At 28.2% G+C, this 127,666-nt stretch overlaps 4 protein-coding genes across 8 annotated transcripts; 3 read left to right on the top strand and 1 right to left on the bottom strand.

The window, feature by feature from the left end:
* Positions 1-24,245: 24,245 nt before the first annotated feature.
* Positions 24,246-40,891, top strand: CycE (cyclin E). 4 transcript variants are annotated; one of them, XM_087161830.1, is made up of 10 exons: positions 24,246-24,382; positions 24,771-24,843; positions 24,939-25,011; positions 32,103-32,456; positions 33,087-33,233; positions 33,312-33,407; positions 34,425-34,562; positions 36,404-36,515; positions 37,759-37,916; positions 40,556-40,891. In XM_087161830.1, the coding sequence occupies exons 2-10, from the start codon at positions 24,830-24,832 to the stop codon at positions 40,673-40,675; spliced, it is 1,212 nt and encodes a 403-aa protein (XP_087017956.1). In that variant the 5' UTR covers positions 24,246-24,382; positions 24,771-24,829; the 3' UTR covers positions 40,676-40,891. The 4 variants fall into 4 exon arrangements, with proteins under 4 accessions (XP_087017956.1, XP_087017959.1, XP_087017957.1 ...); XM_087161831.1 differs by having other exon boundaries at positions 24,316-24,432; XM_087161832.1 differs by having other exon boundaries at positions 24,360-24,678.
* Positions 40,892-45,624: 4,733 nt separating this feature from the next.
* LOC122270416 (cytochrome b-245 light chain) lies at positions 45,625-60,503 on the top strand. 2 transcript variants are annotated; one of them, XM_087161835.1, is made up of 6 exons: positions 45,625-45,685; positions 47,783-47,855; positions 48,793-48,867; positions 53,767-53,850; positions 56,504-56,585; positions 58,490-59,537. In XM_087161835.1, exons 2-6 carry the CDS (start codon positions 47,809-47,811, stop codon positions 58,607-58,609), a joined length of 408 nt encoding a protein of 135 aa, XP_087017961.1. In that variant the 5' UTR covers positions 45,625-45,685; positions 47,783-47,808; the 3' UTR covers positions 58,610-59,537. The 2 variants fall into 2 exon arrangements, with proteins under 2 accessions (XP_087017961.1, XP_087017960.1); XM_087161834.1 differs by having other exon boundaries at positions 45,639-45,914; positions 58,490-60,503.
* A 16,188-nt stretch (positions 60,504-76,691) lies between these two features.
* Hibch (3-hydroxyisobutyryl-CoA hydrolase) lies at positions 76,692-97,985 on the bottom strand. The gene is made up of 12 exons (XM_087161829.1): positions 97,811-97,985; positions 97,640-97,679; positions 94,800-94,931; positions 90,328-90,412; positions 89,429-89,512; positions 89,237-89,289; positions 86,342-86,420; positions 83,215-83,360; positions 81,417-81,503; positions 80,951-81,106; positions 80,065-80,203; positions 76,692-79,193 (listed from the first exon to the last, which is right to left on the bottom strand). Exons 1-12 carry the CDS (start codon positions 97,837-97,839, stop codon positions 79,075-79,077), a joined length of 1,149 nt encoding a protein of 382 aa, XP_087017955.1. The 5' UTR covers positions 97,840-97,985; the 3' UTR covers positions 76,692-79,074.
* A 95-nt stretch (positions 97,986-98,080) lies between these two features.
* Positions 98,081-125,324, top strand: ALiX (programmed cell death 6-interacting protein-like protein AliX). Its single transcript, XM_016072998.5, has 17 exons — positions 98,081-98,457; positions 98,584-98,638; positions 102,253-102,316; positions 103,971-104,104; positions 104,409-104,562; positions 105,583-105,692; positions 106,266-106,382; positions 107,367-107,589; positions 108,042-108,165; positions 108,998-109,175; positions 112,771-112,992; positions 114,583-114,733; positions 115,676-115,821; positions 118,958-119,092; positions 120,596-120,758; positions 121,968-122,189; positions 124,735-125,324. The coding sequence occupies exons 1-17, from the start codon at positions 98,252-98,254 to the stop codon at positions 124,842-124,844; spliced, it is 2,514 nt and encodes an 837-aa protein (XP_015928484.2). The 5' UTR covers positions 98,081-98,251; the 3' UTR covers positions 124,845-125,324.
* Positions 125,325-127,666: the final 2,342 nt, after the last annotated feature.

Below are 127,666 nucleotides of genomic sequence, written 5' to 3'. Positions count from 1 at the left end.
ACGAGAGATTTGTCAACAGTTCTATAAAAATATACAGTAACAGCGTAACTGTTAATATTTTCTAAAATCGATTTCACAGCTTTAAAGAGGGATAAATAGCGATTCCGAAACACCTATTAAAAGCCTTTTTTCTTTAATATTTACAAAAGTTTGACCACTTGAAAGTTGACAAACTGAAAAAAATGGGTAGACTCGCCCCGGTTTACGGTACGTTACATTTTAAATCAGAAATACGTTTTTCAAAGACTTGAATTCGATTAGTATAAGATTCGTTATTATGAAACATTTTGTGCATTATAATGGTTGAAAACAAAAATTAAAAACTGGCTTAATAGTGAGATTTCTTTTACAAGAAGAAATCGAGATCAAAATCATAGGAAAATGGAAGATTTTATATACACTATAAGTTCCCAAGTACAGTGCCCAATCCAAAAAGCTACCAATTCTACACTCATATACTAAACCTCTCTATTTTCTAATTTTCGTATATAAATTAACACTTGTTACTTGGTATATCTCAAATGTGTCACTAAAACAATGAAGATTTCAAACTAAAATATTTTTAAAAAATCTGATCATTAGATTAAAAGTTATTCTGACTCTTTCTATCTTTACAGGTTTTTGTGGCGTAGTTTTAAAATGTTATTTAACTATTAGTTTACATTAATAGATGTTTAGTATTCGTTTGAAACTCGTATCTACCGGAGCTGATAGCCGGGAAACAAATAGTCGGGAAGCAATCTATTCAAATTCCCACGAATATAAAGCAAGTGCAGTTTTTGAAATTTGCATAATGCATAAAAAGTATAGTAATTATATGGAAATAATAAATGTCTATTCTAGATAAATACAATAATAAATAATTATAACATATAAATGCAGTTAATATAACGACATAATAAATATCTATAACATGTAAATACATTTAATATTGTAAAATAATGAGTATCTCTTAGCACATCGATACAATCAATATCGCGTACGAAATATATATATATATATATATATATATATATATATATATATATATATATATATATATATATATATATATATATATATATATATATATATATGTATAATTGTATCAAAACTATAAATTAATAAATATCTGTTTGTGCATAAAAATAATTAATGTTGTGAAATGATGAATATTTACAGTATATAAATACAATTATTATTAAGAAATAATAAATATCTATAATGTATAAATACATTTAATATTGATAAGTAATAAATACCTATAATGTATATAAGGAAGAAAAATTATTGTAAATTATCATGAAGCCCAATCAATGAATAAAGTCTACTCACGTGACCCTGAGAAGTCACAAGCTTCGATCAATCCGATAGGCGGAATAAAAATGGCGCGCGACTATGAACGAGGCTGCTTTTGCGATTCTGTAAAAGTGTTTCTCCGCCTGAAGAGTTTCATTGCAGAAAAACTAACTTTCGCCTTCGGCGATGATGGCTTGTCGGTTATACGATTAAGTTTCATCTTAATAATTTTTAAATTCTGAATTTTTTTAGGAACTCTCTATCAAAGCAAGATTTTTTTTTCTCGATTTTCATTGTTCCTATTTTTTTGCCCTCGGACATTTTTACTAATCTGAAAATACAAATTAACTGAAATGTTGTTTAATATTCCCCCCATTATATATTTAATGAAAAAAACATTTTAATTCAAAAATGCTTCATGAATAGCAATTTTTAACTAATTCTAATCTTAATAAAATTTTTTCAATATAGAACAACATGAGTATAATTTTTGACTGATTCTAGTGTCAACAGAAGCGTAATTTTTAATTGAATCTAGTTTTAATAAACATTACTTAACATGGAGAAATAAGAACTTAATATTTTTAACTTATTCTAGTGGTAAAAAACGTTATTCAGCGTTAAACAATAGGAGCGTAATTTTTAGCTGAGCCTAGTGTTAATAAACATCATTCAACATGCAACAATAGGAGCGTAATAATTTTAATTGATTCTAGAGATTATGAACTTTATTCAATGTAGAACAACAGGAGCACGGTTTTAATTGATTCCACTGTTAGTAAACATTATAGTAAACTAAAGTAATAAGCATCATAGTAAACATAGTAGTAGTTAGTAGATCAATTTTTTAAAAAAAATTAAGTAAAAGCAAAATCGTTGTCAAAATCTAACTAATTTTTATGGAAGGTGAAAGTAGAAGTATCAAAACCTGTTTGGTTGTCAGAGGAAACAGAGTGTGATTGAAAAGTGATTATTTTAAACATTTCCATAATTCCTCCAGCAGACAAACAGTTTTTGATATTTTTGATCCAGCGGTGTAGTTTGTCAGTGGCTTGTCAGATTTCAATAGTGTTTCCCTTCTTTTCCTTAAATATTAGTTTCGACTCATAATATATATACTTTTTCTTTTTCTTCATTTCTAAAAAGAATTCTAAAATTACCTTTACAATGAGTTCAGTAGAATACATCAGATTACAATAATACGTTATTAAAATTTCCGTTAATAAATTTGCTTAAATTAAAGTAAACTTCGGTGAGCGCAAAAACTGAAACGTGTTATTTTTTTTCTCCAAGTTAAATTTTATTCCTAATATCGTAGAAAAAGTTAAATGGACAAAAAAAATAAAAATGTGACTTAGTTATAACTTTTTTTAATATTTTTATTGGCAATTTTAATGAACAAAATATTTGATGACAAAATTACTATTGAGCAAGAAAAAAACTGAAGTTGTTTGACTGAAATCATGAATTTAAGAATACCATCTTAAAACTCTTAATAACTCAAAATAAACTTATTTAACATTTTGGAATAAACAAAATTTGTTTTAAAAGCATGCATTTGACTTAAAAGTAAAAAAATTAAAACTGTAGTGAAAATTGGTTGAATACGACTTGTTATGTATTGAAATATAATTGTTTTAATTAGTACATGTTAGTACTCGACCACAATTACCATGAAGTTTCTCTTTTTGTACTTTTAATGTACCTTTTAATTCTCAATACAACAAAAAGTCATAGCAATTGTGCCCAAAATATTAGTTGTTTAATTTGAAATACTTTAAGAGTGATTAATTGACATATAAAGATGCGATTCTTTCTTTTCTTTTCTTTTTAAAAAAATATTAATAATAATTTTTAGATGTCTTTGGTTTAACATAAAAATTATATAATTCGTAACTGAATTGTGGCATGATTAGGAAAAGCATACAGATAAAGAATCAATTGTACATTTTTATTTAAATTTTATTAAAAATTTTAAACTTAAACATAAAGAAATTATACTTCTTGAAAAGAATTAATTAAGATTTGATGACTTAAAAGCATTTAATACTTAAAACCAAATAAAAAAATCCTCTTGGAATAAAAACATTTATTAAAAATTAAAAATATGTTATTTTTAAAAAATCTAGATTTTAAAATATCAATCTAAACCTTAAATTTCAAGTGTTATAAATGGCAAAATCGATGTCTCTTTCGATTCAGCCTTGAGTATTCATCAATTAAAAATACTTGCTGTCCATCTACTTTTTGATTGAATATAAAAGAAATTCTATGATCCATTTGACTAGTTGATTAGTAACTTCTGTAATAGTTTGTGTCGAAATTACATAACGCAGAAAATTATGGCGTTAAGTATTAGTATTCTCATTGATAGAGATTGATGGTTTTCTTTCTCTCATCATATTCATAGTTTTCATAGATTAAAGAAGGGCAACTACAACAATATCATTAATATTATCAATATACTATCAATATCATATCCGATTATCAATTTCTTTTTTAGAAAATATGTTAGGAGAAATAGTCATAATTATGAACCAAAAATTATTTATTTAAAAGTCAGTTATTGATTATTATTATTATTATTATTTTCCTTTCCCAAATGGCTTGGAATCTATAGTTTCTTACTTTAATCACTCACGCCCCCACAAAGTTGCTGCAATCGATAAGTACCTATTTGGACATAAATTTAAGGGAAAAAATCTGCTACGCTACTTTCATCTTTCAAAAAAAAGAAAAATCTACATTCCATACCATAATATCTTGGCTCATATAATTGCTCCCGGCCTCTGGAAACTTTTTGGACTTCTGTAACTAAGAATGTAATTATTTTATTTTATAACGTTCCAAGTTCTTAACGATTTATTTTCTTGTTTTTAAACGTCCAAACTCTGAGCGGTGCTGCACCATTTTTTATAAATTTATATGTATTTAAGTAAGTTTGTTGTGAATCGTTAATAAATTATTCCTTAAATTTAATTCTGTTTCACTTTTTCCCCATTTTCCTCAATTTTAATTAGTGCTGCCATCTAGGTAATTTCAAAATCAGTAAATCTGTTATATTTTTAAAAATAAATTCATCCTTTAACATGGAAAATCCATATATTTCTCCTCTAAACATTGATTTAAGCAGCGTTATTCACATTAAAAATAGTCATAAATGTATGAAAAGTTAATAATAGTACGATTTCAGTGATTGTAATATTAATAGAGAGTTTAAAAAACAATTGCTTAAAAAATAATAGTGCTGCCATCTGTAGGCTGATATCTAAGCTTTGCTAATCATTGATTTATTTTAATTTTCTCATATTTTTTTTTAAATTAATAATAATAATTTCAAATAATTCGTATTTAACTTATTAAAAATTATTAATATCAAACAATGCAAATAATTTAAACTTAATAATATTAAATAAATTAAATAATAATTGAATAAATCTTTAAAAAAAAAAATTTAAAAATTTATTTATCCATTCCTAAAACTCAAGGTATCTCCTACTAACTTAAAATGACAACAGTAGAAAACTTAATTCTTGTTGTTATCTGTGGATTCTTATAGACCAAGAAAATTATAACGTGAATTCATCAATTAATAGAGAAAGTACGTTGTCATCAGTATGAAATTAACTAAAGTTATAAAGGTATTGTTTCCCCTTAAAACATTTCTTCACCCCATAAATAAAAATGTGGATAAATTCCGTTATATATAATGGAATTTATCTACATTTATTTCTCACACCTTTTTAGTTTTTTTCTTCTTTAATATTATTACGCTTATGACTTTAATTATTATTCCAAAGTAAAATCTTAAAACTAAAAATGGAATTCTCTTAGGTAAAGTATTAAGCTTATTAAGAGTTTTAAAAATATTAAGAGAATAAAAAATATATACTGCCCGCTGAAATGCATCTATGGCGATGAAATTTTAACAGCTATTTTTATTTATGCAAGTTTGTTCCAACATTCCAATTTGTTTAGATAATAAGTGCAATTTTCTTTTCACTTTGAATAATGATTATTTATCCATTTTTGTCGAAAAATTTATTTATTTCAATATCATCAATTTATTAACTCTCCCTTGATTTGATCTCAAGGGTCGTAAAAAAATTGATAAATAAAGAATAAAAATAAGAAATGGAGATAAGTTGTTGTCAGATGTAAAACTTAACATCGAAATTTTTGAAAATATAAAAGACTTGAAAGTGATGAAAACCGTTTCCATTTTGAACTGTTATACTATGTACGGTTATCATTATATATTGGTAATTAGTAAAAATATTTGCCCTTTATTACTTCTTCTGTGTCACACAATTCAAATTCCAAAGTGAAATTAGATTTTTTTTCCAAGCCTAGTTATTTTCAAAATCGTTCATTTTGTTACGATAACTTTAACGTTTTTTGACACGTTAGAAAACGTAAAGGCGTACTACTGTTCTGTTACAATGCTTACTGTTTGATACTTCTGTTCTAGAGCTTATGCTACCAGATACTTCAACTTAAATATTAATTAATATTTTAATATTCTTCATAAAAGCGTCGAAAATATTTACAATTAGTACAGAACTTCAGAATTTCATTTTAAGTCTATAGTGCTGCCATCTATACTATTAGAACTAAATGTTAGCAAAATCAAAATCCAAATCTCAGAACTATTTTTTCATTAATTTAAATAAATTATATCATGTCTAACTTATGGATCAACAATTAAACCAAAAGAAATAAATCAAGTATATCAAAAATTAAGTGGTTTAAAAAGCAAATTTAAAAATATTGACTTACATAATCCTATCAATATTCAAAATTACAGAAATACAATCTTAGCGACGATTATATCATTTTATCTAGCATAAAAACATTTTCAAAGAAATAACTTGAAATTGAAATTGTATTTTAATAATTTTAATAGTAAAAAAAATTTTAAAAATTATTACATGCTAAAATTCCCTATCTAGACTTTAAAAAAAATATGTGTGCATAAATTTTAATGCTTGATTTGATTGAAAAATTGACTTTGTACTTGACTAATTAGTGTAATTTAGGGGCCGTTCAAAAAGTACGTACACAAAAATGGATAAATTTTAACCCCCTTCCCCCCCCCCTTTTGTACATTACCGTACATAAGGTCTTACTCCTCCTCCCCCTTACAGTACGTACATTTTTTTAGTCTACCCCCTTTTTTATAAAAATTAAAATAATTATGTTTTAAATGAAATTAAATATGCTTATAATGTACGTACTTTGTATAATACCTCCCCCCCTCCCCATCGTACAAAACCGTACAAAATAGCAGATCCCCTCCCCCCCTTCGGGATGTACGTACTTTTTGAACGGCCCCTTAAACACATTTTGCACATTATAAAACGTAAAAGCGGGTTGCTATTATGTTGTACTGCTTCAAATTTTATGACCTACTAGTCAACTAAGTTTCCAACACAATTAACACTACATGAGTCCTATTATTACTTCTGATCCAAACTGCTTATAGATTATTCGTAAAGATGCCTGCAATTTTATAGAGTGTAGATTATTTTAATGTCTATACCTATTAAATTTTTAACCGCATATTTTAACATATTTTAATATAAGCATAACGTTTTTCTTTTCATGACTGATATAAAAATATAGATTTCTTCAAAGTATATGGTGCTGCCATCTATAATATTTAATTATTAACTGAAGTCTGGAATACACTAAGAACCTTAAATATAGCAAAATACTTTTTTCTTTTTTTTTTTAATTAAAAAAAAATAATAATAGTAATAATAATAATAACAAGTAAAAATTGGCTAACAGCATATTTTTAATATAATCTTGAACTGGATGATAAGCTATTTCATTTTATAATTAAGAATATGACTTTCGGTCCATAAATATAAACTGTAGTGCTGCCATCTTTCGTCATTAAACTTTACTACATTAAAAACTCTTAATTTAATAAATTTCTGTAAATATAATTTTATTATACAACAAATTAAGCTTTTGCGTGCTATTTTAATCAATATATTTATATCTCCTACGCGTACCAAAAAAGCGGGTATTTCCTTATCTAAACTAGCAGCACTATAGTCATCTATTAAGCTGTCTTATGTAATTATTTAAGAGGTATTAAATAATTAGTTATTCGTTAAGTATTTGTTTAGACTAATTTTTCTAGATTGCCTTAAGTAATAACTTAAGTCGTGTTAAATAATTAAATACGTTAAGTAATTTTTAGATTCATATTGTTAAGTTGTCTTAGTGTCAAATAATTAGTTATATATTAAGTATTTATTCAGACTCATTTTGTTAGGCTGTCTTAATTGATAGTTTAAGAACTGCTGAGTAATTAGTTATACGTTAATTACTTATTTAGAATAATTTTCTATTCTTATAAAAATAAAAACTTTGTTACGAAGTAATTATTTAGATTTATTTTTGATCATTTCTAAATGACTGAGAAAATTTTAAGCGTAAACGGTGTTATGGGACCGCATACTGTTATATCAATTATTGATAACAGTGATCACTTTTTTGAGCAACAACATTGCCATAACTTGAGCATTATACAATACTCAAGTTATGGCTCGAGAAGTGCGTAAGGAAGTAGTACAGCACATAATAGAGCATTGGGAAGAGTTTTCTATCTTATCTCATAGACAGAAATGGAAATAGTTTTAACATTTTGTTGTCAATTATGCTGAGATGTCCAGAACTTGTGGTGGTTACATGCATGAAACTTAAATTTAATTATTCAGTTTTAGTGAGAAAAATGTAACTAATTAATAAAATGAATTAACCTTTCGCTTATTTATTTAGGTTTTTAATTTCAGTTTATTAAAATCACATTCATTTTTCCAATGAATTGAATATCTTCTTCTAAATTATTTTTTAAAACTATACGAAAATATAATAAATAAATAAATACGTGAGTTGCTAAATTAATTAAAACAATTTGGTGTGTAAATTTTTTATCGATTTAGATTTTTATTTTATATAATTTCAACGAATCTATTAAGCAGACTAAATTAGATTTCATTGTTTTTAATCAATCTAAAACAGAATTCTTGATTTTAAAGATTTCTAAGCAATATTGTTGTTAGTATACAATATCCAATGAGTACTTATTTCTCACCTAACTAAGAATTGATTAAAATGAGATACAATAAATATCAAATTCTTTTCTAAAGAAAATGTATTACTTTGTTTTGTTGTAAAAATCTAAAAACATCACACAGTTCCATTTTTCTTCTTTTTTTTTTTTGAAAAAAAGAAAATTTGTACTATATCTTACTTTCCAATGACATTTAAAACCTTCTACTTAACCCAATATGCATATTGATAAGGAAAATAATGTTTTAAAGGCATAGTTTTCAATTTTTGAACTTATCTCCTCCTAATTGAACTTTTATTTAAATTTAGAAAATTTTTAAACGCTATTTTTTCAAAAAATTTTATTACATTTTTATCTGCTTTTTTTTAAAAAAAATTGAGTGTATTTTAATGTTTTACGTAAAAATTGCTCATAGCTCTCTGTCCGCAAAATAACAAATCCCCTCCTACCCCGGTATATCCGTAATTTTTTAATGGCTCCTATATTTTAATAAGAACGTTTCCGAAAAAAGCTGCTTAATCAAACATTTAACTAAATTCCTTTTTCACTATGTTCTGCAAATACTTTTTCTTTCATAAATTCTAACAAAAATTGTGTTTTTGAACTTAGTAAAACTGAACGATAAGCAAATAGTTAATTTGAGCATCTATTAAAAAAAAAAAAGAAGAAGAGGAAAAAAAAGAAAACTTCGTGAAGAGATTATAATAACCAAAGTCATTATACTACTATTGATAAGCAAAATCTGCAATTCCCTGTTTTATTACGGGTTTAAAACAAAAATGTTCAATTCTTAAAAGCATTATTTTATACGTAATTTCTGAAAGCTTTGGAGTTCAAGAACAAGATTAACTTGTGTTGCCATGAATATTATACTATTTGCAAAAATGTACCAAAACAGAGTGTTTTACCCTATTTTTAGATAAAAGTCAATTTCGGAAGTTTATTCAGTGATTCAATTCAAAGGAAGGGGTTCTTTTTGAAGGGGTATTTTATTTTTACACACACAGTTTTTCTTCCTAATCATCCTTTAGAAATATTCTAGAGGTATCTCCCGGGATTAGAAAGATAAATAATAGATAACTGATGCCCCATCCTGCAGATACCGATATTTTAAAGCAGGGTGAAGCACTATGGATGAAGGAATATATGCATGTTAGACTTGGGACTTTATCTGAAATATCTTTTGCGATTAGACAAATTATGTCATGCTATTGTTAGCTAGAATTTCCTATTTTCTCATCCTATGAGATGTGAAAATTGTCTCAGTTACTTTTTAAAAATGTTTGAGGGTTATACCTACTACTAACAGAGTGTTCATAAGCATGTTTTTAAAACGATGTTAGCTTTTAATTTACCGACAATTTGCTCATATGTAAGACACTTTTGGATTCACGCAAAATAAAATGTTTGTACTTCGATTACAAACAATGGAATTCCTTTCCAAAAAGAAAATTAACCTTATGTTAAATAAATCAGCATAAGTAAATGTGCAGAAATGCACGTATTATAGTTTCAACTACCTTCCTCAATGTCTAAACTAGCACCAAGAGAAAAATTGGACTTTTAAACACTGCAAAAGGTTTTTGTTTTTAAACAGAAACTATAGTATGCCCTTTTTTTTACTGTTATTTCTGCTTTATTTACGTTTTTATTTTATTTTATTTCTTTAGTTATTTTTATTTTTTAATTTTTGGTTCATTCTACGTCGTGCTAAGTACACCCTACCCTCTTTTGGATAATTTTATGTTGTTTTAAATACAGCACAAATTATAGATTTTGTATTTCATTTGCGATTTTATTTTTTACGTATAAGCTTATCAGTGTCTTAGAAGAACTAAGAGTTATACAGTAAATTTCCTTAAAAGATTATGAAAATTTATCACTTAATTTTTCTTACTTAAGAAAAAAGAAAGAAAAAGAGAAAAAAAAAGTGCTAACACTCTGCTAACAGAATTAGCAGAGTGTTAGCACTTTTTTTTTTCTCTTTTTCCTTGAATAAAAAATTTAAACAGGAAAGTATACAGTTCTTAACAATAGTAAATAGTAGTCTAGATTTTTTTTCTTTTCAGGACACTAGTAAGCCTATTTATACAAATCCGATAAAAAAAATTATTAAAAAAAAAGTAGAATGCGAGTACTGAGAAATATTATTTCAGATCTCAGTTCAATTCAATTGATTTGAGAATTATCACTAAGCTTCAAATCGGCAAATTACTAAACTCGGAAAAATCGGAAATTTTTTTTCACCTGTGAACTAGAGCTTTAACGCATAAATTTAACTTACAAACATCGCAACATGTTTACATGCTTTCAAATATTGTAATCGTTTATCAAAACTTACATTAGGTGTAAAACTGTACAAAACGGAGAGCTGTTTGAATCACAAATAAAAAAAAAATTATAAAACAGAAGCATGAAAAAATTTCAAAATATTTCGCTAAGAAATTAAACATGCGTCTAAAATCTTCTGAAATACAGTTTCAAAAATACAAAACTATAGTTACTCGCATATCTTTCCTATCTTTTCTTTTCTCTCACTTTGTATACAAGATACAGTTACAGTTTAAATTACTCAAACGTTCATCGTCAGTGCATTTTGAACATCACTTTAAATATGCTAATTTGATTCAAGTAATCATTATTCTTCATCTAATCATTGCATTGATCGTCTTTCCTGATATCATTAATAACTAAAAAAATCATTTTCGATCATTTTAACAGGAAATTTAAGACTGTTTTTATTTACGATTTCGTACGATTTTATGAAATACGAAAATGTCCCTGGCCTTGAATTTAAGATTCCCTCTTTAAAAAGAACAGAAAACGCTGTAAGAAATGTGACGATCAATTAAACAGATAAAAACTTATAAGAGAAGTATGCGTCACGTGATTCCGCGGAATAACTCGTATCTTATGACCTTGACTTATAGGGCCTGTCCCAAATATAACTTGCCGAAGTAACTTTTTTTTTCTTCCTTTGTTATGTTTCTCTGTTTTCTATAGCCAAATGCAAGCTCTATATACACAAAAATTACATTGTAATCACAATCGATTTATGTAATAACTTGTGCTGGCCAATGTATCGATATATAGTGTAGGATCTATATTTTATAACAATCACGATATCATATTCATGATAAATCGTGAATAAAATTTTTTTAATAAATAAAGAGAGAGATGATTACGTACAAAGATAATATTATGATGATTATCGACAACGATGATTATTGAGTACAGTACAGTAATTTCGTGATTACTATTTTCAATAGTATATGTTGAGCATTATTATTTATTGAGCATTTATGCCTCGATATTTATGACAAAGATAATTGTCAAACAAAACAATATCACAATATTGATAGAATTATGTTTTGTTCCAATTTTATTTTCACTATCACGATAATTATCGACAAATTATTACAAGGTATTGATTCCAACTCACTCAACAAATCTCTTATTATATTTTACTCGTTAATTTTTTAAAAAAATTATGATTAAGAAAAAAAATGTAAAGAAATTTTTCAAAAAAAAAATTTTTTTTTTCTATAAGGAAGCAAAAATAATGTCTAATGTAAATATATTATTTAAAGTCCAGGTTATTTTAATTGAAATCATATTGCGATATATTGAACAATGTCGATATTTTCTAATAAATAGTGCTACATTAAAATTCGAATACCGTCCATCAATAATTATTAATGATAAAGGGTGAAGCGAAAATAGAAGCAGTCAAATACCTTGAGAAATATATTTGTTGTCAAAATCCTGAAATATACTGTTAAATACTTCTCCTAAAACTGTTAATTAATAAAAAAAATCAAATCTTGGCACTAAAAAGATATTCAGCTTTTGAGACTTAAACACGTTAACAGTTTTAAAATAGAATTAATTATTGTGTCCCTAATTCAAAATGTATGCATTCAAATCAAAATTTTGATTTACGGTGATTTGCTTAGTTCGATTTAGAAGATTCTAATTACAAGAAGAATATAAGTAACAGGACACTCACCGGTAATTCTCAAACCTGAACACAGTTCATGACACAACTAATTTACATTATTTCACAAAATGTACGCCATTAAATTAAAATTTTGAATTATTTCTGTACAATTATAATACATTAGAGTTAACAAATACAAAATTTATACGAGTACACCACATACAATAAATATTTTAATTAAAAAGCTTACTTAATAACAAAGTCTTTAATCGTTTTTTGTTTAGCATTACTTTGGCCCACTGCTTTTTGCCATTGGCAACTTTTCGCCATTTTTAGGAATAACAGGAAGGCTGGTGTCGCCTCTTCTTGTTGTTCTATATATTCAAAAGCAATTTCAATATCTTTTAGTCCATCTGTATAAGAGATTTTTATATGTTGATTTTCATCATCACTGTCTCCGTCATCTTCGCTAGATTCGTTTTCATTATTGAAGATATTAACGATCATTTTATCGGATCAAGTTGTTGAATTTCATTTTCCTGAGTGTTTGGAAGATAAATTCAGAATTTTTTTTTCGGCTGCAGTTTTAAAAATAAAAAAATATCTAGAACCAAAAAAAAAATACTTCGAATATTTGATAGCTCGGTTAAAGCCGAAACTCGGTGGGCCGGGTTAGCCTGGTTGGTAGGACACTGGGCCCATGTCCACGAGGTCATGGGTTCGATCGTGTAGTAAATGGTGACTGAAGCACGTTAAATGTGTTGAGTCTCAAAGTCCTCCATGTTCCCATAACAAATCATACCTCTGGGGGTACTGATCCAGGAGTTTCCTTGTCTTCTGGATTGTTTCAAAATTACGAGTTGAACATTAGTAGTCGTAAACCCGAAAAATTGGGTCGGCTGTTCAACGATGGTTTATAAAATAAAATAAAATCGGGACTCTACTGTATTACGAAGACAAGTCAAGAGAAAAAGCACCAAAAGAAAAGGCCACCGGGAATATAAAGCACCGGAAAAAAGCTTTTTATAATCTAAATTTATCACGCGATTCTATTCGGCCTGTTGAACCCGAATTTCATGCGATTTAATAACTACGCAACTAGATATTTTTTTAATCGAAACTAGTCATTTAATAACTATGTACTAGGCAACCTATAGATAGTTCAAAATTAAATAGCATTTAAAAATCATACAAATATCAACAGCAATTCAAAACTTAACAGAAATTAAATTGAACTAAAAAGTGAATTCCGAAAGTATTTTTTAAACGTTGCTCTCGCATTTAAATATATCAGTAATAGAATAAATTCGAATGTTATCAACATGAAGACACGTAATGTTAGAAAAACGCAATGGTTGTAATAAAAGTAATATGAATTGAAAATAATTAATAAAGAATAACGAAAGGGTGAGATGACACAAAAACATTAATAAAAAAAAACAAAGTTAGTGGAACAAGTTTAACACTAGAATGAAACCAGTTCTAAACACTTTATCATAAGCGCGGGAGCGGGAAGTGATAAGAGCGGGAGATGTTATAATCACGCTCTATAGATTTCCATCACAATTTGATATTACTACAATGATAGAATTTATTGGTTACACGCCAATGATAATATGCTAACTTGCGTGGGAAAATATCTGCAGACAATTTTTAAATTGCAGGTGTTAATAATTCTACCCTAAAATTACATTTAATACGTTTTAATTTTATTTCGAACATTGCTAAAAGCTGTATATCTCTTTTTACTCGCCCATCTTACATTATAAGGCTATTATATGTGCTAAGTTAATTTGTCATCATATCCTTTGTTATTTGTTACGCGATTAATAAGGTTACGCATAAATAATACATTTTGCAATGCATATATTTCCATGATTATTTGTTATCTATAAGCATTACCAGGATTGTGTTATGTTATATTTACATAAAAACACTTTTCCATATGATTCCTTGGAAATAATGTTCAAATTTTAAACATTTTGCAAACTACACATTCAAAATAATTTATGATGCCAAGTAATATTATTGATATATTTTATTTTATTTAAAACAAAAAATATGTAATTAATTATGAATAAAGGAGTTTATAAGTAAAACATTTTTTAAAATCATTTTAAACTTTAAAATTTGTATTTCTGAGTAAATTATGTGATGTATTTATAAAGCATATAAATAAGGTATAATGTATTTTTTTACAATTGCGTGATATTTGAACAATAATTTTAATACATTTCTCATAGAAAATGAAAATAAAGATATTATATTTGTACTTTCATAGCAAATAACAATAATCGAGATTCAATAATTTTGAATTATAAGTAATTCTCGTCAGAAAATTGTAATAAAACAGTAGTTTGAGAGAAATGCAATTGCTTTCAAACAATTTAACAGCTTTAGCTCTCAAACATACTATTCCAAAAAGTTTCTTACAAAGTCTTATTTTGTTAAAAAATAAATAAGTAAATAAGTAAATAAATACATTTTCAAATGAAAAAAAAAAGTTTTTTTGAGCAAACGATTTTACACAGAAATAGAAAATTTTCGAAACCCTTTTTCTTGTTTCAAATTTCAGTTACCAATTTTGAATGAAACATTGCATACAAAATGCTTAGCTTCAAATTTAAAAAAGTTCTTTAAGACTCTGTATCCTAAATAAAGATAAATCAACCAATTTAGTTAAAATGTAAACGTAATATAATATCGATTTATTTTTTATTCGACACATTATTTTTTATTTCAAATTATTTCTTTATTATCTTAAGAGTCTTGGTCTATGTTCATTAATTATTTGATGAAAACGTTAAACAATATTCGAAAATTATAAATGCTAAGCATATATCCCGAAATGCTTTGGTGATGTATAAATATTAAATATTTAATCAAGGCATTGAGAAATAGTAGAAGTAGTATTAAAAACTTTACTAGCTATACTTTTTTTCCAACTTTATTTGCATAATTTTCAGATTTAATATTATATTAGATACTCGAGAACATTTTTAACAAAATTTTCTCGAATATCTAATATCATATTAATGGAGCAACAAAAAAAAAGTCGATATTTTGGATATTTAATGCTCTTTATTCATTTACAATTTTAATTTTTTTAATGATCATTTTTAGCAAAATATTCTCGAATGTCTAATATCAAATTAATGGAGCAAATAAAATCATTGATATTTTGGATATTTTACAGTAATGCTTTTTATTAATTTAAATGTTTAATTTTTTTAATGATATAAATACAAGTTTTTTCCATGACTATAAAAGTTTGAACTTTTTCTTAAATATAACTTTTATGAATTAAACATCTGTCCACATGAAACTTAAAGCTAAACAAACATTTTATGAAGCCTTTTTTCAAGATGACGTCACTCAACATGTGTGCGATGGAGCTTTTGGGGAAGTTATAGAGGTGCAGGACACGCGCCGCAATGATTTAAGAGAGCACACCTTTATATTAAAAAGCGCAGCTGAAGATTTCCTTTTCAAGAAGTCCGACCCCCTTATAAAGTTCTCCCCTTAACGCATCTACCTCATATGCAAAAAGTTGGTAGCATATCCTTTGCATAAGAGTCACCCTGCCAGAGGAACCTTCTATTCGAAAGACACGTGGCGAGCAGGATGCCTCTACCTTTTATTTTTCTTATTTAATTTTTTTTTTTATGTTCAAGTTTTAAAGTGATTTTAAAAAAAATCTAAAGACATTTCCTCCAGAAAGGCGGAAGAGAACTTTAGGTGAAGGTGATTCACTCAAACTACCATTTCTAGCTACTGCAACTACTACTGAAAGATAAAATTAAATTTTTAAATTATACCTTAATTTCGCAAAATATCGTCTGATTCCTAACTAAAAATAATGTTAGATTAAATTTAGTTTTTAAATTGTGTTTTAGTTTTGTCCAGTATCGTCTGATTTAAAATTTCAATGATTTTATTAATTATTTTTGTATAAAAACTTTACTCTAGGCAAAAATTAAACCTATATAGAACTTACCTTTTATTTTCTTCATTTAATTTTTAATGTTAAAATTTTAAAGTGATAAAAAAAGAAAGTCTGAAAGCAATACCTCCACAAAGGTAGATTAACTTTAGAGGAAGTAATTTCACGTGTTCTTTATTTTCAAGTCACTGCAATTACTACTGATAAAAAGATAAAATTGAATTTCTGAATGATATTTTAATTTCATCCAATATCGTCTGTTTAAAAAGAAAAATTATTTTTAAACTATCGTCAAGAATTGTTCCTATTCTAAACTTTTAGATTTAACAAGAAGCATTCTTATTTACTCTTTACGATTTATTTCCTTCATATATTTTTTTCTTACTTAGGTCTTAAAATGATTTAAAAAGAATTCTGAAGATAGAATATAGATAGTTACCAGGAAGATAAGGAGCTTTAGTGGCCACCAAAAGTGTTCTTACACTTATGATTTTCAATGAAACAGGACTTTACCCATTGGTTGAAATATTCAGAATGGTATTTAATAGTACGATCTATAACCTATTTTTAACATAACTGTATGAAATATTTTAAAAACATAGTAAGACTTTATTTTTAGAAAGCAGTAATCAAAAAATAACAAAAACATTAACTCACAAAAGATCGTACACTTTTAAAAAATCCCTACATATTAATAAATATTTTAATTTTGCGTTTAATTAGAAGGACATCCTTGATCATTTACAATTACCTTTAAATGGTTCGAAATCGATTTTACTAACTTCTTTGTAATTTCTTCAATATGTTCCTCCATTCCTCTATCGTTTTTGTTTTTAGTTCTTTTTTTATAAATCGTGTTTTTGAACTCTAACTTCCAATTCACTCCAAAAATTTTCCATTGGTTTGAATATAGTCTATGTTCCACCATTCTTCCACCGTTTTTGTTTTTAGTTCTTTTTTTACATATCATGCTTTTGTACTCTAACTTCCAATTCACTCCAAAAAAATTCATTGGGTTTAAATCTGGTATTTGAGGTTGTGTTTTTAGAACTTTTGGGCAGTAGTAGAGATAGTAGAGACGAACTTTGAGAACCGTATGTATACCGATTGTTATATTCGTATAAAACAAATCCATATCCAATATCTGAATTTGGGGTGGATAAATTTAAATGGCCTCGTAAAATATTTATATAAACGGCATAATTTTTATTATACCATGAATAAATACTAACTTATCTAATCTTGATGTTGACATGCACCCCCACGCAAGAACACCTCCACCACCATGCTTAATTGTTCCAATTAAGTTTCTAGGGTTCAATTCGTCGTTTTCTTCTTCTACCTATAATTATACGACCATCGGAATCAAAAATGTTAAATTTGCTGTCATCAGTAAATACAACATTATTCCTAGTAGCTTGGAGTTTATTTAACATTGATTTTACGAAGGAAAGCCTAAGCTTTCCGTTTTTCACACTCAAAAAAAATTTTTTACTGGTAGAGCGTCCATTTTATGGGATGCCTGCAAGTGACGTAGTGGTATCTCGAACCTGATTGATTGTTCAGACATGGAATTTTTTTACGTTAGCAACTGTTCTTTCCATTCTATGTCGAGCAAGCCAAAACCGTCAAGTATCAGTTCTCTCAAGTGACGCATTCTAAATTCTTTCACGAAGAATCTTTCTCAAAGATTTCAATTCTTTCACTTTATATTTACACAAAGACAAGCACGAAGTCATGTGGAACATAAACAAACTAATTATGCATCGAAGTTGCCAGGCACACAAAACAAATATATATATCACAGTTACAATAAAATACATAAACAAATAAATCTAAGTTAAGTAAAAGTAGTAGACAGGAAAGAATTATATTTCACCTAATTCGATGTGCGATACGGCTCTGTATTTCATCAACTTATAGGTATTTCATTAACATATAGTTAGGTCACATGTGTCGGTATGGGAGGTCTTCTTCTTGAAGTGCAAGTTCCCGCTTTATCTACTGTGAGAACTCGACGAGCAGTTTTATGTGAAATTGCTGAGGAAGAATATCATTAAATTCTGCGAAAAGTTTTAACAGCACTCAAACGTGGATTTTTCTCAACTTTTCGAACTGTAACAGTCTGATCACGTTTTGTTTACAATCTTGCCTTCAATTTGATTTTCTGTAAAGCGTTCAAACGCCTGGTGCGCTGTAGAATAGGATAGAATCATAAACTTTGCGATATTCCGAACTGATTTATCAAAAGTATGATGAAAAATAACCAACTTTCGAATGATGTTTATTGTTTCTTTACGACAACCAGCTATTTTATAAATAATAAATATTATATCGCGAAGTAAGAAAAAGTTAAAACCAAACGATTTTTTAATTGCCACATCAATGCAGAAAAAACTAGTAAATTAAAAGCAAAAATAAATAATTATAACTAATAATAAATAAATAAAGAATAAAAGAAAAAATAATAAATGAAGAAATAAAAAGTCAGACGATAAATTTTAATTACAGGGCCAAACGATAAATTTAGTTTTGAATTTATATGGAAAGATTTTAATTTATGATTACATTTTGTGGCAAGTTCTCTGTTAGACATTTGTTTTTAATCAGTGAATATTAAAATGAAAGATGGAGTTTCATACTGAATAACACAGAGATAATACGAAACTATATGAGACTTCATGTTCGAATCAATTTCCAAAGTATTTAATCTTTTTTTATTGTGCAATTTGTCTACATTAAAAAATTATTTAGATTCCGCTTCCACACTTTACACTTGTATGAAATTGTTTGAATAATTGATTTAAAAAAAAGAAAATTATACCTTTTATCTTCGATCTTTAGATAATTCAAAAGTAAATGACATTTTTGTTTGTTTCTTAATCCAATCATGAAAAATGTTGATATTCCCCCAGCTGGTAATTTCCTTTATATACATCGTTAAGTTTAGAAAGTAAGAACAACTGAAAACATCATAAAACATTTTTTAAAAAAATACAATTTCCAATTCAACTTTCATATTGAATTTTGAAAATATCACTTATTGTGTTATTCTAAAAATTTTACAACCTCTAACAGTAATTATGCCTTGGTTTACTTTATTTTTTGATTGCTAAGTGCGAAATATAATACAACTCTTTTGAGCAACAAAAATTCAATATTTATAAATCATACATTTTTAAAAATTTCCCCTACATTCATTGCTTACGATGCTAATTCATTAAAGCATTAAAATAAGTAAAAGCAAGTTCAAAAATTTCTGCAACTGTTTCAAAAATGAATAACCAATATTGTATTTAGGTTATTGTAAAAACTATTTTAAATAATTCTTTCAACATTGGTTGTTTTATAAATGTTGTAACTAAAATAGAACTATTTTATTTCGTCAAGTAGTTGTTGCATGGATTGAATGGGAATCCCACAAATTAAGTAAACTTACTTAGAGCACTGATAAGAACAAGACAAGATTGATAAAAAATGAATGTAATAATTCGATTAATTGATAAAAGCACAATAGGCTTTTGAAAACTCAAGTGGAGGTTAGATTGCTATAGAAAGGATTGAAACCAATGAAAAATTAATTTTTTGAAACAAATTTATGATATACTCGAGTTACTTTATTTAAAATGAGCTAAAGAAGCATGCAAACTACTCGTAATTTACATGCACAAAAGAATGTAAATTGAGTTAAATGAAAAAACCTAATTTCTAATCTTAAACTATATGGGAAAACTATCTCTATTGTAAAATGATTAAATTACACAACTGCATTTTCTTTGAATAAATTAATGGTATAACGAAAACAATGATTTTAAATTATGTTTATGGATTAAAAAGATTTATTTAACTTGTATTGAAAACAAAAAGGATATGAAATATTTTTTCTTACTTATAATGAATTTTTTCAAATAAATAATTTTTGCTGAAAATTAATTATATTTTGAACTTATTTAGGCTAGGTCTGTGAAGTTTAAAAAGTTCTCTTCGAACTCGATATTGATCTACAGTAGTGATTGAGGATTATTTTTAACGTAACATATTTATGCTTGTTAGAAAAGCATGTAGGGTTTCTTTTGAATTGTTCTGTTTACGTTTATTCTGAGAATAAGAAAATATAAATTCTTGACAAAAATATTGCTAACACAATCAAAAGAGGTTTTTATAATACTACGGACACATATTCAAATGAGATTTTTATAATACTACTGACACATATTCGAAGGAGGCTTTTATAATAATATTGAAACATATTCAAATGAGGTTTTTCTGTTAAGAAGAAAAATAAACGTAATATTACATTATCAGGTCAGACGGTTTCGATTTTCTAACAAGGTGAGTATAAACAGCGTCTATAAAAACACTAAAACTCCTTTAACAAAGAAAAAAATCCCTTGGCAACTGCAATTAGGAAAATGAAAGTTGATATTAAAATTCTCACAGTAATATTTAATGTTCCTTCAAACATAAAAGAGTCCTACATAAAATTTTGATAAAGTTGCGGCCCGCCATTTGACTGGTGTTTTTAATTGCTGCCCGCGGCCTCATGTAAGTTGGAAACCCCTGTTTTTGAACAATTAGCAATCTCGAATTAGCATTCTTTTTATTCAAGTTCTTTAAATAATTGTTTTAAGACAAAATTCTTGGTTAATTCCATTCGAATTTTAGGTTAATAAAAAGTTAGCAAACTAATTTTTATTTATTACTTCCTGTCACTGTTAAAATTTAAAAAGTTAAATTGATTTGACAGTTATTTCCGTTTGCTTTACTATATATTGATCTGTACACAATACTTATGAATTCGTTGCTGTCATTTTTAAAAACCTCTTCTCTACCACACACGTCTTTCCAGATTCCCCAAAGCAATTACTTTTACGAACCACTGCCTTATCATCAGCAAAAGAACGTTATTTGTCAATATCACCACAATGACAATTAGAATGCAAGGCGATAAGAATATGGTACCTTCCTAACAAAAATCAGCTTCTGAGGATGTTCTTTTCATTAGAAACTAGAAAAGAAGACCACTCTGTTGTCTGATAACAATTGCAAATTGCAAAGCATCAATCATGTAAAAAGGATTTACAGCAAGTACTGAAACTGTGGGCAATATGCTTTGTATATGAAGAGTAATAAGATGTTATATTCTATCAGGAAAATTTGAGTACCATAGTAGAAGAGAAATGTTCTATTTAGAACTAACGAAACATTTATACCCTTAATTGTGGGTGGTATTTCCGGAAAAGCGAAATATTGGATAAAGTTTTTTAAAAAATGATAATAACATATGTTTCTACTTAAAAATACTAAATATAATTAGTTATTTCTCGTACCTAACTAATATTTCACTTTCGTCCGGGAAAAAAATACAAATAGAGAGATGTGTTGAAGTTATAGACACTAGCAAAAAACAATGCGTAACTTATAATATCGATTGTTATAAAATGCCTAAATGTTTTATTTTGTGACAAGAAATAAGTAAAAGTAATAATAGCGAAGCATAATTCGCGTTGTTAATTAATTGCGTTCATACTTCATTATGTTTGTTACAAAATACATCAAAACTATGTTGTGAGACAATTAAAGAGATGAGTAAAAGTTCTATTATTGTTATTATTACTTTTTATTTTTTTAATCTTAAGCTAGGACTGAGGCCATATCGGCCACGAGTCCTTTGGTAGTAAAATAAAACTCTGTTTTTTTATAAGAGATGTCGAGAAAACAGTTCAAAAAAGAAAGAGCAGGGCAGCTTTTGTCAAATGAATTAAATCTATAAAAGATCGTAAAGGATGCAAGGTGAAGATGGAAAAATATTAAAAAGCAATAGCACCAAATAATTCGAGACTTATAGTTTTGTGCTATATTTGATTTTTATAAACTGCATCAAAATTCGATTTTGTGATGATTGAAGAAAAAAGTAACATTAATAAGCAGTAGTAACATCAATAAAACAAATGCAACAAGAAAAGATATTTTATTCTTCTATTTTTTATTGTTCTTTATCTCTATCTCATTAACTTAAAGCAGTGGTGTTAAATGTTAGGGTCAAGTTTTCATGAAAAAGAATAATAAACTATCATTAATAATAATTCAAACACAAAATCTACAATACTACAGCAGCCATACTTTTAATGGCTTTCTGAAATACTAGTTGGTTTCTAATAGTATTATTATAGTATTATTGCAAAAACATTATTATCAGCAATATAAATGTTTGAATCGACTGTGATTTTTGTTATGTTGATGTTTTATTTATTCATGTTGCAAACGAAAATTGAAAAAAAATTTTTTTTATCAATTTTAAAGTATTAATAGAAAAGAACTTGCGAAATTTTTAGCTATCATTAGCTTTTTTCTTTGTTGAAAATTTTTTGATAATTTGTATTTAAAAATACGCTGAAAACTCATTAGAATGCATTAATTTTTTATTCATACTAATTGAAAAAACTAGTTTATTAATGCACATAGAAATTACTAAACATTCATTTTTTTTAATTTCCAGACTCTGAAAACAAATAAGTGTATATTATTTCTGTCCGACCTGATGCTTCCAAGTATTCTCTCATATAAAAAATTTCTCTTCAATAACAATACTAATAAGATGGATTTTTTTTTTTTTTTTAATAAAGGGAATAAGTTTTATCTTTTCTAATTTTAAAGAAATGCGTTGAAAATTTATGTAAATTTATTATTTTTATTTACTTAAAAAATTATCGGCTACTTTTATTCCTGAGTTATATACTTTGAATTCGATTAATAATAATGAGGTCAAACTTAGTTAAAAGTTTTATCTTTGTCTTATTTTAAGTAAATGATTAAAGAAATAAAAGTTTTTTGTCTGTTCAAGATTTAACTCTAGTAGTAAAAATATAATTTTGACAGGCTTTGGCTTATCTGCCAATTTTAAAAAAATAATAATAACTTTTGTTTCTTTTTATTAATATCATTTAGCGTTGCACAAAGGTTTAGATCAATTTTAATGAAGCTTATCACTTTTCCTTATCATAAATTTCATTTGAAAAATGAAATAATAATTTTTTTTGCTCTTTTTTTTTTTTAAATTTTCTTACAATTTTTTAAACTTAACTACTTTTATTCCTGAGTTATATAATTTGAATTCGATTAATAATAATGAGGTCAAACTTAGTTAAAAGTTTCATCTTTGTCTTACTTTAAGTAAATGATTAAAGAAATAAAAGTTTTTTGTCTGTTCAAAATTTAACTCTAGTAGTAAAAATATAATTTTGACAGGCTTTGGCTTATCTGCCAATTTTAAAAAAATAATAATAACTTTTGTTTCTTTTTATTAATATCATTTAATGTTGCACAAAGGTTTAGATCAATTTTAATGAAACTTATCACTTTGCTTTATCATAAATTTCATTTAAAAAATGAAATAATAATTTTTTTGCTCTTTTTTTTTAAAATTTTCTTTCAATTTTTTAAGCTTAAATATTAATTTTTAAAAAGTAAAGATATCATGAAAAGTACAGCTAATGTTTAAAGATAAATAAATAAGCCTGCATTATACGGGAAAAAAATTACGTTTTCAAAATTTCTTAAGATAACAATTATAGTTTTTCAAATTTATGGCATATTAAAAATTTCTGATTCAATTACTCCTCAAAATGCATAATTAATTGTATTTAAAACCTAAAGAATAAGATTAATATGTAATAATTTATCACAACCATTAAAGCTCACAGTAAGTAGGGGAAAAAAATTCTTATCATTTAAAAGGCGCGTTTAAAAATTGCGCGAAAGGAGTAGGTCTAACTTTTTATTTTCATTATTAGTACTTATTATCTTTGGTGTTGTTTTCCCTCCTGTTTCATTTCATTTCACATCATTAGACAGGCGAACGAGGATCTCCGCCTCAAAACTTTACAAAAGTTTACCATTTGTCATATTTATCATTAGTTTCTTGCGCCAAATTTTCCTCTTTTTACAAAAGAGAACTTGCAGCTTGGCGTGATTCAAAACTTTTGGCGTGAAATCAATCGACTAACAACCTAGCAACCCTCTCCGAAAGTTTGTGCGCCTAAAAACTTATTTTGGCGCGGTTGTTCTCTCCTCAGCTGGAAAGTTCTCAATAGATTTGACGCTGGTTCGAATATCGTCCGCGATAATTTTGGTATGTGCATAACAGTTTCTTCGGCTTACTCAGAAATTATTTAAAAATAGGTATATTCTTGTGACTGAATTAATTTTTCAACAGTCAACTCCAAAGGAATAATATTTCTATTAAATGAAAACCGATGTTTTTTTTACCCTATGAATAATTATTTTTTCAGCCCCAAATTGATGTTAGGCATAATACCCTAATACAACTAAAAAATATTTTTTATAAATATATATTTACTATATTTTTCTTTAATTCTTTGTTATTCTAAAGGCTAAAATACTTGTACTTCTTCTAAAAATATAAAAGTATGCATAAGATATATTTATTATTTTTTAATATTTATTTGTTTATACGATCACATACTAACGCGTATCTGATATTTTTATTTTTTCTTTAGTTATATATTTGATCCTTACCTCAACAACAGCTTGTACATTCTCTACATTGACTTCAAATATGTCAATGAAGAGGTAAATATGTAAAAAAAATTCTTTAATTATGTTTTAAATAATTTTTTTCCTTAACCCTTGTTGCTGATCGTTCTTTGGTTTGTTATATTTATTAGCCATTCAAGAGATCGTTCTAAAATCCAGCCTGCAATTTTATCTCGCAAAAGAAAAGCAGAAAAAGAAATAATGGTGAGTTATTAGCATTATTTATCAATTTATAATTTGTTAAATAATAGAATTCCACCACATCCTGTGGGATCGAATTTTCAATGCAACTCGCTATATGCCTTACTATTTCTGTATGAAATTTCCTTTAGAACTTTTAAGTTAAATGAAATATGTAATATATATTTAGTTCTGCATTATTTCTAATAATAATATTAGCTAAACATGTACATACAGTACGTTTTTTATCTTAGTGCTATATCTGTTTGCGCGGCAAGTATTCCCGCCATATTAGATACAACACCGGTATACCTCCCTAGACCGGGCTACGTGTGAAATTTTTGCGCGCTCTAAATTCCTTGGAATTTTTTGCCGGTATATATTTTTCTTCCAATGTAATTTTAATTCATTTAAATTTTATTAATTTTTGTAAATTGTGATTATCAATGCAAATTCAATTTTTATTTAGTTGATGTGATTTTATTTACATCGATTTATTTGGTATATTAAACTCTCATTAATGAAAATTTGCATAAATATAACAATATTATTTTTGAGTGTTTGGCATAAATTTAATAAATTCAACTTAATTTCATGTTTTTATTTATTATTTTTTTTAAATTATTTTTTACATATGTTTTTTTGCTTGCTTGTTTTTTTTTTTTTTTTTTTTTAAGCTGTAATATGTAACGCTTAAATGAGTTGTAAATCCGACGTTTATATCATTTCAAAATAATTTATTTAATTTTCAATTCAAACTTTACTTTGTTTTGAAATTGAATCATATTTTTTTATTGCATTAAATATTTGTGTTAGGTTTTTTTTATCCTTTTTGTATAATTTTTATTGCTGCTCTCTTAAAATTTTTTAACATTTATAATTATGTAACATTTCACTTCAGAATACGTTTATAATCGTGTTAATAAAAAATTGAACTTGTAAGAAATTTTAATGCATCCAAAAATTAATCTAGGCTACACTAAAGAACAAAATTATTGGAAAACATAAATCCCAATAACTACTTTAAAAAAGGTGTTTTAAAGGAATTCTTTTAGCTATATCTTAAAATTTATGTTTAAGTAGTGTATTTATTCACATTTTAATAGTATATTTGCAATTTAAATATGTATCCTAATTGAATGGTATTTTTTTTACCCTTTATTAAATTAAATATTTATTTTTAGAAATATTCTATTTATTTCAATTTTAAACTTATGATATGATTTTTTAGTATTTATTGGTAATACTAAAAAATCATAAGGTTTTTAGTTGGTTTTTAAAAAATATTAATGTATTCAAAATTAAAATATACTTTGTTATAATGTGAGAAATTTGTCCAGATAAATGAGATTAGAATAAAAAGCTGATCATCAAACTATCCTTTATTAGATGTTTAAAGATTGAACAGCTGAGCAACTATTTTGAAACTGTACTGTTTTGCATGCGTACTGAGAAATAATATTAAAAAAAAATTTCAGTACATTTATTTGTATCATATTATGCTACTGAAAAACTTTGTCTATTACATCTTGTATTTGACTTAGCTTGTTTAAAAGATTCGAACTATGATTTAAAAAATAGACTGGTAAAATAGAATTCTTAAATACATTTTACAATGCATCAAAAAGGTATAAACAATTAAAGAATTCAATTTAATTGAAAACTAAGACATGTGAGTGGTAAGTGAATAAGACATATTTTGAGACTTAATGGGTAAAGTTTCTTTAAAAATGTGTGAAAGTATTTTGCTTGCATCAACAAAAAATAAAGCATTAATTTTTGCAACCTATGTATGTTAAATAAAGAGATCTTATGATTTACTAGCGATGAGAGATGTTTTCTTTATTAATGAAACCGGTCTTAAATTAAGCACAATAATTTTTAAAGAAAAGTTACTGGCTTTTCCTGTCTTTTTTTTTTTTTTTTAATTTTAAAAGCATTACAGCTTTTGAGAAAAGGAAAACTGTACTCTGGTACAATTAAGAAGGGGGGGGGGAAATGTGAATCCTTTTAAAGCAGTCCCCTGTGTGCTTTATGGGAATTCATTGTGTTACCCTTTCTTTTCAGGTGTTAATAATTCTGCTTTTTGATACTTTTTGGTTAACCACAAAGTATCAAAGCTGAAAGTTGCCAAAAAAATGTAGACCTCCGTCAATTTATTATTCTATTTTTTTTTATTAATTTATTTATTTGAATATGCAAATTTTTAAATTGAGAAAATATATTTGAATTTCTTTGTGTTCGGCTAACTGAAAGTATCTGGCTTTAAAAAAAAATTTCAAAAATTCTCAATAACTGATTGATCTTTCAAAAATGACTTACGTTGCAAATTCTGGATAAGAAAGTAATAAATATATAGTTAATAAATTAAAGGTTTTAGTTCTATTTCTAAATAGTATAGATTAAGAGTGTACAACCTTTTTGATAGAAATATTTGGACAGTTGTGGGCAATTATGGTAATTTTTCTATCAACATCAGTGTTCTAAGCACTAAATCCTATTTATCATCAGTCAACTTAGTTATGTATTTACATGCAATTAAAGGCTTTTAGTTATTGAAATTCATTCGAAACTAAAAAATGCCAAACTGATGTTTAAATATATATTCTTTATCAGACAAATAGATTTGTCGAAAATATATAAACAGATGAAAAATAATTTTTATCATGTAACATTATTCAAAAATTAATTTTAAAATAAATTAACTGTAATGGTCATAGAATAAAAGTAAAAATTAAATGTTTTATTCAGCAATATAAATTCAAATTAAATATTTTAATTAAAATTTTATATGCCCTGAAATGATTCAACATAAAACAAACGTATTTTAACTTAAAATAAGATTTTTAATATAGTTGGGAATGGGTTTTCAAATTTAGAACATTTTACTTAGTTAATTATAAAAGGTTTAGTGAATGTTACATCTTAGAACAGTAAATTATCACATTTTCAAATTATTTTAAACTGTAGGCATCTAAGAACTGAAGTATTGCTCCACTTTTTTTTATTATAATTTTAAATATTATAATTCTGTATTGAAATATTTGTTCTTTAATACATGAAAACAAGTTGCAGCAACTGTCCGAAGAACGGATCGCAAAAGAGATTGGATTGACAATAAAATCAGCACCAACGAAGCATGTCAAAAGTGATTATTAAAATGCACATTTTGTATCAGATTAAAAATATTGGGATTATTAAAACCACTGAATAATAGCTGCAGAAAATATAATAAAAATGTACTTCAGATTTGTGATAAATTTAGAGTTGTGATAATATGTATAAAAAATATTAGTATTTTCAAGAGCATAGCAATAACTATCAAAAAAGAACACCTAGATTTGCAATGAAATCAGTGAAAATAAAGTGTGTATTTATTTGAGTCATTATGATATGTATTAAAAATATCCAGATTTTTAAAACCACTTGAAAATGTAGCAGTTGCTACTGAATTAAAAGTAACTAAACAAGTAACTTGAAATGACAATAAAATTGTCATAAATAAAAGTCATCATTAAAATACATGATTTGAAACTTAAGAGCTGTATTAATATCGTATTTTAAATACCAAGATCGTGTTTGAAAAAAAAAAAAACAGGGGAATCCAACAATAACTGATGAAGATACACGATAAAGAGTCACTTAGATTAACGATTAAATGATCACAAAGTACGTCAAAAGTTTTTTTCTTCCAAGTTTTTTTTTTTCCAAAAGTTTTTTTAAATTTTTCCCTATTTTATTTAGGTATAGCCAAGTTTGACAGGTTGTGCACCCCTAGCTAGATGTAGTTATACTTAAATTTATTAAATTCATTTATGAATTCACTATTAGTTATTGTCAGCAATTTTAAAACTTAATGAAGTTTTGAAACCTACTAAATTGAAGTTCTAAATAAAATTAAGTCTATAAAAATATTTCATGCTTCTGATTTGGTAATCACAGAACTAAAAATTAATATCAGAATGTGAAAAATATATGTTTTCTTAAAATAGCTTAATTATCTTTTTACAAATTTCTTATATCTTTATATCTACTTAACCCATTGGCAAATATAAAGTTTCTCTTTTCACTGCTTCAAAATGTTCGCAATTTTCATTACAACTTAATTTAGGCTGATTCTCTTTTATCAATTAGAAAATCTTGGTGTGAAAAATCATTTTCCTATCTAATTTTAGATAGGTTGATGTTTAGGCACAAAAAAGTCAAACTTTATTTTTGGACAGGACTGTTTGTAGCGGTAGAATAAAATGATTTTTTTTTTGTGCTCAACCATTTGGTATGATAAAAAAAAATTTATACATGCAGACACACTGGTGGGTTAATCTTATATTTATGAAAATTTAATTTAAAGGCATAGAAATAAAGCTGTTAATCAAAACAGGTCCTAATCTTAGAATTGTTGAAAATTCCTTGTAGATTACTGCTTCCCAAGTTATGTCACTGAAGAAATCATATTAAGAGTAATATATAAATTTTCCCTTATAAAATAATTTTTTCTAAACCATACTCGGATATATACACTAATGCTGTGCGGGGAAATGTTTTTAGCATCATTTACAGATTTCTCTGTAGGAATAAATAAAGAGCAGGGTGTTTCCTCACAGAAAAGGGCACTCACTTACCACTGTTAAAGTTTATCAAACTGTAATATTGTGTAATAACGGATTTGAACCTCACTTTTTCAATTCTCCTCTTATACTATTTTAAGTGTATGTTACACCAAGTAGTTCTCACTCATTATCAAAATAACAGAAAAAGCATAGTCTCAAGCTGTACGACAGTCTCTGTGTATAAGTTTTTAAATAAAAGGTATTTAAAAAGAAAATATTGTAATAATTAAAATCATTAACACTCATTTGTATATCCCCCCCCCCTCTCCATCCAATTAAAAGATGTGAATATCTCTGGGTCTGAATATCATGCGATTTTTAAATCTATAACTAGACGAGATTAAAAAAATTTTACAAAAATGAAGGAATGAAACTAAATTTGAATAATTATCAGTAACTAAATAAATCAGAAGTGAACTTTTTATTAAAGCAAGTGGTTAAGGAAACCTTTTCCTGAAAAAATAAAAAAGGAGTGTTTTTAAGGGATGTCTTATTTTTACATAAAGGACAAGGAGGGTGCAGTGATAGGGATCAAAGGGCAGAGGGCCCTTCTAAAAACACTTGAAGAGAACGCTGATCATTTATTAGAAAAAAAATATTAAAGTTCCCCTATTTTTCCTCTTGGTCATTATTTTTACGCATCGCTGAAAATTTTTAGTATTATTCCTTACAGAGAAAAAAAAAAGGAAAAGTCAGTGCAACAATCCTGACCCACAGGACAATTTCGCAGATTGATATGAAAATGTCTTTCACTGTTTCATGCAGTCCCACTATTACGGCATTGCATTTGATTTTCAGGCATGCTGATACGTATAACATAGAATTTTATAAAATTGAAACATTTTTAAAAAATTCACGATTTTTTGATTTTTTCATAGGTTGTAAAAAAAAACTTTTTTTTTTAAATTTTTTTTATAAATTATTTATTTTGGCATTCTTGAAGTTTTTCGTGACTAATTTTCAAGAAATATGCGTGTTTTAGAGTGTTGCCTTCGTGCATCATTAATAACTTAGCTACACATGTTATCAATGATAGCTGCACATGTTATCACCTATCAATTGGCTCATCCATTTATCTTCTAGAGGGATATTTGAACAAAATTTCGGTCCTTTCTTGACTAGCTTTTCCTTTATCAACTTTTAATTGTTAAAATGAAATGGTATTAAAAGTGTATTCTAAAATATGTAATCAAATTTTTGTCTCTAAATCGTAGCCAGTTCTTAAAAAGTTAATAACCTAAAAAGTTTAAAATGCAAAAAAAAAAAATACTGAAATCAATCAAAAAATTGAAATCAAAAATGTCTGAAATCAAAAACATCTTGAAAAATTTTCAGAATCATATTTAGATTAGTTTTTTATTTTTGAAAATAGTTATAAATTATAACTTGTTTTTATAAATTTTGTAAAAAATTGGAAGATAATTTAAAAGTATCTGTAATTTATGGAATGCTAATGAATACCTGAAAAAGATTGCATTTTCAAAAATCAAATTTTTTGTAACTTGAAAAACTTTTCAACATCAGCTATTGTTATTAGAGAGATATATAGAATAACAAGATTCACTGTAAAAGTAATTTATAAAGGAAAGAAATTGATTGACAAATAAGTGTACCTAAAAAAGAGATGTTTTTCAAAATTCATTAAAAAATGTTTGAAAGAAAGGTGAAAAGGAACTAAAAAGGGAAAAAAATAGCCTAAAAGACAAAAAAGATGAGTAATGCCTTATAACGGAAAACATCAAATATGCCAAAAATACATTTATCATTCAAATCTTGGTGATAATCATATTTTTAATTTTTCATTAAAAAATACTTTTAAAAGAATTAATAGTATAGTATAAAGAAATGTAATAGTACAGTACAGAACCCGTTATCCGGAAATCAGAAAACCGGAAAACCAAAAAACCGGAACGAAATTCGGTAAATTTTCCCGCCATTTTTAAATTTTTTTTTCTTCCTCATAAGATATTAGGATTTTTCTTTCTTTTTTGAAAGATGTTTACCATACCATCATTTTAGAAATAATCATTACTGTATTAATTCATCGTTTTTTCTTCTTTTTAAGATTATTTCCTAATATTTATTTTTTTAGTTGGGTTTAACAATAAAAAAAACGGCTTTTTGTAGCGATTCAGAAAACCGGAAAAATCAGTTATCCGGAATAGCGATGGTCCCGATCGTTCCGGATAATGGGTTCCCTACTGTAGTATGTTTTAGATTTCCTAAATCCTTTGTAAACCATCGAGACAATAATCCTTTGTCAAAGTTACTTTAAATAAATTCAAAAGTTCAACACATTATGATTTGTTAAATTAATGATGTTTATGAACTACAAGTTTAATTATCAGTAAATTATTCTCTAAGAGAATAACATATAGTAAATTTAAAAACAATACTATGCAATATTTTAAGTTTCAAAAGAATGTTTATATTGTTGTAGATTATATTTTAGCAATGTTTTTTTTTCTTCTGAAACAATCAGTACTTATTATTAATTTATTTTAGATCACATCTCCTTCATCTGAATTCTCATCACCTTCCTCCAGCATTGCGACTAGTAGTTGCGAAAACACACCCACAACTGACACAGAAGCTTCTGCAGATGAAACTGCATGCAGCAGAAGATTGTCTCCCTCTGCTCTGAAGGAATTCAGGGGCTTAGCTAAACTAATGCATCCTTTCTCAAATGCATGCAAGCGATCTTCACCTTTGCCAGAACTTGACTGGGCTGAACAGAAAGAAATGTGGCATTCTATGGTTTTGAAAGATTCTATTTATACAAGAAATAGCAAAGTCCTAAAAAGGCATCCAGATTTAGAACCTCGCATGCGGTCGATTTTAATTGACTGGTTGTCTGAGGTAATTATTTCTACCAATAAATGTCTTTCTTTTTTATTCTCTGATCAGGGTCTGTTAAGGATAATCGCAACCACATATTGTTTTACATAGAAGTTGGATACTTCACAAATTAATTATTCATAAATACTTTATCCTTTACAAAATACTTTATCTTGAAAAAAGATCCCTTACAAAATTTTTTGGTTCGAAACTGGATTCTCTCCAAAAAGACATTAAAGACTTGTTTTTTCAGAAAAGCAAGATTTTTTTTCTCCAAATACTCTGACAAAAAGAACTTGATTATAAACTAATTTTAGATTTTAAAGATTTTTAACAAAATAAAATCTTACACAAAAAATCAAATAATCATTCTAATTTTGGCCAATAGTATCAATTAGTAATTAAAAATTTAATTAGGAACATATTTTAATTTTTACTAAACAAAATTTCTGTTATAGTTAAAAGTATATATTAAGTAAAGGTTTGAAAATTTTTTTAAAATATTAAATCAGAGCTGGATCAAGATAAGAAGTTTGTCTAGAAATTTGTCATCATGTTAGAGTTGTTATTTTAGTATCATTGTTTATAATAGCTGTTAAATCTAAAAATATAACTTTTTTATTAAAGCACGATTTAATTGTTTCCTTTTAGGTTTGTGAAGTTTTCAGAATTCACAGAGAGACATTTCACCTGGCTATTGATTATGTTGATAGGTTTTTAATGGCTAAATCAAATTTACCAAGAAATTATCTTCAGTTGCTGGGCGCAACGGCATTATTTGTAGCATCTAAAATGGAGGTTAGTAATTTTTCATGCCCGTTGAATTTTTTTCACTAACCGTTTGTTTTTTATTCAAAATTTATTATTTAATTGTAGGAGATTTATCCAGCTAAACTAGAGCAGTTTGCTTATGTTACCGATGGCGCATGTGCAGATACTGATATTCTAAATCAAGAGCTCATCTTGATTATGGTAAGTCCGACTTTTTTTCTTTTTCAGATGAAAATGTGTAACTTATTATCGGCTGGCGTTCAAAATACTATAATTATTGGTGACTCAGGGGATAGAGCGTTCGCCTTCCAATTAGGTGAACCTGGTTCGGATACCTGCGGTTTCTGGTGTATATGAATTCCGCACCCTGCTTGCACCGACAAAAGAGCTAAAGTGAAATATCCTCAGTGATGGACGGATCATGGGTAAGAGTCCCCTTGCCGTCAGGCTAACCGTGGGAGGTTCTTGTGGTCTTCCTCTCCATATAATGCAGATGCGGGTTAGTTCTATTAAAAAGTCCTCCCAAATTTCACCCAATACTTGATCCAAGAGTTCCTTTGTTTTCTGGATTGGATTCAAAATTACAAGGCTAGATAGTTGAACATCAGTAGTCACTATTATAAAATAAAATTATTCATGATCTAATATTCATAATTTTTTTCTGTCTTATGTTGTGTCAACAATTAAATGCCAATTTAAGTTTGTTTTTTTTTTAGTTGAATGGTGTTGTCAGTGTAAAATCTGTGACCAAAAGCAAATAGCCTTATAGCCTTTATTTACAATCGAAGTGACATCGGTTAATTAGATTTCCCTTAAATTGTAGATAAAACTGCTGAAACGAGTATCAAATTTGATTTTGAGTTAGATTGAGGTACAAATGTCTGTTAATGAGTGCAGCGCAGATCAGGCCTTCTACCATGGCTGTTATTTTTTAAATGTTGTTGTGTTTTATACTGTAAAAATCAATGAAAAATATAAATAGTATTGTAGTTCAGTGACGATGGCTGTCTGGCTGGATTAGGATATCAAATTTTGTTTTGTGAAGATGGTACTACAATTAACTTAAAACTACAAGGTTTATCAAATTCATACAACAAAATTTTCCTTAATTTAGTAACCTTATCATTGTGAAAAAAGTACAATCTGTACAATGTTTGAGATGAGAATTCATCTTATATTTTCAAAGTATGTATTAAAAAAAAAAATTTTTTTTTGCAGACACTTAACTGGAATTTGTCACCTGTCACCATGAATTGCTGGTTGAATATATTTATGCAATTGGCATTTTTAGAAAATGGAGAAAACTTAATAGGTCCTGAAAGATATCCTCGAAAATTGTTCTTACAAATCAGTCAAGTAAGTCTTTACTGTTAAAACCCTTTTTAATGTTTTTACTTACATAGTTTTTCAGAGGTATGGTTATTTTTGGAACACATTTGATGTGCTTTTGCACCCTGTGTTCAGCAATATTTTTTCTCTTCAATCACTTTTGGCATATTTTTATTAGTGATGCTTTCATCACATGATGATAAAAGAATAAAATACTCAAATAAGTTTCGAGATTCATTTGTTTTGTGACCTTTTTTTTTCACGCAAAGCATGCATTTCATAAATAACTGCAGATCTATAACAAATGTTAGCTTCCAGGCAACTTTTTCTTCATGTGCCTATCTCTTCGATTCTGAAAACAGAATCAAATATTGTAAACCTAGGGAATTCAAAGTTCACTTGAATTACGATTAATTTTTAACCCGGCATAGTCACTTAACCCTAAAAAAAACATTGGCGTAGGATTATACTGTTTAAATGTATAACAAGCAATGGCATCATTTGTAACTATTAACTATTTTACAGACATTTTTTTGCACAAAATTGCAGTTCTCCAAAGAAAGATAACGCATATCTATATAGAGTACAGTTTTGGATAATATATGGAATTGTAGGCACCAGTTTTTTTACTACTCTGCGTAAAATAGACAAAAATAAGAAAATCCCCATAAAATAAATTTATAAAAACTCACCTGAACATTAAAGTATTCCACTTTCACAAATTTTTAAAAATCTTATTGATGACACATCATTGATAAAACAGTCCAATAATTTTCAATGGTGCGAAATAGACATAAATTCCTGTTCAATTTCCTACTGTTTAAAAATCACTCCCTCCCTGTCTCCACAGCAGCCTAAGTACGCTAAAAAAAATTTATACATATTTTCCTAATAAAACTTCTCACTCTTAATTCTACTTCTAATCATTGCTTGGATTGACAATAAATTGCTTCAAAAAATAACCGACATGCAGACTCCAATTAAACTTTGCTTCCATATCACTTTACAAAACTTAATTATGCCCTCTAAAACATTTATTCTGCAGAAAAAGTCACAAAATTCAACCCTAAAATCAAAATTTAATAATTAAATTTCTGAAGAAAAAAATAATTGCTTAGAAAAACGAAGCACCAATAAATCATTTAATATCTCATTACTTTTCTCCCATCTGCACAAATAGAAAACAGTTATAATCATCATCACAACGTCAAATATTCAAATCCAATACTACCTCTACTCCCCCCCCCCCCAAAGATTATCCCATTTTTAACATATGTCCCATTATTCTATCAAAATCTCTGTGATAACTAAGTTATAAATCAAGCCAGATCATTATCAGCTATTGGGAAACTTGGCAGATAAATTGAGTATTATTTGCAGATGCACAACAAATTTTTGCCTTATTCTTTAATCGGTACCAATTTTAATATGTTCAAATATTTTCATCTGTACTATGGATAGTTCTCAAAAAGTGCCAGTATAACACTTCTTAACTTTTAGCTCAAGAAACAAGTCAATTTAAAATTAATTTCCTGTAAAAATTTTAAAGAAAATTTATAATTTTGTCTAGTAACTTACTATTATTTTGTTTGACAGGAAGTGGAATAAGTACTTTAAATTTATTTATCCATTCATAAATCCTTTTTTTATCAAGTGTTCATACTTTTTCATATGTTTTTATGAAATATTTTGATACAAAATGCGATTTTTCTTATATGTGAGATTTTTCTCATAGAACTGTCCAAATAATTATGTATATGTAACACGATGCATTCATTAAGATAATCTTGTGTCCTGAAATTCAATAAAAAAGTTATTATACTATTAATGTTATTGTTCCCACTATATGTGACTTATTTTTTTAATAGGTCTTAGATTTATGTGTGTTGGATATTGAGAGTTTAAGGTTTCCCTACAGTGTTTTATGTGCATCTGCCATTGCTCATTTCATATCAAAAGAAACGGCCATGCACGTCTCTGGTAATTTACATTTATTTTTAAAATTTTGTTTTGTATTTATCATCTCTATAATTGTAAAAATTAAACTTGTGATTGGTGCTAAGATTTTATTTTGAATCTAAGTTTCTGTTTTTTCTGCCAACTCTACTGGATTTTGCCAGTTTCTCATGGTCTACTGGTTTGATAAAAATTCTCCTGGTTTTTGCACATTTTAGAGATCCCAAATTGAAAAAGTTTCCTTAAAAAATCTTCATTGAATAGAATTTATTGCTTGCTTAAATATTTAAAAAAAGTATTGCTAATACATAATGAAAGTGAACCTCATTTTTAGTTATCAGTTTAAAGCTGTTTTTTTATTTAAAACTTTTTTTAATTAATTAAAGAAGTTTAAACTATCAATAGTAGATCACCTGTCTATTACTATTAAAAATTATGAGTTCTAATTTCAAATTCTAGTTCATTTGATATTGATCATGAACGAAAAATATTGCAGACCATTGATAAAGCTTTCATATTTTGATGACAGTAAAAATTCACAATATGTAAAATATTTGTATTTTATGCAACAGTCAACTATCATGAAATTTATATTATTTCGTTAAATCTACTGAATCTTTTTCTTCCATTTAATAAAAACTCAACAAATTATGTTAATGACATTTCTTAATTTCGGTGTTGTCTTTTATCCTTATTAAAATAGTCTAGAATATTGTTCTGAAAAATGTCCTGATTTTTTTTTTAATCCAATTTTCCCACTACTAACTCTGTTGGTGCATGATTTGTTATTACATTCAGCTTTACTGAAGACACTTTGCTGAAAGAAAAAATGCACTTTAGGAACTACATACAATGTTTAATAAATTTGTAACTTATAAGTATAAAAAATGGAATTATTTTATAAATTTTCAACATGTCAACAGGTTTACTAACGACATTGACAATAACAAAAGTTGGTAGTTATTGTATGCTTTAATTCATTTCTCTCTATGGTTGCCATTCTTCATGCTAAAGTATCATGAAGATCACGTCTAATTTTTTAATGATACAGGCATTTGAATTTTTTAAAACCAGTAACCAGAGTAACCATATAAGTTGGTTTCTCACAGCATTATTCTTAAGCATCCTCCTTTTATGCTTTATTGCCTAATTCTTTTCTCTTGAACCGTACGCTTGCTATAATATTTCATATTGTTTAAGTTAGTTTATCGGTACTCATTAAATGTTTGGAACAATCAATTTTAAATACAAATGCCTGTCGTCATAGGTCTTTGTTGGAGTGAGCTTTTGCCATGTGTTGCATGGATGAAACCCTATGTTGAAGTAGCTGTTGAAAATCAAGTTCCTGATGTTAAACTTTTCCATGATATTCCTGCTGATGATGCTCACAATATACAGACGCACACTGCTGGGCTTAAGCTTTTAGTAAGTTTTTCCTCCTTATAGTTAAGAACTCATTCAATCAGCCTCTAAAAAAGTTTTTTTTATTATTGTATTTTGAGCAAGATATACGGTTTTTTATTTTATGTTGAAAATTTTATGTCTAACCTTTTACTTTAATTTGCTCTTTTTAAAGGTCCTTCTTAAGTGAACCAAATGCAAGACTCTTGACTTGTGTCACAAAGAGTTTAGTGGTTCCAAGGCCTAACCTTAATATGTAGATTATAGTGTGAAAACAATACTTTGAGTTACAAAATCAAGCACAAAAACATACTTTCTCTAGGGGGGGAATTCTTTTTCTCTTTCCTTTTTGACAGATTTGATCTGACAATCCGGAAGATACGGTCTCAATAGTTCAGGCTCGAGGTAGGTCAAAGATTTAGACCTCTTAATTGTTAATTTCCCTTTTTAAAGTATTTCACTATCCCAAAGAAGTCATATTTTACTATTTTTTTATTTCTTAGAAACTATTTATACAATTTTCTTTTAATTTTGTATTTTATTCATTTAAAATTACATAGAGATTGGATAGAAATTTGTATAACTTGCAGTTAAAAAAAATTTGTTGGCCATTAGAAGACATTTTTTAATTGTGCAAATTTTTTTTTCCATCATTAGTTCCATAGATATGCAAATAGTGAAGTTAGCATTGAGGGACCAAAACTTTCCACCTTTCTCTTGCCGAAACTACTGAGACTATCCATATTTTTAGGCTGACGAATCTATTTCCATACATTTTTGTGTCAAATTTCGTAACTTAAAATGTTGCCAACATATCTATATAATGATAAAACCACCAAAAATATTCATTCTTGCATTAAAGTCACCATAATTTAAAAGTTGTCAGCTATGTAATATGAATTTATCTCATTTTTAATAAAATTGCTGAGTTTCAATTTCCTAATTATTTTAGTTAAATCATAAAAATTTGAATGTAGACTAAACTTTTAATTTTATAAAAATTGAAATCAGGATCTTCTTAGCACCAGAGCTTCGTTGCAGAAACCTGTATTCTCAAAGAGCTGTGAGAAAGCTAGAAAGACTTCAAAAAACTTTATAAAAATTCTAAATTGGCTTAGGTAAGGGTAAAAAATTTTGCGAAATTTCTAATTTTGATTCACTAAGATAAATTTTCCTTATTTAAGTATTTTCCCAATTTGCATTGTTTTAGGAATTGTCCATCATCAAAGTGTGGGAGCTGCATATTAAGTTAACTAAGTTGTCTTAATTTCTTTGAAAGCATTTAGAACGTGCAAATGTAAAAAGGATTGCATTTCAGTTAACTGATCAAGTATCAACAAGTGAAAGGTTATAACTACAAAAAAGTGTTTGTCTCTTATAAGATTGACATTGAGTTCTTTCATCTCCCTAAAATATTTTAATTATAGTTTAAAGCCATTAAAAAACCTTCCTATATATGGAGTGTCTTTTTATTTTTGTGTAAGTATTGATACGAGTTTTTTTTTCTTTCATAATTTGATAATTTTCATGTAAGTTTCTTTGCGTTGTGAGTTGTTGGCAGCAGCTAATGAATTTTTTAACGAGCACTGTTTAGATAAAATACAGTGTAAAATGGCTTTATTGAATTGTAAATACAGTGACTCTCAAAAATGTTATTATGACTCTCAATAAAATAGGGCGCTTTCTATTAATTTCAATTAGTTTTTCTGAATGGATATTTAATAAGAAGAAATATATTCTCTTAGCAAAACTCTCCATGGAATATTTTAATAGCAAAGCAAAAGTTTTAAGAAATCAGTCAAAAAGTATCTATTAGTAAATATTCTAATTTTTTTATAAATTAACATTTAGTCGAGTTTTCTTTTGTATCTATGTGAATAAATGTAACTTTTTCTTCTGGTAGGAAAGCTATTTTTTTACCTCATTATTGTTTTTAGTTAGTTTTTTGTTTTAATTTCATGTTATTATACTCTAAATTCCAGTTCTCTTCGAATATGGTTTATTGCGTTTAAATATGACACTTGAGGTAGTGTGGTTAATTACCGAGACTTCACATGATTATGATAGCAATCTTGATTTTAAAAAAAGTTTTTTCCAATACCCAAATTTTGGGCTGATGATTATAAATTGTATATTTAAGTAAGGTTGATTCTTTATGCCATCAATTAGTTTCAAATTACCTTATCCTGATGCTAATATGCACCAACATACAAAGACACCATCACTGTGCTTTACTATTCCAACTAAGTTTTTGGGATACATTATTTTTTCAAGATGATATATTAAAAAAAATAAATTTTTAAATAAAATACTTAACAATGCTGACATTTTTCTTGTACCTATCATTCACCTCATGAGGGGGAAGGGGAAAAAAACCTGCTGACATGAAAATTTTAAGATTTCTGCCTGGAAAAATCGGGGAAATTTGAAACCTGATTTAAGTGACTACTCAGTTCTGATAATCTTTTTTTTCTTTTTTTTTCCTATTTATTTAGTTGGCAACATATTTGAATTCTATAGAATGCTTATCTTGATAAAAACCATAGCCTGTGCCCAGCCTGAAATCCTTAACCTTTTATTGAGTTCAAAAATGTAGTTTTTCTCTAATTTTAAAATGGCTTATAATTTTAATAATATGTTTAATAATTTTTTCTGTCTTTTAGGATTTAGTTCAACAGAAAAAGAGGATAGCGAAAAATGAAACAAGCCCAAGTTTAGTATTGAGAGAAATGACTCCGCCACAAAGTAGTAAGAAACCTCACTTAATGGTTATTGATGAGTAGTCTATCTGCTTTTTGGATTTGTCAAAGAAATCACCTTCATGCTCTAATAAGAAAAGAAGAAAAAATTTAAAAAAAAAAATCTAGTCTTGATCAGCACACTTCATGGGGAAAAGTGCAAATCTTCCGACAGAAGTTGACAATACCCCTTTTTTAACGACTTCTCTTCCATATCAAGTTTTATTGCCAAATGAATTTCAAAACTTTTTTTTTTTTTAATATATTTGTGTTTCTTAAGAAGTAAGACGATGTGTATCACATATCTCACCACTAGTGTTCAAATTATTCTAACTTATCATTGTTTACCATTAGTGTTTAGCATTTTAACATCTTAAACGTAACTGCCAGTATACATTTTTATACCTACATGCTTAATTTTCTTTTATTTTAAAATTTTTTATATGTATATTTTTTAAAGATTGTATCATGTATCAATCTATGTCTCATTACTCATTTTGCTGTTATATTTTAATATTTTCCCCTGTGTTTGGATCCTTATTTAGATCACTTTGTTTTCCCTATGGTTGGTTTGTCAATACAGGCTTGTGGTCTTTTTATTACTCTTGACTTAGAAGACATAAATTAGATCTTTTGTTTGGATTACTGTATAGTTTTTTGGTATGGAATTTAATCTGTTTACTTATGCTTTACATAATGGTTTTTCAGCATTGCTAAGGACAATATTGAATTTAATTTTGCTATAAACTAGTTTATTGTGTCACCAATCTAACTTATGTTACTTTTATGTACGATTATTTATTTTATATTTATAAAAATTCATTCAAATCCAATTTTTATTTATTAGATCTTGAATTAGACTTGTGAATTGTGCATTTGTGTTGTCTTAACTTATTCTTTAACTTATTGGAAATCTGACTTCTGTCCAGTCTATCAATTAGCATTTTTAACAGCAATGCTTTTGTGATTGCAATTTGTCAATTGATATATATTTAGCCACAAAAATCTAAAGCCACTTTAATACTTGAATACTTATTTATATATAAATATATATATGAATGAATTAGTCCAACATTTTTTTTTTATTACTGAGCAGGAAATTGTGCTGTTGAATGTTTAATTTAAATGCATTACGAAATTTATTTTTGCTCATATTTACAAAACTTCATATAGCATAGAGAGATGAATTTCCATTCATTTAAATTGATTTTTCAACAATATATTAAGTTCTACAACAATTTAAATTAACTCTTCTTTCACATAGTTATTAAAGATTATTTATAATTTTTGTAGGGATTATGTTCTATATGATTGTCGTATCGGAATATTTTTTTTTTCTTTTCTTCCTCCCCTATTTATTTGAAATATTGAAGGTCGCTTTATTGACTATCTAGTTAGACTTGATTACTCTATATAATTGACTAATATTCGAATGAAATAATACAAACTGTGATATAAAATCAAATCTATTTAACCATTTTAAATAACAGCTAGAATTATTCGTAACAGGATTATAAATTTTGTGTAAAGTAGTGATTTTGCTAATTTCCGCATTCTGTATAAGCTGCTAATGATTTAGTCCTTTACATTCAATCTCTGTCATGTATTGATGTGCCAATATGATAAATACCAGTAATAATATACTCTCACAATCATTTGTACATTTTGTTGCATTTTTTTTTTCAGCATTGTGTAATTGTAACATATTTGTAAATATATTGTGTGAAACATTTGCAAAAATCATTGCAATCTGCATGTATTGAAGTTGTGCTAGAAGAGAATGTACTGAAAATTGTTTTTCTTGTTGACCTTTTGTAATAAAGATTTTTATAATACTTGTCTTATCTTTATTATACTTAAATCTTAAACATTGCTGTCACTATCAATTAAGGCAGTGTTCCCCAAACTTTTCTCTACCCTTTCTAAATTTTTCGTAATGCTGTGTACCACTCATTAAAATATGAATGTATTTTTTGCTATAAAATAATTGCACAAAAGTTAAAAATCACAACTGGCTGTTGACACCACTCATTAACTGTTAACTCTGCAAAAAATAGCCAATAGAAAAATACGTCATCGTAAATTTCATGGCTTGCTTTGTTTTTCAATGATATGTTTTGAAATTTTCACAAGATATTTCGCATAAGAACGCGCACCCCCGCTAAACTGTTTCCATACCCCTGGGGGTACGTGTACCACACTTTTGGAAACACTGAATTAAGGTATTAATACCTGTCTACTGTTCTAGTTTGGTGTGCAGGGTTACCTGCTTTACATTCCTCGATAAATTTCTTGCTCTGGAAAATATTCCGCCAAATTTTTATTTTAATTCTTATTTAATTTATGTTTAAAAATATTTTAATTAACTAAAAAAAGTTTTAGGTATTCTAATTGAATTTAGAGTATATAAAAATATTATTTTAATTCTTCATAGAATATTAATTGTGTAATATCTGTATTTACCTGTGAAAAATATTTTAATTTCTTTAAAAAAAGATAGTTAAATAAAACAAATCATCAATAGGATACGCCACTGTATTCTAGAAAGCGAAGTGTTATAATAATTTAAAATGAATTAAATATCTTATTATTTAAAATCTTAAAAGGAAATTTTTAACATTATCTAAAAAGCTGTACTTTGACTTAACTGTATCAGTGTTACGCTAGCAAATAATTTGACACATAATAAAAAATTGATTTTTTTTTTTTTAATATTTTTCTTACATTAAATAGAAAAATATAATCAAAGGAAGAAAAAACAACAACTTTTGATTACAATAGTGGGGGGAATGTTAAAGCTTTATGTCCTAACTTAGCAATAATCAAGTTACTGCAATAAATGTTTAGGATTATAATAAAACTGAATTGAATTTTTGCATAATTAGTAGTTTTAAGTTACTGGAAGCAGTTTAGGACGAAATTGTATTCATAATGATTAAACAAATTCGATGATAAGATTAATTTCACTCATCAGAATATGAATTTAGTTACTATTTTTAACAATATCTTGTTTTTTTTTAATGATGTGCAAACACAAAGATCTTCTGAGGTTTTTTTACTTATATGCTATTCATTTAAACATTTTTATGTAGATGTCCAAAGAGGAACTTTTCATCCTACTGATGCTAAGTGCTGTATAACATGAATGAAACATTTGTCTATTGAAAATAAGAAAATGTAAGTCTGAGATGGCAAGTGTGTTTTTTGGAGAAAGGATTGGCTGAAGTTTTTTCAGTATGCAACTGCTTTTAATTGCTTATTGATGAGAGGATTTTTAAAAATTGTGTTCACTCAAATCACGACAGTCACTTATTCAAGCTGGGAAAACCTAAAATTTAAAACTACCACAAGAAGTTCTTTAAAACATTGGTTGGTAGTATAATGATTGCACATAGCTATACTGCAAGTGTGCTTTAGTGTTATAATGAGTGTGTATTCAAACTGTTTTATGCAAAGAATATGAAGAAAAAAAATAATTTGTCCAGTCTTCTCATCAGGAATACTTTTATTAATAATTTTAAGTATAAAGCAATTATTGAATTTTATTTAAATCAATTGAAAACATATCTATTGTATAAAGAGAATATCAAGCTTTCAATGTAATTAAAAAATTTTCTGCACAAAATTAATAATAAACAATTTCAGATAGACAATATTTGCAATTTTTATTACTCAAAAAAGTTTCAAATTTATGTGTAAATTCTCAAAAGATATGAATACATCTTTTGATTCATATCTATAGATATATACGTTAATTTACCAATGAAAAAAAAATTTTAAAACATGAAAGTCTGCAATTTTTTTAAAATTATTCCCTCTGAATCTCAGGAATTAATAAAAAAGAAAAGAGGAATTAAATTAGTCCTCAGCTTAAATTTAATAGTACTAAATAAAAAATTGCTGAAGTATCAAATAAAAATAAATTTAAGTTTTGAACTGATATGAAGAAGTAGCTTGACATTTTTTATTTTCAATAAATGAGGGTGAATGCTATACCAAAGAAATGTTTAAATTACCCTGAACAAAATTTGCTTGCTAACGTAGATAACAAATTTTAGGGAGTAAATAAAGCATAATTCTTAGAAAAATACTGCAATAGATTTGAAAAAGAAAAAATAGTGTTAAATGTAAATATGTACTTAAATAATGTCAGACTGAGCTCTTTATTTTAATGCAATTTCACGATTTTTAAATCAATGAATGATGAAGAAAAAAACAGTTAGTAAAAATATTAAATATGTGAATCCTGTTTTTTAAAGAGAATTGCTGAAAATTAAGTTAAAAAACAAGGTTTTATGAATGATATAAAACTGTAAGCAAAGACAATTTTTCCATCAAGTTTTTAAAATAATATTTTTTAGCGAAATAAAAATTTAAGGCTCTCTTTTAAAATCGTGTACTATACGTGTATTACAATATACTAATCGTGTATTGTAAGAAATTCAATCTACAAAGCTATACCTGGTGACTCGTTTGTTTGTCACTTTGATTTAGTTATGGTTGTTAATGTCTTACAGTGCTATATTAATGGAGTACAGGCGACTTTCTGAGATTTATCAGAGTGATAACCCGAATACTTGTCAAATCTTTTTTGAGCTTTGAACGCTTTCGATCCTTTTCGTCTTTTTTTTTTTTTTTTTTTATTGAAATTGCATACATTTGCTGACTTGTGTGCTCAATATAGGCTTATAAGTCATTGTCAAGTAGAAAATACAGATAGAACAATTCAGAGAAAGACATTACAAATAATACATCCAAGGTTACGGCGGGATTCGAACCCGCTACCTCCACGCTTAACAGAGCGCTTTTCTTCTTATGGAAAACACTATTCCTATTACTGAAATGATCAGTAATTTTAACTATTTTTTACGTTTTCGTGCTAGTTTAGTTTATAGCCCTATGTGGTTAGACTAGAGATCCGCTTGTATTTGGGAGCAGCATCATCGATTCCGGTCCTTTATTTCTATTGTCAACCCTTATTTCTACTGTCAAGCATTCTTTCGAATTTACTAAAATAGGCAGCTGAAAGCGGTTTATCAATAACCAAGTCAATATGTAAATAAACAAAAGTTTTGAAATTTACATTCATTGATGATTTAGTTTCTGTGCTCTGCTATGGTCTAGTTTTACTTGAATAGAACGTCCGTTTCATTTATTCATAAATAATGAGAAGAAAGAATAATTTTTCGTACCATTTTCAAGTTTCGTAAAATAATGAAACTTGTTATTAAGCCCCTGGAATGGGGAGTTTTTGCTAATGAATTCACTTTAAATAGTTCATATAGTAATAAGATTATTTTATTTTCCTTCATTTTTGCATTTATGTTCTACCATGTTTTCTTTCTTAATTTCTTCTTATATTCGAATATGTTTTCATACTTGTGTGGGAAAGAGCATATTTATTACAACCTTTTCATAGTCTAGTGGTTGTGCTTATGAATTTGTTTGATATGTTTTTATAAGTCAGTTTTATTTAGTTGCAATTAAAATTGCAAGATTTTATTCTGGAGTGATTAGAAAATTTCTTTTAATTCTTACTTATTTATATTCAACTCAGAACCGTTGTGAGGGTGGGGCTTTTCTCCAGTTTGTCACTCTTGTGATAAAAAAAAAGGCTATTTTTATAATAATCATAAAAATTACTTTAAATTTTTTTTGCCCTTAACAGCAGCTTATCCAATCGCAGACCAAAGGAAATTTTATACATTTTGACCCTAAAAAATGTTATAAGAATTTAAATTTTTGTATTGAAAATTTTAAAATTTTGTGTTCTATACATTTCAGATATTTAGATCAGTAGTTCCCAAAATTTATTCCTCAGACCCCATGGGTTCTGTGGAGGGGTCATATTAAATCCAAAGGTTAGGACTTATTTTAACAAGTTTTGACTTTTGCAACCTGTAATTATACCTAATCTATAATTCTTTATTTATTTACTATTTTGTTTATTTTTTGAAGTAAACAAAATAGTTAAAACAATAATTTAAAGTAAACAAAACAGTAAAGCAATAAATTTTTTAAAAAATTATTTGAATAAAAAGGGTGTGGGAAAAATAGCAAAATTTTAAAATAAATCTAGTTATTCTAATAATAGTACATTGAAAAAAATTAGAAAAAAGGTACACAGTTACAAAAAGTTGAATTAATATTTCTCATGGAACTTCTCAATTTAAAGTACTAAGTACTAAATTCTTCAACAAAAAATATGTTTTCCTGATAAACATTCTGAATATTTATGATTGTTCTTTTGGTCTTTCATTTAAAAAAATTAAAAATTTTTATTTTTGAATTACAAATTATTATTCAAATAAAAAGAAATGAAAAAATAGGTACTAAAACTATTATTGTGAAAGTCTGGATTAATAAGGCACTTAAACCAAAATCATCTTTTCTGAAGATCCCACACATGATATGTTATTGATAAAAAATTAACTTTATACCAAAATTTAAAATTGAAAAATAATAATGATAGCCAAAAAGATGCCTAAAATTATTGCTCTTGGGAATGAGACAAAAATAAATCGTTTAATTCTTTAATAAAGTTTGAAGCACAAATCAGGCAAAAAACGAAGAATTTTAAAAATATGTATGTTAGCGAAGCAGCACTTCATCAGGGGACACACTGTCTGCCAACATACCTTTCTGTCATCAGTAGTAATACCAAAAACTGCCTGTGCCCCAAGGCCCCAAAATCAATCCAAAAGTGTGCAGAGTAAGACCTAATGATGAAATGCCCACTTATATCTTCATATAATTCTTTTTAATGTTTTAGTTGATAATCCTTTACCATGTAGCTTCAACTGGATCTTTTGACCAATTTCAAAAATTTACGAGAAAAATTACAAGTAATTTGTCTTCGTAATGCCTTGTAAATGGTCTTTAAATTAAAAAATTCACCCGCAACTCAAATTTAGCCACATTAAAATTTAACCACAGCTCTGATAATTGTTCAAAATCAAATAAAAGAGAATTCAGCATAATAGCCTAATGATGGGAAAGACATCTTTTTTCAATTGAAAAAATGTATTTTTTTAAATTCTTTGAAAGGGGTAGTGGACAAATATAAGGTACCTTCAAAGGTTTATAATTATGTATTACTTTAAATTTAATTTATCATTAATTTTTATAATGTACTTCTTACTATTTTTTTAGTACTGATTGTTGGATCTACAGTTGGTATGATGGATACATTTTTTCCTAGGTGGCAAATTGCCATTTATTCCTTGTATCCTTCATTGTGTTGTGAAAATAGATTTTGTTCTTTATGTATATTCATACTATTCATCATTCTTTATTTTTATTTCTGTATAAAAAGAAAACACTTGATAAATTTTAATCTAATGATTAGATTTCTATTTAGAACTCAAAACATGATTAAAGGATCTGATCTTAAATATGCTAATTAATTTGTGCAGATTTTTTTAAAAGCAAATTTATATTCTTGATCCTTAAGTTATAGAGCTGCAAGTTTATGATGCAACAAGGAACTCTTCATTTAGCTAGCTCTTAATATATAAAATGAATGGAAAATAAGCCTATATTTAGTGTGAAAAATGTTTAATAATGAAACCATGATGCAATACTATCATTTGTGTTTTGTGCAACATAAAATTCTACATTCAAAGAACTCTATAAAGTATAAAAGTAATTAAGAAGGATCAACTTTTATTCAACATTGAAACATTTTTCCTAAAATATAAAAAATAGGATTAAAGTTTTGGCTTAGCATGCAATGTAAAATTTTAAACTGCAGCTGCTTTGATTATTTTAAGAAAACAGGTTGTGACATTTTATTTTCAATATAAAATGAAACTTTCTATTCTAGTACGTACTATGTAATTTTAGAAATTTTAATCAATATGATTTAAAAAAAATTATTTACCCACTCACTTCAGTAGTTCTAAACTTTTTAGGATTGCAGTGCCATTTTTAATTAAGAGTTTTTTGTGGTTCCCCAGCTTAGTAATGTTATTACTGATCATAAATAGGAAATAGGAACTAATTGAACTCCTTCAACTGTTATTTGATAAATTTGTTTTAATTTATTTGTTATTAAATTTATTATCTTTGATTCGGATGCTCACTTTTACTGGAATACAGGCTTACTGCATTTGTAATATAAATCCAGACTTATCTCATGCAGATACCTTAGCCTCTTTTAGATTTTTCAGCATTTTTATATTTATTTTGGAATACCCTCGAATGTACAGAAAAGATTTATTTGCTGCCGAAAGAATGTAAGTATGCACCACATTTAAGCATGAATTTAATTATAAAACACTTAAATTGAAAACAGAACAAGGTAAAAAATCAGAAATATATTTGAATATTAGATATACAAAGCTTAATGTTGCATTGGAGCATTATCTTCAGTGCAAAGTATAATACTGAGAAAAAACATTATACAAGATGAAAAATTAATAAACTAAATTCAACAAGAAAAATAGTTAAAGACATCCAAGGTTCTATCATGGAATATATAGAACCACTGTTGCAGGGGCGTACGCAAGGGGGGGGGGTTTAGGGGTTTAAACCCCTACCCCTTGATCTCAGACAAAGTGAATTTACAAAATAATACAGACAAAAATAAAAAATTTAGTAGAAACTATGCGGGTTATTATTTTTTAAGACTATATATTTTTATTTGCCTTATGCCTACTTTTTTTTTCTCACGGTATTTCTCAGAATACTGATAAAACATTTACTATAATAGGGTTGTATTTTTGAAACCAAATTCACGTGATACTGTTACGGGCGAGCCCCGATCACTGGTTCCTTTCTGTCCTGCCAGTCGCGATAGTTTTCGAGACTGGCTGGCATTCGCGAGGTCTGGAATCCTAGACGTTCTGTCGTCTTTGAGACAATTCGAGAATTTTGTAGATGCGGTTTAAAAAAATTATATGAAAGGGGGTTACATTTATTTTCGATTTTAGTCAGACTCAGAGTTATCTCTGCCGCTTGTCCTTCGGAGCTTGTTTCTAAATCTGTTTTGTTTTGGAGACTCTGTGCTCGTTGAAGTTATTCATTCCAGCTCAAAACTTTGAGATCGTAGCTTAGTGGATATTTCTGTGCCAATATATATGTATATATTTTTGCTGTTCTTGGATCTTTAGGATGTCTAAAAGCAAGAATTTAACAATTTTTAATTACTTGAGAAAAAATCACGACCTGAAATTAGTAAGGTGACAGCATCTAGTACCAATGTAAGTTTTTCTGTTGAACAGAAATGTGATACTTCCGTTGTAGAAAACGTTTCTAGCGTAACAGAATCTGATGAATGTGAAAGCGGCCCTCAAAGTGTTACTTCCCACCCATATGACATTGGACTTTTTTCAGAAGATAATACATGCGAGGATAAAAAACTGGATATACTTAAAAATGTTTGGGAACCCAATCCAGCATTTGTTTTTCCTGAAAAAGGAAAAAGAAAATTGAAATTTCAGTACAAATGGCTTTATCGCTGGAAATGGCTTGCATATTCAGAGGTTAAGGGTGGTGCTTTTTGCAAATTTTGTGTACTTTTCGCCCCAAGTGGTGCCGGTTCTGGAAAGCAACCTTTAGGCCAACTGTGCAATGCAAAATTTGACAGCTGGAAAAATGCTGTAGAGCGATTTTCTGAACACGAGAAATGTCTCTATCACAAAAAATCGATCGAAACTGCTGGGACATTAAACGATATTTTATTTGGAAAGATGAAACCTGTGGATGAACAATTTGACAGTGCAGCAAGCAGAAGAAAATTAGAAAAAACATTACTCCAATCATTGAAACCATCCTATTTTGTGGAAATCAAGGTCTCGCTCTAAGAGGACATAAGGATTCGGGAATAATTGCTGAACAACCAGGTGAAGAGAACGACGGAAATTTTCGGGCATTGCTTCGTTTCCGGAGTAAGAACGATTCAACTCTTAAGAACATTTTAGGGTCAAGCAGAAAAAATGCTCAGTATACCAGCCCTCGATTTCAGAACGAAGTTATTGAGGTTTGCAATATTTTAATCCTGCAAAAACTAGTCAGCAAGATTAATGATGCAACTTGCTTTTCCATTCTTGCAGATGAAACAACTGATATTGCAGGTATAGAGCAATTATCGTTATGTGTTCGATATGTTGATAAAGAAAATTTTAACATCACCGAACAGTTTTTGCAATTCATTCCGGTGCATGACTTAACCGGAAAAGCAATAGCAACAACAACATTAGACCAATTACAGTCTATGAAAGTTGATATAAAAACGTTACGTGGACAGGGGTACGATGGTGCTGCATCAATGAGTGGAAAAATTAATGGTGTACAAGCCCACGTAAGAAGTATTGTCCCCTCAGCACTCTATGTACATTGCTCTGCTCATAGCCTCAATTTGGCTGTATCAAATGCATGCGAAATAACTGGCATTAGAAATTGCTTAGGGACAATTAAAACATTATACGACTTTTTAAATACGCCAAAAAGACAGTATGTCCTATCTTCAGCAATAGAGGAGATGGAAACCAGCTCTAAGAGGGAGAAAATTAAACAGCTATGTGCAACCCGTTGGATGGAAAGATACGACTCAGTAACCGCTGTGGTGGAACTTTTCCAGCCTATCGCCGAAACACTGCAAAGAATATCAGAATGGAAGGATAAGGAATCAGCTACCCAGGCTAATTCTTTACTGTGCACAGTATCTAATTGCCAGTTCGTAATATCTCTTTTGTGCATTTACAAAGTTTTCACCATAACAATCCATCTCTGTAGATACCTACAAAAAACAAGCATAGATTTGATAGAGGCAGTGAGTCTTGCAGAAGATGTCATTAAAGATCTAAAATTAATGCGTGAAAATGCCACTGAAATATTCTCTGAAATATTCAGCTCTTCTTCTCTTATGCTAACAAGCATTGGATCTTCCACTTCCATGCAAATCCCTAGAATAACAGGAAAACAGAAAAATCGTGATAATTTTCTCTCATCGACACCGGAAACATATTTCAGAGTTAGTGTTTTTATTCCATTTATAGAAAATTTTGTAACACAATTAAACTTAAGATTTGTATCGCATCGTGATATTTTGAAAGGATTTCAGTGTCTTCTACCTGCCGATCCTTTCATTTGCCAACCTTCAAACATAAAGGCTTTTGAAGCATTAGTGGAATTTTACGATGGAGATTTGGATACCTGTAAAGAAAGCCTTAAGTCTGAACTAAAATTCTGGTATAAAAGATTAAAAAGGATTAGTGAAGACGGAGGTAGTGTTCCAAAAACTGCAGCGGATGCTCTTGGAATGTGCAATAAAGATATAACACCAAACATTTTCAAACTCCTAGAAATATTGGTCGTTCTACCTGTTTCAACGAGTGCAAACGAAACATCCTTTTCGACTTTGCGCCGTTTGAAGACTTATTTACGCAACTCAACGGGAAATAATAGAATGAATGGATTGGCGCTCTTAAGCATTCATAGAAAATTTACCCCAGCTGTCGAAGACATTTTAAACGAACTTGCAAAAAAAACCCGTCGTTTGGATATTACAGTATAAATCAATAAATTTTTAGCGTGTTTGTATACTGGTTTAATTCCCTATCTGTTGGTAAGTCATTTTTTAGTTAAATTCATTGGTTTTCTATGGAATATTCACATTTATATGGTTATTATTTAGGTAGCTGTTACAGTATGAGTAGTTTTTTCTGGCTTGATTTATTCCTACTTTTTAATAAAAATAAAATATTTTACCTCTTATTATAAAAAAAATTATATTCTTAAACTTAAAAAATAAAAACAAAATTTAACTAAACAATGTTGTCTAAATAAAAAGTCAAAATTGTCTAGCTGTCTAAATTAGGGAAGTAATAGTGCTTTATTACATACTCGAATTTCTTTTAGTAATTTCTGAAAATTATGAACCCCCCCCCCCCCTTGAAAAAATTCTGTGTACGCCACTGCACTGTTGTATCTATTGTTATCAGATAGATATCACTGATGTACTTATTGTCAGTAGATAGAAACTCTCCTGTATCTATTTTCAATAGATAATACCACATGCATTTTTATATATATCTTTAACTCTTCTTCTCGTGTATTTATTCAGTTCTATCTATCATTTATCTATTATCTTAGTGTAAGAATGAAGTAGATGCAAAGTTTTTAAATATATTTTTTGCTATGGATAGTATAGCTATTTCGAATAGTGCAATAACCCTATCTATAAATTAATTAAATTATTTATAAATTAATTAACCCTATCTATAAATTAATTAACCCTTGCATAAATATAACAAAAGTCCTTTTTTTGTATTGTAAATAATGTGAGAAAAACTACATTAATATATTTTCTTTTTTATTTTCATTTGGCTTTCATTAGGGATTAATGAATCTGGACTAACCTTTTAGCATCCAGCTACCTTATCAATTAAATAGTTTCAAATATCATATGCTAACTTAGTTTGAAAGTAAGTAAAATAAACACAATTTGAGGTGGAAAATGTGCTATTTTCTGCATTGGTAATGAAATAGCAAAACATTTTGAAAAGCGAAACATTGTGTTCAAATTATTCGAAATTTTGTTGCAAGATTATTTTGGTTGCAATCTGTTGAAGAAAAACACAATGTCTAGTTTTTTGTCAATTGTTGAGTCAGTTCAGTGTGCCGCAATTTTGTGGGGGTTGGAAATTGTTCTCCAAATTTTTTACAATACATTTCAATGCATTTAAATTGTTTCAATTATTTCAATACATTTAAATTGTTCTCAAAAGCTTAAAGAATTTCTTCCATTTACTTAATATTGAAAACAGGGTACATTTTTATTTAATTTCTTATTTTGTTTATAACTTAGAATTTCCATACATTTTTTTTTCTTCATTTGTCTGAAATATTTTAGGGACTTTTAAAGATTTCTAATTATTGAGGGTACATATACCAACTGTACTCCACGCCAAGAATTACTTAACAAAGAGTTATTCTATTTCGTCATTTTTGATTTTTGTCATTTAGTGATTGTGATGATGATCATGTTTTTGTTTTTCATGATTAAAATGAGTTTGTCATTCAGCATTTATGTTTAGATTGCATCTTTTATAATTATTTATAAACTGTTTATTGAAATAAAACAAAATCGTTTACCACCATTTATTATTTAAATTCTTTCTTGGTTTTTTCAGGTATCAAGGCTATCTTGAACACTTCATAATGAAACTGGGCACTTATGGCAGAAGCTATTATGTTAGATTTTATGTGTACCTTTGGTGAGAAATTTATTTATACATAGTATGTCAATTAATTTGCACGTGATAGTAAATTAATGTCAAATAGTGACTTGACTTTTAAATGATCATTTTATATGTGCTTTATTACTATAAAAATTATTAGAATTACTTTACTGGTATCCTTATTACTAGAGAACTTCTAGATCTAATACAGTATTAGGGGTAAGCACTTAACCATCAGCTTATTTTTGTTAATAAGGAAGGATATGAATAAGAATGAAGCAATACACTGTTATGACCAGGTTGGGATTTTGGACCTCCTAAACTGGTTTTGGACAGGACACATGGGTTTTACTTTCTTAAAGTGTGTTACCAATGTTCAAAACCGTGAACATTGGTAAAAGGTAAAAATTTTATATGTATAACCATTTTACACATAATAATTATATATATTAATAAATATTTGATACTTTTTATACAATTTACTTTAAATTATTAAAGGAAAATAATATAATATAGTAGGAAAAGACCAATGATTTTTGAACCTGCACAATTCATTAAATAACAAAAGTGAATATCTTATCCATTAAATCTACCTTTAATACTGAACAAATTATGTTTCTTGCATGAGGATAAATAATGCAATATTAAAAATTATAATAAACTTTTTTAATAAAACAAAAACTTGTCTTCATTTTGCTTCTTGTTCAAAAATTAACCTTTTATTTTTGAAATTTTTTTTTTTTAAATTGTGACATAATTTGAACAAAAATGTCTCAGACAAATTGAACAAAGTGTTTTTGGACAGGGCGGTTTAAACCGTGGATTAATCCATTCTGTCCTAAACCTTGCCAACTTTGGTTATATGTAATAATCATCAAGTTTTATGGGGAAAGAATCTTTTGTAAATAGAGAGGAAAGGTGGTTCAAAATCTAAGCAAAGGATTATTTAGAAGTTTGATTATAAATTATAACAATTTTCTTGAAAAAATTAACTTAAATAGTTTATATAGTAATAAGAAAAGAAATTAACAACTTAAAGTATTTCAAAGATAATTGAAAAAATTTTAGCATTAAATTAGTTTAAAACTTGTTGCCAAATTTAACTCAAAATCTTTGTTATCAATATTTTGTAAATGAACAGGTTTAAGATGAGTGTTAAATTTTTAGTTACTAGTCCCATTTTTTATAGAACTGGTAAACCTATACTTATATGAATAGTTGGCTATAACTAGGGCTTTAAGTTTGTCGCGGGAAAAAAGACCCCAAATTCGCGGGGAATTTTGAAAATTACACAAATTCTAAACATAAAAAATTTATTATATAAATGATGCAAATGACAGAAATTGCGCAAATAATTAAAAAAAGCTTAAAAATACACAACAAAAGTATTTCTTTGAATTTCAAACAATATTAATATTTTTATTTAAATGAACAGAATTTGGTACAAAGTATTGTACATTGTTAGATTATTCTCATTTATCCTTCGTCTTTCATCACTTAATACATTTTTATACTTAGAAAACGATCTTTCTGCGTCAACGCTGTTTTTAGGCAGCGACAAACTTTGAATTGCCAATTTTGGAGCGTTCGGTCTTTGATTTCCAAAGCTCGATCAATTTTCCTTCACCAACGCGCAGTTTCTTGACCGTTGCTTTGTAAGAAGTAATTGCTGTGAAAACTCAAACATTCTACATTCAAACTACTAGTTACAAGTCCCTACTAACTACTAGCCCCCCCTTCATCTAAGAAACTGATCCATATTTAGGAAATCACAAGAGGCCGCCTAGGAAAAATTAACTGGATATGTAGAGAGGCAGTAGAAATTTCATTGCCCAGTGCAATAGCATGTATAACAATTTTTCTGTCAAAGATTTGATTTATAACATTTTCCTTCTTTTGTGATTCCAATTTCTTTTGTACTCTTACTGACTTCAGGAAGGCAGTTACCCTCCCTAAGTGTAGAAAGACCACCTTAGTTGACAAGATTGTGATTATCTCTTATCTCTGAACTATTTTCATGTCATTTTGCTATTGATTCACTCCCCTAAATATCTAATCAATTTTACATGTTCAATTTAAGGTTCAGGAAAATAAAAAATTCTGTTTAATAAAAATAATAAATAAAATATGAAGAAAAAAAAATCACATTTTAAGCAATTTTTGCTCAAGTCAAGACATATTGAGAAATTCGCGGATTTTAGGAAAAAAGATCACAATTTCGCGGAAATTCGCGCCGTGACAAACCTGCAGCCCTAGCTATGACCAATATGCATGTGGATGGCTAACCCACACATTGTGAAATAAATAGAAAATAGGTTAAATTTTTTCATGTGAGTTACAATTTTTTATGCACTATGGTTACATTAAACCTAGTCATTGTTAAACTTAACCTCATATTGAAAGTAAAATACAAAATGCCACACATGTTGAATTTTTCTAGAAAACCAGTTGCGTGCTTCTTTTACGTGTTTTATTACCAAATACACTATGCACTATTACCAAAATGAAACATGATGCTTTTTATGCCTAATAATGAGATATATTCCATTGTAGAAGTAGTATCAAAATATTCTTATTAAAGATATTTAGTCTCATATCATTAGTTAAGTTTAAATTAATAATTTTTTTTTTATTTAATGTATTTTAGAATTGATAATCTTTGTAAGTTATTTTTGTAATTTATTTTTAGCTTGTCTATTCCATGTTTTTTTCTTCTGCCAACAATTTTTGGTGGAGCATGTGTTATGACAGGCTCATTGGTCTATTTAAAAGTAAGTTTGCTAGAATTCATACTTGTTTTATAAATTTGAAACAATTGTAATTTCCTATAATTTTTTTTACAGATGTTTTCATTGAGAAAAAACCTTTCCCAATATTAATATGTTGCGTTTTTTTCTTGAAAATTGTTTAAATATTAATCCTTATTATTTAACAAAGTAAACTCTAAATGATAATTAGGAAGAAATGTTCTGTTAATATATTTACATAAATTAAATAATTATTCAATCTTCCTAAAGATTAGTAGGAAGTATAATGTACATTCAAATGGTTGAAACAAAAAAGTCTATTAGTTATTTAACAGTTCGAGGCCAGAGTTAGATTAGGTTTGCTACTGTAAAATGCGTCTTTGCTAATATTTCTTCCTTTATTTAAGTTTTTTATTTTCTTTTTAGCAGCAGCACTTCATACATATATCATTCGCTGGAGTGTGCAGACATTCCACGCAAGCATACTAGGAGAATAAACATTGAACATAAATTAACATCTAATAAAACATATAGTATAAAAACATTGAAAGATTATTAACATATGAACATTGAAAACGTTAGAACATAGAAAAAGTATCAAAAACATAAACGAAAAGTTATTAGAAACTCATTCAGTTTGCAGGCTTGTAATAGCTCACAAGCCCTCCAATATCTGTCATATATGTTTTCTACCACTGTTCGACAAATCCCCAGGGGCTCAGCATTCATCTGGGCGTCCTCCTTGCACATAATACAATTTGGGTGAGGAAGGTACTTGAGTCTGTAGAGATGAGCTGTAAGACAGCCATGCCCAGTAACCACCCTAAAGACAGCAACCACATTCTGTCTGGGGTGATCTAGGATCCTGTATAGAGTCTGCCTCCATGCCTTATCACCAATTTGTTCATCTAAATGATTCTCATACTTTTTATTGACATTATTTTTAATCATTCTGTTTATAGAAGAATAAGGTATTTCTCTCTGGAAGCACTGCAAGATTCTAGCTCCTTTTTTAGCTCGGACATCAGCCATCTCATTTCCATATATATTACAATGAGAGGGTACCCACTGCAATATAGTATTCTTTTTTAGGTTAAGACCTAAAATTCTCTTTACATCTTTTAATTCTATGTGAATCTGTGCATTCTAAAGATGTAACTGCTTGGATTGATGGAGTCAACTAACAGGACTCAAAGTCTTCCACTCTTGGCAAAAGTTGTTGAGTTGTTGTTCTAATAGCCTCAACTTCACCTTCAAATGGAGTTATGTTTTATCCCAAGCTCAAATAAAAAGAAAATAGCTCTGAAGAAATTACAGCTCCCACATTTCCATTCTTTATTTCAGTTGAGTGCTGTTTTTAGATTCACCATTATTAGCCTCTTACTAAAATCTATAAATTTATTAGGAACAGCTACTATAATTATAACAGCTTTTATTCTAGAAAATTAAGTATTGCGTAGCAATGAATTGACTTTGAAAAATTTAGTTATAAGTTTTATGGAAAAGCTATTAAAATAACTGTCTTATTTTGTGAAAAACTGTAATGTAAACTCCAAAAAAATGACAAAGAAAGAATCTGCCACCTAAATTCTAAAATAAACAATCAGCTTATTTTGTCATGATGACAGTAATGAGACAGCTTATGGTTTAGTTATACCCGAAACAGCCTATACTGTGCAACACATAAAAAAAATGTGAAAGAATTACACAACCTAACTTCATTGGTTATTGTTAATAATAACCCGTAAATGAGATAAATTCGCTTAAATTAATCACTTTCACCAGCTTCTTTGGTTATTATTAATAATAACCGATTAATCACATTGATCGTGACATATATATATAGATAAGCACACACATGTACACTCACACTTATATGTGTATATTATTTAATTGAATTCATAAAATTCTAATGTTTTATTTTATAGGCTGCTCTATCTGGATTTGAATGGCAACCTTTCCCTAGATCAAGTGAACGTAGCATTGCAGTCCGTGATGTAAAGCCTGATTACAGTCAGATTTATATGATGAAAGAGACTGTTTGTTAGCTTAATTTGATCACATGTTTGATGTTTACATGCTTTAAATTAAGTTCAGCATTATGCAAATTTAGATATATGTTTTGGAATATTTTTCAATATCCTTCAATATCAATATAATTTTTTTTCAATATCCTTCCATCCCTAAAATAGTTATTTATTTTGAATTGCTAATTTAGATGTGTTATGTTTTTGTTTACATGTTTAAAGAAGAAGTAAAAGTAACGGCCTAAAGAATAGATGATTTTTAATTTTTTTATGGTGTAATTTAAACTAAAATTTAACAATGGAAGATTTAAATGGATCTAATTTTTTTTTTCTTTTAAAAGATTTGTGCATTGACCTACATTATGAATGCATTAACTGAAAACCCATAATTGGTGGGAAAGATACACATTTAATTTTTTTTTAAAAACTTCAAAATAAAAAATGTTTTTTTTTTTTATGTATAAAATGTTATGATGTTATTAAACTAAAACTGTTATAAAGCAATAAATTTTTAAAGAAGGAAATTAAAATTTGATAGAAAAAAAATAAGATTATGATTTTAAAAAGAAATTCTTCTCTTTTTTGCTAATTCATTGATGACAGTTTTTTATGACCTACATTTTAAATAAAAAAAATAGGTGAATTTAATTAATAGTTTAATTAGTATCATTATATTGAAATATTTTTATTGAAATAAAACACATTTAGAGTTATTCACATTGATTTATTAGTGTACACCTTTTTGTTTTAACATAATTTATTATTTTTTGGACTATCACAATAATATTTTGTATTTATATCCTTCGGTAATTGTTGAACTATTGAGTTCATTAACGAAAAATACTTTTTATTTTACTTATATACCTTTAGGCAGCATCAGGGTTGATTGGATTAAATCAATGTTTATTGTGGTTCAAATTCAAATATATAAATACTTAAGTTTATAAAAGTAACCAGATGAAAAAGAGAAAAAAATTTTTTTTTTCCAAGAACATCTTTTCAAATTTATATTCTATGTGAACTAATGTGAGGCTGTGTTCCTTTAAACCTGTACGTCGGAAAAAATGATACTGTGTTATAAAAATATAATTCTTAAGGAGAGGAGAGTGTGATATCTTTTACCTCTAGAAGAAGTTGGACATGGTGTTTTTTCAATCTGCCTAACTTTGCCTTTTATTATGACAGGATATAGTGACTTATTCCACAAGATGAAGTGAAAAATCTGAAAATGGCCTGTAAAACCAGTGTCTATCATTCCTCCTTTAAATAAGGAAAAATGTAATGACAATCGTGTTAATCTTAAAAATGGTTGTTTTTATACAGACTTTTATCAAAATTAGCTGACATGCAAAATCTTTTAAGTGTTTGCGCAGCAATTACATCAATATATCACCTGAAAGATGTAAATGATAAATATTGAAACGAAGCCGTACAGAGCAATTAGGGAAGCCATACAGAGTTTAGTACATGAATTTATTCAAGTTGATTAAACTTTATAAGTAGAACAAACTGTGATATTTTATGCTTCTTAAATTTTTCTGCTATTGTAATTATAGTAATGATTTTGTAATTTAATTATAGTTGTAATATATGCATAATATATATTATGTGTATTTAAATGTTAATATTGAGTTACATTTGAGATTTAAGTGTTTTTTTCTTTTTCAAAATCCACCTTTCTTAACCAGAAATTTGAAAAAGCACCTAATCATTTTTGCTTTAGCCAGCAACGCCAAAATCCTATGCATGGCTGAACTTTTTTTAAAAACAGAACAAACCAATATTATTTTGAGATATTTGCTAAAAAGAACTTGTAAATGAAATATTCAAAATAGAATTCGTAACTTTGAATTGTTTCCAAAAAAACTTTTAAACTGATTTTTAAAAAAAAATTCTCGCAAAATCGCATGTGTTTAATACTATGATTTTAAAAAAAAGAAGAAAAAAAAAACGACTTATAACGTTTATACAAACGACTTAAAACAAACGATATAAACGTTTAATCAACCTTAATTTTTTTTCTTCTACATTTCTTCTACAAGCTACATTTCTATTCTTGAAAGATCTAAAGGTGAATTAATAATTTCTCAAAGAATTCTTAAATTTTTAAGAACCTACTGCAGAGGTTTGTTACAAAAATTGCGGACAAAGTGCATTCATTGTTAATTGAAAATATTTTAAATTAAAATCTATTCATATCATAAGAAAATCGCATGTGATTTCATGCAATTACAAAACATTAAATAATGCAGGTAAAATTAAACAGTCATAAAATTGGTAAATGATATACTTATTCTCTTCATAATGTTTTCTAATTTTTCTTCTTACTTACTTGTGAATCATTCAATATTAAATTTTTTAGATATAGTTTTATGTTTGTGTTATGATTATCTGTTGCATTTATATTTATATATTATGTTTTAAATATTTTTTATTGTATTAAACGCTTGTTGTATAAATGTATACCTATCTCTACTAACATTTGTAAATTGTGTTGAATAAAATTTGGAATTTTTATATGGGAAAGCGGATTTAAAAATGGTATATTGTCAATTGGGGTTACTTTGGCTAAGTTTCAAACTTCTTGTAAAAAATTTTGTGTTTTTCTCTATCAGTTAGAGAGGCATATACCTACCAAGTCTCCTGTTTTTAACGAAGACTCCGGTAGTTTAGGACTATCTCCAGTTTACCTGTATATTCTCAAATTTCTCTGTATTTGCTAATGGCAAAAAATACTTATTTTTTTCCTCAACACATGGTGCTATTGCCAGTACTGCAGTATGTTGAGTGTTTATAGTTTAGGTAATTAAAAATAATGTTTGAAAAAATCTTTAGATTAAGATTTATATGCATATTTTTTACTTAGAGCTAATTTGAAGTGCTTATATTACTTTTAATTTCTCTTTTCAACTTGCATGATGTATCAAAACTTTACTCGTAGCCCAAAAAATGTTGCTAATAAAATCTCCGTTATTTTATTTCTCCATTGTTGGCAGGTATGGAAAGGAAAGAATAATTTCTAGACTTGGTTCTCCGTTTGTAGAATTGACGTATATAATAGACATTTAACAAGCTCTCAAAGACCAATAAGTAATTTTTCTCTTCCGCTCAAACTTTTTTCAGAGACTGGTCAAATTAACCCTTGTTTACAATAATGTTATTGCTATGAAAATTAAACCTAGAAGTTTATGTATAAATTGTTAATTGTCTTTTATACTAGACACCAATATTTGTTCATTTATGAGGACCAGCTTTAGGGTCCAGTTTTTAAGAATAAAAATTGTTGAAGAATCTGTGTCATGATTTAATTTCTTAAACCTATGTAACTTGGCGATTTTTTTTCTTCCAATTTTGTTAAAAATTAGTAGGATTCATTAAATTTTTATGGTATTGTTTTTTTGTTTTTTTATTACTTAAGTAGTAATCTGTGGCCTGTTATGTGTGGGTTTTTTAATTATTCTAAAACTTTTTATTAAAATTAGAACACTTTTTTTTAAGGAGGGTGGCTTTTCTCACATAGTTGTGCTTTATCCATAAAATTTTGCAATACGAAAGCTTAGTTTAAAACAACAATTTTTTCAGGTGCTTGTGTTCGATTGCCTTTATTAATTTTTGTTTTTACTCAAAATGTATCAATGACATTAAAGTTGAAAAGGGATTTAAATTAACTTTCCGTTTTCAAACATTTTAAATACAGTAAAACTTGAAACTAAAAAAAAATTGAAAATTGAAAATCTTACTTCATAATAAAAAAGTTTCCCTATAAAATAAGTTTCAGTTGATGCAATCAGGCGGTAGAACTAGGCAAATTAATTTCAATAAGACAACTTCTTCAGCTAAATGTTTAGTTGTGCAATAACAATGCATTTTTATACATATCAGTTTGGAGAGTATTTCGATAGAGCTCAGAGTATAGAGCGTTCGCCTTCCAATGAGGTGAACTGAGTTTAAATCCCAACGATGGTTGGTTGATTCGAATTCGGCACCCGATTTGCACCGACCACAATGCTGACGTAAAATATCCTCAGTGGTAGACGGATCATGGGTTAGAATCCCCTTGCCATCAGACTGACCGTGGGTGGTTTTCTTCATTTAACGCAAATGCGGATTAGTTCCATCAAAAAGACTTCCACCAAGGCAAATTTCTCCTAGTTCTTGATCCAGAAGTTCATTTGTTTTCTGGATTGAGTTCAAAATTACTACGCTACGGAGTTGAACATCAATAGTCGTAAACCCAAAATCGGGTCGACTGTTCAACGATGATCAATTTGCCTCTAATTTCACGTTATCTTCATTTTTCAATTTTAATCGTCACCTACAAACCAAAATGAAACAATTTAAGGGAAAAATTCTATATAACATAAAATAACATGATAAAACAATGAAAAAATTTCACTCTTATTTTATTTTATAACCGACGTTGAACCGTCCACCCGACTCTGAATTTACAACTATCAATGTTTGATTCCGTTGCCTGGTAAATTTGAACCCAACCTAGAAGACGAGAACTCACGGATCAAGCATTGGGACAAACTAGACTTTTTGATTGGACCAGCCTTTGCGACGGATGGAGAGGAAAACCTCCCACGGTTAGATCGACAGTAAAAAGTTTCTAACCCATGAGCCATCTACCACTGAAGATATTTTACGTCAGTATTGTGGTTGGTGCTTTCCGAAAGCAGATTTTGCATCAACCAGCCACCACTGAGATTAGAACCTGGGTTATCGCATTGGAAAGCGAACTCTCTATTTCCTGAGCCACCGCAACTCTCACTTGTCTTAGTAAATATTTTGAAAAAAAAAAAGGAATTATTTTATTTACTTTTCAAGAAGACCTCCCATACCTACGCATGTGACCTATGACGTCAGCGAATCTTTATCAGAAAAATGGCGTATTAAAATTGAGCCAAGTTTCTCTGCATAAGTTAGAATATTAATTAACGGTAAGTTAATTAAACACACAGCCGTTTCGCATATTGAATTAGTTGAAATACAATTCTTTCTCGTCTGCTTCTTTTACTTAACTTAGATTTATTATTTGTTTATGTATTTGATTGTAACCGTGACGTATTTTTATTTTGTATACTTTGCAACTTTGATGCACAATTAGTTGGTTTATATTCCACATGGCTTCGTGCCTGTCTTTGTGTTAAGTGTCTGTGTTAAATATATAGTGGAAGAATTGAAATCTTTGTGAAAGAATTTAGAATGTGTCACTTAAGAGAACTGATACTTGACGGACTTGGCTTACTTGAAATAGAATGGCCAGATATTGCATTATCTTTCTATACTTCGTTTAAAGAGTCGGAGCTCCAGCGGAAGATCGTCAGCCATTTAGGGTTCCATAGCCAAAAAGAATTGGGGGAAATCTTGTTTAGGCAGTAGAGCAGTTAGAAGTCTGGGTTTATTATGTTTAATTTCAATCTTAAGTGTATTTTGCCATATCTCTGGAATTATTTCAGGAAATGTAAAAAAATAATTAACACAGTTATAAAGATCGTTCTTTCAAAGATATTTAAACGAAAAAAAAGTTTTTATGACTATTTGTTATTATTTAATTTAGTAATTATCTAGAAGTTTGAATCGATGTGTGGTAAATGGACACAATTTGTATTTACTCAATTTTAGATAATGAAATCCAAAAGTTAATTATAATTGTGTGCAAATTGAATATTTTGCACACAATTATAAAATTCGCTTAAATAAAAATGGAAGATAAACCATGAAAAAAAAAATCGTTTTTATAATTATTTATTAATATTTTAATTAACATTTATTGAAAAATTTTAACATCAAAATTTTCAAATTCTTGTAAAATTTTGATTTACATTGAAAATTTTGAAACGGAGAAATCCAAAACTCGACCAAATTCAAATTTAATACACTGGTTATCATAAATTAAGGAAAATTCACAAAAATCGCGATAACTCAAGAAATTACACATGGAATTTTATGAAACTTACCCACAATATACAACACATAGTAAGGTATTAAACAACATAAAAAGAAATTATCAGACATTAATAGTAGTATAGAAATTAGCACATGTATAAAATAAACAAATTGGAAGTATCGGTTTGCAATAGAAAAAGTACCTTTAATATGGAATATGATTGCCTCTAGAAGCAATACAGCACAAACAGCGATGTGTGATGCTTTCAATTATGCGGTCTATCAGTTCAATAGGAAGTGAGAGCCATTGCTCTTGTAAAGCAGTTGCAAGGGTCTGAGGGGGCGGATTGATGGCAGATACACGCCTCCCTAGAGCATCCCAAACGTGCTCGATAGGATTCAAGTCCGGGGATCGAGCTGGCCACTCCATGCGAGTAATTGTTTCCTGTTGAAGATAATCATCAACAATGCGAGCTCTGTGTGGTCTTGCATTATCGTCCTGTAACAGGAAGCAATCACCAATTGCCCCGGCATATGGGCGCACATAAGCATCAAGGATGTTGTCTCGATAAACCTGAGCATTCACGGTTCCCCTTGGAAAGACATGGAGGTATGTGCGCCCTCCTAAGGATATGCCTCCCCAAACACAGACACTGCCTCTTCCGTATGCATCTCTTTCACGGATGTTTGATGGATGATAACGGGTCCCAGGTTCTCTCCATATCAAATAACGTCTACTGTCACTTTCTAGACTAAACCTGGACTCATCCGTAAAGAGAACAGGCCTCCATTGATCTGACGTCCAGTGGACATGTTGTCGGGCCCACTGCAAACGGTCTCTCCTATGGCGTGATGTGAGCGGCACGCAAATGGCTGGTCGTCTCGCATACAGACCACCTTCGTGGAGCCTTCTGCGCACAGTTGACGTTGACACCAACCTTCCGGTGGCTGCAGCAAGAGAGGATCTAAGATGTGTCGGAGTAGCGGTTCTATTCCTGCGTGCACTTAATGTCAAATATCGGTCATCGGCACTGGTCGTAACAGTTGGCCGTCCTTGACTGAACCTCCTAGATGCCGAATCTGTGGTTTGAAATTGCCTCCAAAGTCTATGAACCACAGATGGACTCACATTTAGCCATCTGGCCACTTCTGATTGACTCTGCCCTGCCTCTAGTCTCCCGATGGCTCTCCATCGTAGTTCTTCAGGCAAATGATGCCTAGAGGTCATTATTACGAATTGGCTATCTCAGATTTTCAATGTCGCAATCACAGTAAAATTTGTGTGCTTTCTCTCAAACTTGGACTTTTATGCTCCAGGCAGATGACGTAAGCCGAGTGCAGCGCCACTAATTTGCATATTGCAATTTTACTCAGCTACTCTTAGTGGACAACATATGCAAATTTTGCACGGTTTGGCTTACTTTTGAAAGAGTTATCGCTATTTTTGTGATTTTTCCTTAATTTATGATAACCAGTGTACATTACCTAAAATTATAAAACTCGTCTAGCCAAAGATATTTCCATTGAGAACAAATAACCCTTATTGCTATTTTTTTTTTAGTGCGCAAAAGATTTAAATTATCATCTATACAGGCTTTAATTTACGTAACTTCAGATGATGGAATCCAAAGTTTAACCGAAATTGTTCAAATAGTTCACGAAAAATTACAGTTTAATGCTAGGACTTATTTTAATATTTTATTACTTAGAAAATAATCGATCGATTCCTTTTAAGTTTTTGATTTTATCATTTAAAATTACATAATTTCAGGTGGTGCAAAAAATTTGCAAACTGTACAATTCAAAAAATTTCGATTCTTTTTATATTAAATGATAGTTATAAATAATAAATTTTTCCTTTGCATTACATTACTTAAATTTGTAACTACTTTTCTGGTTATTTAATTGAGTTATATTACCAGGTTACGTCCTTTATATTTTGATGGTTAAAAAATTAATACGATCTTTAAATAGCATATTTTTGAACAACTTCTTTAGAAATTTAAATCGGCCATTCGAATGAAATTTATTCAGAATATTTTTTTATATTTTTCTCTCTTATTATTTTGTGCTCTGTACACTGCGCAAAATAAATAAACGAAACACCATGAATAACCTTTGGTCTAATGATCTGATTTTACATACTAGGACTCTATTTTAATGGTTTTCAGGGGTAACCTCAAATACGCTAATTAATTAGTGCATACGATATTTTAAATTACGAAACTAGGCACAAAAATGTACTTACTTTCTCTGAATAAACATCCTTTTTTTTTAACGGTTTCGGATTTCTGACTCCCAAAATATAGGAAGTAGCCACAATCTGATTAATGTGGTCCCCATAGTTTGGTCAAGAGAGCTATCAAAGGTATGAACCCTAACGTTTATTTTATTTTTTGCGTATTTCACCGTATCTCGAGATTAAAATTAATTCTAGTACATATTTATTATTTTTTGTTATTTTATTTAGTAACAGTCGATAAAAAATTTGAATTGTGAAGTATAAGTTTTTTTACATCAATTTACTGAATCTAATTTTACGTAGCAAAATTAAAAATTTACCGAAATCGGTCAAATAGTCGCACAGAAAACGAATTTTAAAAAAAAAGAGATTTTTAAAATTATGTCTCTCAAGAACTTTTCAACCGATTTCGCTCAAATTTCGTATTTTAAGAGCCGGGATAGCTTGGTTGGTAGGGCAAGGGAACCACGTCCAAGAGGTAGTGAGTAAATGATGATTGAAGCATGTTAAATCTGTCGAGTCACAAAGTCCTCTATGTTCCCATAACAAATCATACCTCTGGGGGTACTGATCCAGGAGTTTCCTTGTCTTCTGGATAGGTTCAAAATTACAAGTATGTAGTTTTGTTACAATCAAAATTACAATACTGTATTCAGAAATTTTTCAACTTTAATTAATTAAAATAATAAATATTTACTAAAAATTATTTTCTTGTATGGAATTATCTGTGGATAAACGAATTTTATAATTGTGTGCAAAAACTTTCCAGTTAGCTTAAAAAGTTCTTGAGATATGGGGAAATGAACAAAAAGTAAAAATAATTAAAAGGTCCAAAATCTGATCAAACGATTCAGACCATATTTCTCATGTATTTTAAAGGCCAGAAATTTGAATCCGTCGAAAAAAAGATACGTTTATTCTGAGAAAGTCTAATTTCGTTACTAAAAATACCGTCTGAATTTTATGTTTGATTTCGTTTCTAAAAATATCGTCTGCACTAATTAGCATATTTGTGATGACTCTTCAAACAGTTAAGATTGAGTCGTAGAATGTAAAGATTCGATCATTAGATCAAAAGTAATTCAGAGTGGTCCGTTATTAATTATTTATTTATTTACATATTGTATACTATACAATCCTATTTCAAGGAATGATATAAAAATTTGATTTTTCTCAATTTCTTAATACATTTTTAAACAATCAAATATAAAAAAAAAGATTTATTGATTTTTTTTTTTTTTTAACTTTTCATTCCAATAACTACTAACATTTACTTCTTTAAGTAAATGTTAGGAAATTGTTTTTAGGGGAACATTTATTTTCAAACACAAAGTTGTGACTGAAATTCATAAAATGAAATTCCATTCTTACTATCACAAAATGTATTTTTAATAAAGGAGTAGCTGGAATTAGTTTAGGCTTGCAATTAGTGATCTGATCGCTTTATCCACAGTTCTCCAAAACGCATTTTATAGATTTAATTCTTTTTTAAGTATCACTAGTAAGAGAAAATCAAATCCAGTACTTTTTAAACTGCGTAATTCCCTTAAAATCTAAAAGAATAACATTTTTACTATGAGCAATAATCAGGGCCCGACTTAGTCTAATTGGGGACCGGGACAAAAGCTTATTCGTGGGCCCTCCTCCTCTCTTCAGTAATGAAAAATTGCACTTTATGGAGGTATATAAATTTTTCACCACAATATACATATACAACAAGAAAATTGACTAGAACCTAAAATAACTATAAATCCCCCCCCCCCCACTCAAATGGTTAGACGAAATATCGTTCTGTCCATTTTAATGATTTTCTGACAATTCTGTGATCATCATGCCGGATGCAGTTTTCTGAATGTTAACTTTGTCATCTAGCTGCGTAAAATTCATATCCTTGCTGATATTAAGGCGGTAATTACGATGTCGTACGATTTTCGTAATTACAATGGCTCACTTAAGCCAATCAGAAAACTGTATTTTTGTAAACATATCGCATTTTGCGATATGTAAAAATACAGACTTTTGATTGGCCAAATTTGTCTATCGTAATTGCGAAAATTTAGTTGAATTTCGCACTAGAAAGCCATGGATAAACGAATTTTTTTGTGTTCATACGATAGATTAATGAAGAAGCATAAAATTGACGGATTTTACACTGTACTGATATTATTGTTTTAAAAAAGTTCACTAAAGAACCGTATGCCTTTGTCTGGCTCTGGCAATTATGTACCCTTTTTTTCAATCTTTTTAGTGCGATCCGATGGTAGGTTGTTAAAAGATATGTGACAATCAAGTACAATAGTTTATTACACATTCTATTGAAAATTGTTATGTTACATATAAAATTAATCATTAATGTAAAAAAGATTTTTCGTACGAAATGGAACTTATTGGTTATAAATTATGCTAATAAAAAACATAGATATTTTTCAATCAAAACAATTTTTCTGTCCTACGAAATTAATCTCATTTTTGCCTTGTACACTAGAAATCGTTTTCGTTTGGATTGTTTAATAACGAAACGACATTTATTGTCGACTATAATCACATTCTAAATAAATTAATCTAATTTGTCAATGTATGCAAATTTTTTAAAATTTCTTAGGCAGATACACTAGATATCGTATTCGTATCATTTGGATTGTTTAATAAGGTAACGACATTTACTGTAAAGTATAATAGCATTCTAAATAAATTCATTTAATTTGTTAATGTATACAATTTTTTAAATATTTCTTAGGCAGATACGCTAAATTCGTATCGTTTGGATTGTTTAAGAACGTAACGACATTTACTGTTAACTATAATAGCATTCTAAATAAATTCATTTAATTTGTTAATGTATAAAATTTTTAAAAATTTCTTAGGCAGATACGCTAGATATCGTATCGTTTGGATTGCTTAAGAACGTAACGACGTGTACTGTCAACTAATCGCATTCTAAATAAATTCATCTAATCGTTTGCATTCTTTAATAACGTAACGACATTTTCTGTTAACTAATCGCATTCTAAATTAATTAATCGTTTGGATTCTTTAATAACGTAAGGACATTTACTGTCAACTATAATAGCATTTTAAATAAATTAATCTAATTTGTTAATGTATAAATTTTTTTAAAAATTTCTTAGGCAGATATCGTATTCATTATAGTGAAATTTGAATAACCGGGATCATCACACCAACAACATGAGCGGGGTCGTTCGGTTAAAATCACTGAGTTCAAACTATTCGGATGGCCCACATTCCAAGCCGATTCTCATTCATCAAAATCTGGTATCATCCCACTCAAGAGTATGGGATGCCATCCCCAGCATGGATGTCCCAAAACCGCACCTACATTTATGACAATCAAACCTAAACCCCGCCTCTTTTGATCATTTATTATAATTGTATCAGTAAGAGGGAGTTCGTTACGTTCAATGACTCGGGTGTACGGGTTAATGACACCCATAGAGTTCGATCACCCCCTATTGAGCGGGTCAGCTAGTGCAATGAACCTGCCTATCACTTTCACTTGTTCATCTTCCCACTCACTTTCGTTTTCACTGTTTACATTTTACTTTCACTTTCGTTTTTTTCGGGGGGATGATTCTGGGTCAAGGGTATCGGGGCTGAGTCTATGTTCACTTTCTGACTGGGAGAGGGTATTCTGGGTTTGAGGAGAGTAATGCTCGGTCCATGGTTCGGTCTTTCCCCCCTTTTATTCCACAAATGGAATATGCCGATACATTGTTCCGTAAATAGTTCATTGCTTTGCTTGATAATCGGTCAACTTATATTTTATTTTTATTTTGTTAGAAGTAAGGTAAATTTATTTTTAGCTTTAGGATATCTTTTTTATTTATGTCATTGTGGTTATTTGGAGTATTTTATTTATAGAATTTCTGTGGACCTGCACTCATAATGAATATTGCGTAATTTTAATGCATTGCATTTAAATGCATCATTGTTCCTTAAATTATTTTTTTTAATTTTATTTATATCATGTCATTTTATTATTTTATTTATATTGTTGTTTGAACAAATAATTTTTTCCTTCTAAATAAAGTTTTATAATATAAATTTTTAAAAAATTCTATTTTTTTTAAAATTTGTATCATAAAATTTTAAACATAGTTTTAATAAGAATATCGAGTAAAAGCGTTATATTTTGTTTGATTTATGTTTTAATGTGAAAAAAATAACTGATTATTAATAAAAATGCATTTTTAACAAATATCATTGTAGTTTATTATTTTTTTTAAAAAGAAATTTCACTATTTTAGAGCTTAAAATGACATATAAAAAATATGATAATAAAAGGAAAATATTTATAAGAGAAATTATAATTCTTTCTGTTTTTAATGCGATGATTTCTTAGTCATTATTTAGTAATAATGCCATAATATGAATAATTAGAGATAAATGTATTCCTTTAATATAAATAAATAATAAAGAATTAAATTTAAAAAGAGGATTGAAATAAGACAAACAAAATTTAAAGTGCTTAAAACCTTTTATTTTCTATTTTTTTTTTTTTTTTTTTTTTTTTTTTTTACAAAAATTGAATTACATTGCTCATAAAGGAAAAAAAAATAAGGATGAGTAAAAATAAAAAATTAATAATTTACTTTCTTTAAAATTCTTAAAAAAATTTACATACAAAATACCTTTTCAAGCTCATTTCGCTCAATAATTTAATTGAAGAGAATTAAAACAAAATTATAAAATCAAACAAAACTTATAAAAACTCAAAGCATTAAATTTTCAATATTATTTTACTCTTCAGTATAATTATTATAATTTCTAGTACAGCTGTAATTATACTAGAAATTATTACTTATTTCATTTAGGGATTCCAATATAAATTGTAGCTGTTATTACTTAAAAAATTAATAATCTTATTATATTAGAAATTATAACCATTAATAATTATTGTTATTTTTATATTTGTTTCACGAAACCTCGGAAGTCACAACAATATTTAAAAGTGCCTTTCATAGTTAAGGTCAAATTCGAATTAACTCATGTTTGGAGTCATTGTTCTAAATGGCGTTTACAAGAAAATAGAACGTCAACCTTTTCGCCAAGGATCCAATTAATCACACCAGCTAGTGCCGAAAAAAGAAACAAAAATACATTCAACCCTTTCATAGCAGGAAAGACATTGAACCACGCATCGAAATCAGCACTGTTCAGGTCGCCAAAGCACTCTTCAAGGGCGCCAAAGCACTTTCAAGGTCCGAAGTTTCCATTTCAACCTTTCTCTGTGGAAGTAAATCTACTTCCATGCATCTTCCATGGTGCAATGGACTTTTCTTTGCAGGAAGAAGGCAAGTGATTTTGCGGTTTTCTTTGGCCTGAGTAGGAAGTTGGCCACTTTCGCTTTTATTTCAAGTTCGTTGTATTTCGGAACTATCTTCCGCGTTGGTTCGTTGTATTGAGGAAGTATAATTCGAATTAATTTCGTTTAGGAAGAGAGAAAGAAACCTTGTGCCATGTCTATCTCGAGGACGTTGTGTCGCTTCCTTGTTAATAATTTAAGTCGTGTTATTGACTGAGCCTGATTCCAAGATTATTTTTTTTACAGATGTTATGCTTTGAAGGATATTTTAAGGTTGCTAGCCTTGTATTATAATTATTTTCTTTTTTTTTTTAAATTTTTTTATTTTGACTTCAGTCTCTTTGTTCCTTAACATTTTTTTTTCTTTTCTTTTTTTTAAAGAATTTATTGTAATATTCGCTGTATGAATTTGGCGTGGATTTTTATTTTACAACCTTTTTTTAATTTAAAAGAAAAAATTATTATTTGATTATTTTTTTTCATTTTAATAATTATTTTTTTTAAATTATAATTATTATTTTTTTTAATTTTAATTATTATTTTTTTAATTTAATTTATTTTTTTATTTTATTATATTTATTTTTTTTGTTCGTTTTGGCGTTGTATTGTGAAGGACATTTCGATATTTTTTATAATTTCTTCCCAACTTTCTTTTTCTATAATTTTTTTTAAAGAAATTATTTTATTGTTTATTTTTATGAGTATTATGAATTGATTGGCATTGACTTGTATTTTAAATATTTTTTTTAGTTAAAGAAAGTATTGTTTTTGTAAATTAAAGAAAAACGAATTGTGGAAATAAAGAGATACTTTTTGTTTTATTTTTTTTACAGACGTACAGAGGTTATATATACAGTAATGAAGGAATATTTTTAGAATCGTTGTCGAAAATAAAGCAAAAAAAAAAAAGTGCTCTGATTAAAGTCACAAATTAATTTTGAAAAATAAAAAGCTATCGATATTTAATACTACTGAAGACGGCTGGGCTAAAAGCATCAAAACTTTTTTGATTGTCTGATGAAACTATGTATTTCTAACAACTACTTTCAACTTCTATCAGGTTTTGGCGTTTTCAGTCCCTTCTTTCTCAGTAGTGATTCGCTGGATTCTGATATTGTTTTTACTTCTAGCTTAAATATTAACTTTTGACCTTCATATGAATGATTTTTTTACTTTACTTTTTTAACGTGGCTTCTAAAAATGTACATTAAGAGAAGGTCATTATAAAACGTCCTAGCGAAACTGAAAAACAATAAAAATCTTCAACAAAACTTTTCTAAGAAGAATAAGTTGATTTAGGGAAAGAATAATTAAAATTGTAAAAATATATGCTAAGTAAATAACATTTAAAAAGGAAATTTCTTTTTAGCAATTAACATTGCAACTCAACATTTGCAGGAGATTTAAACACATCAAATGTATAATCGATGACAATTTTTTTTAAAACTTTAATTCCCTTTTTTTTTCAGTGGGAAATTTTTTTTCCCTTTTCAAGGACTGTTCTGAAAACTCATCAAAAAAGTGTCATAATTAAAAAAAATTTTTTTTTTGCCAAAAATTATCAAAAAAAAAAAAAAAAGTATTTTTCAACACTTTTCAAGCACGAATGTCATTAATGCAAGGGAAGTCAACTTAAACGACAATTTTTTGCACATAACTGGTACAACGTGTTCATAACTTACATCTTTACTCACAGTCTGTAAAGTTATGGTTAACAAGAAGAAGAAATAAAATAAAGTTAAATAAAAGAAAGAAAATTAATACTTGAATGTTCCACAAGTTAAGTGTTGAATAAATATAATTGTAATTTCGCATAAGTTTAAAATATATTATTTAACATTCATTTTTTAATATAGATTAATATTTAGAATAGAAAATTTTATACGTGTTTATTTTATTTATAAATACTATTTTTCTTTTTCTTCTTTATTTATTGGTTAAAATTATATTTTAATCGATCATAATTACAAGGAGAAATACTTTACAAGGAGAAATTATTGTTTTAGTTATTTAATTAAAAATATATAGATGTATGGCATTTTGAAATATTAATTTTTTTTTAATTCATTTATGTAGTTGTTTTGCTACTACTCAATTTTTAAAAACATGAATTGAAGAAAAAAATAATAAAAGAACAAAATATTATCTTTTATAAACTATGTAACTCAGTGTTTTATTAATTGACTGAAATTTAAGTGATAAGAAACACATTTTAAATATTAGATAAGGACCACAAAGTTTAGAAAACGTAAAACTTTCCTGGATCTCATATGGAACTATTTTCCAATATTTATTCAATAATTTTGGAAAAAAAAATAACGAATTATTTTTTAATTGGCTACCTAATATAAGGATTCATAACTGTCAAAATTTACCTGAATTTCATTCATTAGTTTCAAAACATTTAAAATAAATAAACATATAAACGAAACAAAGACATTAAATGGTTGTGTTTTTTAACTTAATGAAATGCAAGTTTCATCGAGTTTGGCCTGAGCAGGTTTTTAATAAAAGGCTATCAGTAAGGTAATACGCTGCTTTATTTATTAATCCCTTCGCGCACAAAAATATTCCAACTTTTGAATTTGTGTCAAGTAAAGAAGAAGAAAAAAAGAACGAGAATAAATAAAATATTTTAATTCACAAATTAGACACAAAATTAAAAAAACATTTTTTTTAATTGTCATAATGGTTTTAAGGAATTTTATTTAATTAATTTTCCAGCGATAAAAATTTGACAAGCCAATGAAGAAAAACATAGTTTAAACATTGAAATATAGATGGCAGCACTAAAATTGCCTTACTTTTTCATTGCTGAGAAAAAAGATTATAGTTTTATCTTTTAAAATTTATTTTTAATTAATAATAGAATATAAATTTTTTGGAAATATGAATTTGCAGGTCGAAAATGAATAAGTGCTAGCTTTTATTAAAATTTGTTAATTTATATTAACCAAATTTCTAAATTAAAATATTGATATTCTAAAATAAACTAGATGGCAGCACTAAACTTATACAAAATTGTGCGATATTCTCGAAAAATAATTTCCTGTATCTGTAATACCTTTAATGCAAAAAATTAAAAAAAAAAACCTGCATGTTTTAAATAAAAAGTTCAAAACTTTAATATATGAGAGAAATTCAAAACAAGCCTTATTACTTTAACCTAAAATATAATTAAATTTAATAATTTTCATTGCATTTTTTTAATGGTGCTGCCATCTATTGTTATTATTTAAAGTTACTAGCTAATGTTGTATTCATTAACATTATTTAAGAAAAATTGAAATTTACTGAAGGGGGAAAAAAAATCACAATTTTTAGCTTTCACCTTTCTTCGTATCTTAAAACCTGTCTTTACTTAGTTGAAATTTACTAGTTACAATTCCTTGTCGATTATCTATTAATTAAAAATAAAATGTATTTTATTTCATCAAATAAAGACATTTATTTTAGAAACACTAGATTAACTTGACTATATTCAATTTCTTTTTAAAATATCTAATATCCTAAAATTAAATTGCAATGAAAAAAGATCTTTTCAAGAATAATTAAAATGTATTTTATTATAAAAAATGATCTTTTCTAAATTTCTTTTATTTTAGGTACCGAAGTTTCAAATGATATTCAGCTTCGTTTCCTCTCTTCTTAAAAAATAAAATAGAATAATAATAACATTGTCACGTAGGACTTTGTGTCAAAACAGTCATCAAGTTTATTGGCAAGTAAGAAGTGGCACACATTAATTAAAAAAAATATCATTAAAAGGTACTAACACAACATGCGAAATTTGTAGTCACATTGGAACCACTATACATAAATGCATAGTTAGTTCATAAACCAGACCGACAGAGTTTGGTAATTGCAATTGACTCTATAAGAATCGGATTATTTTTTTGATGAAAAATATTATATAGCGTGTCCAAAGTAAGAACACCCCATGCCATTCGTCTGGACCCATGGCGGCGACTATGGTAACAAGTTATAACTACTCCATGTGAGTCAGCGAGAAAAATGGTATATTTTTCTTCGGTTTATTGTGTTAGCCCTAAAGTGCAGGAAATTTTCATACATAGAATAGTTGTGAAACATGACATTTCTTTTTCCAGTTTATTTTTTTCCAAATAAACTTTCACATTACAGTTGAAATTTATTTTGGTTAGGGAGAATATTTTTTAACTGATGAAAATATTGGCTTCTCTTTTATAGCATTATCTACAAGTATAACAACTGGCTAATATATATAAAAAAAGAGAGGTAACAAGCTAAGTTTTACACTTATCACAATGCTTTGTTGCTCAGTTAGAATTAGTTACTTAACCTATTTTGCACTTAGCAGCTTACTATTTAGAAAAGTGAAAAACTTCTATAACATTTTCAAAAATCAAAAATCCTAAACCTATGCTCCACAACATAATTTTGTATAGCATTTTAGGCCTGTTTTGAACTCTAAAAGTAATCTCATAGGAAGATGCCATTATACACTTTAGCAAGTAAACTTTTGGCAAAATGACGTAATATTTTGACACAGTTCTTAAATGAGTCTGTTTTTCTCTAGCTTTCACCATTAATTTTTTAATTTCTTTTTTCACAACATTTTTTTCAGGTTTAGTCTCAGATGAAAAAAAAAAAAAAAATTTGCAGAGTATTTTAAAAACAATTTATTCATATCAAAATATAGCTATACAAATACTTGCAACAATAACTGCTATACAAAACTGATAGGCAAAATTAGAATATAATAGTACAAAAATTCACTTTCAGTACTAATTCTTTTAAAGTATTAACATACATTCAAAAAAAGAAATGTTATTATATATGAAATAGTACATAGATAAAAAACAAACAGTTACATGTTTAATAGTACATTCTTAATAAAACAAATATCGTTTTCTAAATTGGTTCTCAAATGTTGAAGCATATCACATAAAAATGCAGACAAACTATCTCAATATTTCTAAAAAATGTTGTTTATAAATCAAGATTCTGGAAGAAAACAATGTCAACAAATCTTGATTGAGTATTATCATCAGTCTTTATCATCTGAAGGTTGATTTTTCTTACTTTTTTATCATCTGATTAACTGTGTGAAGTTAAGTAGACTAGATGTGTAAACATCAGACTAGAGGTTTTAGCAAAAAATATTAATATTTATAAGGAAAAAAAAACATGTGTAAGAAAAGGATTTTTATGACTAACGATTTGTATTAATAAAACAAAAAGTTATTTTAAGAAAGGCATATACACTGAGATTAAAAAATAATGAAAATTTAAATTTCAGCCAATGAGAACTATCTTTGAAGAAAGAAAAAAAAATTATATTAATATTTTCAAATTTACTTATTTAAAAAACGTTTCTCTCAAAATTGCTTTATGATAAAAATCATCTTATCTCATCCTTTATGATAAATAAACAAAAAAAATTGATAAGACATTTTTACAAAACATTTATAACTACATTTCATGGTATCACTAACCTTTATTAAAATAATTTACATTATGAGGAATGATTTTGATTTCTTTTCTCATGAAAGTTTTCCAGGTTGTCAACTCGGAAACAATTTAAGAATAATTTCGCAAGGTACAGCCTTTTACTTAAAAAAAATTATATTTCTTTACCCTGTGGAGAATATAAACTTAATTCATTTAAGTTATTTTATAACTTGTTTAGATGGTGATACTTAAGACATTGCTTTCAGCACAGATCAGTTTTTATAAAAATGCTGATTTAGATTTTACAGTAAATTGTAACTGTAATTTAAAACTTTGTTAATCAGTTGGCACTCACAAGCAATTTTTAACACCAGAAAGATCCAGGGAATAAAATTGAGCACAACAAATAATTAAGAGTAGGATTCACTTATAATAAGATTTCGGATTTAATAAGGAAAATTGCCCTTTTCATATGATACTATATTAAATGCATTAGAGTGTCCTATCTCTTAGCAAACAATTTTCTCACTTTTTCTTGGTGTGAACGAAAAAAATAAATTTTTAAGCTCGAAATAATAAAAACAATTTTAAGAATAAAAAATATATGGTACACTATCAATCATTTAAAACTATTAAATGTCTTTAGATACATAATTATTGCAAACAAATACAGCAGTTCATTCTCATGATATTTGATAAAATAGAAAAAGATTATCTTAGAAATTCTGTTCCTGATGCTATAGATCTGATGAAATTTTATTATCTTAGAAATTCTGTTCTTGATGCTATAGATCTGATGAAACTTTACTTAAGACAACAACTAGTTTATAGAGATATAGCAAAATCTCACACGGTGAGTTGGAATTCAGTGACCAACTCATAATTGCCAACACCGGAGAAATAAAATAATTAAGATTTTATTAGCAACATTTTTAGGCCATGAGAAAAGTTTTGATACATCAAACATCATGTAATCAAATCATGTAAATCAAAAAGAGAAATTCATGATTGCAAATAATATAAGCACTTAGATTTAGCGAAGTAAAAAATATATATATAAATCTTAATCTAAAGATTTTTTTAAAACCATTACTCATAATTACTTAAACTATAAACACCCAACATACTGCAGTACTGGCAATAGCACCATCTGTTGAGGAATAAGAGAAGTATTTTTGCTATCTGCAGATATTTCATTGTCCAAATTTTTTTTATTTTCAGTTTCTTCAACAAATACGGATAAATTTGAAAACATACAGGTAAACAGGAGATAGTCGTAAAATAAACTTTGTTAAAAAACAGCAGAGTTGGCAGATATGCCAACTGGATTTAATGCATGTTTTTGTTTAAGTACAGGTTATTTAAAAAAAATAAAAAATTCATAAATTTTGAAAATAGGATGAAATAAAAATTTTTCACACTTGTATCTTTCTAGTGTTAAATAAATTCTTCCCATAAAAGGAAGAGTTTCTATTTTTCTTATGATAGTTATTATATGAAATAATGATCACAGATTAATTCTTAAGAATAATTACGTGGCACATAAAAATAAAGCTAAACTGGATGGCTCCAAGGGCAAAATTTGTGTAAAATATCTCAGAGTTTAAGTGCTTTGTCAGTTGGCAAAGGTTCAAAATACGAGTTCACTTTTTCAGCAGAGACATCTTCAAGAGTTGCAGGTTTCCAACTTGGCTTATTGTCTCTGTCAATAAGAACTAAAAAAAATAGAGTGTATTTTATAATTAGTTATACTGACTGTACCATATTTTTTCTTCAATACACATAATCAAAAGATTTCCGAACACGAAATCTTGCATACAGATGACGGTGGAGGCACAGGGGGCGTAGCCAGAATTTTCGACAAAAAATAAGCACCTTTTAAGCACTTAAAAATATATTTTTAATCACTTTAAAAAAATCACAATTAGGATCTGTGCAGTAATAAAAATTATTTTTTTCTATCGCTTAAAGTTATAAACATAAAATCAATAAAATTCAAAAACATTTTTAAAAACTTTGAGTGATCATGATAAAATAACTAGTTTCTGATAAATATTGCAGAGAAAATTGTTAAAATCATGCATTTTTTGTAATTTAAAATGACAATCGAAACAGCAAAAAAAAAAAAAAGCTTAAAATTAAGCACTTTTTACAAACTCCGAATAAAAATATATTTATTCAGAGAGAGCATGTTTTGTGTGTGATTTGGAACTTAAATATCGCACACACAACTTATTCAGCATATTTAATATTAAGCTTTTGAGCTGAATCATTAAGATTGAGTTTTCTTCTTCAGCACGACAGCCCCTTACAGGCCTTGGCTGCCTCAACCACGCGTAGCCTCCAACACCTCCTACCCATGGCGACTTTTTTCCAGTTGTTAATCTGTATTACTTTGATTAAGATTGAGTCTTAGTAGATGAAAATTTGATCGTTAGATCAAAAATTACTCCAGGTGTTAAATTTTTTTGCTTTTGCACATTCAATGAATGTGAAATTTTTAAAATTCACATAATTATGAAATCTTTCATTTTTATGAAAATAATGATTTATAAAAACTGATTTGAGAATGAAAAAGTAAATTACCAGCTCTAACACCATCATGAAAATCATGATCAGCCATGAATCTCTGACACAGCCTATATTCCATGACGAGTCCATTTTGCAATGTCATATCAGCCCCTCTCTTTAATTGCTCAAAAGACACCTTCAGTGATGTGGGAGACTATAAATTGAAAATATTTAATGACATAAACAATAAGATGACAACTAGATACGTTTAATAAGAATGTCTTGAATGAACGAAAACAGAACACAATGTAGTTTCAAATTACATTGCAAGCACGAGATATTATGAGATTAGAAAGAAAAAATTTCAGAAAAACGGAATTATTTGTTATACCTAATAAAAAAAATTATATAAATAATAGATGAAATAAAAAAAAAGTATTTTTGTTTCAAATTTATACCAGGTTTTGCAACAATACATTGGTACCTAAAACAGATTTTTATTGTTAGATAAAGAAATTAAGTAAGAATGAAGTTAAAAACCATTTTCAAAATTGGCAGTATCTATCAAATTAGGCACTGTTCATTTTTTTTAAAAAAAATAATAGATTAGACAGGCATAATTTCGTTATTTTGAACACTATGAAACAAAATTTCAATTTAAAAAAAATATAACCAAACTTTTACAGCAATATTAAGAATTAACAAAGTAACCAACAATAAATTTACACATAAAAAAAGACAAAAAGATATGACAAATTTTTTTTTGTAGCACATCAAAAAATAATTGTGATATACAGTTACATTGAATTAAAATTAAAGTTACATTTAATTACACTTAATTAGTGTAAATGAATTACATTTAATTAAATTTACAATTTCATTTCATTAGAAATAAAATATAACTGTATATTAAAATACATTAATAAAAAAATTAAATTTTAATTAAATAAAAAAAGCTCACCAGCTTTTTCATAGCTTCATAGTTTTTACGAGACCACTCAGAACCTTCTTTTTTAAGATTTTCCATAATTGTTTCTACGCTATCTGCCTCAAATACAGTATTCATTTTCCCCATAACAGGTTTTAAGGCAAACTCCTTCTTGTAATCAGCCTCACACTAAAGAAAAAAAATAAAAAATAGTACATGAATACATATTTTCAAGCAATAAATTATAATTAAGTAATACTTTTGTTTAAACTTTTCTCCATAACAGATTTAATGTAATCAAATTCACACTGTAAACAGAAATCTACAGATTATTAGTCATGAAAATCGAAATAAGCATAAATTTCGTGTAAAATTTTCCTCTATAATAGGTTTTACCACAAACTCCTTGCAATCAGTTTCACATTAAAACGAGGAATAAATATAAAAATTTCAGGCATGAAAATTTAAATATGCATTCAAACTCATTTAAAATTATTACCTGCTGATGAAATTTCAAGAGAATTCTGTCTACATCAGAGAGGGTAGGATTTTCTAATCGCATCAGTTCAGTTTCTAAATGTTTTAACTAGGATAAAAGAGAAAAAAATAAAGATAAAAAATACTCAAAAATAATTTTGAAATGAAAAATTCTTATAGTCCAAGAGATTACTGTAAAAAAGTAGATAACAGATTAAGATAATTTATATTTTGATAATCATATTTCATATGATAATCATATCCATAAGTATGTAAACTTATTACAATCGAACGTTGTTAAAGCAAAATTTCATGTTAACCCAATTTTATTCTATCCAATACATCATGAAAAAAATTTCATTTGAACTATTAATACATGTTATTATTACATTAATGTATGCAAACAATTCTACTAAGAACCAAACAAATTAAAACAAGCTTTAAAGTTATAACTACTTCATAAAACTATTGTATTTTAACTATTTCATTTATTTGCCCATCTATTACTTCTAACAAAGGAATATAGAAATAACATAAAAGAAAAATAGAAATAACATTCCTCAAAATGAATGATTGGGATGTTAGTCATCATTCATTACAATACTGTCAGGCCTACTGAAGCAGGTTCTTGCTGTCTTCGTTCCGGTTAGTTCCATAAAAAAAGGTGCTTTACAAAGGCAAATTTCTCCCAATATTCGATCTAGGAGTTTCTTTGTCTTCTGGATTGGGTGAAAAATTACAAGGTTATGTAGTTGAACATTAGTAGCTCGATCTAGGAGTTTCCTTGTCTTCTGGATTGGGTGAAAAATTACAAGGTTATGTTGTTGAACATTAGTAGCCATAAATCCCAAAAATTAGGTGGCTGTTCAACGACGGTTATAAAATAAAATAATATAATAACGCAGTCAGGTATTATATTAAAACAAACTATACTACCATATCTAATTAATTATTATCTCTGCCAGGGGTGGTCAACCTGTGGCACGTGAGCCACATGCAGCTCTTTGAAGGATTATTTGCGGCTCTCAATAAATGTACCCGAGCTCCCTTTTCATTTTTGTACTGTTATATTTCAAAAAATTATTATCGTTCCGTATGTTCCGAATTTTGGAAATTTGTACCAGAATCGAAGAATCCTGAATTAAAAAAGGACGCTTGTTGAATTATTCCAATATTCGGAACAAACAACGTACTTATGTTAATAATTTTATTCAGCTTTAAAATTTGTGAAATCCGAACACCAATCAGTCCTAACTAACCAGCATCTCAAAGAATTACTGAGAAGTGCTGTCACCAATTATTAACCAAATTTTAAAGAATTATCAAGAGAAGTAAAATAAATGTGCTTAATTTTCAATAATTAAATTCAATACACATAATTTGTACTTTTATTTTTATGTTTTCAATAAATACAATTTCTGTAAAACAAAATTTAATACCTTTTTTGCATACCTTTTAAATCGTATTTAATTGCGGCTCGCGAAAAATTTCAAATTTTGAAGAATGGCTCGACTATCAAGGAGCTTGGCTATCCCTGATCTACGGTGTATCCAGTTTCCTTTCATGTTAAGCGATAAACAGCTTGAAAATTTACTACTAATCAGTTAAAATACAACAGTAACTGATTGCTGACTCATAAGACCAAACATGTGTTTTATGTAAAGCAATATTTCCCGTCAAGCCGCTTCGCGTTGATGAGGTACAACTGTATTTAGTTATTTCTAATGTTAGCTACTTAAAATTCCATCAATAAATTAACATTTTCTAAAAACCCTTTCATACATCTGACAAATTACATACAATATGCTGCAATAACTTACACCTCCACTGTCTACGAAGTGAGTTGCAATGCCCGCTTTAAATACATCACGTCCTTGAAGTCTGTATCCAGTCAATGCCAGGAACAATCCAATTTTACCGGGAAGTCTAGGAAGGAAATAGCTTCCTCCAACATCTGGGAAAAAACCTGAAAAAAAATAGCTTGAAATGAAAAAATATACATTAAAAAATAAATAGTGTAACTATGAACTGAAAAAAATTTAAATTATTAAACCTAAGCAAAAGTCTACTTACTTTTAATTATTATCAAAAACAGGTATATTGCTGTCATAGGATTTGATATTCATAAACACACAGTGCAAAATTTGAAGGAAAAAAAAATTGTATAAAGGTGCAATAAAAGTTCAATACACCGCAATTCTAAAAACCACAATTTGCCATCAACTGCATGACTTTAAAATTTTTAAAGCAAAGCTAAATAGATATATTTGTTGGATTTTATTTCTAGTGCTCTTGATTATTTAATTTTTCTGTAAATAATATATTCTTCAGTGCATATTTTTGTGTTTTAAATTATGTTTATTTGAAAATTACTTTTTTTATGAACTGTATTTGAATATTGATTTGCTCCTGATGTATGTTGCATATTGATGTATTTTGCACTTTGAACATTAACTTAAAAGTTAAAACATTATTTAGTCTATCACAATGCAGAAGGAAGCAAATGATCAAAACCAATTCATTAAACAAAACTGAAGGCAGCAAATAAATATTATTATGAAAGCCCTACAGCCTCATCCAACAAATAAACTGGTTGTGGCGATTATAATTCCACTTTTCCTGAAAATATCAAGCCATAGTGGTTTTTGTTAAATATATAGGTTGAAATGTGGGTAAAACCTTAGGAATAGGTTCTTAAGACTTCAATTTTTACAAGTTATTTGAAATATATATAGTAAGAATGATGATTAAAGACCAACTTGAATAATCAAACATTAATGGGTAGAAAATTGTAGGGTTGAGATGCTTAGAATAAATGATATTAAAAGACACTGATGAGGAATTCAGTATGACATTGATGTCAACTTCCTTATTTACAAGAGAATTTTCTTGAATACTTAAGGTGGTAAGAAATTTTATGTTCTATCATTTTATTTTCGGTTAGATGTATTTGATCTACAATGATTTTAATCACCACTATATGCAAAGAGTTTAAACAACTAATTAGACCTAACTAGACTTACTAATTGTGCCGAGACATTTTTAAATGCAGGCAAGATATAAAAAATTAAGTTTAATTGCAATTTCTCCATCATCTTCAATAGTCTGGAGTATACCTCAATGCACTAATCAGAAATTGAAATTTTATATTTAAGAAAAATACATGATCATTTTGTCAATTTATCAAATCTTAATCATATTGTATAAATATTTAGGTATGATATATGCATATTAAATCTACTAAAAGAGATTATAATATTTTTTACATTTTTGGTACGTATGCTGTGATCAAGCAGTAGATCATGTTATCTAAAAAAAAAATTTTTTTTTTTTAATAAATTAATAACAAACAGGAATTGTTGAACTGAGTGCTTTTTCCAAGTTTCAGAAAATAAAACAACAGGCATTTTTGAATGTGAACTTTTATCTTTGACATCTTGACGATCGAGCAGAAGTCTTTGAAGAAAAGTAAAATATATAAAATAAGTATATTTACAATATATATATATATATATAAATAAATAAATATATTTTTAGGCAAACTTATAGTTTAAGCTAATGATCAGTGCTGATGTTGAGTTTAAAATAAATTATCTCTTAACACATTATAGATAGTTTAGTACTACAATCTGGTGTATTGATTGAGAAATATATATGATTCAGTGCATAAGAAGCCATTTATTTAAAATTTTTTTTGGTGCATTCTAAACATTCCAGCCTTGAAATATCATGGGCGTAAGAAATATAGAGCGAACCTTCACCCCATCATTTTGAGGGAGTAAGAAGGAAGAGGTTCAGGCGATATGAAGGCAGCTTCCCCCCAATTAACTAATTATCTTATATAATCTTTGCGTAAATTATTTTTATAACTGTCGTTGAACAGCCAACCCAATCTATTGTGTTTACAACTACTACTGCTCAACGCCATAGCCTCATAATTTTGAACCCATTCCAGAAGACAAGGGAACTAATGGATCAAGTATTGGGAGAAATTTTGCCTTTGTGGAGGACTTTTTGATGAAAACCCGCATTTGCGTTACACGGAGAGAAAAACCACGAAAATCTCCCTTGGTTAGCCTGACGGCAAGGGGATTTTAACCCATGATCTGTCAACCACTGAGGATATTTTTACGTTAACACTGTGGTCAGTGCAAGCCAGATGCGGAATTTGTACCGGGCCAGCCAACGCTGGGATTTAAACTCGGTTCACCACATTGGAAGGCGAATGCTCTATATAACTTTCGTAGAGTATAGAAATGTAAGTAACCACATTTTATACCGATAAATGGCAGGCAATTATGTTTAATCAAGCAGCTGATTCCAGAGGTTGTATGGGATGTAACAAGAACAGTTGGCCAATCAAACTTATCGATTAGTATTATGTTCTTTATATAAATAAAGTGTGATGTCCTTAAAAAGATAATTAAAGGCACCTATTATAAAATAAAGGGAACACGGCTCTTTTCCCAAACAAAAATGTAGAATAGCAACGTTTATATATTCTGTGTAATATTACATGCATTTGCATGATTTCTTAGATCAATCACCAAGAAGCCTGATGCAGCTATTTAAAATGAAGAACATATAATCACACTATTTATCAAACTTTTTAGGTTCAAAATAGTTGTATACTGGTGTTAACAACTCAAAATAAAAATATGAAAGATTGATATCTAGACAAATGACATGACAGACAATAAATATACAAGGAAATTAAATGGAAATAAAATTGGAATTTAAAAGAAAAATTAAAACATATTTAGAACTTTTTTCTAAACAAAAATGTTTTTGTGTTAAGAAACATATTTAATACATGCATTTTCTTTTTTAGGAGTAACACTTATGAAACTATAAAAGGCTATGTTTATATAAAAGATTCATCATATTATTAAATAAAAATATTATCATAACAAATGAACTTATATTCAAAAAATAGCTTATTTTTACCAATTGCAGCTTCAGGCATTGCACAAACAGTTCGTTCGGTGCATACTCTGAATGCACCGTGGACTGAAATACCAATACCCTATGAGAAAAATTAAAATAATCAATCGTGCAAACAAGTAATGAGATCACAAATAAAATTATAATCCAGAACTTTTAAAATTTTTCGTTACAAAACATTCTTGATTAAAATTTAGAAAAAAGATTTGAGATACTTTTTGCGATAACTATTATTGAGAAATATATATTTTCACTAAAAATATAAAAAATAGAGAATTAAATCACATATTAAATATCGCCAAGAATAGAAAATATGTTCTTAATTTCAGAAAGCATTTAAGGATTTCTCAATTATATTATATCCATCAATATAGTTATATATTGAAGTTAGAAAAAATAAAACCATTTTAATATACAGTGGTGGCCAAAAGTGTGGACACTTTTTGAAAGTTTCATGTTTTTCAACTTTGTGTGCTTGTAGAATATATTAATTTTCGCTTAAATACAAACGTTTGTATATCAAATTGAAGGTAATTTAATGTAGAATTTAATAATAAGTACAGTATTACAATATTTGTATTACAAAAACAGTTATGCAACAAATAGTCAGATCTATCTAAGATTTGCATTTTTTTAAAGTGATACTTACACAATCAATACTTAGTAGGATAACCCTTATTTTTTAAGACAGCTTCACATCGTCTTTTTATCGAGTGAACGAGTGTTTGGAGTTCATCTTTCGTAATCACATGGTGCCAAGAATCAATTATAACTTCACTTAGTTGTCTTTTATTGGATGGACGTTTTTTTCGTACTAGAAGTTTCAAACGTCTACACAAATTTTCAATTGGATTGAGATCAGGGCTGTTTCCTGGCCATGGTAATATATCTATGACTTTATTTTGAAAGCATGCTTTGCATTCTTTTGCTGTGTGGCATGGAGCTGAATCCTGCTGAAAAATAAATGGTGCGTTGTTGGGGAAGAGATCCCTGATGGAAGGTATCAATTTTGGTTTCATGACAGTTTCGATGTATTTTTTGGCATTCAGGATGCCAAATCAGGCCGAAAAAAATGCACAAGTGCTACTACCGATAGAAAAATTAAATGGCTATGTCTTCTAGATAGAAAAATGTCATCAGATCCCATTAGATGTGAAATGAATGCAGCTGGTATTGCAGTGAGTTCAAGAACAATAAGAAGAAGGTTATCAGGATTTGGACTAGAATTAGAAGCTAGAATTCCAAGGAAAAAACCATATTTAAGTCAAAAGCAAAGCGAAAAACGAGTTAAGTCGGCAAAAGAACACATTAAATGGTCAGAAAATCAATGGAAGCAAGTAATCTGGAGTGATGAGAGTAAAATATCGCTCTTTGGAAGTGATGGTAGAAAATACGTGAGACGTAGAGTCGGTGATGAGCTTCATCCTGATTGCATTGAATCAACTACAAAAAATCCAACAAATGTCATGATTTGGGCATGTATGTCTGCAGATGGTGTGGGCCGAATTCAAGTGATTGATGGCATCCTGAATGCCAAAAAATACATCGAAACTGCCCTGAAACCAAAATTGATACCTTCAAACAGGGATCTCTTCTCCAACAACGCACCATTTATTTTTCAGCAGGATTCAGCTCCATGCCACAGAGCAAAAGTATGCAAAGCATGCTTTCAAAATAAAGGCATAGATATATTACCATGGCCTGGAAACAGCCCTGATCTCAATCCAATTGAAAATTTGTGGCGACGTTTGAAAATTCTTGTACGAAAAAAAAACGTCTATCCAATAAAAGACAACTTACTGAAGCTATAATTGATTCTTCTCACCATGTGATCACAAAAGATGAACTCCAAACACTCGTTCACTCGATGAAAAGACGCTGTGAAGCTGTCTTAAAAAATAAGGGTTATCTTACTAAGTATTGATTGTGTAAGTATCACTCTAAAAAAATGCAAATCTAAGATAGATCTGACTATTTGTTGCATAACCTTTTTTGTAATACAGATATTGTAATACTGTATTTATTATTAAATTCTACATTAAATTACCTTCAATTTGATATATAAACGTTTGTATTTAAGTGAAAATTATTATATTCTACAAGCACAAAAAGTTGATAAACATGAAACTTTCAAAAAGTGTCCACACTTTTGGTCACCACTATATATAAATTTAGAGATAAAATTATATCAATTTCATAAAAGCTAGCCATATATCATAATCCCAACAAGGTTACTAAGGTATACACAAGGTTACCTTCTAAAAAGTATTTAATACAATGTAAAATTATCAAAAAGAAAATATAAAATGGAACTAACACTTTAAAATAAAAAATTTCAAACCTAGCTTTTAGACTTTTTTCAAGAAACAGAAATTTCCAGTATAATAATAAAAAAATTTCTCAATAATTTCATTTTAAAACATTTTAGAGAAAAATGGTGTTAAATTGTATATTTTATCAAGGTTTTTCCCGCAATTTCAATTAAGGAAAATAATTTAATCAAAATTACTGCAAAAATAAACTTTTGATGTCATAGCCCAAAAAGGATAACATTTTTATTACTAGGAAGGTGGCAGGCATCAAAGTGAAGGTTGTAGGTTGTCTTCATTTATGTCAGGTGTCTTCATTTATTTAACCAATTTAGTAAATTATTTAAATAAATTTTACGATTTCGTAATCTATTTAAAATAGAGAACATGTATTATAATCATGCTATATAATAAAAAATTTAGGTTAAAAATAGTTGTAAACAGCTGTTAAGAATTCAAAATAAAAATATGAGAAATTGATATCTAAACAAATTACATGACAGACAATAAATATAGAGTGAAATACAAGTACTTTAAAGTGAAATGCAAGTTTCAATTATAAATAAAATTTATGATGTAAATAACTTACTCCACCCATGGTAATTCCATCAATCAGTGCAACATAAGGAATTTGTAGAGTTCCTGAAAATAACCAAATTAATTATAAGTAAATAATTAAATAAAAAAAAGCACAAAAAATAATATAATATGCACCAAACGGAAAATATAGTAAAAATAGAATCAAGAAAGTAGTTATTGGAATCAACAGAAAGGTTCTTACCTATCAAATTGTTGAGTTGATATTCTTCTCTAAAGAAATCTTCAGCCATTGTTGGGTTTCCAGCTTTGTGAGCTTCTGCAAGTGCTGCCAAACAGGATACAGAACATGTTAACCTGTGATCAGAGGAAAACACACAAGCTGAAGCAGACACTGTCTTTCAAGACTTAATATAATAGCAAACAAACAGGGTCGGGCACAATTTAGAAGCTAAGTATTTGCACCAGTAATTTTCTTGATTAATTTAATTAAATTTTGCAAAATGAAACACCCTACTTTTGACCAGGTAAAAAAAAAAAAATCAAGCTGAAGCAAACAATAAGAGCGAAAAGCTTATTTTTTAAACTAATATTTCATTGATCGCATCAATTTCGAAAAATCATGCATATTAAAATACATTTATATTCTCCTTAGCACAAAGTATTTTCATAAATAGTTTAACTGAAATAATCAGGTATTAAACTGTTTTAGAAAAAAGAATGTAAAAAAAAAAAATTGCTTAACTATTATTGACATTTAATTAACTGTAATAGCGGTATTTCTCTAAAACCAACATGTACTGAGAATCAACTCCACTATGTACAAAAAAAGTAAAAACATAAAAATTTTTACTTTTTAAATATTTTTAATTTGCTCAAGTTTTTGTTTAACTAATAATATGTCTATTTGCTGGTGGTGAAAAAAAATAAATAAAATGTTTGGTAAATGGCAAGGAAGGAATACAGGAGAGTGTTAATGAGTTAATATATCTAGCTGTTCTGAGAAATTAGAATTACACTTTACAAAAGCTGTTAAGACCATCATGCACCAGTAAAAATAAAAAATGGTACTTAGAAAAGTAATGAATACATAAATGTTCAGTGATAAAACAATGTATATTTAAACTAAGATAAGCATATTACCTCTCACATCTCCTCCGGCACAGAATGCTCGTTCACTAGATGATTTTACTATTACTAATTTAATATCAGGATTAGTATCCCAAGCCTAAAAATTAGAAGAAAAATTTAATTCCTTAAAAAAATATATAAATATTCTGAAATTTTATTTTTTTATTAAATATGCTATCAAACTTGTTTATTTCATACACAATAACAAAATCAGAATGCTTATAGGGAAATAAAATTCCTGAATCGAATTTAAATATTTAAACTTTAGAGATGTCAAATTTATGACTCCAAAATTATAACAAAATTGTTGTTTCATCATAAGCGCACAAGCTTTTCGCTCATTTTTTTTGTCAATTATGCTAAAATTTAGACAGTTTTCAAAATTTTGTGATATTTTATACAATATTATAACTTGTAAAAGTCTAGATGTGTGATTGAGTTATCTTTTCTTTTTAAACTATTGATCCAAAATAATTAAATAGCAAAATCATATATTCTTTTTCTTGACACACATCATGAGACAATTTTACACATATTTGAAAGTCTTAATATTTAAAATACAACACATGGAGAACAATGGAGGACTTCAATTAGTACTTTTTTAGGTAGGAATTTAATAGCAACAATTTTGTATAAATGCTTGTGATATATTTAATTATTCTTAAAATAATAATTGCTATATTTTAAACTTCAATGTACAGTATGCAAAAAATAAATAAAAATCTGAATGACTTTTGATCAAATGATCGGAATTTCAGGTAGTAAAACTCAAAATTAATGGTTTCCAGGGTGAGATCGATCTCAAATGTGCTAATTTGTGCAGATAATATTTTAAGTTACAAAATCAAACAAGAAGGATATTTTCTCTGAATAAAATGCATCTTTTCAATGGTTTTGTTATGTTTTTGTGTTTGATTTCATAACTTAAAATATTGTCTGCAGTAGTTAATTAGCATATTTGAGGCCCTCCCTTGAACTATTAAAATTGAGTTCTAGTATGGGAAAATCTGATCATTAGAATTAAATCATTATTTGGGCAGTTTTGTTTATTTTTTGCGTACAGTGCAATAATATTACAATAGGCGAATTTGAGTAGCCATGATTGAGTTCCTATAACTTCGAAGACCACTTTGTAGCTTTGTTTTTAAGTAGTTTTTGTTCCGGATTTTAAAATTAATTTCTTAAAAATACAATATTATTAGAATGTGCAAATTTCTGCATCTTATCATTAATATAAAATTGATTTAGTCAATTTTTTTCCTGCCAAGAGATAATAAAAAAACAAAAAATTATTTTAGTAAAACAACAATTTAAAAAAATTTATTTTTCGCATGAATTTTTCTTCCGATAATAGTAATAGTAGTAACTGACCTACTCCCGAAGGAGTTTGCGGATAAGGGTTTCACCTGTTGTCACGTGAACTAAACATAACAAAACTACAGAAAAGTAAAACCAAAACTAAAAAGATTGATACATACAGGAAAAATTGCAAAATTTAAAAGATGATAAAAATAAAACAGAATAAAAGTTAAAAGTGCTTAAAACATATAAGTGAATAAAATCAACCAACAGTAAAAGTGTCAAAAATATAGGTAAAAACATATAAAAGTAAGGTCAGGTAAAACATAATGTAAAACTACTTAAAAATGGTAAAAATATGAAAAATCACATTAAATACAAATAAGACTAGAATAATTAAAATAGTCGACTAAAAGTTCAAGTGTCTCCCATTTAAGGCTAAGTGCCTCTAAGATTAAAAAATGTTCTAAGGTAAAGCAAAGTTTATCTAAAAAGGATAAACACTCAAAGATGACACCATGTAAGACAGAGGGTGTTGAAGTTATAAATACTATACCGAGGTAAAATATTAAAAGCAAATATTAAAACCAGTAAACCAAAAGTTTGAAAAATAAAACCAGATAAAATTAGTCAGGTGTACTCTCAGGGGCAAGCAGATCATCCAGGGTATATTTAAGAATTTCAGTGATTTTCCATCTGCAGTCAATATCAGCATAAAGTTGATGTTGAGTATATTGGTCCGATTTTCTGCCACGGATGGTCCGGAATTTGGGACAAAATTTTATGAGATGGTCAATGTCCTGTACTCTCCCACAAAAATTACAAGTTGCTCGGTTATTGAAGAATTTCTGTTGATATATTCCGAAAACTAATTAAGAATTGATTTAAATAGAAGTTTGATTGCAGGTGCGTTAGTGTGGGATCTTTAAAGAAATTATATGTCTGCCTGCCCTTAGCTGATTCACTCCAATCTACTTTCCATTTATTCATTGTTGCTTGCTTTATGCATCTAATAATGAAAGTTCTTTCCATTGGGAACATCGTTCCCACGAGGCTGAAGCTCGTGGCCTTTTTGGCTTGCTGATTCGCCTCCTCATTACCTTCAATCCCAATGGACAGTACGCTTTGACCCAGTAAAGTCTAATATTTAGTGTTATATTTACTTGGATCTCTTCAATAATCTTACTTCGATTTCTTGGGTCATTTAGACTTTGTAATGAGGACAGCGAATCAGTATAAATTTTCACATTTTCGTAATTTTTGTTTTTGACGTAAATGACAGCTTGTTTAAAAGCCTCTAGCTTCACCAGGTAAATACTTGCTTTGACCCAGTAAAATCTAATATTTAGTGTTATATTTACTTGGATCTCTTCAATAATCTTACTACGATTTCTTGGGTCATTTAGACTTTGTAATGAGGACAGCGAATCAGTATAAATTTTCAAATTTTCGTAATTTTTGTTTTTGACGTAAATGACAGCTTGTTTAAAAGCCTCTAGCTTCACCAGGTAAATACTTGCTTTGACCCAGTAAAATCTAATATTTAGTGTTATATTTACTTGGATCTCTTCAATAATCTTACTTCGATTTCTTGGGTCATTTAGACTTTGTAATGAGGACAGCGAATCAGTATAAATTTTCACATTTTCGTAATTTTTGTTTTTGACGTAAATGACAGCTTGTTTAAAAGCCTCTAGCTTCACCAGGTAAATACTTGCTTTGACCCAGTAAAGTCTAATATTTAGTGTTATATTTACTTGGATCTCTTCAATAATCTTACTTCGATTTCTTGGGTCATTTAGACTTTGTAATGAGGACAGCGAATCAGTATAAATTTTCACATTTTCGTAATTTTTGTTTTTGACGTAAATGACAGCTTGTTTAAAAGCCTCTAGCTTCACCAGGTAAATACTTGCTTCATCGTTTAATCTATTGGAGATTAGATCGATCGTAAGTCCATTTTGCTTGATGACGATAGCGTATCCTACTTTACTCTGCTTTGGTTTGCTATCATTATCATCAATTTTTGATCCATCTGTGTAGATTTCGATGTTATTGTTATCCGGTTTTCCTTTGCTCCAGGATACAGTGAGAGAAGTGGCTGGGTGCTTGAGGGGTGGCAGAGGCTCTAGGTATTGGGCTTGTGTTAAATTAATGCTAACCAAATTCAGATCATCCAAATGCCATCCCCACCTTAATCTTTCATAATATATTTCGTCAATTATTTTATAATGAATGGGTTTGATTCCTGCTAGTATTTGCAGGGCTTCGGTGCTGGTTGTATTATAGGCTCTAGTTATTGTTAATAGCGGGATCCTTTGGATTGATGCTAATTTTTCTCTCATCCTGAACCCCTTGTTGAACCATACACTGGCAGCATAAGTAATAATCCTCTCACTGGCCTGGAGGTAGATACGTTTCAGAACTCTGGGTTTTAAACCCTAGGTCCTTTTTACGTAGGCACTCATGTTGTAGTTAAAAATGGTGATACGCTCTTTTGTATCTTCCAGATGCGGAAGCCAGGTCAAACTGGGATCCAAGGTGACACCTAGATATTTCACAGTTTTATAATTCTTAATGTTTCGATTTCCATTTAAACTCATTTTGATGCAAGGGAGACATGCGATCTTTCTGCCGCTCTTAGGAAAGGAAATCACATTAGTTTTTTCATGGCTAAACCTGAGTTCATAATCTGTAGACCACGAAATCAATTTCTCCAAAATCTGTGTTTCAATAAGATCAAACTTGCAAAAGCTAGTGTGTCTAATTAAGAGCGGCAAATCATCTGCAAATGCCACAATTCTAAAATATTGCTCATTAAAAATCACTAAAATTCGCATAAAAGTCATGATTAAAAACGTCAAAGACAGTATTGATCAACAACAACCATAAAATGGGCCCCAATGAGGATCCCTGAGGAACATAAATATTAAAATCTTTTTGAATAAGTATAGAACCACCCCCGTCTTCAAAAGTAACAGTACGATCATCTAAAAATCAATGACAATAAATTTTTGGGGACATTGAGCTGGTTTAACAGTTTTTTTAAGCTATCCCATCTAGCTGCCAAGAGATAAATTAAAATTAAGAGTTTGAAGGTCATACTGTACAATAAAGTTAACTGAATATATACATGTTTATGAAATAAAGAATATTCAGTTAGCAAAATAATAGAAATTTTATACCTTCAATTGCGGATATATTTTTCTTATCATGTTCAGATTAAGAGAATTGAGAGCTTTAGGCCTATTTAAAGTTATGACTCCTTTATTTCCAGCAGTTTCAAGAATTACTTCACTATTTGTACTCATAGCAGCCTAAAAAATAAGATATATTGAAGAATTTAGCAGAAAATAATATTATTATGCATTTCGTAAATATTTTATTTTACAGTTTCAAGAAAATATCACTCACTTCAAATATAAAACATTTAATTAACCAGCTAAGACATTTAAAGGTATGTACTACTTTTCCGTTAGACGGGCGCAAATATCGCTAATTGTGAACCAAATGTGAATAGAATTCTACATTATTTAGCTATTTTTCGCTTGCACCCGGCTAACGGAAAACTAACCATTTAAATATCACTGCTTTTAATATTACATTGATATTTTTTCAAACAGCTAACTGTTAAGAGCATGCACAATATTGATTAAAAAAAGGATAGTCAAATAATTTTGAACAATAGTAGTTCATCTAACAGGTAATTCTGCCATCAGAAAATGATGCTAAAATTATTATGACAGAAAAATCACGAAATTTTTGTTCTCAATTTTAAGTTTTTAAAGAACTTTTTTATAGTTTCAATAAAAACAAGACCATTGACGCATAGCAGAAACTTTAAATAAATTTCCTCTTGTAAAAAGTTAACTAAGTTTAAATTGTTACCAATTCAAACACATCATTAATTTTAATGTTGAACCTAATTTTCTTCAAACTTATTGCTTTATATTTTTTAAAATACATAGTATATTGATATTGAAATTTTAGGGGCACAAGTGCTAAATAGAAAACGAAAGTACTGGCTCTTCTATTCAAAATCAACTAATTAGATTGGCATTGTCATAATACAAATTTTGTATTGCAGTAAATTGGTATAACATTTAGAGTTTTAAGCAAATAAATAATTTCTAAGATGGGATTTGGTAAGGATTAGCGAGCATGCAGCAAATTTAATTGAGATAAGGCAATAGAAAAATGGATTAAGACAATTAAATGAAAACAACCAACAAGGATTTAAATATATATTTAAAAAAAAATCTTGACCATACAACTGAAGTAATAATTGTTAATTATAGTTATTATAATCCCAGAAGCAGAAAGTGCCTAAAACTGTGACGTACGTCGCAGCACAAATGAAGTCCTGCAGAACAATTTGTACCTTGAATACTTCTGTAACCATTTTTATCCAGAGAGCTTCTAAAGCAAGCCGTAGAAAAATTAAATTCAGAGATTTCAAATTTCATAAAGGTTATGAATTTTTATATTTTCTATTCCCATTTCAGAAACAATTAGTGAATCGTGGGGATCCACGATTGACAGAATTGTTTCTAAAAGACCAAATGCTTTCGATGGTTATTGTTGTTAATTTACGTCGCACTAGAGCTGCACAATGGGCTATTGGAGACGGTCTGGGAAACATCCCGGAGAATGATCCGAAGACATGCCATCGCAGTTTTGATCCTCTGTGGAGGGGATGGCACCCCCGCTTCTGTAGCCCGACGACCTGCGTGCGAAGTCGAGCACTTTACGGTAGCACAGTTTAACGAGGACCAATACCGCACACCCTCGGTCCCTACGCAGACTGATCCAAGTGGTCACCCACTGACCGCAGCCAGTGATGCTTGACTTCGGTGATCTGCTGGGAACCGTGTCTTAACGATCAGTCCACTGCGGGACTGCTTTCGATGGAGATGAAGAAGTTGCTCGAACAACAGACCAACGAATGTTTGTGTTTGCAAATGGTGCACCATCTGGGCACTTGTCCCTTCGAAAGATAGGTATTTATTAATAATCATAGAACATAGACATTTTATTAATAATCCATCATCATCATCGTTTTTAGCAAAATTTTTACTTCAAAAGTGATTGAAAACGTAACAAATCAAGAATGTTTGCCTTGGTTTAAAAAATAATGTAGTGTATCTGTGTATGATTCTATATTTTAATAAATGAAAATATAGTATTTTAACGTAAAGTTGACTTTTTTTTGCTGTGAAATGCTTGCAGAACATTTGTATAAATTAATAAGTCCTGTTGCAGAACATTTGAAAATATTCTGCTTCTGGGATTATAATTATAGTTAGTAATAATAGTTATTTTATGAATCCTAACTTAGTGATATTTTTAAAACAAATAACCGAAATGATAAACGGCCAAAAAATGACTAAATAATTAGAAATTTTAGAGCTTGAATAGAGGAGATTTCCATGTCATGATCTGAGGCAGAATAATCGCCAAGTCTCGCAGCGACCTGCAAGAAACTAAAAAAAAACATCACAGAAACAGATCAACTCGAAAGGCATAACTCGAAGCCACTCCCAGGCAAACATCCATATGTTGTTTTTTTAAATTTACAAGTTCAAAATTTATTTGGCACCTTGGCGATTGTTGTTGGCGCGGCAGAATATGATATGGAAATTAAATGAAAGGGGGAAAAAAGAGCACATAAACTCTTTACGTTCAGAAAGTATATAAAGTTATGTAATGTAACCTTTTTTTTTTACATAAATATTTTTTACTACGCAAGCATTGTTGTAATGTTAAAATACAAACAAATATTCGGAATTTGATTAAACAAAATTTGTAATGCAACCAGCTTATAAAATCAAGATTATTTAAATTACTTATTTTCTAACACGCAAGTAGTTTGAACGAGACTTATTGGCATTAGGCTAACAGAAGTTTAATTTTAAAATGTTCAAGATAAAAACAAATATTCGTAATTTGATTAAACAAAAGTTGTAATAACTGCTTATGAAATCAAGATTATTTAAATAATTTCAAATTACTTATTTTTACTTACCCAAGTAGTTCGAACGAGACTTATTGGCAATTTCCGCAAACTAAAATGAAAGGGAAAAATTAATAGTAGCACTTAATTAGTAGTTAATGTTGTAGGAAGTAAAGATGATAAAAAAAAAAAGAAGTATTAAGCAATCTGAAAGGTCAAAAAGTATTTTAAAAATATGCGTACTTTCTGCAATACAATGATAGAATAGTCATTTTTAAGGATTAATGTGAGTTTTTTTTTAGACAAAGACTATAATAAGATGATAAATTTAAAAAAGAATTAATTTCTGATAAATGTCTTAGTTTTCGGTGATTTCGATTTCAATAAATAAACAAACATCTGTTGCCACGTTCAAAAATTAAATACTCCATTATAAGACATTATTTTAGTCTGTGTCATTATTTAGTAAATGGATTTATTAATTATATCTTAATCATTGCAATATTTTTTTATATTCGAGAAAGCTTTCATATTTTTTATTTTAATGGGGAGAGTTTTTATTTTTGTATCACATGACACTGATGAGTCATCTATTTTAATCGAAATCATTTCATATTTTGTTCTTGTTTCCCTTGTTTCTTTTTATTGCACTTTGTTTTGTAAATTTGACATAATCAAAGAAAGATGTCGTATTTTGTGGCTATTCCCCTGAAGAAAACTTCAGAAATTGATTTAGTTAAGCCTTTAAAGTATGTATTTTCTAGCTTTTGTGTCGCCGCTGATGAACCGATTAATTATGATGAAGCTTTAACGGAATTAAATAAGTTACGAATGAACTCAACCTGGAGAACGTTAGATAAGCATGAAAACTCGTTAGATGTGATGACAAGGTATTTGTCACTCTTCATTCTTCTTCTTTTTTTCCTTGTTGATTAATAATTTTAATTTATTTCATTTTACGTTTGTTGTTGAATTTTCCCTCACTCTTCTTTATGTTAATACATCTGTTTATTTAGGTACTATGACCAGCTAAATTTTTTGGATGCAAAATGCCCAAATGTTGAGTTTCAGGTAATTTTTGTTCATTTCAGTAAAAATTCTATTTGTTTATCTTGTGGATCTTAATTATGCTTAAATTTGAAAAAAATAAATAATTGTATCTAGAGAAATTTTTTAGATCTGTTAATAATAACTAAATAAAGAAAAAAAAATGAAATAAGTAAATAATTCCCGCTACTACTTATTGTCGTTTGAATGATTATTTAGTGTAAGGCTCCATAATTTCATGACCAATGACAGTAGGGTCAGCATTGTGTGCAGGCCACCTTTGCATCCCAGTTTTATAATGTATATTGATTTACAATTTAGACTTAAAGCTACATATTAGCTTATGTACTGTCATATGAAAAATTTGGACCGCTTTTGATCCAAAAAAGTTACAAGCAATTCATAAATTATAATTAAGAGTTATAAAGCTTTATCTAACAAAAAATCTCACCAGATCTAACTGTCTACTTCTTACAAATTATTATTAACCAACTCTTTGTTAGTCACATATACTTTATGCTTTTCCAAAAGAGGCTAGCTATAGACATCTTAACAACTGGTAGATATATAGCCGTAATAAATTATGAATAATTCTTGGCAACTCAAGGACACTTTATTTTTTCTAAAATACACTAAAAAGAATTCTCCTAATACCACTATATATTTCCTCCCAGTTAAATAATAGCTGGAAAATAAATAAATTAAAACTAAGCTCAAAGCTGAGATACCTGAATGGTATAGAGTAATTAGGTTTGCACATATATGTAAGTTACTGCTGGTGAAATATCGCCTCCGAAGGAACGATTTTCATATTGGTATCTATGTCAAAATTATTGTTAAGTTTTGGCGACTTCAGGGGAGTCGCCCCCTAGAAACTATTAAAAAAAATCACGGAATCTAACAGGCTCGAAGCATATAACTCAGATCCATCTCTAGGGAAACCACAGCATTTTTTGTAGTTAAAAACCCGTTTGTCTTTGCTAAGATAGTGGGTGGGAACAGGTACCAATGTGGAAAATATCCCCTTTCTTCATATTAGTTTGGTCAGGTGTTAGAATACTTATGTTGATATGCAAATTAAAATTGCCTTTCTTCTCTCTGTGTAACACAAATGCTGGTGAGCTTCCATCGCAAAGACTAGATTGATACTATACTTGTATGCTGAATCAGATTTCAAGTCAAACATAAAACAAAACAAACAAACATTGTCGAATATTGAATACAAATTTCTTGAAATACATTTATTAGTGAAATTTGAAAAAGTAAGGTATAAAGCCGTAATCTTTGTTGAATGAAGCATGTATAATGTTGTAATTCAGTTGCTTCAGTTAGAAAAGCAAATTATACTGTTGCTACTATTTTCACATCATGTTACCAATATATATAACTATTATTGAATCATTTGAGAAATGAAAATAAAAAAATTTATTCATAGATAAGATGATGACATAGATTGTTATTTTGGTCTATGTTTCTGTCATAAATCTTTGATCTGGGTTTCTTCATCATAATTTGAATTATAACAATTAATCCATAAGTTTTCACTTAATTTTATTTTTACTATTTTTTTAAACTTTTAATACTCAATATATATTGCTTTACTTATAGTAAAGGCATCACTAAACCTGTTTATTAAAATATAATTATAAAATTTCAATTTATATCAAGCTTTATTTCTATTTTTAAATTAGTTAACAAAAATTTAAGTAACTTTGTGGTTAAATTTATTTTATTCATTAAATTTTTAAGTATATTTTTAAATATATAATACGAGTAGGAGACCTGTAGAAATGTCTATAGATTAGTAGAATCTTTAAGTGACTAGTCCTTGGAACTGGTGACCAGGGTTGGGTTTTTGACGTCAAAAAGTGGTTTTTGACATGACAAGGGTATAATACTGGTTTAAACCGTCAAAAACTGAAGTTTGCCAAGAAAATATATAAACTTCAAAACTACCAACAGTTGCCATGCATTATATTGAAATTTAATTATACTATAGGTAATCAGCAGGTTTTAAAATATTTTTTAATTAAAATTAAGGTAAAATAACAGATTTAAAATCTCAGAAATTTATATTCAAATGCATGTGCAGAAAAATTTTGCACAAAATTTTTTTAAATATTTATATTTTGAAAAAAAAAATTTTTTTTTGATACTTAAGAAAATTAAAAGTTTATTACTATGCATTTTTGACATATAGGGAACATATAACTAAATATTTATAAGGAACTTACAAGTTATGTTGTATAAATACAAACTTGATACAAGTGTATAAAATTTTTTTTTAATGTTATACCGAATATCTTTATTATCCAGTATGTTAATTTGAATTTAAAAGTAGTTATATTTGTGAATAATGATAAATATAATTCATATTGTTTATTATATTTATTTATAATTATTACACTTTTCATTTTAAAAAATTTTTTACCTCTTAATTTTTTTTCTCCACTTGTATTAAGAATACAAATAATGCATATCTTGAAAGCAAGAAGTAATTATTCAACAGATGAATATTTAGATATTCAACAAAACTATATAGTATTCAGCAAAATGAAATTCACAAGTATTTGGATAAACTAAATTTTCAACATAGTAAATGAATAGGCTGAATATACCGTAAATCGACACTAACTACTCTGTGTATTTAACAGAAAGCACTTAAATTTGTATTGTCTTATGTTAAAAAGATTATTAAGAAGATTTAAAAGAATATTAAAAAGATTTTTCTTTAAAAGATATCTAATGTGCAAAACTGCTAATGTTTATCTTTAAAAATGTCTAATTTTTAGTATAATCTATACTATACACTAAATTTGGTTATAAATAAATTTCTTAATAATATCACTGCAGATTTTCAATGACACATGAAAATGAATACATAATATTGCAAAAGATGTGAGCTTTCAAAAGTACAAGATTTTGGTTACTATTCAAAATATAAGTGTTTCTTCAAAATTTTAAATTTATTTTTTCTAGAACATATTTAGAAACACTATCCTTTATAAAAAATATATAAATTTTATGTATTAATTAAATTTCACTTATGAATATAGGTTTTTGACATTTTCGACATTTTTGACAGTGAGGTTTTTGACGTGACGGTTTAAACCGTCAAAAACTGTCACATGTCAAAAACCTGCCAACCGTGCTGGTGACTAAATTTTATTTTTTGTTTCTATCTCTACGCATTATAGTTTTAACTTAAAGGGAATGGTCATAAAATTCTTTTAAAGTTTTAACATTAGTTTTTCTAAAATGTAAGCAACTGGATTATCCTGAAATACATTATGCCTTTTTTGTTTTTAAATTATTATTAAAAGTTTATTTTAATTATTCTGTTGGTAATTTAGAGAGCACCACATCTTATAAAGGTATATTTATAATTTATATTTTATTTTAAAGTTATTTATAGGCACTTTTTTCATCAGACATTAACTGCATTCTTCAGCCACTTCCTGTTAACATTTTGTATAGTTTTGTGTCATTAATCTTTGGTAATGACCTATCCCTGTAGTGATGAATTTTTAACTTTGCATTTCCAACAATAATTATTTATTGTATTAAAATTATTATTTGCAGATATTTTTAATTAACATTTGGCATTATTTTTTAAATGAAATTTCATGTAATTCTAGATACCCTTTAAATGGAAAGATGCTTTTGATAAGGGAAGTTTTTTCATGGGGTCAGCAAGTCTTAGTAAGTATTATAAGATTTTTTTTAATACTACACCCTGGATTATTAAGGTTAATTACAAAAGAGTTTAACAAAAGTAAAGCCAAAAATGCTCTTTTGATTATATTAGTTTATTGAGAAAGGTTCAAAATATTACATCAAGGTTCAAAATCTATGTTACAGTAATTTAGTCTTAACTAAAATTGAATAAAATGTATACCAAAATAAGTTTGAATTTTTTTTTTTTTTTTTTTTTTTTTTAGCTTCTTCAAAATTTTTTTCCATAGAATTAATAATATCATAAGCGAATTTATTGTATATGTATTTCCTTTTCAAATAAAGATACAATTTTAATAAAATTGCATAAAAACAGCTAACAGATTTTTTTTTCTGGAAAAAAAGTCCTATTACAGAAAGTGCTCCAAACTGTTATGTTCATTGTAGAACAATCATAGTTTTTACTGCAATTTACTTATGTTTTTCAATTCGTTGTATTGCAATTTATTTTTGTTTTTTAATTTGTATAATATTGATTATGTTTATTTAATTTATGTTTGGATAAAGTGATGGCTATTAAAAATCTATCTATTACTCTTGGGTAGATATTTTCTAATATAGAGACCTATTTCAAGTTTCTAATATAGATACCTATTTCTCTTGCTTATTTTCTTATCAGTTACAGCTCTGTGAAGTTTCAAGCTCTTGTGTCCAATCTCAGGACCTCAGCCGATCAAAATATTTTCACAAGCTTTTTTCCTTTTAAGTCTCTAATCAGAGTATTCTTGCACTGTTTGCATACAGCCCTCAAAACTTTCTTCCAGAAGTACCAAGTTTTTTGTTGATAGTTTTTAATAAATGGTGTTCAGAATGGCGTAAAATCAGTAGCTGGAAAAGTAATACCTGTAGGGTGTATGCCAAGTTAAAATTGGCAGTTTTGACCTTTCTACACTGACCTGGGAGAGAATATTAAGCCACATAACAAAAGTCCAGACTTAATTCTGTTCTTTATTATAACAAACTTAGAAAAATTCGTTGACTTGGTAGTCAAACCAGAAATAGCTTAGTAATTTTTTTACGTAACACTTTTAGAAAATGAGAAATTAGTCTGTTTAAAAAAATTCATTATATTATAATTTTTAAGGATAAAAAAGTTGTTATAAATTTAATTTAAGAGTGTGTAAATGATTTTTTTTTAAAATTTTATAATTGTTTTGCTTATTGTGCTATACTGTTGTCATGAAAAGTCTCAGACCTATACAATTTCTGAAGTTGACAAGGCTGTAGTTATTTAAATGAAAAATTCCTTTTCTGTCATTTTCTCCTCATTTGCAATTTAAATTTTTTATTTAAATCAATTGCTTAAGTCTTTTGTTTTGATATGCTTGCATTTGTAGTTGTAATCGTGGGTCATTTTGATGAACATTTTTGTGATTATATTGAACATTAGATATAATCCTGCTTATTGGGAAAAATGTTTAATTGGCCAATTAAGTGACTCTTCTTTTAATAAATCTATGTCCTGATTCTATTATAGATTATAATTATTTGCTAATTTCAAAATCTATACACTTTGAATTTCAAGTTCTATTGTATCTGTATCGTTGACAAATTAATTATAAAATATTATTTTATAATTAATTTTAATGGTGTGTATTAAGATGCATCTTTCTTTTCACAGCTTTGCCAACTATAGCTTATGAGAAGGCTTGCATTCTTTTTAATATTGGTGCCATGCAGAGCCAGGTAGCTTGCTGTCATATTTCAGATACAAAAAATGATGAAGGTTTGAAACTAGCTGCCAAGTATTTCCAAGTAATTATCTCTTATATTGATATTGTTTATTTGTTTTTGCCTTTAATTTTATGGAAATATTTTTCCCCTTAAAATTATCTGCCATAGATAAGAAATAATTACATATATTTATATTGTGCATGGAATAATAATTTTTCTTAATTTATTTGAATTTTGTATAGTATTTCTAAAATATTGTAGTTGAGTCACTTTAGTTTGACAAAAATGTATTAAAAAGAAGAAAAAAAAGTATTAAAAAGATTTTTAGGGATGTATGTTTTGGATATAATACATGTCTAAACTCAATGCTTTTTATTAATTTTAGATGGCTAGTGGAACTTTCGCACATTTGAAAACTATAGCTTGTCCTCCTGCTATTCAAGAACCTACTCCTGATATGAGATCAGAAACTATTTCTGCTTTGCAAGCTTTAATGTTAGCTCAAGCTCAAGAAAGTTTCTTTTTTAAAGCTACTGCAGGTAAATTTCGTACAATTTAATATTAGCAATTTTAATTATTTTACATTAACCCTTTCGCGACGCAAAGCGCGAAAGCGCGCTTACCGCTGAGGCCGGCAGTCTCTCTAGCGTGTGTCTCCCCAGGGCCGGAGGGTTTTTTGATGTTAAGCCTAATTCCATGAAATTACCGAAATATCAGCGCGTTGTTTAATATTGTTCTGTAGAGTATTTAAGTGACATATGCTTTATATATATTTCTATGGATACTTTATTTACTTAAGTTATTTCTTGTTTAAATGTAATATAAATATTAATAAGTTTAAATATTTTGCATAATTTCCTCTATTTCCAGCTCAGTAAAAAATTTTCGACGCTTCGACATTCTAACGGTAAAAAGAAAAAAAATTCAAGCCTACAAGATCTAATTATCCACTAAAAACTAATCCGAAAATCGAAAGTAGCGAGAGATAAAAAAAGCTCCCTTACTTACTGTAAATAAATATCACGTGCTAATTTAAAGAGCCCTCTTAAAGCATTCCCCCCTCCCCTCATTCCCCTAAAAACCACGTGAACGTACTTTCATCTTGAGTAGAAGGTCAAATCTACATGAATCTGAAACCATATGGACATACAATGCCATCTTTTGGAAGAAATTTCATTTTTTAAAACGTTCCGAAACGCTGGCACAAATAAGTGACGGTCGGGGGTGAACGAGAAAACTCTCTGACACGCGGGTGTGTCGGCCGGGAAGTGAGCGCGTTTCTTGCTGTCACATATATGTGACAGTCGGCTCGAAAGGGTTAAAAGAACAATTCATGTAATAAATTCTAATCATTTTTATTTATTTATTTATGATACTTTTCATTATTAAAATGCCATCTTTATATGTAAGTATAAATTTACTAATGTTTATTAGCATCTTTCAAAATTTTTAGGTATGACACAATAAAAACAAGCGAGTGTAACCAGAGCTATTATTTTTTTTATAATCTTTAATTTTATAAAAATCAAGTTATTTTATAAATTTTATATTTTATTTAGATAATATGAAGGATGCTATCGTTGCTAAAGTTGCATCTAGAGCAGAAGAGCTCTATTCTGATGCATTAAAGTTAATGGAGAAAGAGACTGTTCATCATCTATTTGAAAAAGTGAGTGACTTTTAAAGATTGAGAGTTAATCTGGAACAATAAATCTTCTTTTTTTTCTTCTCCAAAAACTGTGATAAAATCTATTTATAATACAAACATGTATGTTATTTTATATACAAGGTGAGCTGTTTGGTTATTTTTTTCTAAAATCGCATGTTATTTTTTGATAAACGGCTATTTGATGCTCAAAATATTGACAAGAACATTTCAACAATTTGAAGTAAATTCAATTAATTCTGCTCAATAATGAAAACTACTAATAAACCTATTTTCAAGATTAGTGCCGTGCAAATTGTAGCAAGAAATTGGTTGTAATAAAGCACATTACTGTGTTTTCCTATAAAATGTGCCAAAGTAAGAATATTGCTGCTCTAATACCTTTATTTTATTTTATAACCGTCGTTGAACAGCCAATCCTAATTTTGGATTTATGACTACTAATATTCAATGTAAATAAAATATTATTGAAAAGATAAACCGAAATTTACTTAATCTTGAAAATTACTCAATCTTGAATGTTGTATACCTTTTATGCAACAGTTGCTTATTGAAACAAAATACTTTTATTTTCAGGAATGCCTTTCAATGGTTGCTGGAAAGCAAGCTGGATTTCTTGCTCTTTCAGAATATTACCAGTCACTGGTTTGTAAGTCAAAGAAAGATGTTGGAGAAGAACTTGCTAGGCTTCAAGTTAGTTAACTTATTCTAATATTTTATTTATATTTTGCTTTGAACTATGAACTTTGATTTAAAAATTATAACCTTGGAACTTATAATTATATTCATTATTTTATTTATACACTTATTTTTCAACAAGTGTTTTTCATTTCAAAAATATGATATTTATAATGATAATAAAAATGTATTCTATTTTAAATCGAATTAATGGCTAAAGATTAATTGAAATGATTTGGTGGCTGTATAAAAACTGAGATTGACTATAACATAAGATCGACTTTTAAAATAAAAGTGCAAAAGTACAATAAATAAATGAAACAAAGTGAAAAAAAAAATAAAGATAAAGCAAATCACATTACTTTTTTTTATTCATTTCTATAGATTTTATTTCTAGTTACAGAAAACTGTGAAAAAGTCATTTTTTGTTAAGGTGTGCTTATTTATCTGTAAATATTTTTTTATTCTGATTTTTAAACTTTGTCTTATTATTATTTTGAACTTCCTCTTACCTCTGCTAATTTTAAATTTTTTTTATGTAACAATATTTTTATTATAATTTATAAGTCTTGAATTTTTCATGTAGCATAATTTTTTATGTTAATGAGTTTAACTGAACTATAAAAGCATCTCACTTAGTTGAAACGATATATTGAATTTGGAAACATGGCTTTTTTTTTGTATTTGGCTTAAACCCTTTATAAAGTCTTAAAAATTGCTTATTTTTATTTTGAAAAGTTTTTTAGGAACCTTGTCTTATAAATAAAAATATGGTTCTGTGATTATAGAGAAGCAAAAGTTTAGGTCGACAGCTTTTTTAAAAGTAAATAATTATAAAATAATGTAATTTGAATAGATATTACAAATAAAACGATTTCCTGTTGAAGAATTAAACTTATATTTAACATTGTAGTATTTCTTATTTGTTTTAATATTTTTATTAATAATAATTTATGTATTTATCACCTCCAATATTTAAGCTTTCATGTTTTATTTTAGAAAGCCTTAGATCTTGTGAGGCAAGCAGAAGCAAAAGCTATTTTGACATCAGATTTCAAAGATTATATACCCAAAATCACTCATAATTATGAAGAAGCTAAGAAAGATAATGACTTTATATATCACGCACGAATTCCAGATATCAAGTCCCTTCCTCCAATTGGGAAGGCTGCACTTGCTAAACCTATCCTTCCTGGAGATAAATTAAATCCAAGCTCTCAAGGTAACTAAATTGTGAATATTAAAGCTCATCTAATAAAAATAAGTTGAATAAATGTTGGTTTTCTTTAAGAGTGTTTTTTTTTGTCCTATCAGAGAATCTGATTAGTGAGAGTAATTATTCTGAATGGTATTAATCTTAAATAGTATACTTAAGTGCAGAAGTGATCTTACTTTCTTAAATTTTAAGATTAAAGTTATTATTATTTTTTTATATCTTGAAAATTTAAGTTTTGTAAAAACATGTAGCTATTACATATTTTTTTTCCAGATGACTTTGTTTTAGTTAGTGAATAACTATAATTGAATGCAAGATGGCTCTTCAAATGTTGTATTAATAAATATGGAATAATAAACATTACATTAATAAGCATTATTTTAGTTCATGTATTAATAAATTGTAGTTAGAATGGTATGTTTTGTCATAAAGTAAAACAAGGCGCTTTTTTTTCCCAGATTTGTTTAGTGCCTTGTTACCTATAGCAGTGCAGCAAGCTATGTCAGCCTTTGATTTAAGAAAAATGGAGATAGTGAATAATGAAAAAACAAAACTCCAGAGTGAAACACAGATGTTAAATGGGTAAGTGTGTTAAAGTACTATAGTCTAGTCATATATTTTTCGTTTATCAAACTTTTTTTGCGTCAGATTTTTTTTTTACTAAATTAAACATTCTTGATACTTTTTTTTATTAAATCAAACATTTATTCTAACAATCTGACAATATATTTTTTTTGTATTGGTATCACTGTAAATACCTACAAGAACCTACCTTAAAGTCTAGGCTCTTGTTAATAGAACCAAAACTATAGCATGTCCATTTCTGTACTCTCATTTGTGCTTTTGCTTTTTTTTTCTACTTTAGTCTACGTAGCACTAAGTAATCTATTCTTTTTGAATTATTTGGATCCTGACAGAGCAGTTTTAGTATATTTTGATTTTAAAAAGCTGTAAATTTTATAAACTGCTAATCCTTAAGAAAATATTTAAAATTGCAAAGTTTAACTTCATACCCAACCAAAGTTTAACTTCATCCAGGCTTAACTGGCCTAGTTGTGGTGTTGAAGTTTTTGAGAGCAGGAGTGCCAGCTCAGGCACTATCCATATCATCTAAAAAGGGTCAAAATTATGTAGCATTCCTAACATGGCCAATGAAAAATAAAGCTTTGCAAAGCGAGGCTTTGGTCATGGTGGGGTGGTGTGATAGTTATATGCACTGAGACTGAAAAAAAATGGCTATAACCAATTTCCAGTAAATAAATAAATAAAAAAAAATCTTCTGCACTTTGGGAATAAGATGATTAGTACTGTATTAACTCTTAATTTAATGATTAGGTCTTTCTTGTTTTTTATTTTTAAAAATTCCCATGTTTGCATAATACTATGTATTCTAAAATCATTGAAATACTTTTAGAATATTAGCGTCATTGAATTTGCCTGCTGCATTAGAAGACACATCTGGTAATCTTCTTCCTCAGTCATTGAGGGAGAAGGCTCAATCAGTTCAACAGAAGGGCGGAATTGATGCTCTACAAAGACTTCTGAATGAACTCCCTGATCTCCTCCAACGCAACAATGAAATTCTCCGAGAAGTAAGTACTTTTCTTACTTTAATTTCTTCAAATGCTGTGTACTCTCAATTTGACATGCCGCATGTTAATGAGTGAACCAGATCCTGAGGTGATGTGAAAATTTTGAAATTACTATAAATTTAAGGTAGAGTTTATTTGAAGATTAGTATAATTCTGTAACTTAAGTTCGTTGTTTAAACTAATTTTAATGCATGTCTAAATATGAAATGTTACTAGTTATCAAATATTGTAATAATGTTACTTAAATGAAGGAATTGCTTTAACATTCTCATTCTAAAAAATAAAAACAATAGAATCCCGATTGTCTGACACTCGACCATACGACACTGAGGTTATCTGATACCCTTTGTCCACATGACTTAAAAGCATTTTGATACACCCTTTATTATCAATACTGTTGATGTTTCCAATTACTGTTTAACTTCATATTCTTTTAAGTTTACTTTAACATGGTTACTGTGGTGAATATCAAAAATATTTGTTATAGATCAAAAATTCAATGTATAGCTAGCTGTCAGTGGCCTGTAACCCTAGTATGAAGAGTATGTGGCAGCATTATTCATGTGTACTTTTTATTACATTTATGAAAGACATTGTTATTATCAGTAATTTTTGATCATTATTAATAATAACCAAATTAACCAGAGTAATGATCTAATGATCTGGCAGGGATGTGTGGGATATTGCCTGGTATCTCCTAAACTGATTTGATGATGCTTTTCCTAATCTACCTCTACATGATGCTTTTCCTTATCTACCCTAAAGAGATTTTATTAATATCAAGTAAATGTTGAAATAGGAAATAAACTGGCATAAAATCTGAAGTAATTGGAGAATGTTGAAATTCACCACATTTTGGACTTGCACGGCACCACAAATGCAAAATTGTTTGTATCTTCTTATATGTTGTATTTTATTTGCAGTGAGACACAAAATTTATTCTGAGTTTTAATTTATTCGTCTTTTATCTGTAAGCATTTTAAAATCAAAATTGAGAAGTCCAAATGCTCTAATCAACTCGATTTTTTAGGGTATTTTTTTTTCTTTGAGCTACTAAATTTCTTACTTGTGCCTTTAAATAAAAGGTATAAAAAATGCTGGAGCATCCTTCTACCATCCCTCCACATTGACGACTACGGAAACTCAAACATTCAACTATCTCAATCTTTAACAGATGTCAGCATTTTACTAATATGCCGCATTCCACAGTTCATTTCACAGTTCACATGGGTCTAAAACATGGAAGATACAGGGAATTTAATAATCATCTAAAATAATAGGGAAAATGCAGAGAAATTTTAGTTTTTCATTATAAACTGGGAGAGTACTGTGAATTTTGTTTCTTATTTTCGTCTTTTAAAAAATGATGACTACTCAAAGTGCAATCTATGGGATGTTTAAAGATATTTCAGCTATAATAAACTATTTCTTTTCTGTGGCATTATTTATTTTAAGTATGTTCAGCTGTACCTTTTTTGTCTAAGTTTTTCCAGCAATTAAAATGAGTATAGTTAGACCAATATAGCTCACACAAGAGCACAGCACAGTAATTGTGTGCTTCCTCTTAATATATTGTGTTTAATATGTTATGGGAAAACACGGGAAATTTTTTTTTCCTAATCGGAGTAGCAATCCTGCTATAGTCAGACTTCTCATTCACTGGAGGTGGAGTGTGTGACAGCTACAATATAAGAGCTACTAAACTCACCGTGGTAGGGGTGTACACCCTTTTCTCTGATCCTTGGTTCAAATGTCATTCTCACTCATTCTCACATCGCTAATCTATTATTGTACTTTCTATGGGTGTGTCTATCACTACAAAAATACAATGCCAATTCACTGGTATAGAAGACATGTTAACTTGATTCTGTGTTGGAGTACCATTCCATAGATGACATTGTCGATAACAACTCTCTTCACATAGGCGACAATCGGACATGATGTGAACATGCCTACCTTGACAGTAATGCCTACTTCGATGGATGGTCCACATTAAACAGTTGACTTGCTACTTGTGACTACGACATTATCCACCTCTTCGACATTATGGTGATCTTAACACAGCTCTCCCTTTTCACAAAGCAGCAATGAATCAACTAGTGGTATCCATTCATCGAATTCTATCACAGCTATAATCTGGTGGGGGGTATTGTAGTGGGACTACTACTACAAAAATAAAATGAAAATTCGCTAGTACAGTTGAGAACCAATTATCCGGGATGCTCGGGACCATCGCTATTCCGGATGTCTGAATTTCCCGGTTTTCTGGATCGACCAAAAAGTGTCGTTAATCGATGTTTTATCGCACCCGAATTACAAGGAAAAAGTGTAATACATAAAGTAAGAGAAAAAAGAAAGGTACTCCTAACTTTAAAAAGAAAAAAGAAATGGCAGAAAAATAACATTTAAAAGAATAAAAAAATTTGCAAGTTTAGACAAGAAAACAAGTTTAAAAAATACAAAATTCTCGAATTTATTTTTTAAAAATAATTACAATTCCTAAATTAACTAATATAAACAAAACCAATGGTTAAATAACGCAATATATTTCATACCTAATTATACGGGGGAGACGATAAAATAAAAGGAAAACTTATTAATCTAAATAAAAACACTGGAAAATTATCGAATCGAAATGATAGTTAAAAAAGGCACTAGCATGAATATTAAAACCCGGAACAAGGCAAGATTAACGGAATTTTAAAAATAAAATTTATGAATAAAAAGAATTAATTTATTGAGCGCGAAATTTATCGTGAAAAGAAAAAAATATCAAACGTAGTGGAATCAGAAAAACAAAACTGCAATCTGCTTCATAAAATAATCCTATGTTTAAATTAATAAACAATTCTCTTTTTATTTATTTATTTTGTTGATAAAAACACGATATTTAATTACAGCAGATGTGATTCCACGTCAATAAAAACTTGCAAATGATACCGCCCTTCCAAAGAATGAGAATTTATTCAGAAGAAAAAGATTTTATTTTTATTAATCGATGTCAAATAAATAAATATATTTTTCTCTTTCATCTTCTGTTTACTGATATGCATGCAATACATTTTCCCCACCCCCCTTGTAAATCAAACAGAAAACGAAATCAGCATGGCACACCCTTGAGCTTGATTGACGGCCTAAAGAGGAAAATAAAACATTCCTCCCTTTCCTGCTTTCAAGGTCAAGGAGGAAATGACGTTTCTCTGGGTAAACGGGGGAAAAAAATTTTCCCCTTCCTTACATTTTTCCTCTACTCAACTTGATGATGAGTACAATTTCCGTTTTTTTTTTCATAATCGTTCTAGTTTAAAATGGCGGGAAAACCGATCAAAATTTTTCCCGGTTATCTGGATACCGGATAAATGGTTCTCTACTGTATATAAGACATGCTATCTCGATTCTATGTTGGGGTACCTTTTCATAGATGAAGGTTGACATTGTCGATAACAACTCTCCCCACAAAGGGAATAATGAAAGTTTTCGTCTTCTTTATTTCAATTATTCTGATAAAAGATCTCGTACTGCATGATTTTTATGTAATTTCTTCTAACTTATGTATTCGTAATTATTCCATAATTTTTCTCCTTCATCCTTTTAGTGTCAAAGTTCTTTAAATGATGAAGAAGAATCAGATAATGAGTTGAGATCAAAATTTGGAAATCAATGGCTGCGCACAACATCTACGAAACTGAATCAACCGTTAAAGGATAATATACAAAAGTATTCTCAAATAATCAGCACAGCTGTTGCGGCTGATGGAATTGTCAAAGAGAAATTTGAGAAACACAGGGACAAGATAGCTCTTCTGTGCTTACCTGAAGTAAGTGGAAGAAAATATTTGAAACCATAGCCGCCAACTTTACTGGATTTTTCTAATTTCTCCTGGTCTACTGGTTTTAATAAAAATTTTGGTTTTTGTATATTTTAAAAGATTTCCTAAAACTGAGTAAATTTGTTAAAAAAATCCCAATTAAAATAGAATTTTTACACATTTTATTGCTTGCTTGAATATTTAAATAAATATTACTAATACATATTGACACAAGCCTCATTTATAGTAATCAGTTTGAAGCTTTTTTTTAAAATTATTATTTTTAAAATTTTCTGTTTATTTTTATTCAGAATTCTCTTTCTAAATTAATAAACTTTTTTTTTCAACTATTGATAATAAATTACTTGTTTATTAGTATTCAAAATTAGGAGTTAACGTAATAAAAAAACATTTAAAATTAATTGTTTACTGTAATAAAATTTTTGTATTTTGATTACAAAAAAAATTCCTATATGTAAAATAATTAGCGTATTACGCAACAGTTATTAAGAAATTTATGTTTTGTAAAATCTGCTGATTTTTTTCCTATCCTTGTTGGCAGCAATGTAAAACATTTTTTTTTTCTTATCTAGAGATGTGATCTGTTTCATGCCTGTTTTCAACAAAGTTTGAAATTACAGAAAAACTTTTATATTTTCTATAAAAATTATTAAACTAACTAAATTATTATAATAATTTTAAGAAAAGAAGGATTTTATTAAATTTCATTGAATTAGTTTCATTATTGTAAAATATTTTATTCAGGTTGAGCTGTTTGCACTTTTATAAAATATACAAGCATATTTTATAAATGTAATAACGCTTAGAGAATATAATAGTTCAATTCAGTATTTATTGAAAATATTAAACTGTATTATGCTTTAAAAGTTCCTGAAAATATTGTATTCAAGTTTAAACAATGTACAATTTTTATGTTCAAATATCTTATTTATTCAAGTACAATATGTTTGATCCAATCGGTTAGTATTCCTAAAACTTTTAATTAAAATTTAGTAAATATAATAATTTTGCTGTTTTTTAGATATTATTAATGTATGGCAGACATTAATTTAAAAGATTAATAGGTGGCTTTTAAAGTTTAATGCATAATTTAACATTTAATATAAAAAATTATTTTTATTGCATTTCTTAATTATTAATGATGCATATATTAGTGTGTACAATTCATATACTCTCTGGTAGGCATTTAATAAGAAATTTTTTTATTTTGCTGTCTGTCTTAATTTTACAGTACAGCATTATAAGTGAATTCCGTCAAATATTTAATAAAAAATTAGCAAGGGGAAAATGTTAGATTGATTCTTTGAATGTAGGAATCTTATAAATTAATCAATTTATGAATACAAAAGAAATGGAAACTGTTTTGAAAATATGATAAATTAGAAAAATGTAATCCGGTGTATACTCCTTGGTGAAATTGCAGTTTTACCGGGCTATTAATTTTCTGCTCCCATCTAATTGCGGAACATCATTATCTGTTGTAAAAACGATTAATTTTGGGATAGCACAGGTTAGTTACTTTTTTTACAATTTAGATGAAGATAAATATGTAAGGTATTGATTCAATTTCATTTACAGGATCAGATGATATCCGGTATACCAGCTGGTAGCCCAGTTGCATCCTGCCAATCTGTCGAACGGTTAAAGAGCTTAATGCGTGAAGTTGAAAGGTTAAAAGGGGAGAGAGAAGAAATTCTTCAAGAATTTGATAGTGCTGCCACAGACATGAGTAATTGTCAAGTTTATTTTACTCATAATATTTATTTTGTATACTATGTGAGCATAAGCATTTTATAATACTATAATCTTAATAAATGTTGTGATCAGGATAATTATTTGAATAGTTCTGATTTGTCCCTTTTTTTTTAAAGTTTCATACATTTTTAAAATGATAGCACTGCTAGAATTTTTTATCAGAACATTAAAACATTTAATGTTTTTATTTATAAACAATGATGTGCCACACTTTGTATGTTTCTATGATTCTTTAAAAGATAAAATAGTGAAAACATCTTGTTACTTTTAAACAATTTCTACTGAAAGTAATTATGTAAAACATTCAATGATTATAATTATCACAATAATGAAACATACATCAGGAGTAGAAATGAAAAAATTTAATCACTGGTTCAAACTACCTGAAATTAAAATATGTTACAAGGCTGTGTATGAAAAATCACACAGATTATGTATAATGGCACAGTAATGGTGAAATTTTGTGACAAAAACAACGACTAAAACATGAAATAAGACAACAACAAAAAATTATACCATCCTTTTACTTTGGCTGCTGGTTTGAGGGACTACTGATAGTTACTTTATGATAATCGCAATCAAATTTTAGTGATCTTTGTCAAATGGACAACCATTAATTTTAAGCCCCGTATTACTTACCTGTGTACTTACACCCTGCTTAGGTTTGAAATTTACTGAAATTACTTTTAAATTATAGTAACCAAAAAAAAGAAATTATCCGTTACCTTTTATCTTAAAGTTAATTTCTCAATTTTAGTTTTTGTAAATTCTTTTTGTTTTTTTCTTACTTTAAAAATCAGTACTTAAAAGTGAGTGGCTTTTAGCCTATTTAGATTAATGTTTAGTATCAACATCATTCCATTAATAAAAATTAATTGTTGCAGATTATATTCTTAAAGATTTAATTGTTTTATAGAAGCCAAATTTCTTGTTGCATTGAATGATGGCAGTGTAAATGAAGCAGCACTTTCTGTTGAAACATTGGGTGAAATTTATGGTCCCATTCAAAAACGTGCCAGGGAAAATATTGAAAAACAAGAACGGATGGTGCGGGATATACAGGTATGTTTTATATTTACTATTATAACTATAAGTTGCTGCCATTATATTATTGGCATTGCATATCTCCTTCATTTTTATATTTCATTCATTTCTTAAATCTATGTTCATTTTTTAATTCTTATTTCTTTTCTTAATAAATATGATGGCTAATAGTTTATTTTGATGCAAGTGTGCAACTAATTATTATTTAATATCAAGACAGCCATATGTCAAAAATCTTGTATCATTTACACATTAACATATTAGGTTATTATTAAAATGTCTAGTTATTATCAAAATGTTATGTTAATTACTATTATTATTTTGTGCTTTTTTTCACTTTCCAGTCTTTTCTTGTTTCACCAAATATTTAAATTACTAAAAAAATTGTGTTAAAAATTGTAGTGATTGGCTGGACTTTTGGTGAAATTCTTTTTTGATAAAATGTCAAAAATGTAGCTTTACTCGTATTCTAAAGGATGTGTTAATAATCACTTTTTAATTAGTTTTTGATAGTAGAAGGGTGGCTCTTTACTCCTGTATTATTACTTACCTATTAGTATTTTCTAAAATTATGTAAATGGATTTTTAAAAATATTTTAGTTTTTAAAATATGCCTATTTTCAACACGGGCTACTTTTAGCTAATTTTCGTACTTTCACTTCAGGGTTGGCAGGTTTTTGGCATGTGACAGTTTTTGACGGTTTAAACCATCACGTCAAAAACCTCACTGTCAAAAATTTCGGAAATGTCAAAAACCGATATTCATATGTGAAATTTAATTAATACATAAAATTTATATATTTTTTATAAATGATAGTGTTTCTAAATATGTTCTAGAAAAAATAAATTTAAAATTTTGAAGAAACACTTATATTTTGAATAGTAACCAAAATCTTGTACTTTTGAAAGCTCAGATCTTTTGTAATATTATGTATTCATTTTCATGTGTTATTGAAAATCTGCAGTGATATTATTAAAAAATTTATTTATAACCAAATTTAGTGTATAGTATAGATTATACAAAAAAGTAGATATTTTTAAAGATAAACATTAGCAGTTTTGTACATTAGAGATCTTTTAAAGAAAAATCTTTTTAATATTCTTTTAAATCTTCTTAATAATCTTTTTAACATAAGACAGTACAAATTTAAGTGCTTTCTGTTAAATACACAGAGTAGTTAGTGTTGATTTACAGTATATTCAGCCTATTCATTTACTAGGCTGAAAATTTAGTTTATCCAAATACTTGTGCATTTCATTTTGCTGAATACTCTATAGTTTTGTTGAATATCTAAATATTCAGCTGTTGAATAATTACTTCTTATTTTCAAGGTATGCATTATTTGTATTCTTAATACAAGTGGAGAAAAAAAAAATTAAGTGATAAAAATTGTTTTAAAATGATAAGTGTAATAATTATAAATAAATACGATAAACAATATGAATTATATTTATCATTATTCACAAATATAACTACTTTTAAATTCAAATTAACATACTGGATAATAAAGATATTCGGTATAACATTAAATTTTTTTTTTATACACTTGTATCAAGTTTGTATTTATACAACATAACTTGTAAGTTCCTTATAAATATTAGTTATATGTTTCCTTATATGTCAAAAATGCATAGTAATAAACTTTTAGTTTTCTTAAGTATCAAAAAAAATTTTTTTTTTTCAAAATATAAATATTTAAAAAATTTTTGTGCAAAATTTTTCTGCACATGCATTTGAATATAAATTTCTGAGATTTTAAATCTGTTATTTTACCTTAATTTTAATTAAAAAATATTTTAAAACCTGCTGATTACCTATAGTGTAATTAAATTTCAATATAATGCATCACAACTGTTGTTAGTTTTGAAGTTTATATATTTTCTTGGCAAACTTCAGTTTTTGACGGTTTAAACCAGTATTATACCCTTGTTATGTCAAAAACCACTTTTTGACGTCAAAAACCCAACCCTGTTTCACTTACATGTTCATTAATAAAAAATATATTATATGCACTTTATGTGTCCAAACTGAGTTTAACTAATTAACAAAGTATAGGGATGCAAACTGCAGAATTAAAAAAAATAATTCCCCTTATATATATTTTTTTCTATTTTGAAAATTTTGGTTTAAAATAAGAGCTAAGTACAGAGCTTCTACATAGCACTAATTTAGTTTAATAGAAATTGAACACAATTCACATACTAGATTGATTTAATCCCTTGCACAAGAGTCTGCTAATGAAATGACTGAAATGACACATTAAAGTAGAAAAAAGAAAAGGTTATTTTACGTATTTAAACATAAAATTAAAAAAAATTATACTTGAAAAAAGAAACTTAATTCACGTTTTTATGACTTTTGAATGCTTACCTTTTGCTTTGAACTTGTAATAATCAATCTCAGTGTCATGGAAGTGTCTTTGTTTCATTAGTTTGGAAGGGTTGATTTTTTTCGTTATGTCAGCCCACTTTAAAAAAAAAAAGCTTTCTATTGGACGTAATTTATTGGTTTATAAGAACATTAAAATGCTCTGTCAAAAAAAAAAAAAAAAGGAAAAATAATAATCACACATTAATATCAAATTACTGAAGGTAATATTTTATCACTTATCTTATTATCACATAACTGGATCCATCCACAGGGGTAAGTTTGGAGATAAACATTTTAATCATTAAAATAAAGTTTTGCAAACACTCCAGTGTTGCCGATGGCAAAATCTTTAAGCTACACAATAAATGTGAAATATCTTCTAATAGGGTACAAACTATTTAGTAAGCCCAAAAAATACCCATGTGTCTTGTTTGTTTAGTACAAAATTGACAAAGTTTATTTTAGTTTGACCATAAGTCCCTGGTTGAAAATATTTGAAGTATTTCAAAATTATATTGTCCCTCAGTGCACTGATCGTTATGACACGGTCTCCAGTAGAACACCAAAGTCAAGTATCACTGGCTGTGATCAGTGTCCTGGTCTGTAAACACTTGGATCAGTCTACAAACGGACCAAGAATGTGCTGTATTCGTCCTCGTTAAACTGTTCTACCTTAAGTGCCTTACTACCTTAAGCATGTAATAAACTGTATTGTTACAAAGAAATTAGTAAAAATTAGACTTATGTTATAAAATTGTAATTATAATTTTTTATTTTAATTAGAATGCAAACAATGAATTTTCTAAAGAAAAAAATACCAGTGGTTCTGCTCAGAAAAGAGAAACTATAATGTGTGAGCTTGCTGCAGCACATGATGCCTTCATTGAATTATTAGGAAATCTTGAAGAGGGATCAAAGGTAAGTTTAAGTAAAATAACTGAAATAGCTGAAGTATATTGAACAATAGCTAGTTTTTTAAAGCAATATTTAGTTTTGTTCAAAAAAATTTCTATTTTCTGGAGTCTTAATTTAAAAAAAAAAGTTTTTTAATAAATATTTTCTTAAAGGCTTGCTCCCTTTTTTGCAGAATAACAAAACTCATTAGATTTGAGAATTTATTTAATTCCCACCCTGGAAGAGTATTTTAAAAATGATGCTGGTCACAGTTATCTGTGGTCATAATTACTCCTGTTGACCCTAATTGCTTTTTAAATTTAATTATTTTGTAAAATCTTCATAAAGCTTATACAATTACATAAAATCTGCATGATTTTTTTCTTTCTTCTTTTTTAACTTTGAGAGCTATGTATAGTTAGGAAATACAAAAATTTTAGTTTGTTTTTGCTATTTATATATTTTTTTCTTAAAAATATACTGTGGTACATTAAATAACATTTAACTTTAAAATAATTCATTGAGTGAAAAACTAATACAAATATTAGTATTTGTTTGTGTTATAATATATTTTGAGTTATTTATTACCTGCTAATTGTGCAAAAAAAATTTTTTTTCATCACACTTGCAGAAGTTTTGGCAGTTCTGGATAAGAGACTTACACTGCTGGGCATAAAGTAATACATTTATTGTACTAATCACCTAACATGATTAGGCAATCAGTATAGTTAATCACCTAGAGCCGTGATGGCTCAGGGGATAGAGCGTTTGCCTTCCAATAAGATGAAGCAGGCTCGAAAACCAGCAGTGGCTGGTCAAAACCAATTCCGCATCCTTCTCGCACCGATCACAGTGATAACTTAAAATATCCTTAGTGGTAGACGGATCATGGGTTAGACTCCCCTTGCCATCAGGCTAACCGCGGGAGGTTTTCCTCTCCATGTAATGCAAATGCATGATAATTACATCAAAAAGTCCGCCACGAAGGCAAATTTCTCCCAATGCTTGATTCAGGAGTTCCCCTATCTGGATTGAGTTCAAAATTACAAGGCTACGGAGTTGAACATTAGTAGTCGTAAACCCAAAAATTGGGTCGGCTATTCAACGATAGTTATAAAATAAAATTAGTCACCTAAACATGCTTAGATGATCAGAACCTACAACTAACCTCCTAAATATATTTAGGTAATCAGTAATCATGTTGCCATTTTTTAAAAACTCTAATTGTTACTAAAATACTCAATAAAGATCCTCTGTAATATGTTCTCAATGATGTCTGTAAATTCTGTTTATTTTTGTCCTTATAATCTTTGAATAAAACAGAACCATGTGAATAAAGCACAAATAATGGTCCAAAATGGACATACTATTGTTTTGCTTTCTCAGTGTCAAAATCCAAATTTTTGTTCCTTTGTTTGTGTGTTATTCACATTTTCCTTTTTATTCGCATTAGACACAAAGTGTACTTTATATCTTTAATTGAATAAAGTCTTTGTTTTTAAATTTTATGAATGTATTTTCTTGCAGTTTTATAACAATTTAACTGAAGTGCTAGTTACATTTCAAAACAAAATCAATGATTTCTGCTTTGCACGTAAAACAGAGAAGGAAGAGCTATGCAAAGACCTTCAAAAAAATATTGTGACTCAAGCTAATCAACCTACACCTTTAGCTCCTCCTCACCATACAGGTATAAATTTTCCTTCCTAACTTTCCTAATTTACTAGTTTTCATAATTTAAATTATTTTACCATCCCTTATACCCACCTTTTTTAGACAAAAATATATCGCTAAACAGTTGAAATATCATTAACTTAGCTTGGATCAAAATTTGCCTCATAAAACACTTCCATTATTGCTAAACGAATGGAGAAGCTGTTGACCTCACCTGTACATAATACACATATGTGCATGTGCATCGAATATGACAATATCGTGAATATTTTACAAGGCTATATTCAGGGCCCCGCACTAAGGATTTAAAATTATTAACCAAATATCAAAAGTTTTTTCCAGTTTTCAAAAGTATTCGCCAAATGCAAATCTTAAAAAATTTTGAACGATTAATTTCCCCCTTATAGAAAACTGTTTTACGGTAGTTTGTTTCAAACTTATATTATTCGAACTCAATTCTAATTGGTTATGCGGCGCATCTACTGAAAATTACTGTAATTGAATAAAAAATACTGATTTGTTTAGAAAAATTCATTTCGACGTAATTTTAAGGATTGAGTTAAATGTATATTTATCTTTCCAGTGGAAATAAATCTTTTGCCAAACCGCAATTTTATTCTCGAAATTTACAATTTTATTGCAGATGGCGAGCACGAACCCTAACAAAACCATTTTTACTGCCACTTAGTTATCTAGTTTAATTTGTCCTAGGTAAAATAAACATGAATGTTGTTATAAATATTTATTTAAATTTATTAAATAACCACTGTTTGCCATATAATCTAACTTAACCTTAATTCTTTAAACTTTTAATTACTCTTGAGATAGTACAACTGTTTCAAGTGTAATGAGCCCCACTGATTTAGATATGAGCTTTTGTTTTTCAGGAAGGGGTTCTATCCTTTGTGGTAAATTGAAGCCCACCCAGCTTCAAACCTATCAGCACTAGTTTGTCTAGTGATAAAGAGGTGACTTGTGCACATTACCACCAGCATACCCTTCGTTTAAAAATTGCCGAGCCTGAACCTCTATGACCCACTTGGTTGACAGCTGGGTGTTGCCCGAGTACTTAATTATTTACTAATCAACTCTGGTTAAAAAAAATTTAAAAAAACTTGTAATATTAGCCTATACTAAATTTTGTTTTCATATTACTATAAGTGATACAATACATGAAACCATGGTGGTTTTGTGTTTTTATCAATTGTTTCATTGTTTTCTTCAGCTCCACCAAAGCCAACAAGACCACCACCTCCAAAAACCAATGAAAATAGTGGACCACAGGCACAGCAGAATTACGGTTATCCCCCTTCTGATGGAGCATCACAAATGCCTCAGCAGCACATTCCGCCTTATCCAGCTTATCCTTATCCTACATATCCTTATCCATCTGCTCCAAATGCTTATAATCCATATGGCCAGCTTATGATGCCTCCATTTCCACCTGGTGAGTTTGTTATTATTGAGAAATAATGTATTAACCTTTGTAAGTCATGGTTTTAGAAATTTTAGATTATACGCTGTAAATACAGTAGTAACCTTATATGACAAGGGTCTTGGAATTGTGAAATGTTTGTTAAGTCGGAGTAATATTACTTGTCATACGTACAATATAGGGCAGTTAAGCAATGGATATGTAATGTTTGTTCTTGCTATAATCTTTAATATATATAAGCACACAAGACAAAAAATTAGTTATCCTTAGAGAAATCATGAAAAACGTAATTTAATAACTTGTAACACCACCTCTGGTTTTGATAACCGCCTGGATTTGGTTAGGAAGTGAGTCCACAAAGTTTTGCAGGTACGTCAAATCATGTTAAATACACTTGCTGAGGATTTGATCACGCAAATCCACCAAATTGTGAGGATGCTGATTTTGACAACTGCCTGGATTTGGTAAGGAAGTGAATCCACAAAGTTTTGCAGGTACGTCAAATCATGTTAAATACACTTGCTGAGGATTTGATCACGCAAATCCACCAAATTGTAAGGATGCTGATTTTGGAGTTTTATCCGTTGTTCCAACATATCCCCGAAATTTTCAATGAGGTTCAAGTCAAAGGATTTTGCAGGCCAGTTGAGATGTAGTTGAGTGTCTGAGTGTTCATAAAATTATTTATCATATTCTTCCAGCCCGATGAACTGTGCTGTTGTCATCTTGAAAAATAAGAGTCAACAGGATACTCTTCATGAAAATGTTGACTGAGCGTCAACACCTGATCGTCCAGAATATTCAAATAAACATATTGGTTCATGCTGGTGATCACATCAGTGATGGGGGCTCAATCCAAAATAAGAAAAACACCCCCCAAAACATGATGGACCCACCTTCGGCTTGAACCTGACCTTGCACACAGTCAGGATGAAATGCTTTATCTGGTCTTCGGTGCACTATACAATGTGCTTCATTTGAATAAAGGCAAAAACGTGATTTGTCAGACCATATTACTTCCACCAGTCAGCAGCTGTCCACGTTCGGTAATTTCTAGCCCACTGAAGTTACACAGCTTTATGTTCCTGTGTTAGCAATGGCCTCTTATGAGCCGTTCGACTCCAAATGTCCATTGCATGCATTTCTATCAATAACAGGTTAGGATGGACCTACATTCACTAACTGAAGCAATTTGTCTTGGGTTTAGAAGCGATTTTGATTGACAAGTCCTGAAACATGTCTCCAGTCCCTTTCATGCAGAATCTCTTTCCGGCCACAATTCTGACGGCATTCTTCGTGGCCACCTCTCCAAATAGACTCATTGAACAGTCTGTATCCAAACACCAACAAATCCAGCGACTTTATTCACCGTATAACCATGTGCACGGCCAAACACAATTGCCCCTTTTTGTCACTCTGTCATACCCTTACACTTACCTATATTTACACATAATTTCCGCTTAAAACAAAAATATCTCACTGATGCCTACTTGCCTTTGATCACATTGATTTGGAGCTCGTCACTTGGCAACTGCGTCATCTAATGAAACCTAATGATTCATCAGTGCTTGCACACTGGGGTGACTAATTTTTTGTCCGGTGAGCTTATATCTATATATATATATAAATTAAAGTTAAAAATATAGCGAAAACATGGAAATTAATAATAAGATTAATATAAAGAGAAGAAGAAAAATTATTAAACTAAAGTAAATGTAATGTAGATTATTCTATTTTATTAATTTTTCTTCCTCTCTTTTCATTAATCTTTATTATTTTCCATGTTTTCTCGATATTTTTAACTTATTTTATGAGTTCTATATGCTCATGCACAGTAAATAAAACTTATTAACTTTCTTCATTTTATCTTTTATATATATATATATATATATATATATATATATATATATATATATATATATATATATATATATATATATATATATATATACAGTAGGGAACCGATTATCCGGAACGATCGGGACCATCGCTATTCCGGATAACTGATTTTTCCGGTTTTCTGAATCGCCACAAAAAGCCGTTTTTTTTTAATTGTTAAACCCAACTAAAAAAAAAAATTTTTGTGGAAATAATCTTAAAAAGAAGAAAAAACGATGGAGTAATACACTAATGATTATTTCCAAAATGATGGTAAGGTAAACATCTTTTAGAAAAGAAAGAAAAATCTTATGAGGAAAAAATTTTTTTTTTTAAAAATGGCGGGAAAATGTATCGAATTTCGTTCCGGTTTTTTGGTTTTCCGGTTTTCTGATTTCCGGATAACGGGTTCTGTACTGTATATATATATATATATATGTTATGTATAAGATTGAGGCATTACTTAAAAATAAATATTACAAATTTAATTGCAAAAATCAGAGAAACTCAATAAAATTAGAATAGAAAAATCAAGAAATTTTTTCCTGGGTGTTTATGGTGACCCTAAATTGTTTGCTTTTGCAAATTATATCATCTTTTACATTCCTCATTAATGATACCCCTGTGTATTTAATTACTCTCCATGCAAATAATAATATTTATATTGTTTCTTTTACAGCTCCTGGTTATCAAGGACCACCCACTCAATTGCCCGCTTATCCTGGATATGCACCTCCAAATCAAAATTACCCTTATCCCCAACAACAGTATAGACCGTATCCCCAATGAGTTGCTTTTTATTAACAGCAAGACTATCAGTGATATATGCAGTAACATTCGACTCACATTTCAAATTGTTAGTGATTTCTTGTTGCGTCTTAGTTTTTTTTATTTTGTGCGCTTCTTTTTTGTAGATTGTTAAATATATTCCACTTATATTGATCAAGTTTGATTACATTTTGTTTATTTATATTTATATACATATTTTTTAAGAAATAAGTAAATATATGGCGAGATGTCTTGGAAAAATTGTTTCAAATGTTTTGCCATTCCATGCTTAATAAGGAATTTTGTTTTAGAATTGATTAAAAAGCAAAATAATACGCTATTAATTATAAAAAAATTATAGTAAATCATTATTTATACTCTTTCAACCATTTCTGTACCTTCTGCATTGTTGCCTTTGCAATTGTATAATATGTAAATTTAATAAAGAAAATATTAAAAAAATTGTTAATGGGAAAATAAAAATAATATTTATTTCCTTTATGACTTTTGTTTGTATTATTTAGACTTTAATTAAATTGAAATTGTTATTATTTCTTCTCCTCACTTTGGTCAACGAATATTGAAATTAAGTCAGGGTAATTATGAAAGAAAACTTATTAATGACAATACCAGAACTAATACCCTAAGGATATATAATTATAAACATAATCAGATTTTTCAACAAAAAATAAGTACTCAAAAAATATTTTAATCACTTTCCAAAAAAAAAAATTTTTTTTTTCTTCTATTATTTCAAGTTCTTAATTTATAAACATAAAATTCAAAAATTTTATATAATCATGATAAAATAACTAGTTTCTGATAAATATTGCAGAGAAAATTATGAAAATCATGTAATTTAGAACGACAATCGATATGGCAAAGAAAAAGTTTCTTTTTAAAAGAGCACTTTTAACAAACCTTTAAGAGCTTTTAAGAAACGTAAATCAAAAATAAGCACTTTTTAAAAACGCTACACACCCTGATAATGTATATGGAGCTAAAAATCGAAATCTGTCAAAAATAAGGTATGTTTATTCAGTGTAAGTATGCCTTTGTGCTTTAATTCATAACTCCATAAGGTTAATTAGCATAATTGACACATAGAAAGGAAAAAAATCCGATCACTAGTACAAAAGTTATTTTGGGTGATGTCTTTTTGTTGGTCTTTCTGTATCTTGTACTTCTATACAATCAAATCCTTGTTGAAAAGGTAATTGAATGAATTTACTCAGGGGTCACAAACTTGTGATAATCAAGATGAGAAAAAAACAAAACCATATACAGGGTTCATACAGAGATCAGAAAAAGAAATCCTAGGAGTCCAAAATTTAAAAACTTTTAAATCAAAAAGCAGTTACTATAAAGAACTTTCAAAAATGTATATTTTGCACAAGATATTTTTTTCTAGCCCTTTTAAAATAAATTTTGACTTAGTCAGTAAATAAAGTTATCACTTTCACACATAAATACATTTTCTAGCTCCAAATATTTTAATAAATCTTGTTAAAGTACATGGTACAGAAGTTAAATATTAACATAAAAACCGACCAATCTTATATTTTTAAATTAGAATACATAAGAAATTCTAAGGCATTATATAATAAAAAAACTCACACACAAGTAAATCATTAATAAAGTTTGCTTGTAACATGGAAAATTAAAATTTGGTGTTTTTTTCTTCTTCTAAATCTTGCAATCCAAATTTTTTTTTCTTTCGAAATTTTTCTTAAACTATTAGATTTTGACAGCTAAGTCAGATCATTTCGTTCCCCTGCTTGAACAGCAAATTTATCAGTGGACTTAGTAAGTTCATCTATGCAACACAATAATCTAAGGAGTTTCTAGCAGGGATGAGATTTTTCCGCTTTTTTCACTTTTATCTCTTAAATTTCAGCTTATTTATCAAAAATTCAGATTTTCTAAAAATTTCATTTTTTTTATAAGTATTCCGCTTTTTCAGAAAATTCACCAATTTTCTTAGAGAAACAGAAAATTCAAACTACATAGCTACCAATCCTTTCTCATTTTTACATATTTTACCTATTTTTATCCCTTTTACACGCAGCAGATAAGATTTTCCGAATTTTTTACCCGCCCTCCAGATAGATCCGACTTTTGTAGTTCAAACGACGCTGCTTCTGACAAGCCTTTAAGAGGTCCCAAGCCTGGAATCTGCTAATATCTCGATTCTTATTCACACGATTTTAGTATCAAACATAGCTTTTCATATTTGGGTGCTGCGATTCTTATTCACGTGATTTGAATATTGTACGTTGGGATTCTTATTTACGAGATTTAAAAATCCGATATTGTGATTCGTATTCACGCAAGTTTAAAATTCAATGTGTTGATTTGCTCATGCGGTTTATAATATCAAACATTGATTTTCATATTTATAATAAGGCATTGGGATTCGCATTTTAAAAGTTATGCATCATAATTCTTATTTATGCAATCTAAAAATTACGCATCATGATTCGTATTTACGCTATCTAAAAATTATGAATCGTGATTTGTATTTACACATTTTAAAAATTCTATATACCAGTTTGCATTTTCTCATTTTCAAAATCGTATATCTAGTTTCATATTCATGTGATTTCAAAATCCATAATTGTTATTCATATTCACGCAATTTTAAGATCAACTATCGCGATTCTTTAAAGAAGTAAATTTTTTTAAAAATTAGTTACTATAAAGGTGACTGTTTTTCTAGCGACGATTATTAGTATATGTAAGTGTTACAACATCAGAGAAACTGGAAGGGAATATTTTCAAAACTTACATTCTGTGCTTGCAAAGAAGAAAAAATAGGATTTGTCACAAGATGTTTGAAGATG

The sequence above is a fragment of the Parasteatoda tepidariorum genome, chromosome 4 (assembly GCF_982258835.1).
Source record: "Parasteatoda tepidariorum strain Cologne lab strain chromosome 4, Ptep-v5.0, whole genome shotgun sequence".
NCBI classification, from domain to species: domain Eukaryota; kingdom Metazoa; phylum Arthropoda; class Arachnida; order Araneae; family Theridiidae; genus Parasteatoda; species Parasteatoda tepidariorum.
This window is presented reverse-complemented; position numbering and strand designations above follow the sequence as displayed.

Bases quoted from the DNA above. Each gene is read 5' to 3' on its own strand.
- CycE (XM_087161830.1), top strand. The intron at 33,234-33,311 runs GTTAGTAATTTT...ATTTAATTGTAG, and splicing joins TTGTAGCATCTAAAATGGAG to GAGATTTATCCAGCTAAACT. The intron at 36,516-37,758 runs GTAATTTACATT...CTGTCGTCATAG, and splicing joins AACGGCCATGCACGTCTCTG to GTCTTTGTTGGAGTGAGCTT.
- LOC122270416 (XM_087161834.1), top strand. From the start codon at position 45,845: ATGAAACTTGTTATTAAGCCCCTGGAATGGGGAGTTTTTGCTAATGAA. The intron at 45,915-47,782 runs GTAATAAGATTA...CTATTTTTTTAG, and splicing joins CACTTTAAATAGTTCATATA to TACTGATTGTTGGATCTACA. The intron at 56,586-58,489 runs GTAAGTTTGCTA...TTTATTTTATAG, and splicing joins GCTCATTGGTCTATTTAAAA to GCTGCTCTATCTGGATTTGA.
- Hibch (XM_087161829.1), bottom strand. From the start codon at position 97,839: ATGACTATTCTATCATTGTATTGCAGAAA. The intron at 89,290-89,428 runs GTAAGAACCTTT...GGTTATTTTCAG, and splicing joins TCAACTCAACAATTTGATAG to GAACTCTACAAATTCCTTAT. The intron at 81,504-83,214 runs GTAAGTTATTGC...CTTTTATCCTAG, and splicing joins ACTTCGTAGACAGTGGAGGT to TTAAAACATTTAGAAACTGA.
- ALiX (XM_016072998.5), top strand. From the start codon at position 98,252: ATGTCGTATTTTGTGGCTATTCCCCTGAAGAAAACTTCAGAAATTGAT. The intron at 106,383-107,366 runs GTTAGTTAACTT...GTTTTATTTTAG, and splicing joins AAGAACTTGCTAGGCTTCAA to AAAGCCTTAGATCTTGTGAG. The intron at 114,734-115,675 runs GTAATTGTCAAG...ATTGTTTTATAG, and splicing joins TAGTGCTGCCACAGACATGA to AAGCCAAATTTCTTGTTGCA.